Here is a 136,702-nt window from a genome sequence, read left to right as displayed (position 1 = left end):
TGAGCGTGCACTGTGTTAAGCCATATTGACTGTTGTTTCGACATGCTGTGAACGTGTCCTGCGTCAATCCAAATAAAACGTAGCCTTGTGAACGCACCTCGTCTTCGCATCCTCGACTCCCTCGCGCCCGTTACACTGGTTCACTCCTCTGTTTATAGTCTAATTATTTATCTTTCAATTGCTTGGCATGCCTTTCAAATGCATAATTCTCTGTGTTGCTTTAAAATTAGTGGTGTCAATTCCAGGTTCAGAGATTCAAAGTCCTCACCAGGATTTTGCTCAAGCTTGCTAGATTTTCTAATTAGCAATCCAGGTAAAATTAGTGGAATCAACACAATCCAGGAAGCCTGAGCAAAATCCTGGTGAGGACTTTTAATCTTTGAAACTGGAATTGACACCTCTATTTTAAATGTTTCATTACAATCAGTGGCGGCTGGTGCAAAAAAAATTGAGGGGGGCGAAAAAAAATGAAAAACAAATAAAACAGTCTTAGTGCTCTTTATTTATTTGAACATGAATTTTGCCCTCCTTTCCTTCTGGCTTGCAAATTTCTCTATTACATTTGTATTAAAGTCAGTCATCAAAACGGATTTTTTTCTCATTTTGTAAAAGATGCTGCTCTAACCTGTAGCTATTCAACGTGAACCGAGTTAACGAACCGCAGATGACTGACACTACCAACAAGAGTGGCGGTGTCTAACAAGAGTGGGAGTGTCCGGGGCGCAGAGAGCTGCGCCCCGTGGAAAATCTGAAACCGACCAATTAAATGGCAGCCTCACATCACGTGCTTGGCAAAAGTTTACGCATCTACATTGACTCCCATTAGACCGGAGCCCCAACCAGGAAGTGTGCACAATGTAAGCAATTAAATACAATTATGTGTTTACTCTTTTAATGAATTCAAACATGGCTATATTAGACACACAGTGTGACTAAATAATTTCCTCACTATCGCAATTTATAATGAACTTATTTTAATATCGGAACAATATTAAGGGGGCGGCGCCCCAGCGCCCCGTATTGACCAGCCGCCACTGACTACAATTAATCTTATTAATCTGGGAACAAGTAAAAACATGGGCCTCATTACTTTGATAATGTGCTTCTGTGGTACTGATTTCTAGACTCAAAGCTTCCAAATTTGAGTGTAATTTAAGAATTTTATACCATTTCCCTTATCTTAGCCTGTTGGCTAGGTTACATTCACACCAAAACTGTCTCTTCCACGTCCAAATGTTCTTGTCCCTTGTGAAAACATACACCGTGCAGCTTCTTCTGCATTCTGCCTTTTTCTCTCCATGCCAGTAATTCACTTAGTAGCCTATATATAAATAACATATTATACTTACGTTTGACTCACAATTATACTGTTTATTACAATTACTATATGTATATATTTGAGGTTTATAAGATTTTTTATACAATTGCTTTTTTCTCAGTGTATACAGGTCTGAAATTCCACCTATGCAGAATTTGGGTCAATATCAATTATGGTTACCTCTATTTTTGCATTCTCTGTTAATTCAGGCCACTTGTTCACAGAATTGATCTGTGCAAGCCAATGGTTTGGGTCCTTGCCAATCGAAGCATCCCCTGTAATACGTGACCATCAGTAATGTTGTGGGTAAATCCCACATTTTGCCACTATGAAAGTTTAAAAATACATACATAATCTCTCCTCCCTGCACATGATAGAGTCTCCCATGGGGCTGACGTTTCTGGTTTATAGTATGCTGTGTGCAATTGCCTGCCACTTCTCACCAGCATGTCACTGGATGGACAAGTTGTATGTTAGTTGTAAACCGGGCTTGGGTTCCTTTAAAGGGGATACATGGATATAACTTCATTCATTCGTTCAATCATACATTAATAAAAATGCAGACCCAAGTATTGTTTGAAGAAAAGAGCAGACCCCATATTTTATTGGAGGTAAGGTTAACACATGTTACCGAGACAACATCCAGAAAATGACACCTTAATACCCAACAAGGAAACAAAAAATAGCTAAAATGGGCCCCTCTCCCTACTTGGGCCCTGGGTAATCAGGTCTACTTTTCCCCACACTAACATGCCCATGCTTGTGGGCACCTGCACCAGGACTCTTTTGCTCAGTACCCAGAGGCCTAGACAGGCCTCTTTTTCTTAGACTGTACTGTAGGTTTCATATGATCAGTGTTTCTTATGCAGTCTTCAAACATTTTTACCTAAATTATCTTTTCTTTTACCTCAAAACCTCAAGCTTCCCCACAACTACCTTTATCTATTGTCACCTCTATTCCTGAGACCCTCCTCTAAGAAGCATCAAACTCCATCTGTGGCATTTCAACCACCACCGGAAATGCAGCTCCACTCTTTACCACATCACCAACCTACCATCATCCTCTGTAGTGGAATAGGACACCTTAGTCTCAAGTAATATGCCACATTTATATTTTTTTGGGCCCATCTGTAACAGTGATGTTGTCAGCGGTACATATTTTCAAAAAAGCTTGGCCCCAGCATGCCTGTAATCTCTCCCATTCAAGTGCTTATCAGAAACAGATCAGAAAAGGGGAGGACATCTCAAATTCTGTAAATGTAGCAAACCTGCATTAAGTAAGATACAAACCACACCATTTGATGCAGAAAACAAAGACTTAGTTCTTAATAATACAAATAGTGTGATTAGCGCTTTAAACAGCAAAAGCAATGACATGCAGACAGGGAATACGACACAAGACAGGGAATACGACACAAGACAAATACTTAAATATGTATCAGACAACAAGCAAAAGGTGCAACATATTATATCATGGGGCTGTACCATGGATCAGGTGCAGGATGGGGAGAGCAAACACACCTAGGACAGAGCACCATCCACCACTGGGCATACAAGCACACACACATTCATGTATGACACACAGTCATTCACTCAGGTAGAATTTGTCAGGGACTGCCAATTTACCCAACCTCCATGTTTTTTTTTTTTCCATGTTACACCAGGGTTGCTAACTCTCACACATTGAGCGTGAGACACACATTTGACCGTTTTCTCACGCACTCACGCCACACTTCCGATATCTCACGCCGAAAAAAAATCTAGTTTATTTATCTCTGATCCACATCTATGATTCAATGAGTTACTAGTTCGCTCTGGCGCCAACCACCGGCGATCGATAGATCGCGATATAACACTTAATTTGTGTCCATTTTACGTTCGCCACCCCCCCTCCCCGGCGACAAGTTATGTTTGCCACCTCCTTTATGTTCAAATCTCACTCCAAGCCTTCTTCAAAAGTTGGCAACCCTGCATACACAGATGTTGTCTCACATTTTTTGTCTTACAAAATGTATTTTTCACCAATTTCCATCCAGTTTTACATCTCCAAAAATTGGAACATCTTTTGTTCATAACTAAAGATGTGTTTTCAAGCATTTTTTATTTAGCATTGTTGCAGGGCTCTCAAGTCTCACGCATTGAGCGTGTGACACACGCATTTGACCGTCTTCACATGCCACACTTCCGATTTCACACGGCGAGAAAAAAAAAATCTAGTTTATTTACCTCCGATCCATATCTATGTCGCCCTCCACTGGCGATTGATCGTGATATACAAACCCCCACCCCGCTCAACAACTTACGTTCGCCACCACCCCCACCCCCCGCTCAACAACTCACGTTCAAAAACTTAAACAACAATTCATGTCTGATCCCATCCTACGTATGCCTGACCTCGATCTTCCATTTATTGTAGAGGTAGACGCGTCTATGGAGTAGGCTCCATCCTGTCCCAACGCTCGGGTACCCCCCAAAAGCTCCATCCCTGTGCCTACTTTTCACATTGCACACTCCTGCAGCAGCGTTTCTGGTGGCCAGGGATGGATCAAGAGGTAGGGAAATGCGTGTCGGCCTGTGGAACATGCACCCGCAAAAGGTCCCTCACTCCAAGCCACCTGGTCTACTGCGTCCCCTTCTAATTCGGTCCAAGCCATGGACCCACGTGGCCCTCGATTTCATCACAGGATTGTCTCCCTCGTGGAGCAATACCGCCATCTTGGTCATTGTAGACAGATTTTCCAAAACTGCTAGATTCCTGGCACTGCCTAAACTCCCCTCATCCCGTGATATGGCATCGGTTTCTCCATAATATAGTAAGGCACCATGGTCTCCTTGTGGATGTAGTGTCCGATAGAGGGCCGCAATTTACAAGTAGTTTCTGGGGGGGCTTTCCGAGATCTGATAGGTGCCAAAGCCAGTCTCTCTTCGGGTTTTCACCCCCAGACCAACGGCCAGATGGAGAGGACCAACCAAGATCTAGAACAGACACTCAGGTGTCTGGTGTACTCTAACCCATCCTCCTAGTCCGACCAGCTTCTTTGGGCTGAATATGCCCATAACACCTTTCCTTTTCTGACACCTTTCATAAGACCTTTCATGGTGTGTACTGGTTGTTGTACACCTGTTCAAGTACTGTTTGATGAAAGTGCAGCCTTTGATATTGTAGACCTTAACATTCTGATAGGTAGCCCTGAGAAGTGAGCTGGATTCTTTGAAATAGTCCTAAAATTATTTCGTTTATTACTGCAAAGCAAGAATTATTTTGTTGAAATAAAAATTTTCTGAAAGAATGCCAGTGACATGTTGTGTCCCCCAAGGTTTGATTCTCTTTCCATCTTTATTTAAAGAATTAAAGTTTATGCTTAGCCAAATCACAAATGACTTTTGCTATCATAGCTATGTAGATGACACCCAGAATTACTTACCCTGTAGCTTTCCCTTCAAGTCTTAGACTGGTTTAGATCGTACCTAACTGGGCGTGATTACTATGTAGCATTAGGTACCTCTTCCTCCACACGTCAAAAAATAACTTGCGGCGTCCCCCAAGGATCATTTCTTGGGCCGTTACTATTCAACCTATATATGCTTCCGTTACCACACATCATTAATAAACATGGTATTAGTTATCATCAATATGCAGATGACACTCAACTTATATTTCACTAGAACCTAAAGCCCTCAAATCAATTTGCTCACTGTTTGACTGCATAGATGATATACAGACATGGATGTCTGACAATTTTCTGCAGTTAAATAAACAGAAGACAGAGGTTCTTGTTCTTGGCAGTGATTCACAAAGGAATGATGTCCAGACTTATTTAAATCAAATGAATCTGAATGTCAGACAATGTGTTAAGAACCTGGGCGTCACCTTTGATAATGAGCTCAGCTTCAAATCACACATCATGACTACCAGAGGTGGGTGAGGTGTTTACTCCGTTACATTTACTCAAGTAACTTTTTGGACAAAAATGTACTTGTAAGAGTAGTTTTAATATGAAAGACTTCTACTTTTACTTGAGTAAATATGTGGTGAGAAAAACGCGACTTTTACTCCGTTACAATCGGATTTGCGCCGCGCGCTACCGTTACTTTCGTTTTATAAATAATTCGTCTTTTCAGTGAGAAGACTGACCAACGTCTCCGCACCTGAGTATGAGTGACCAATCAAATGAAGCCGGTCAGTCACGTGATCACATATGCAAACTTTCTCCACCGTAGCAAGAAAGTATGGTGACAGAAAAACCTCCCGAGCATCCCTGACCTCACATACAGCCAATGTTTATATTACAAACGTATAAAAAGGGCATTTATATAATTCGCTGTCAGTTGTGTCTGCCAAAAGTGTGGACATTTCAGCCTACAAGAACTCAACATCAAATTTGAGGAAACACGATGCAATAAGTTTGCCGTATATACTTTTGTGTAATGCTATATCTCTGAGGTATAACGTTTGTATGATGTAATTATTAAATGTAACACAGTGCAATACTAAAAACCAGTTCACACTCCGAGTGTACACACTAGCAATATATGATGAATATGTTTGCTACAAATTGATTCAGTTGGCGTCAATTTGTAGCTACAGGTATTGGCTGACAGTCTCATCAGTTAGTGCCTTTGTGGAACACATTAAAGTTACACAGGCCTAATAATTAGGAACAAACAAAAATACATATTTATAATAAATCATTTTTATATATTATATTTATTTATAATACATTCTTTTTGTTATCATTAAGCCATTGTTTCCAGTAATTCAATTTCCCATGATGTAATTTATTGACACGAGACAGTACTCATGCATTTACTCACTACTTGAGTAGCTTTTAATCAAAGTACTTTTTAACTTTTACTCAAGTAAATTTTTGGATGCATACTTTTACTTTTACTTGAGTAACATTTGGTTCAAGTAACTGTACTTTTACTTGAGTAAAATTGTTGAATACTCTACCCACCTCTGATGACTACATGCAAGAGAGCTTACTTTCACCTTCGAAACATCGCTAAGGTCCGAGATATGCTCTCTCCTGCTGACAGTGAAAAACTTGTCCATGCATTTATCACATCAAGGCTAGATTATTGTAACGCTGTTCTATCTGCTCTTCCTAAGAGCTCTATTTCGCACCTACAGCGAGTTCAGAATGCGGCTGCAAGGGTTCTGACCCGCAGGAGAAAGAGAGATCATATTACATCTGCACTCCACTCACTGCACTGGTTACCTGTCAGCTTTAGAGTAGATTTTAAGGTTCTAGTCATGGTCAGGGCTGGAGTGGGCCCCTTTTTCAGCCCGGGAGTTTCATGCCCAAATCCGGCCCAAAATTATTTTTCCCTCCCAATCGGCCCAAACTAGAGATTGATATGAGCCGGCCCATCGGGAATGCTCCTGAATCTCCAGATTAGCCACTCCGGCTCTGGTCTTGGTTTTTAAATGTCTTTATGGTCTTGCCCCTCTTTACCTCAGTGAAATGATGGTTAAATATGTTCCAGTCAGGTCTCTAAGGTCTTCAAACAGTAATCTACTGGTGATTCCTAAAAGCCGATTAAATATTGGCGAGGGTGCTTTTAGCCACTATGGCCCAAAGCTCTGGAATTCTCTTCCTGAAGAGCTCAGAGGCATTTCATCCCTGCATAGTTTTAAGAGCAGTCTCAAAACATTCCTGTTTAGATCCGCTTTTAGTTAAGAAACTCTATCTTAATAGTTTTATCTTATTTACTTTACTTTTTATTATCTTACTTCACTTTTTACTTTTTATGTTATTTTAATATTTTTATCTTTAATTTCTTTTAACATTTTCTTTTTGTCTTTTTGTCTTTGTCTTATCTCCTTTTAATGTTTCTTTTATTTATACTGTAAAGCACTGAGTTACATGTATGTATGAAAGGTGCTATACAAATAAAGATTATTATTATTATTATTATTACTTACACATAGAGGAACAAACGGGAAAAAGGGGTTCGGTACACATACAGGCAGACACACACGACACAGGCGCCAGGCTGCGCGCCAGAAGGAGGGCGATCAGGGGAGAGAGACCGGGAGCTACTGGAGCTGCAGGCGCTGCAGTGGGCGGTGCTCCTCTGGCCCTTGCTGCAAACCTTCCACCGGGCTCAGCGCAGCTGGCCGACGCGCCAGGTGCAGCGCGATTGGCCGACGCGCCAGGTGCAGCGTGGCTGGTCCCGCCCCTCGGTGGGCCATACAGGAACCCCTCTTCACCCGGGGATCTCCTTCCGGACCTGGCAGTGGGAGTGGCTTCCTCTGCTTCCATCTCCTCCTCACTGCCACGGCTCCAGCTCATGGGCTGCCCCGAGCTGCCACCCCGGGAATAGTCCATGTCGCTGGCTGGGGAGCGCTCGGGAGATGAGCCCGCCTCTGGACCCCTCCTCCTCTTCACCGTCCCGGCGGACAGTTCCGAGGGGGGAGGGCTCTCCTCTTCCTCCTTGGTATAGGAGCCCTCTTCCTCGGGGTATACGGAGCACTCCGACGGAGGGTACTCCTCCTCGTCGTACTCCTCCCCGCCTTCCTCCACGGTGGTAGAGGAACCTACGGGCGGAGGGATGTAGTCCTCTTCCTCGGACTCCACCTCCTCTTCCCCGTAGTCCACGGTGGACGCGTTGTCTAGCGACGGGGGGTAGTCCTCTCCACCGTAGTCCACCGTGGAGGCGTCGTATAACGACGGAGGGTAGGCCTCCTCTTCTCCCTCACCGTAGTATACGGTGGGGGCGGAACAAACTGAGGGAGCCTGGTCCTCTTCCTCCTCCTCGCCCGGAGAGTCCGCCCCCAACTCGCTCTCGGGGGTCTTCTCCGTGGAGCAGAGCTCGAGGGAGCCTACCTGCAGAGGTGAGAGGTCTCTGGAGGGAGAGGGGTGACGCTCCTTCCAAAACCTCACCGTGGTCTCGCGGAAATAGTCCGCCAACTCCTCCGTCTTGGCTTCCCGAGCCCGAAGCAGCATAACCGCACATAATGGGTCCTGCTGCATCGCTTCGAGGGTGACGGGGGCTCCGCGGTGCTGTGCAGGGGAGGTGGTGTGGTGGTGCTTGCTGGGCCTCCTCCCCTTCTTAGGTCGGGTGGTGTATCCTGGCATGGTGTCTCTGGTCGGCTCGTCGTTCTGTGACGCGGGCGGCGGCAGACGGACGAGACACAGAATCCGCTGTTCAGACATGGTCACGTTTATTTCTGACACAGGTATTGCGCAATAGCGCACGAGCAACACGAAACAAGCATACACAACGTGCAGACTTAGACAACAACGAGCACAAGACACTGCGCGAATGCACATTAAATAGACAGATCACATTCAACCCCACGTGATGACGAGACGAGCCACAGGTGAGACGGATAATGACAAGACGCACCCGCACCCACGGAGATACACTGACGCAGACGAGTAGACGCAGACAACGTTAACACACGCCCCCAAAGGAAGGGTTCGGGGACCGTAACGTGACAGTCACGTAGGGCTACGCCCCCTCTCCTAGCTGTCACTCCGGTTTCCCTGTTCCCTCGTGTCTGTGTTGTTCCCTGCTCCTGGATCCCGCCCTGCTCGTCTGTTTCTATGGTTTCCCCTCGTCTGCCATGCCCATGCCCAATGTGTCATCATTGTTATCACCTGTTCCTAGTTAAGTTCCATGTATATTAGTCCCTGTGTCTCCCATGTCTGTATCGGTCATTTTGTACATTCTGATTTGTTGTGAGTATTTTTTCCCTCTGCGAGTAGTTCTGCCTGTTCTGTGTTTCCCCATCGTGTTTGGTTTCCCTGTCCGAATATGTCTGTTCAAATCTCATGTCCTGATTGCCCTCCAGTTATGACCCATGCCCGTTGTTTCGACTCTGCTTTTGGAATTCCATTTAATAAATCTCGCTCTCCTCAGCGTTTGTGTCCGTCTCCCTGCTCTGCGTTATGCAGATCGTTACAGAACTACTTAGAACTCGTTCTTAAAATGGGAGACTAAAGCCTGGTTTATACTTTCGCGAGCGACCGTAGCGCGCGGCTCCGCCCACCTCGCGCGACCCTGCGCGAGCGGTGTAGGCATTTATACTTTCGCGAACATCGCGAGCGTCGCTGCAGTGTTCTCCGAAACGATAGGTGGCGATAGGTGGCAGTGGAGAATAAAAAACCCCTGCAAAACCGGGGAAAGAACATTTTTACCTGACCAGAGACCGTATTTAAACACAACAGGCATCAAACGTAAATATGGCTTTGCAGTGTTGTCCGAAACGATACGTTAACAAATACGAGCCTCTTGTAATTCCAGGGCGAAACATGAGAGAACGTGAAGACGTTAAGATTGGGCGTTTTGAAAATAAACAATCATAAACTAATGTGATTAAAAAAGCGAATTATTTCGATTCATTTCGAGTATATGTATAAATATTTAACTTAATTAAGTTTAACGTGCTGGGAAATATTGAAATGGACCTTTAAAGTGACGTACAAGTGCTTTAATTCCACCTTGTATAGGTGTATGAACCCGGCAAACATGACTTTGTCCATCGCGCTGAAGCGCGGCGCGCGCGCGAAGTTACAAAATTCGAGAGGTGCACGACCTCGCGCCGCGACAGCGCGCGAGGCCCTCGCGCACGGGCGGAGCCACAGCGATTACGTCATTTTCACCGCGCGGACCCTCGCGCCGCTTGCGGCGCGTCGAGTATAAACCAGGCTTAAGAAGGCTTTTGGGAAACACTCGTAAATTTGACGTTCATAAAGTTACGTTGTTCTTAAAGTTGTTCGTAAGTTTCTAAGATTGTTCGTTATCAGGAAACACACCCTAGATTGAAATTCAGAAAAGACAGACAACTGTTTGGCTGGAAAATCTGCAAAATTAGAAACTTACTCTACTGTACACATTCAAAACAACCTGAGGCAACAACTTAAGGAATTATACGCTTTCTGTTCTATACATCCTGATACTCCCCTCTGTTGGGCCACATGTTGTCATCTGTCAAGTGCTCACACTTAATAAACTGAAAGTATAAAATGTAAACGTGTATTTTTCTTTAAAGTGAGAATATAAGAACAGAACTCTCACGTTACGGTCCCCGACCCCTCCGTTTTGGGCGTGTTAACGTCAGTGTGTCTCCTTGGGTGCGGGTGCATCTTGTGATAGTCCTTACCTGTGGCTCGTCTCGTAATCACGTGGGGTTGATGTGGTTTGTCTATTTAATTTGCGCTCGCGCAGCGTCCTGTGCTCGTCGTTGTTTGAGTCACACATGTTCTATGTAAACGTGTTTTATGTGCGCTGTCTGCGCTTCGGTAAATGTAATAAACGTAACGATTTGGAAAGTGCAAAGGATTCTGTCTCTTCCATCGCCTTGCGCCCAACGTTACAAGAACATTTTAAACTTTTTTAAACTGTAAAAACACTGGGTAAACTGTCAGTGACATGGACTAACTGTAAATAGTCACTGGCACTGGATAAATTGTCCTTCTGCTTTTAGATTTCCGATTTGACTATCGTCGTTACCGGCACTGTCCGACGCCAAGTCGTTTTACAGTTAGTTAGACCGAGCATGCCTGCGTGAAATTCAGTGACGAGGTGGGGGTAAAAGTTTACTAAAAAATCGATCTTTGGACGTACGAATCGATAATCAGATCATCATATGCGAATCGATTCTGAATCGGGAAATCGATTTTTTCAACACAGGCCTATGTATATGTGTATATGTGTTTGTCTGTTTATTTGGAACCACGCAAAGTACAAACCGCTGGAGAAGACCACCTTAACAGGTTATGGGCCCAGGGATTTCGTGTAAGCAGACAAATTTCAGAAGTAGTTTTACCGAATAGCGAGAATAGGCTAGAAAAGTTCGGCTAATACACACGTTAACAAGATGGCTAACAGAACGTCCCAAAGCGAGTCATCACCGATGAGCATCTCAAGACAACTCATTTTCAATGGAAAGGAAGATAAGTATGACATTTGGGAAATAAGATTCCTAAGTCATTTGCATTCATTAAAATTAAAAGATACTATCCTACATGAACCTACCGCAGACGAAGATGCAGCTAGTCTGAGAAAGAATGAGGACTGCTATGCTGAATTAGTAAAATGCATAGATGATAAGAGCCTTTCTCTGATCCGTCACGATGCCCCCGATAATGGTAGGAAAGCTTTAAAAATATTAAAAGAGCATTACTCGGGGAGAAGCAAGCCGTGAATAATTCGCTTGTATGCTACTTTATTGAGGCTCCGCATGGGTGACAACGAAACAGTCACCGATTACCTTATAAGAGCAGAGGACGCCATTTCAGCTTTAAGAGACGCGGGAGAATGAGTGAGGGACTGTGCATAGCCATGATCCTGTATGTATAATATATCGTGATTGTTTAGAAATTCATCAGAAATACTTGGATATCTTTAATTCATTTGAGATGCTGTCTATTAATGTAATTAGTCCATCTGAAAATAAAAGTTCATTTTCCCTAACAAATGTATATAGGCCACCAGGGCCTTACTCAGATTTCTTAAAAGATTTCACAGATTTTACAGCAAATTTAGCAGTTAGTAGTGACAAAATAATAATGGTAGGAGACTTTAACATACATTTTGATAATGCGGAGGATCCACTGACAAGGGCTTTTACTTCTATATTGAACTCTGTTGGCATTACACAAAACGTTGTAGGACCCACACACTATCAAAATCATACCCTAGATTTAATCTTAACGTTGGGTATTGACGTAGATAATATAAATATACTCCCGCAAACCGTAGCTATCTCTGATCACTATTTAGTCAAATTTGAGATTCATCTTAACATAAATACCCGCCCGTCTCCTCGGCAGTGTATAAAGCGCTCGATAAATTCATTAACAGCAACACAGTTTATTGAAGCCCTCCCTGATTTAACTGCTCTAGCCCACTCGCCATCCTATCCAGGAGAGTTAGATAGTCTAACCAACTGCATAGAGAATACCTGCAGATCAGCTCTAGACGTAGTAGCTCCACTCAAATATAAAAAGACTAGATCTAAAAAACTCGCTCCGTGGTACACTGACCAAACTAGAAACTTAAAACAAATAGCACGTAAATTAGAGCGTAAATGGCGATCTACTAAGTTGGAAGTATTCTACTGTGCCTGGAAGGATAGCATCATTGACTACAAACGGGCACTCGCTAAAGCACGCTCAGCATACCTAGCCTCACTGATAGAGAAAAATAAAAACAATCCTAGATTTCTTTTTAATACTATTTCCAAACTTACAAAAAATCAAGCAGGCGCAGAACCTCAGATTCCAGTAAACCTCACTAGTAATGTATTTATAGATTTTTTTGATAATAAAATAGAGAATATTAGACAAAATATAAAACCTTTTATTAGCAATACAACTGGTATGTCATCTGGTTTGGTTGACATCGATTTAAATCGCATACTGGGAGAAAAACTTGATGCTTTTCATCCACTCCCACAATCAGAATTAGAGAAAATAATTTCTTCCTTAAATTGTGCTACCTGCACACAAGACTCGGTTCCATCAAAGTTATTAAAAGAGGTATTACCAGCGGTAACTGAACCTCTTCTAACTATAGTTAACTCATCCATTACAATAGGTCACATGCCCAAATCATGTAAATTAGCAGTTATTAAACCTCTGATTAAGAAACCAAATCTTGATCCTACTGTACTATCTAATTATAGACCAATTTCAAACACATCATTTATATCTAAGATCATAGAAAAAGCTGTTGCCCAGCAATTATGCCTATATCTGCATAGGCATCACATATTTGAAAAGTTCCAATCTGGTTTTAGGCCCCATCACAGTACTGAAACAGCATTGGTTAAAGTAACAAATGACCTCCTCCTTGCTTCAGATCAAGGTTATGTATCGCTGTTAGTGCTTCTTGATCTTGGTGCAGCTTTCGACACAATTGATCATAGGATCTTGCTAGAAAGGTTAGAACGCTGGGTTGGAGTCTCTGGCACAGCCCTTTCATGGTTTCATTCTTACTTAACAAATCGCTATCAGTTTGTAGAGCTCAATAATATTCCATCCAAACGTACAAAAGTTAAATATGGGGTCCCGCAAGGCTCCATTCTAGGACCACTATTGTTTACATTATATATGCTACCATTGGGCACAGTTATAAACAAACATGGTGTCAATTTTCACTGCTATGCAGATGACACTCAACTTTACATATCAGCCAAACCTGATGACAAACTCAGTTTAAGAAAAATTGAGGCCTGTGTAAGAGATATTAAATGCTGGATGTCTCTAAACTTCCTCCAACTTAATGAGGACAAAACAGAAGTTCTCCTTCTGGGCCCTAAGGCCTCAAAACAGAAAATTCCAGATCTAATGCTTAATCTCGCAGGCTACCCCATTACACCTGGCACAGTAGCCAAAAACCTAGGTGTCATACTCGACTCTGACCTATCATTTGATAAATACATAGATAATACTACTAGGATAGCTTTTCTACATCTCCGTAACATTGCTAAATTAAGAAATGCATTATCACAGGATGATGCGGAAAAATTGGTGCACGCCTTTGTTAGCTCTAGATTAGACTACTGCAATGCACTACTGTCAGGATGTTCAAATAGGAATCTAAATAAACTTCAAATAGTTCAAAATGCTGCAGCCAGGGTTCTGACCAGAACTAGAAAATTTCAGCATATCAGTCCAGTCCTATCAGCCCTGCATTGGCTCCCAGTTAAATTACGTATTGACTTTAAAATTCTTTTATTAACTTATAAAGCATTGCACGGGCTTGCTCCTGAGTACCTTCAGGAACTTATTTCCTATTACGAACCCCCACGCCCACTAAGATCACAGGGTGCTGGTCTTTTATTAGTTCCAAAAATTAATAAGGTAACAGCAGGGGGAAGAGCCTTTTCTTGTAAGGCCCCCCAGCTTTGGAATAATCTTCCTAAATGCGTCCGGGACTCCGACACAGTCACAATCTTTAAGTCTAGGTTGAAAACCCACCTATTTGGTTTAGCGTTTGATAATTAACATCCCCCCTTAGATAAAGGTACAGATCCAGGGGTTCATAGACGAAGGGTTTTATGGTAGACTGGGGCGCTGGTGCTGTCATCCTGTCACTGCTCGTGGTCACTCAAGTTTGTTGACAGTGCAGTGGACGGATGCCATTGTCTCAGAATGCCCCCAAGCCTATGTTACCTTCTGGTTCTGCCTTTTTAGCTAGGCTGTAATAATTTAACTAAATGCCGGAGTTGCTGCCACACTCCGGAAATGTTTATAATTTTACCTGTCCTGTATATGTCCTCATACAGAGCTAATTTTCCCTGTTTCATTTCTCCACATGGCTGGCCGCCCGCTTGAGGAATAATGAGATGAGGAGACCAGCGATCCATCCTGAGCCAGCCACCTCCTGCCTAACCGGATGCATACATCATGATGGACATTATTACATATTTTTCCTTTTCTTTCTCTTCTTTCTGTCTAAATTGTTGTTGTTGTTGTCATGGTGACCGGTGTCGGCCAGAGGAGGATGGGTTCCCCCCCTGAGTCTTGGTTCCTCTCAAGGTTTCTTCCTCATGCAAAAAAACTAGGGAGTTTTTCCTTGCCACTGTCGCCCTTGGCTTGCTCACTGGGGGCTAGGACTCGGCACTTGTAAAGCTGCTTTGTGACAACAACTGTTGTAAAAAGCGCTATATAAATAAAATTTGATTGATTGATTGATTGATTGATCCTAGGAGGACTCCCCGATTCTTTCAAACCGCTTATAGTTCATATCACGCAAAATGAAGACAGCGTAACCTTCACAGATTTCAAGAGAAGGCTGAGAAACTATGAAGAGGCCGAAAGAAGGAGCACGGCTGACACCACGGACAATGTGATGAAGACGATGGCACGACAAGGCCAACCTTCTTCCAAAAGTCCAGGTAATGTCAGAAGGGAAATAACAGCGAGCGTCATATGTTACAGGTGTGGAAGAAAAGGACACAAAGCAAATGGGTGCAAGGCAAAAGTGTGGGGTAATCACTGCAAGAGGGACAATCATACGGAGTCCATGTGCAGACGGAAAGGGCAGGACAATGCCAGAAAAGTATTAGATGAGGAGGACGACAACCTTGACCCCATTTTTAAAACGAAGCATCGTAAAAATGAGAGAAAAGACACCACACAACGGGAACCCCCAAGCAAGGTACAGATGAAGGGTATCATGGTGGATGGCAGCACAACATCACACATTATTAACAACATAAAGAAGTTCATCAGTTTTGACAGCTCATTCAAGCCCAATAACTATTCGATCAAGTTAGCTGATGGAACAAAATGCAGTGGGATAGCTGTTGGAAAAAAGAAAATTAAAGGCTAATAACTTGATGTGTCAATTTAGTGTTTTTCAGGAAGACTGTGGGAAAGCAGGAGTAAGGAGGCCTCAGTGGCCTTGAGGAGAACAGAAGGGGCCTATTCAGTGCAGGATGTGTAGCAAGCAGTTTTTAGATAACCAGGCACACAGGCTGGGAGAAGAGGAGCAGGTGAATTTCCATGGAGAGCAGCCAGGATTGGGGAGTTATCGAAACTTAACAAATCGAAACTTATGGACAGAGAGTATGAAAGAGAGGACATCGCCCAGCACGGCAGGCTTTTCGCTTGGACACTGCTGAGATCCACTTGGGTTAGGTAGATTCCTAGGCAACTAGCACCAGTGCACTGAAGAGTTTGTACCACGAATACTTCTATTATATTGCATTCAATTATATTCTATATAAATCATTTTAAAAGAACTTTTGTTGTCAAGACTTTGCTTGGACCACTCAGTCAAAAACCAGTCGGTTCATCGGGGCGGTGTTGGGGCCCGTCTGGGTCGGAGAAGAAAATTCCCAACAAATTGGTAGCAGAGGATGGTTTTTTGACTGGAGTCGAATTCTGCAATTAGGACAAGAGAGGAGGTCAATCCGTCCGTGAGGTGACTGAACTAAACCGCGCGGTCTGAAAAAAAGGTAAGGAGCCATTCTCTCCTATTGGCTGATGTTACTACGTCATAGGCTAAATTAAAGTTCAGTCACTAAATGGTCGAGGCGAAATACTCTCTGTAAATTTAGTATTGAAATTGTATACGTGTTACAAACTCGATATATAGACAGGAGGATTGCCCTACGACTCATAAAGTCGGGAGGAGGACGCCCTGTAAACTGCAGTAAACGGTTGAAGAGTAGGCAGCCCACGTTCTAAAAAGAACCTTGGTTCTAAAAGAGAACGGTGGAGGACGTGCCCAGAGAAAGAGCAGGTAGCCCACGTTCTTAAAAAGAACTTTGGTTCTAAAAAAGAACGGTGGAGGACGCGCTCAGGTGACGAGTAGGTAGCCCACGTTCAAAAAAAAGGGGAACTATTGTTCTAAAAAAAAAAAAAAAAGAGAACGGTGGAGGACGCGCTCGGTCACGGTTAAATGAATGAGTAGAATGAGTAGGTAGCCTGGGATTCCAAGAATAATATATATTCAAAGAAATTCCGGAGGACGCGCTCAGCCGGTTTTGGGGGGCCCCCGTGTGTTTTGTTGAAATTGCGTGCGTGATTGGTGAAATTACAGCTGTATCTGTGTATGCGTGTTTGCAAAATTGCAGTGTTGGGTTGGTTTTCATGTACCGTGTGGTTTTATGTTGAATAAAGACCTGTATAAATTGTTTGAGCATACGTGCTATAATAAAACTTGAGAGCCTTTCATTGGGGGACTTACAAACCCACGCCCATAAATCCATGAGCCTCTTATGAGAGGACATTTGAACCCCTGAGTAAATTGCATGAGCCCCCAAGAAAGACGTTCATCATTGTGTACACAAGCACAAGAGAAACATTTCATAAGAGGTTAAAGTGTAAAACAAAAATTATTATATATTTTTTTCATGCATGAAATTATAATTTGGTTTATGACGCTCCGTAAACGTACGATTTAAGTGCTGGAAGTGAAACTCGCGCGAGCTGTGTTGAGCTGGAGTTGTTTGGAGTGTGGAGATATTAACTTGTGTCTGTCTGCCCTTGGGGTGCGCGCTGGCGAATCAAAGCGCTTGCGAACACGATGATAAAGTGATAAAGTTTACTGAATTAATTTGGGGGTATTAAAGTGCTAGTGAGTACAACGAAAAAGTTTTAAAATTTACTGAATCGAAGCAAAAGTAATTTGGAAGTAGTTTAAAAACCGGAGTTATATCATGGATAATATTAAGGGTTTGGAGGATTATTTGGTTGATACTATGGAGAAACGTGCTGTGCCGAAAATGAGGTCAGACACAGTGATGTATGTGAAAAAATGTTTTGAGAAGATGCGATCCGAAGGGTTGTGGCCAGACCCGGACGATCGCGGTGTGTCTCAGGTTGATTGGGAGCAGATCGAGAAGCATTGGGTCACACGGGTTAATAAAAAGAAAAAAAGATTAGAGGCTAGCGGAGCCCTAACTAAGCAAAAGCGTAAAATCCAGCTGGAAGAAGCTGAAACTTATTTGTCGTATGTGAGAACATTTCGGAAAATTTGTCAGAAGATTAATGATAAAGAACGAGTTGAAACCAAAAAGACAGAACTCCCTGTGCCCCCTCCCTATGCAGAAAAAGCGTGTGAACCCAGTGCTCCTCAATGTCCGCGTGCAGCGCTGATGGCGCCTGTGTCTGTGAGTGAAATGAGTGACGTTGGTGTGGACGGGGCTTCTGCACGTCCAAAATCAGTGAGAGAGCGTGAATGTGATGAGGGGAGACAAGTGGTAATGGAGGTTGTCAGTGATGTGGCTATGGATAAAATAGAGAGTAGACTAGCGAGGCTCGAAGACCGTGATCGCGAGAAAGCTGGAGAAACAGAGATAAATAATGCATTGCAAAGAATTGAACAGCGAATGGATGAGAGTTTGAGTCTGAGTGCCCCCACCCGTTTGAACAGACGTTGAACAGAGCAGAGAAAGTGGTCTGTGACGTGGAGAAAGCCATCAGGCAGGAAGAGGCTAAGTTGGAAAAAGAGCGTGCGAGACAGCAAAAGAAGTGCGCTGCGGATGATAAAAGGAGAAATAGAGGCGCACCTGACTGTAGAGATACATTGATTGTGACTGGTGAAAATTTAGAATGGGAAGCGGAGAATGACGAGGGTGGGGCGAGCAGACGAGTGAAAACTCCCTCTTCAGAGGAGAGCGAGGTGGTAGATGAATGTATAAACCTGACTGAATCCGAGCAATGGGTGAGAGTGCCCGCCTACTATGACAGGCACGGTGTAGTCACGCGATCAAAAGCCAAGAACACGTCGACCCCTGGTGGTCATTATCCGATAATGGCAGTACCAGGGAGCAGTTACGCACACACATACGCTCCTTGGACACACAGAGATTTGCACACTATGATAGATAAATTACCCAATCCTAAAAAGGGTATTCAGTATTTCTTGTCTAACAGTGCCCAATTAATTTGTTAGGTAGAGATTTGTTGTGTCAATTTTCAGCTATTATTGAATGCACACCGAGTGAAGGTAAATTAGCTGTCTCTGACACCAACCATGATGAGCGCCTCAGAATACTTAATCAACAAGCAGCAGACGGCCCAGCTCACATTTACTGGGCCACATTACAACATCCTGAGGAACAAGCAACTGCAAAAAATTTGCTTTACACGTTTAATTTATGGAAACCATGGTTCCTGTCACTTCAGAGTATGACCCCACCAATAGACAGCACACACTGCACTTTTAATTACATCAGAGGGGAGGATGGGGTTTACGGACAGCTGTGGAATAACATTGAAGGTCAATTACAAAATATAAATTGTGAATCAATGATTTTTGGACCTGAAGGTGTGGCTGCACTAGTTGTGTTAACAGGAGAACAGATGACGTACTGGAGAAACCCGGACCAGCAGGATTCACTACCACATGTCTCGCTGTTGGTCTCGGCTGGACACGAACCTCGTGAGCTGGGCCCCATGCTGGCCACTGCCATGAAGGAACAGTTTCGCCCAACCTGTCTGCCAGGGGTAGAGGGTACGTCGGATGGTAAGTACTGGAGAGTCGCATGTGACACCAGTGACTTGGCGTACTTCTGTAACCAGCCCCTGACAGCCACACACGGCAGAGCACTGTTGGATCATCCCCAGGCCAAAGAACAACTAGAGACGGTCCCAGCCAACTTGTGGACCACGACAAAGGTAGATGTAGGATGTGCATCACACCACATGGCTCCTATTAGGTTAAAGCCAGGAGAAACAGTCGTTCATCAGCCACAGTACCGAATCAAGCCAGAAGCCATGGCAGGTATTACAGACACCATTGCAGATTTAATCAAAGTTGGAGTTCTGAAACCCACGACGTCACCGTGGAACACGCCCATACTACCTGTTAAAAAACCTGGAAAAGATGAGTATCGTATGGTGCATGATTTGAGGCGCATTAATGATGTCACTGTAACTGAGAACATACCAGTACCTGACCCCTATCGATCTTTGCAGAACCTAACGACTGAACACTGCAGCTTTTCATGCATAGATTTAGCTAATGCTTTCTTTTCTATACCAATTGATGAGAATGTGAAAGACATTTTTGCGTTTACCTTTAAAGGTCAACAGTACACATACAACAGGCTACCTCAAGGCTACAAAGACTCACCAGGCATCTTCAATCAATGTCTGTTGAAAGATCTGTCTAGATTAACTGACAATGATTTGATTGACTCTAACACCGTACTAATACAGTTCGTGGACGATTTGTTAATAGCTAGTACTTCACCCGATAAGTGCCTTAGAGACACCATAACCATTCTAACCTTGTTAGCTGAATTAGGTTACAAAGTGAACAAGTCAAAACTCCAGGTGGCCAGGCCGATGGTCACCTTTCTGGGGAGAAACATCTCACACAAAGGTCACACCCTGACTCCAAATCAGAGACAGTCAATACTGTCATATCCAAAGCCCACTACAGTGTCCCAAATGATGTCATTTTTAGGCCTGACAGGCTACTGCTGCAACTACATACCTAACTACAGTGATTTAGCTCACAGCCTCAGAAAACTCGCAGTGTCAAAAGGTCTGAGTAACGGGAAGGTGGAGCTTGACTGGACGGTTGAGGCAGAGAGGGATTTTATAACTCTGAAACAAGCACTTGCTAGCGCTACTGAATTAGCAGCACCAGACTACACACAAACTTTTCATTTAAATGTTTCTGTAAGAGACAATCATGTTCATGCTTGTCTCTTTCAGAAGGGGGAGAGTGAAGGAAGGAACATTTTATTTTTTCACAGTTCCAAATTAGATCAACCAGTGATAGGAACAGGACCATGCACAACATACATGGCAGGACTCACCACAGCGATAGAGAAGACAGCACACTTGGTAATGTGTCACCCACTAATAGTCAGCACCAATCACGGAGTAATGGCGTTCATAAACTCACAAGCCTTTTCTTTGTCAAGAGCACGACAGAACAAGATAAAAGCCATACTCACACAGCCACACATCACGTACAACACTGCACGTACAACTTGTGAATCTGTGAATCTGACTGATAACATTGAAGTAGCCGAAGATGCGACACCACATGACTGCGCTGACGCCACAGAAAGATACATTCAGCTCAGACCAGAACTGCACAAGGTCAGAATTACTAAACCAGGAGCATGGGAACTCTGTTCAGATGGGAGTTGTTGGAGACAAGGTAACGAACTGAAGGCCTCTTACGCTGTGGTACAAGCATGTGGGGAAGAGTGGGAGGAGGTGGAATCAGGAGTGGTTCCACAACCAGCTTCAGCTCAGCTGGCAGAAATGGTCGCACTCACTAGAGCACTGGAACACGCATCAGGTCAGATTGTGAACATTTACACAGATTCAGCATACGTGCACGGGGTCATCCACCATGAACTAGTCAGGTGGATGGATAATGGGTACACTAATGCCACAGGACAGCCAATCAAACATTTGAGAGCAGTACATGAGTTGAGTGAAGCTATCATGTTACCCAAAGAAGTGGCAGTGATAAAGGTAAGAGGACATCAGGGTAATGACAGTTTTGTTTCTAGAGGTAATGAAGCTGCTGACAGAGCAGCCAAAGCTGCTGGAGGGTACAACCCACAGAGCTTGTTGTTGCTGGAAACTCATAACATGCCTGAGTTGACGGAGAGCCACCTGGCACAGATCCAAGAACAAGCCACGGTCTATGAGAAGCAATTGTGGATAGACCGGGGAGCCACAGTCACTAAAGGACTCTGGAGGAGTCCAGAAGGGAGAGTAGTTTTGCCCTTAGAGAAGATGAAATTGATACTATGCGAAGCACATGGGCCTACTCACTCCGGAGTGTCGGCCATGGTGACCAAATTAGAATGTTTATGGTGGCATCCATACCTCAGAGACCACGTGAAGCAATACGTGAGCGAATGCGATATCTGTCAGTCATACAATGTGAAGAAACCATACCGGGTGAGAATTGGAGGATACCCAGTGCCCGCGGGGCCATTTGAGGAGATTGTGATCGATTACACAGACATGGGGCCAGACAACAGGGTAAGGGGGTACAGGTACCTGCTGGTCATGGTAGACAGATTCACCAAGTGGGTAGAAGCTATACCCACCAAAAAGGAAGATTCAAAATCAGTCATAAAATGGTTGCAAAATGAGTTGATTCCCAGGTACGGCCTACCAAAAGTGATTAGAAGTGACAATGGGTCCCACTTTGATAACAAACACTTGGCAGAAGTAGAACAAAAGCTGGGCCTAACCCACAAGTTTGGCACTGTCTACCACCCGCAGTCACAGGGGTTGGTGGAAAGAGCCAACCAGACCATTAAGACTAAACTGGCCAAGGTGTGCGCAGCAGGAGACATGGACTGGGTTCAGGCGCTGCCACTAGTGTTGATGTCCATGAGAGCGACCCCCACGGGAGAATACAATCTCTCACCACACCAGCTCATGACAGGACGACCCATGCCAGGGTGCCCTCGACCAAGGATTGAGGGACCAGCTTTAGAAATCCAGGAACAGGAGATGTCAGAGTACATGAGAGAATTAACCAAATTGCTTTGTGAAATCAATAAGTCTGTTCAACAGGAAAAAGGAGAAGAAGACCTGGAATCACCCAAGGTGAAGGTGAAGCCAGGGGATTGGGTAAGGATCAAGGTGCACAAGAGGAAGTGGAACGAGCCACGGTGGACAGGCCCGTGGGAGGTCGAAGGTGCCAACGAGCACTCAGTGAAAGTGAGGAAAGACAAAGGTAAGACCTGGTACCACATTTCACACTGTGTTGCAGCAAAAGAACCAACAAGAACCACAGGAGAGATCAAGACACACCTGGAGGAGACAGGAGAAGCCCCAGGGAAGGAGTTGGTGGTGAGTACCGACCCCAGTGTAGCTTTTTACAGAGAATACATCACAGCCGAGGACTGGTGGGAGGAAGGTGAAGGAGACCTGTTGGAGACTGACTGTGAGGCTATAGCACACTGTGTGAGCGCAGACCTGAACCTGGGAGCTGGAGTGGCTCTGCAGGTCAGACAAGCGTTTGGCACTACAGGTATAGCCAAGGTGCCCATAGGCAAGTGTGCCACACAAACCACACAGAAACACATCATATTCCATTTAGTGACCAAAAGATATTACAGGGAGAAGCCAGAATTAGGAGATCTGATTTCAAGCATACAACACCTGGCCACATTGTTAATATCATTGAACATTAACACTCTAGCCATACCGAAGCTGGGTTGTGGACTAGACGGATTAGACTGGAGGACTGTGAAGCCAATCATTAAAACTTTACTTAAACCAACCGGTACCAAGGTGGTGGTGCATCATCTTCCATCCTAGGATGGAACTGTGGGAAATAAGAGACATGTTGTCGGGACGTGTGGGACGTCCAGATGAGGCTCAGTACCAACAATATGTTAGAGTAGGGAGATTAACTTTGAGAACATGGACTTGGCTATGGGGGGGAACATTTCTAGCCGCGGTGATAATAGGAGCGGTGGTAATATTTAGTGTAGGAAATCAGAAACAACCCAATAACGTGAACGTAACTTTGTGTCAGTGGGGCGACAATCACACTGTCTGCAAAGAGGTGAGGCCCGATGAGATCCACAGCCCTAACCCGCTAGTAAACGTGACCAAACCAGAGAAAATAGACTTTAAAGTAAGAAAACCAAGAGAAGCTGGAACCAGGCCAGTAGGACAATCCAAGGACCGGTGTGTACGGACATACGGAGGTGTGGAGTTGAGTTATAGAGATGGTACAGCCTCGAGCTGGACTTTTGACTTATGTGAGGTAGTGGACTGCGGGGGAGCCAATGCCTCATACAGAGGATGTGATTTGTACATATGTTGGACCAATCAAGTTAATGCGGGCTGTCAAGGAAGGGGGAGTTTCTATAGTGCAGACTGGTGTCCTGGTTGGGGGTCAGTGATAAAGTACTCTGGGAGATGGAAACCGACATTAGGAGATAAGAAAGGTAACCCGTCCACGACCTCTTTGAGCAAATGGTGGGTCGATGTGTCGTTTCAGCGAGATTATCACGTGTCCCAAAATCCAGTAACTTTTTCTGTCAAATGGAATGGGCAGATATGGGGTAATAACAGACCGTTGTACTTCACCCTGGGGGTGGAGCAATCAGGACGTGACATATGGGGAATAATTAAACTCAGCTATTTAGCCAAACCCAAGCCACTCAGCCCAGCAAAACCTGAGGCAAAAATAAAAGAGGTGGAGGATTCAGCAGATAAGTTCACTCTAACCACAGATTTCACTAAATTATCGTCCCAGCAGTTAATAGAATTAGCAACCGGTTACAGCGGCTCGAATTTGTGGTTGTCATGGCTAGAACAAAACAGTAGAGAAAATGGGTTAGAAGGTTGTGTGGCCTGTGCAGCGGCCCGACCCGCGTTAATGACCTCACCAGCCCCACTGAATCCTGAAACAGATCCAGTAGGATATCAGTGTATGTTGAATTTAACTAAGGTGAAAAGTATTACGACCCCAAATTGCTCCAGCTTGGACAGTATTTTTCCGTATGTCAAAAATTTGGAAGGAGGTAACGCTCCTTTCGTGCCAGTAAAACTTAAAGGACAGTACCAATGTTTTAACTTGACCGAGAAAGACGCAATCATGAGTGTGGGAGAAATTGAACCAGATTGGTGTAACGCCACAACGAAGGTCCCGGGGATAGGGAGAGTAGCCCGGGCAGGGATCTGGTGGTACTGCGGTGGACACACTCTGTTGGCATTAATACCAGGAAAAGCTAAAGGAATCTGTGCTATGGTTAGACTAATCACACCAATAACAATGATAGGGCTGAGGGAAATCACACCGCAGCCTGCTATAGCCCAAGGGAGAAAGAAGCGTGATGCCTTTGATTTGTCCATAGGGTCACCAACATACATTGACTCCATAGGAGTGCCTCGGGGGGTTCCCAATGAATACAAGCTAGTTGATCAAATAGCTACGGGCTTTGAGAACATTCCAATTATATCAGCCTTGTTTCCAGTAACACCGAACAAGAATGTAGATAGGATCAACTTTGTCCATTACAATGTGCTGAGATTAACCAACCTAACGAGAGACGCAATAGAGGGGCTGAGCGAACAACTGAGAGCTACCTCACTGATGGCCGTACAAAACAGAATGGCTCTAGATATGCTCCTGGCGGAAAAAGGGGGTGTATGTTTCATGTTTGGCGACAACTGTTGTACCTTCATTCCCAATAACACCGCACCGGACGGGTCGGTGACCAGAGCTCTGGACGGACTGAAGGCTTTATCTAAGGAGATGCAGGAGGCCTCAGGTATCAGTAACCCCATGGAGGAGTGGTTCACGAAGGTGTTTGGGAAATGGAAGGCACTGATTATGTCCTTGTTTATGTCAGTAGCAGTGTTCATTGCAATTGTTGTTATTTATGGATGTTGTTGTATACCATGTATCAGATCTCTCACCCAAAGGTTGATCACAGCCGCGATTGAGAAGGGGGATGCAAAGAACCCACCACCATACACCATGCCACTGATGGTGGAGGATGATGATGACATATCATCTGAAGAAGACGATTCTGTGTGAAAAACTTGTTGTTTTTGATTAATTATGCTTGCTTTGTAGGTATTGGCAGCGACAGCGACTGATGAAGAATGAAGACGCACCACACATTAGAGCACAACCAACAGCACATGAAAGCTGATTCACTAGCTTAAAAGTAATATGCATGACACATGGGCACATTAATAGAACGGGTCGAGGTGATCTCCCACCAGGCGGGACCTGGGTCTCGGGGACAACGTCAAGTCACGAGACCGTGGGAGATGAAGGGGGGCATCTCCGAATAGTCTGAAAGGTCTCGGCCCACGACTGGGGAGTGATCCAGAACCCACCAATCACATAAAAGAACACATAGACGTTGTACTAACTGACATAGTCACACTATGAATGTATACACATTTAGGGATTTTTATGATTGTCTTTCTTTTAATAAGTGCACTGGGCTAGATAGATTTTAGTATTAGACTAGAGTTAGACCAATGTTTTGGTCTAAAAGGGGGAATGTTGGAAAAAAGAAAATTAAAGGCTAATAACTTGATGTGTCAATTTAGTGTTTTTCAGGAAGACTGTGGGAAAGCAGGAGTAAGGAGGCCTCAGTGGCCTTGAGGAGAACAGAAGGGGCCTATTCAGTGCAGGATGTGTAGCAAGCAGTTTTTAGATAACCAGGCACACAGGCTGGGAGAAGAGGAGCAGGTGAATTTCCATGGAGAGCAGCCAGGATTGGGGAGTTATCGAAACTTAACAAATCGAAACTTATGGACAGAGAGTATGAAAGAGAGGACATCGCCCAGCACGGCAGGCTTTTCGCTTGGACACTGCTGAGATCCACTTGGGTTAGGTAGATTCCTAGGCAACTAGCACCAGTGCACTGAAGAGTTTGTACCACGAATACTTCTATTATATTGCATTCAATTATATTCTATATAAATCATTTTAAAAGAACTTTTGTTGTCAAGACTTTGCTTGGACCACTCAGTCAAAAACCAGTCGGTTCATCGGGGCGGTGTTGGGGCCCGTCTGGGTCGGAGAAGAAAATTCCCAACATAGCCCAGCGAAGAGGAAAAGCCTTGATCTACCTTCAAGATAGTGAAGGGAAGCAACACAGAGTACAGTTGTGAGATGCCCTATACATGCCGGCTTACCCCTCAAACATCTTCTCAGTCGCCAGAGCTGCAAACAGAGGAGCGACAGTCACATTCCAAAAAGGAAACAGCTACATTGTCACGAAAGATGGTAACACTTTCAACATATATGAAGACGGTAACCTGTATTACTTGACTACATTTGATAAAAATGTAGACCATTGTAAAGCATGTCATGATGTACAAACATGACATGAAATATTAGGTCATTGTAATCATGAAGACGTACAAAAATTGCAAAGTGTGGTAAAAGGCATGGAAATAAGGGGTGGGACTGCAGGACCAAAACAGGTGTGTGAAGTCTGCATTAAGGGAAAATTCGTGCAGACAAGAAATCTGGAACCTGACATTAGAGCTAAAAGGCCATTAGAATTGGTTCATACTGACCTAACAGGACCAATGCAAACACCAAGTATTGAAGGATTTAAATATGCCCAATCATTTACTGATGATTATTCTGGTACAATGATGGTGTATTTTCTGAAATCAAAATGTGAATTTTGATCCCCATGGTGGAAAATATTTGCATGACATTAAATAAATTTTTTAAACCATGTGCAGGGGAATGGTGATAGTTTTCACCAGAGCCCTATAGAGAGAGAGTCGCGTCAACTCCGTTCACTCCAATGGACCAGTTTTTTACAGCAATGGCGGATCGTGGAGCCTGTCAATAGTTCCCGGAAGTTAGCAGCAAATACGAGCAGCGCAGTCAAACTGGAGCAGTGGACCATCTGTGATACACTTTTACAGGTTAGTACGCATAAAAAATCAGATTGTGTATTATAAGGACATCAGAATCAAATTAGCATGTGCATTAAAATGTGAATTAAAGCATTTTAGTGAATTATCCACCTCTTAATAAGCAGATTTAGGGAACTAAATCTATGCTAAGACAACGCGAATACAGTTAGCGAGATTTCACATTAACGACCGATAGCCTATTAATTGTAAATTCCTCTCTTAATGCCATTTCACCTAAACGCGAAGTTTTTGCGGGGTAGCTAGTATTGGTTAAATATAACATTTGAGTGTGATTGTAGAGTGTGTTGGGTCGAGGAGGTAAAATGAAGATATCCATTTTGGAGTACCAGCTAACGTTTTATTTCCTTTTATTTTATTTATTTATCCTTTTATTTATTTTATTTTCCTTTTTATTTCGTTTTATTTATTTTTATTTTATTAACGTATTTCCTCAGTTTTTGAAACTGCTGGATATAAAAGACGTATACTATTTAGTGTGATTAAGTTTTAAATATTCTATCACTTAAAGAAATAATATAATTCTAATAATATAAATAAATATAATAATATAATATAATAATATAATAACAGAAATAAATAATATAATATAATAATATAATAGGAGTTCATACTTATTATACCTGTGTCAACACTATAGCTGTGATCAGCAGCTATGGGCCCTGTCTTTACAGGTCCAGTGGTGCGTCGTATTGCAGGGGGCTTCCTCTTTCTGAGTGCGGGGCGATGCACAAAAATGGTGGGAACAGCATCTGCTCTCAGCCTAGTGTTGCCCTGTTTGGTTTTGATGAACTGATCTGCCTCAAAATGTGCCTGCAGAGTGATGTGAGTTTACTCCTCACACATGACAACTCAGTTTTGTCTACCCATATATCCCATAGTGGGTGAATACACAGTATTAGAGAACACTTACTGGATACGTATACACTCATTACACGTATAAAAAACAACCAAGGATGTGCAACAAGTTCAAATTCATATCACATCAATACTCATAATAATCATTTTCTCCTGTCTTTTTCTCCTCTCTCTCTTTAAGCCAAATAACAATAGAGGATTCAATGGAGCTGCAACTAGATAGCACCCTCACCCTGCACCCGAGTCTGTCTGCAGTCTTTGATTTTTTTGTTCACTATTCTGTATTTTAATAAATCAGGCATTAAGCTTTCCAATAGTGTGTTTATTGTGAAAAGTGCAAATGCAGTGTTTGATGATTACCTCACATATATATTTGCTGTTGTAATCTTTAGTGAGGGTAAGATTGCTCCTGCTTAGTTGAGACAACCATTTTTTTCTCCTCTCAGTATCAGTGGGGAAACCAAAAATATTTGCTCGATTGGAGCATCCCCATGCAACACAGCAAACCATGGTGGACACTACACAAACAACACGGAGGAAAGGACACAGAAAAACTGCTTGACATGATATTCATATTTGAGATTATTAGAGATTTATTTAATGAATTAATTGCTGTAAATAAGTGTGTATTAAAAAGACAAGATATATATATATAATTTATCAATGTATTTTAATATGTTATATACTGTCTGGATGTAAATGTAATGTGTTTTAATGTACCCTTTTAAAGCATATTTCTGCACAATGAAGTCAAATAAAATTTTCCTTCTGTCAGAAAATGTACATTAGTCATTTAGATTACTTAGGTCACCAATACCATGGGATTACAGAAATTACCATGATTTAAAGATATGTTAATGTTAGAAAATAAATCTCATCTGAATTTCTCACCCCTTCCTGTCCCTCTAAATATATAAATGAACGTAATATATAACAATTATAAAACAATCAAAGCATTAAACAGCAATGTGCTCTAAAATTAGCCTAAAGTTGGTCGTTATATGTTCACAATAATCCTCAAATCGCAGTTCTGTCTCTGTGTCTATGCGCTCAAATTGAACTTCCTGGAACTATCTGAAGCCTCCGTGAATCACGTGACCATCAAGCGTTTTGAACTTCCGTTGTCGCGACTCTCTCTCTATACGGCTCTGGTTTTCACCATTTAGTGAATGATCCGATTGACTTCCTGTTGTGACAGTTTCCATAACAACGCTTGTCTTGTTTTTCCTGATTTTGTCGTCGCCTACGTCATTTTTTGCCCCGTCTTCTTTGCCTGTGTTGTTCTCTTGTTAGTCTGTCCATTTAAACCCTGCATTTTCTAATTTGAACTCCTTGTCATTGTCCGTTCAAATTTCCGAGTTCTATGTTCTGGCTTCCTGTCACTGACGGCCCCATTCTTTATGTCCTCGTTATTGGTTCCACTTGCTTTCACTTTTGATGTTTTGGTCTCGTTGCTATGCCCGCAAATCCAGGTTGTGTGTGACGTGCATTCCAGCGCCTCTGTGCCGATGCAGCCCGTCACTTCACCTGTGCACGTACTACGCCGTCTCTGCAATTTCAACAACACCTTTACTCAGTTAAACATTTATTGTAGTGCATTATGGATAAAACGTGATCACTGACATTTTCCACATTAGGGAAGCAATTCTAAACACATGAAGTTTCCATTTTTCTTGAAAAATCCGACACTCTGTGTCCACTTTTCTTTTTGTTTACAAAGACATTTTAAGAGGGTGCCAGGGTCAACAGAAAAGCGGGTAAAGCGATAGAACTGACTAAAACACTCTACCGGACAATGTAGGAACTGCAGATATTAAATAAAATGGAGTTTATTCTTCTTTAATAATGCAGGTTTATTCAGCGGGCTGGACTGAATCCGTATGTTTGACACCCCTGGCATACAGTGTATTTCCTCGGAAAATCCTTCATAGTATTAGGAGTGTCACAGGACAGGATCCTGGGGTGATGAAAATAGATTATTGCGTCAGATTCTGGCGTATGACTCAGATATTAGGTGACACCCCGGTTTCCCCAACTCCCATTCGTTGAGACGTGAGTGGGTTAGTGTTTATCACGTGCGTCGTATGAAAGAAGTTCAGACTGATCGAGCACAATTACAAAATATGTCGATGTGCAGTGCATACAAAGTCTGCAAACACCACTAATATGTTTTACTTAAAAAAAAAAAACTAACACCCGTCCAGTCGAGTACACAGAAAGAGTAAAAGTTTTTTTCCCCAGCCGCTAAGTACTGGGGCTAACCAGTTTAGACGCATGCATTTCACATAAAAATCTCCAAATATTTATTACACACGGGGGTGAAACGAATTAACGAATAAAATAAAAGTTTCTGTTTATCAGAACCTTTAGTGGAGCACTTTCTAGTGTTAGTCTAGTGTTTCTAGTGTTTATTCTTAAAACAGTGCTGTGGAATAAAGTAGTGCTAGCTGTTTATTATTGAGGGAGGTGTTTAGCCATGTCAGTTGAATTGTTTATGTGGTTGCCAACAGCAATTAGATTACAACCAAAGATCAATCATCAACCGAATTTCTCAGGCTGTGAGTGCTCGTTTTGTCTCAGAATTATGCTGAGGTGGGCGAGTGTAAACAAGAACAGAGTATTTTCACAACCGCACGTCTTATGCTCCGCCTGTATTGCGTCACCTGGATCCAAGGACTGGTTATAAACATCCCATTCGGGTCAATCATTTTATTAGTAGCTTAAGTCTTACAGGCTTGAGGAATGGAGACGTGTTTGCGTATTGCGGTGAGTGATTTTGTTTTGTCTGTTCTGTTGTGTACTAAGACCTAAAAACTCTAGGTAATATATATTAAAAAGAAATATATACAATATATGTATAAATAAAATAGCATAAGTTAAATTTAACATTTACCAAAGTCCTAAAAATAAAACTTTATTAAAACTAGGCTAGTCCGCATTTTAGATGTATTAACGTCTATGATCCTAGTGGTAACTAGCCTGTTGGGTCGGTCGTTGTAATTCCACCCGTTTTCTCTCACCTCAGCTATACGAATTCGGAGCACTTTAGCTTCTTCCATTCAAATGCTTCATCAAATGGAATTGTTACCTCTATGAAATGAACTATCCGTTTACTTTCTGAATTAGATTCGACCTCAAGCTTAATTAATACAAAACATTTAGCAAATTTTATTTTTGTTGATTGTGTCCATTAAATCAATGTATATTGTTCCTGTGACAAACTAACCTTACATACCGATAAAATATGCTTCAGCGTGCCAACTCTCACACATAATGAACAATTAGCATCTTTACCTCCCACAGACAGGGTTGGAAAGGCGTCCTGTTTTACTTGCTCCAAGCATTTTTTAAAATTTAATGTTAGAAATAACATACTTTATAAATGGCAACCGATGCTAAAATGACCAATATGTTTCTGAACTATTCTATTATAAATCTTAGATTTCAGTTTTGCTAGTGGTGACACTGGTTCATAGGTGTGTAGAGACATGCAGTGAGGGCTACTTTGCACTTCAGGACTCATCATGTTGTCCCCTCTGTGCCAACGGTGAGTAAAGTAATAAAGGTTTATGAGAACATTCTTTAAAATGAGACAACAATCCATATATATTTGAATGTAATTACACTAACACGTTAAAAATTAATTCACAGGATGGTATGTAATTCAGAACTGTACGAAAACCAGGGGTATATATTGTCTTCCATGCAAGAAGTGTGGTAAGTCTTCCTCACATTTCTTAAAAATGCAGTACAAATAGATGGAAAGTTATTTTTAAAATGTCCCATTTACTGAAACATCCAGATTCATAGCCTCAGATAAAAGCATGTCTACAATCCAGTATCATTTACTAGCAGTGGCAGTTGTGCAGTGACCACAACAAATATTTCATGGATCATACCATTTTTGCTCCGTCACTATCTGATTTTTTCTACTCATATCTAGAAAATGGCTCCAGGACGATTGCAAACTGCACCTGGTTTTCTGATACCAAATGTGAAAATGGTATGTTAATGCCATATTTTGATTCTAACCCCATCTGCATAATTGAATGTTTCAGGTACACAGTGGATCAACCTGTATATGAAATTCAAACTGGTTACCAGGAGGCTTTGAATGCAGATTTGTTTCAGTGTAATTGTGTCAGCATTTTCCCATTTTAATATTCAAGGCTTTATTTAAAATACCATAAAGTGTGTTCCCAAGAGATATTGAGTGACATGATACTAACAAATCCTTAAAACTATATTGATTTAAAAGTGAAATACGGTGCATTTCTCCACTACATGCATTCTGACCTATTTTAATGTCATAATAAATATTATTAGAGAGACTAGAACAGAGGTGTATAATCCAGGTTCAGAAAGTAAAAATCCTGTCCAGGATTTTGCTCAGCCTTCCTGGATTGTGTTGATTCCCCTCATTTTACCTGGATTGCACTAATTAGAAAATCTAGCAAGCTTGAGCAAAATCCTGGTGAGGACTTTTACTTTCTGAACCTGGATTATACACTTCTGGACTAGAATATAGAAAACAATCTATTTGGATAATTTAAAACTGTAGACACAGACATGTCTGGCGGGCGGAGGTTAGAGAGGGGCTGTACCATGACAGTGATCTTTATCCATCAATCGGATTGATTAAGCTGGATAGGCCATGTTCAGATGTTATCTCTTCCTCTATTTATTTGGTGGATAATATTTTCTCTCCTTGTGTTTTGTGTTTATTTATTTATTTATTTATTTAGTTTTTGGTTTACATTTTTACAGAAAATCCCTCACCATCACCACCAGTGACCATTTCTTACAACGATGTAACAAAGAAGTAAGATTTCTTCAACATTTTCTACATATACATTTTGATAATCCATAGAATATAACAGTTGTTATAGCATTATCATTAACCTCCAGCCTAATTACTGCATTTAGATATACTCTATATGCAGTAGCTGCCACTGCTGTCACTGTTATTCTGGTGGTTGGAGTCTGGAGGTGGTGTTTAACTCGTGAATGTGAAGAAGATCCTGCAAGTAAGTATTTAAAAACTCAGTTATTCTTTTCCTTGTCTGTTTTATTTTTGCACTACTTACATGGTAGGATGTTGGAGAATAAAAAAAGTAATTTGCCTTCTTCTTTCAGGAAAGCCAATTAAATGGCATATTTGAATGGGACTTTTGAATGGAAAATTCAATAGTAATGGACATCAGTGCTCAGCTGCATAGGGACTTTTGCTTAGCAACCCACAAACACCAAAAAAATTGTGACAGCAAACAATTTAGAAGCTTGGTAAATATGAGTAGATTGAAATATTCAAATATGATGCTACCTTTTAGAAGTTTGGATATTTTAAAAGACATTTTCTACAGTTAGGGTGATTGAGCTAGCTTTGAGAGACAAGTGCTTTTATTTTGATACTGTGTGTCATTTAATTTCAATTTTTAAAACAATTGTTATTACATTGTTTAATATCCTGGTTACCTGACTTTATAGTAATACTAGTTTTGCTTTTGTGAAATCTTCATTTTGTTTCAGAATAACAGCAGATTTTTGAACATGTACCAAAAAGAGTAGGCAAAGCCTCTTTTAAAAATTTTTAACAGTATGCTGACAGTAGTTCAGGTGACAGAGGATAACAATTTGTCCAAATCTTTTAAAAATTGCATGGTTTATGCATGTTGATATTTCTGCTTCTCATTGAAGAAGCCTTGTTTGGTAGTTCATAGTAAACAAAAAAAATTATATTAATAATGAGTCAGCTTATCTAAAGCTACTTAAACCAAACATACTTTGCAGTAGGTTTGAACTTAAACCTACTTTGTAGTACTGATTGATTCAGAATTTTGATTATAGGTTTTTGGTTAGGGTCAGCATCAGGCAGGTTATGGCCATATAATTTTAAGCACTTTTTTAATGTAGTAAATCTAAATTTACTAAATTGTAGTAATAGTAATAGTAATTTAGTATAGTATAGTATAAGTATAGTTGGGGGAGAAAACCATTTTCCACAAAAACCCACTCAAATGTATTAACAATGATCAGACATCCATAATAAAAAAAATATATATATATATATTTATTTTATTGGTTTTGTATTATGTTTCATGATTTTGTTTGTTTGTATTATTGTTCATTTCAGTTTCATTGTAGAAAGATGTCATAGTATGTCTGTTTTCCAGATCACTACCAAGTGAAATATTTTTGAATACTTTATGGTAAGTGGTTAAAAGTTTAATTTCACTGTGGCTACTTTGATTATGAATGCACTTGTTACTTATTGAATGATACTGTTAGAATTATCTACTGCATCTGTGGCATAAGATTATGATGACCATGTTTGATCATTTGACATACAATTCTCTAAAAAAAGGATGAACTTGCTGACTTCTTGCTGCTTGCTGGATTTCGGCCAGTGAAAACGTGCACTTTGTATGATCAAATAAGTGTATTGTTGTGGTTGTTTTTGCAAAATAAGTCATGTGACACACAAAGATACTCATATAAATTATTCAGCTAAATAAATGTCATAATATGAATTACCATTTTTTATGCAATTCAATTAAATATTATTTATACAACACTTTAAACACTAGTGAGCAAGCCAACTGTATCGGGAGAATAACCCTTGAGTATAAGGACAAAAACCTCATGTCACAGACCCCTCAGTCCTCTATTCTGCCTGTCTGTTTGTGGACCCTCCTCCAGGGATGTGTGTGGGTGTGTGTGTGTGCCCTTTCTTTTGTGTTTGGGGCCAAGCTGCTGGCACTGGGTGCTCCAGGAGGACCCACCTTTGGTGGGGGTGGGGTGGGTAGGGGGTCAGTCACAGTATGGCCCCTGACTCCTCCCTTGTGTGTGTCTGTGTTTGTGTTTACGTCTGTCTATGTGTCTATGTTTGTGTGAACTTTAGCGTGTCTGTGGGCTTGTCTTTGTCATTTATATCAGCTGCTCCTTGTATTCTTAACATGATGTGCTTCACCCATATATGGTATTTAGGTGTGTGCTTTGTCTAGCGTCTTTGTTGTTGTTTGATTTGAGGCATTGGTGTTCGTTTGTCTATTTAATTCTAACTGCTATTTTGCTTTTAATAAACTGATCGTTTATATTCATGTTGCTGTTGTCTCGGCGTCCTGCTCTCACCCACACCACATTACACAAAATGATGCCAGTTCATCCTCTCGGTGACAGTGGATATCAGTGGTAATATATATCAGTGGATGTCAGGAACTCAGGTGGTCAACTCAGGGAAAGATGGTGCCAGTGTGTGTGGCCGCCCATCTATCGCTCCGCGATGTGTTCGTTTGCTTGTTGATTATGTTTATGGTTGTACAAATTGCAAACTCGCTTTATGTGTATGATTGCCAAACTGTTACATTTGCAGTATACTCCTAATAATTGCCTGGAGCCTAATCACGCGAGGCAAAATTACTCCTCTCTGCCACTCTCTGGAATACCGGCTTTCCTACGCCGCATGTTGGCTTTACCTTTGCGTCGGAGGCACCGCTGTGGTAAACGTAGTGGAAGGCTAGTGAGACACAAGGCCGGCTCATCCTGTTTCCCTGCAGGCTCGATGAGCGCGACTGACTGCACAGGAGCAACTTCTGCATTGGAACACCGCTCCATTTCATGGCGCACCCGGGATCCGATCGACTCTAGCCTTGTTTTGGTGACTGGATCGACTGAAGGGCAACAGATTCGCCCCCCTCCCTACTGTCGACTTGTCAAGCGTAAAGTTGACCTTTACAACCTGCAGCCCCTGGCCCGTGCTACACTGACGGCTAAAGCCTTGGAGCTTTCTGGTGGCAGGATAGCCCTTGTGAATGCTAGGTCGCTAGCTAATAAGACCTTTATTCTTAGGGATTTTTTCATGTCGCATGAGCTGGACTTTTTTTGTGTTACAGAAACTTGGCAGTCTGTAGGCGAGTCCAGTGCGATGTGTGAATTGTTACCACCAGACTGTTTGTTTTTTAACTCTCCTCGGACAACTGGTCGTGGTGGCGGCATAGCCACGATTTACAGAAACAAGTTCCACTGTAAACAGCTTGTTCCAGCGGTGCATTACTCCAGTTTTGAACTGAATATGTCAGGGCAGGCCCCAGCGCTGCCCCGCCCATGACCACCAGAGGGCGCTCACGGTCCCCCGTCAGGACAGGTCCCTCCTCTACGCATGCCATGCATACCAGAAGGCGTGCGCATTCCACAACACGCAATCAGCAAAGATGAGCCGCAGCCGAATTTCATCCTTCTTAAGGAAGCCGGCTGCGACTCGTCTTTGCTGAGTTGTTTGATCTTTCATGCGGCCAGCCGGTATCGTGGGTTTACACTCCGATTTCTTATGCTCCAGTGTTATTTTCTCTTCGCTATCTCCTATCTCTTCGAGTTTATCTCCTGCGCCTTTTGGCCCATCTCAAGTTTTCCTCCCGCTGTATTCTTCCTGTCCGAATTTGGTTTCATTTCAAGTAGAGCTTTGATTATCCCCGTTGTTGGTCGGGTAGTCGGGTTTTTTTCCCTGACTGTTTTTTGTTTTACCTTTCCTCTCTCTCTCTCTCCTTCTCGTTTTCGCGTTGAGGTTTTCCGCGTCTTTCTGTTGTCATTCTGATTTGTTTTTCCTTTCATTTAGTATTTACTGCGCGTCGAGTCCCCTCCGCGTTATTTCTCAGTTCACTGTGTTTTACCCTTCATTATATTTAGCCTTAGGGTTTTTCTTTTCTCTTTTTCTCTTTTTTGGCGGAGGTTTCAGTTCTTTGTTTTTGTTTGTTTATGGTTTGGCATTTGGGTCCCTTTAGTCTAACACCAAGCAGTGTGTGCGCGTGCGCACCACCTGCCTCACAGAACAACTCAGCCTAACATGGACCCAGCCTTACCACAGGCTGTAGCTGATCTGAGAACTGCTGTAGCCCAGCAAGGACAACTGCTGGGCAGTCACGAGCAGACGCTGCAGCAGATCTTAGGTCAGCTACAGAATTTAACCGTAACGCTGCAGGCAGCCACTCAAGCCACACCACAGCCTGCCAGCGCTAACGTACCCCATGCACCCGAACCCCCCGCTGTCGTGACACGCACAGAGCCCACTCTGCCTGCGCCTAGACATTACTCAGGGGATCCGGAGGAATGCAGGGGGTTTTTGCTTCAGTGCTCCCTTGTGTTTGAGCAGCAGCCGTCTCGGTTCCCCACCGAAAAGGCCAAGGTGGCCTACGTAGTGACACTGCTTTCTGGGAAGGCATTGGCGTGGGCAACCCCGGTTTGGGAAAACCAGCCAGAGCTGTGTGCTTCATACGACCGCTTTTCCGAGGCCATGCGGCAGGCGGTCCACCATCCTGCCTCGGGGGGAGTAGTGGGTAGTCGGTTGTTGCGTCTGCGCCAGGGGAAGCGATCAGTCTCTGAGTATTCCCTGGAGTTCAGAACACTAGCAGCTGAGAGCCAGTGGGAATCCGCAGCCCTGCTGGCGGTTTTTCAGGAGGGGCTTAATGACAACCTTAAAGATGAGTTGGCTGTCCGCGAGCCCCCCGGCGTCCTCGACGCATGTATTGGTCTCGTGGTTCGGCTGGAGAACAAGTTGCGGGAACGCACGCATCGGCACCGCTCCCACAGCAACACCACCACGCACGCACCTAGGTTTAATCCCCCGGTTTCAAGCAGTGAAGCCGGGGAGGACAATAAGGAGCAGCCTATGCAGATAGGGCAGACCCGGTTAACCCCGCAGGAGAGGCAAACGCGTCTGTCAGAGGGCCGGTGTATTTACTGTGGTAGCCCGGGTCATAAAATCGCCACCTGTCCTGACTTACAGGGAAAAGCCAGGGCCCGCCGGTAGACGAGAGACTGCCGGCGGGCCTCTCGGGTTCTCCTCAATACACTGGTCTGTGCCTTCACACAACCCTGTCATGGCGGGGCTCTACCAAACATCGACAGCTGGCCTTCATTGACTCAGGGGCAGCAGGTAACTTTATAGATGCCACGTTGGCCAAGGACCTTGGGGTGTCGTTGCTCGCCCTTCACACACCTCTTTCTGTTGCTGCCGTAGACGGCAGGTCGCTATCCTCGGGGGAGGTCGCCAAACAAACCATTCCCGTCAAACTGTCAGTAGGAGAACACGTTGAGCACCTTACCCTGTATGTCATCAGTGCCCCCAAAACACCGCTTATCCTTGGTCTTCCGTGGCTCCAGCGTCACAACCCCGAGATAGACTGGCTTAACCTGACGGTTAGTCAGTGGGGTTCTACGTGTAAACAGTCCTGCCTCCTTGCTCACAAAACCGGTTGTCCCGATGGGCCCCCTGAATCCGTTGACCTCAGTCGGGTTCCCTCTGTCTACCACGATCTTAAACGGGTGTTTAGCAAGAAACAGGCCAGCGTCCTTCCACCTCACAGGTCCTATGACATAGCCATCGACCTGCTACCTGGTACCAGTCCTCCCCGGGGTAGGCTGTTCTCTCTCGCTAGGCCCGAACGTAAAGCCATGGACCTGTACATCCAGGAAGCCTTGGCGGCCGGTCTCATTCGGCTGTCCACGTCCCCGGCTGGGGCAGGGTTTTTCTTTGTGGGCAAGAAGGATGGGGGGTTAAGGCCGTGTATCGACTACAGGGGCCTTAATAAAATCACCGTGAAAGATCGCCACCCGCTGCCTCTCATGGCCACTGCCTTTGAGTCCCTTCAGCAGGCCGGGGTCTTTACCAAACTGGACCTCCGGAGCGCGTACAGCCTGGTTCGGGTTAGGGAGGGGGACGAGTGGAAGACTGCTTTCATCACCCCGTCTGGTCATTACGAGTACCTAGTCATGCCGTTTGGGCTCATGAACGCCCCCGCTGTCTTCCAAAGGCTCATCAACGACGTTCTGAGAGAAGCCCTGGACCGATATGTGTACGTCTATCTTGACGACATATTGATATATAGTCGCTCACAGCAAGAGCACGTCAAGCACGTCCGTCGGGTTCTCCTCTATGTCAAACTAGAGAAGTCAGTCTTCCACGCCACTGAGGTGCCCTTTCTGGGTTTTATCATCTCACAAAACAGGCTGGCTATGGACCCCGCTAAAACTAAGGCCGTAGCTCAGTGGCCTGTGCCCACAACGCTTCGCCAAGTGCAGCGGTTTCTGGGGTTCGCCAATTTCTACCACCGTTTCATTAAGGACTACAGCAAAGTAGCCGCTCCTCTCACCGCCCTGACCAGAAAATCTCCGGGGCCATTTGCATGGACCCCTGAGGCCCAGGTGGCCTTCGACGCCCTTAGAGCACGTTTCGAGGTTGCCCCGATTCTTGCCACGCCCGACCCTGAGCTCCCCTTCACCGTGGAGGTCGACGCCTCGGACGAAGGGGTCGGGCGGTGTTGTCCCAGAGGACAGGGACGCCCCCTAAACTCCGTCCCTGTGCCTTTTACTCTCATCGTTTGACACCCGCCGAGCGCAACTACGATGTTGGGGACAAGGAGTTGCTGGCGGTTAAGACCGCCCTAGAGGAATGGCGGCATTGGTTGGAGGGGGCCAAACATCCGTTCCTGGTATGGACGGACCATAAAAACCTGGCCTACCTCCAACAGGCTAAACGTTTGAACCCCAGACAGGCTAGGTGGGCCCTGTTTTTTAGCAGGTTTGATTTCGTCCTGTCCTACCGCCCTGGTTCCAAGAACGTCAAGCCCGATGCTCTGTCCCGCCAGTGGGAGCCGCAGGCCGGTTCGGCTGCCCCTGACGCGGTGTTGCCAGCCACTAAGATCTTGGCTCCCATTCAGTGGGACATCGAGGCCGCCATTAAACGGGCTCTTGTGGCTGAGCCTGACCCTGGGGGTGGACCGCCTGGGCGGTTGTACGTTCCTTCAAGCCAAAGGAACGGGGTCATGCAATGGGGTCATGTGTCATTGTTTGCTGCTCATCCTGGGTCTCGGCGGACTGCCGAACTCATTCGCAGGAGGTTCTGGTGGCCCAGCATGGGTAAGGACATTGAGGGCTTTGTGGCCGCATGTGCCGTATGTACCAGCAGCAAGGCCTCCAGGTCCAAGCCCTTAGGTCTCCTGCACCCTCTTCCGGTGCCTTCACGACCATGGTCTCACGTCTCCATGGACTTCGTAACCGGTTTACCGGCCTCACGAGGCAACACGGCCATCCTGGTCATGGTAGACCGGTTTTCCAAGGCGGCTAAGTTCGTGGCGTTGCCCAAGCTGCCTTCTGCCCAAGAGACAGCGTTATTGTTCTTGAGGCACGTGGTTAGGGCTCATGGGTTCCCGGTCGACGTGGTCTCCGACCGAGGGCCCCAGTTCACCAGCCGTTTCTGGGCGGCCTTCCTCGGGCTGCTGGGGGCCAAGGCTAGCCTCTCCTCGGGATTTCATCCCCAGTCCAACGGCCAGACCGAGAGGGTCAACCAGGACCTGGAGCAGACCCTACGTTGTCTGGCCTCCGCTAACCCGTCTACCTGGGCAGACCGTCTTGTGTGGGCAGAGTATGCCCACAACACTCTGTGGCACTCGTCCCTGGGGATGTCCCCGTTCGAATGTCTCAACGGGTTCCCTCCCCCTATGTTTGCCGAACAGGAGGACGAGGTCGCGGTTCCTGAGGCTCGGGCCCTTGTCAGGCGGTGCCGGATGGCCTGGAAGGGCGCCCGTCGGACCCTGTTGTCCGCTTCCAATGCCCAACGTCGCCAGGCCGATAAACACAGACTCCCTGCTCCCTCGTTCCGCCCTGGTCAGCGGGTCTGGTTGTCCGCCAGGGATCTGCCGGTTCGAGGGGGTACTCGGAAGCTGGCCCCACGGTACTTGGGGCCCTTCAAGGTGGTTCGGCGGGTCAACCCCGTTGCTTATCGCCTGGAGCTTCCTTCGTCCCTTCGTGTCCATCCTGTTTTCCACGTGGCCAAGCTGCGGCCGGTTCTGTGCACTCTGCCTCGGACTCCGTCGCCCCCGGCTCCGCGAATCGTTGGGGGCGGTCCGGTTTACAACGTCAGGTGCCTCCTTGACGTGCGTAGGGTTCGGGGTCGGGAGCAATTCCTGGTGGACTGGGAGGGCTACGGGCCGGAGGAACGCAGCTGGTTTCCGGCTTCGCGCATCCTGTGCCCTGCCTTGATCCGGGACTTCCGTCGCGACCGGGCCGTCACTCTTGGCCCGCGGGGTCGCGGGCCTCGGGGGGGGGGCCTCTGTCAGGGCAGGCCCCAGCGCTGCCCCGCCCATGACCACCAGAGGGCGCTCACGGTCCCCCGTCAGGGCAGGTCCCTCCTCTACGCATGCCATGCATACCAGAAGGCGTGCGCATTCCACAACACGCAATCAGCAAAGATGAGCCGCAGCCGAATTTCATCCTTCTTAAGGAAGCCGGCTGCGACTCGTCTTTGCTGAGTTGTTTGATCTTTCATGCGGCCAGCCGGTATCGTGGGTTTACACTCCGATTTCTTATGCTCCAGTGTTATTTTCTCTTCGCTATCTCCTATCTCTTCGAGTTTATCTCCTGCGCCTTTTGGCCCATCTCAAGTGTTCCTCCCGCTGTATTCTTCCTGTCCGAATTTGGTTTCATTTTAAGTAGAGCTTTGATTATCCCCGTTGTTGGTCGGGTAGTCGGGTTTTTTTCCCTGACTGTTTTTTGTTTCACCTTTCCTCTCTCTCTCTCCTTCTCGTTTTCGCGTTGAGGTTTTCCGCGTCTTTCTGTTGTCATTCTGATTTGTTTTTCCTTTCATTTAGTATTTACTGCGCGTCGAGTCCCCTCCGCGTTATTTCTCAGTTCACTGTGTTTTACCCTTCATTATATTTAGCCTTAGGGTTTTTCTTTTCTCTTTTCCCGCACTCCTTTTGGCGGAGGTTTCAGTTCTTTGTTTTTGTTTGTTTATGGTTTGGCATTTGGGTCCCTTTAGTCTAACACCAAGCAGTGTGTGCGTGTGCGCACCACCTGCCTCACAGAATATGTTTGAACTTGCCACCACTCGTCCTCTGCTCTGTGCGGTTATTTACCGACCTCCCAAATACAATACCACCTTTATTGGCGAATTAAGTGACTTTCTGGCTGAAATACTGCCAAGGTACGATTCTCTTTTAATTCTTGGTGATTTTAATATTCATGTTTGGTGCCCGGATAAGCCATTGTCTAAGGATTTTATAACTCTCATTGATTCTTTTAACCTTGTGCAGTGTGTGACAGGTCTCACTCAGGAACGTGGGCACACTCTTGACTTGGTTTTAACGCACGGGCTCTCTGTTTCTAATTTAGAGATTTGCTCTGCTACGTTCTCAGACCATATGCCTGTTATTTTTGAAGTATCTTTACCTTGGCAGATAGAGAAACCCCTTGCTCCTGTGCACCTTTGTCGTGCTATAAACTCTTCCACTGCTGCTAAATTTTCTACTGCCTTCACTACCACTACCTCAGCTATTTCTTCTTTTACTTCTGATGTAGAGGTTCTTACGTCTAGTTTTAACTTGAAGTGTCAGTATATATTAGATATTGTGGCCCCAATTAGAATAAAACATCCTAAATCTAGTAGTGAACTATGGCAGAATGATGCCACACGTGAAGCCAGGCGGAAATGTAGACAAGCAGAACGAAAGTGGAAAAAAGACAGGCTTGAAGTATCCTTTCAAATGTTAAAAGACTCATGGCGCTGTTATCAGAAAATAGCTAAAGCTGCTAAATCAAATTATGAGAACATTTTATTGTAGCTCACGCTAAGAGAGTTTCCTTGACAGATTTCCATCAAGCGCGTTATGAGCCGTGAGAACATTTTATTGTAGCTCACGCTAAGTTTCCTTGACAGATTTCCATCAAGCGCGTTATGAGTCGTGAGAACGTTTTATCGTGTGACGCGCGGGCAGGGCGAAGGATGAGACACAGAATCCTTGCATAACAGACGGTCACTTTTAATTTTACAAGATGATTGCGCAATAGCGCACGAGGAACACTCAAACACGTACACAGAAACGTGTAGACTTAGACAACGACGAGCACAGGACACTGCGCGAATGCACATTAAATAGACAAACCACATTAGCCCCACGTGATTATGAGACGATTCACAGGTGAGACGGATTATCACACGACACAACCATAACCACGGAGATCTACTGACGCAGACAAAGCACGTGGACAACGTTAACACACGCCCAAAAGGGAGGGGCCGGGGTCCTCAACGTGACAATCGTAGCTTGCGCTAAGAGAGTTTCCTTGATAGATCTTGACCAAGTGCGTTGTGAGTTGTGAAATCCTTTTAATTGTAGCTCGACGCGTAGACTATGACCAACTGTCGTGAGTAGGGAGATTTTTATGGACGCGCCAAGAGACGAGATTTGAGTAGCGCATGATGAGTATAGAGATGAGCATGTTGATGGCGATTAGACTGGGTTGAGACAATTTATTGTTCTGTTTGGTTGCTGTTTGTATGTGATGTCATGTTGGTTTGTACTTTCTTTTAAGTGGACAGTTTAGATGGGCCCTTGCATTACATTCACGCAGGGGAACACATTGTTAAACACACCAGTTTAGGGGCACGTGCCATTTATGTATGTTATTGAGATTAGGTTTGGTTAAGTAGGTTAGTGGTCTTATTTTTGTTTCTTTCCTTTGGCACGGTCCTCAGTCCACTTATAAGAAGTTTATTTTTGTCTACTGTTGATCAACACTAAGTAAAACGTGGCAAACGAAACCCTTGTGTCTGTGTCCTAGTTCTCGCAGTTCACCTCCACCCCTCCGTGTCTTTCTTTGTTCGGTCGCCCCTACCTAGACAGGGGCGGGTTGTAACAGCTCCACAGTCAACCTATTTGGAGGCATCTGATGAATTATGCGAGAGGTTTTTGCAATTTTTTATCGATAATTTTGATAGTATTAGGCCCCTTATTAGTCCATCTCTGTACGATACCCCTCCTGTGGCTTCATCTTCTGCTGTTTTTGAGAACTTTGAGCCCATCAGTCTGCCTATATTGGAATTTATCATTGGTCATATGAAGCCCTCTGGATCACCAAATGACCAACTTCCACCTCGTCTATTTAAAGAAATTTTTTTGATTTTAGCTCCAGATGTGCTTACCATCATAAACAGCAGCTTGATAAACGGCATGGTGCCTGATTGTTTTAAGCACGCCGTGGATCAACCACTAATCAAGAAACCCGGTCTGGATACTTCGGTCCTTTCAAATTTTAGGCCTATTTCCAGGCTCCCATTTGTCTCCAAAATATTAGAAAAGGTTGTTTACCAGCAGCTGTCGGTGTTCTTAGAAGAACACAAAATTCTTGAGAAATTTCAATCTGGTTTTAAACCATTGCACAGCACGGACTCGGCATTACTCAGGGTTCTCAATGATGTTTTCTTAGCCACTGATAAAGGTCATAGTGTCGGACTTGTTTTACTGGATTTAACTGCTGCCTTCGATACAGTGGACCATAAAATCCTCTTGTCTCGACTTCACAACTGTGTAGGTATTAAAGGCCGTGCCCTGCAGTGGTTTAAGTCCTACCTAACACGCCGGAGTTTTTGTGTTCGTTTGGGGGCCACAGAGTTTCTGTAGCCCCTCTCACATGTGGTGTGGCTCAGGGGTCTATTCTTGGACCTTTGCTCTTTTCAATATACCTCCTCCCTCTTGGGTCAATCCTTAGAAGGCACGGTGTTTATTCCATTTTTATGCAGAGGACAAACAAATTTACATGCCTCTACAGCGACAAAGCTCTCATGCATTAGAGCAACTTTTGCAGTGCGTGGAGGAAATCAGGGCGTGGATGTCGCTCAATTTTTTGTATTTTAAGGAAAGAAAACCGAGCTAATTGTGTTTGGTCCAAATAAATCTGTGTCAGGAATGTCACCTGATAGCCATTAAGGACTCAGCTGTTCCTCATCACCACGCCCACATTCCAGGCATTCATATACACCGTCATCACAACACCTCGTCGCGAAGTATTGCCAACCATGTTGCATACCGAGCGTTATCATACCCTGCTGTTTCTCCTGTGTACCGACCTCTGCCTGTTCCCTCGACCCCGTCTTCTGCCTAGCCCTCAGGTACCGTACGGACTCTGCCTTCCCGTTACGACCCGGGACCGGATAGACCACTCTCAACAAATGGCATTAGATCAACTCCGTTTATGCATTAACATCTCGCATTCTCTGGTTGTATCTATCTGCCAAATAAAGAGCACTGTGCTTTTGCATAAGGATCCCTCTCTGTCTCTTCCTGACGTTACAATCTGTTGTCAATGTGGGAGAATTGGGTGCGCTGACACAATACTTGAAACCCACAGTAACTAATCTTGGTGTGAGATTGGACTGCAATCTGAAGTTCGATGCTCAGATTAGTGCGGTTGTTAAGGCAAGTTTCTTTCAAATTAGACAGTTGGCAAAAATCAAATCAGTCCTCCCTAGTCAGCATTTTGAGACTTTAATTCATGCTTTTATTACAAATAGACTCGACTATTGTAATGCACTCTACTTTGGTCTCGACCAGAAGACCATTAAGAGGCTGCAGCTTGTACAGAATGCTGCTGCACGGCTGTTAACGAGTACAAGAAAACTGGAACATATCACTCCAGTCTTAAAGTCACTGCACTGGCTTCCGGTTCAAACACACATTCATTTTAAAATCCTTTTAATAGTTTTTAAATCTCTTCATGGTCTAGCCCCCAAATACCTGTCCGAACTATTGCAACCCCATAATCCCGGCCGTTCGTTAAGGTCAACAGATCAGAGCCTCCTAACGGTTCCCAGGACGGTGAGGAAATGCCGAGGTGATTGCTCCTTTTCGGTTGCGGGACCAAAACTGTGGAATGACCTCCCCTTTGACATCAGGCAGATAGAGTCCTTCCCTGTTTTTAAGTCTCGCTTAAAATGCCATCTTTTCTCACTGGCTTTTAATTCAGTTAATTAAGCTTATTGTGTTAATCCTTTGTGTCTTTTATTGCCTTGTTTTCGCACTACCGTGTGTAGATGTTGTGCATGTGTGCAGCACATTGGTCGACACTTGCTGTTGTTTTAAAGTGCTATATAAATCAAATTGAACTGAATATAAACAACAACAAAATAAATAAATAGTAACAAGTGAAAACAGAGTTGCACATTAATGTTAGTACAGTTAATTATAATTATAAATAATACATTTTAAAGTTTGGAAGTCCAGGTGTGGTTGATCAGTGAATATTCTGATAATAAATGTTGGATCAGGCCTGTCCTGTCTAGGAAGAGGAATCGTAGCAATATCAACGCTCTGACATCAGAAGTAGCACAACACAGCCTGGCACACTGCAAAATAGCCTATGGAGTACTCATGTGGAGTAGCACTATCAAAGTTCTCCGTGCTTTGCTTGCTAGTATACACTGTAAAAAAAAAAGTCGTAAAAAAACGGTAACATGTCCGGCAGCAAAAGTTGCCAAACAGTTACCGTAAAATTACAGTAAAATACCACACATAATTCAACAATGAATTACTGTAAAATTACAGATTTTCCCTGTATTTATTCTTTGTAATTTCACAGCCAAATTTGAGTAAAATTACAAATTTTCGTTGTAAGAAAACACAGCTAGAATGTTAAAATAACAGCATAATTAGGTTACTTCATGGTATGTTTTAAACAATCTACAAATGAACTTGTCAAAGTACAGAGGTAATCTGTGAATATATGTTCATATCCTATAAACTTACAGTGGATAACTGTTAAATGTTGGTTGATCAATGCACAAACTCTTACAATGTACTGTTTATCAATGAGATTTCAACATTAAAATAATTGGATTCTGCTTTTTACATACACAAAAATAATGTAAAATTATACATTTTTAACCTTATATAAAAGTAGTTTCAAAAGTTATGTGTTTAATTTAACATCCAATGGTCCAATAAATATGCTACTCTTTCCTATTAATTTACGGTGCTTGGGATGTATTAACATCTTAAGTTTCTGTTAAAACTACCAATATTACAATACAGTTCTATAAACATAAATATTTTTGTGGTTGTTTTGGTCTTTAAATTCCAGCTTACATGAACATTTTACAGTTACCTTTTATTTCAACAGATAAAAGAATGGTGTACTTACATTGTTATGACCCTGTCTTTTTGTGTTCGGGAGAAGCCTATCTGTTACAGGGAGTTCGGTCCATGTTCCACTCCAGGAATCCCTGATGTCCCTGGGAACATGAAGTCTCCGCACTCGGCTTCCTGGTATATAAGGAGGAAATGAGAGGATCCCTGTTACGATTCAGCCTTGCCGAACTTGTTAGAGATTGTGAACTTTGAGATATTGATATACTGTGTATGACCTTGTGATTTGGATTTGCGTGCTCCTTTGCTATAACTGTATAGAGTTGTGTATATAGATGTATATTGGTGGTTTGTGTGTGCACACGGTGAGTAGGAAGTGGCTGCCATTTTGTTTGGGTTGTGGGTTTGTATCTGTTTTGTATATAGGGAGTCAGAGTAGTGTTGTCTTTTGTTTCACCCTGTTAGTATAGTTATGTCTGTTTCTTTCTAGTATGGTTTTTGTTAGTTGTTTTGGGCCTGGGTCACTTCTGACATTTGTACCTGTGTGCACTTTGTCCTGTATATATATTCTGTTTGTGAACATTTGTAAATACACCAATACTTTACATTTTCTTGAATCACTGTGTCATCCATATTCCACCCCTTCACACCCCTGTTACGGCCTAGAGCCTAGATAGGTCGTAACAACATAAATTAACAAACAACATTTAAAACAATGTAAAAATGTTAACCAAAACAATAAAAGCAATAATAAAAGCTCAGCCATAATACATACTTTCAATCTCTTTATTTTGACAGTTGAACTTCAACAATCATGACAACTGAACTGACTCTAAAAAAATATAAAAAACACAAAAAGATGGTTACTATGGATTTTTACAATGTTCTCGAAGTTGAAAAGATTTATATTAAATGGGATATAATGGGATATATAAAATGTTTCTTTGTTTCATTTACACACCCAGTAGAAAATCAACAACTTGAAAAATTTAGCTACACTGAATATGCTTCTACAACGAGAACTTTTAATTGGCTAATACAAAGCACAAGGGCCAATCACAGAATCTAATACTTCAATAATCGTTACAGATCATAAAAGGGCTTACACACAGTTGTTTAAGGCATTTTCAACAGTAACAGTAAGATGGTAAAGGTGCTGAAATTATTTTAAGAATTGCGCCTAGCTATATGAAACGATCACATCAAATATCTCATAGAACATCACCACTTCATTATCACTGTGCACTTGTGTTCAGTCCCAGTTCACTCACTGTTAGCTGTCACTACATAACAGTATATCATTAACTTTATCAAAAAAGATGTCGTATTAGGACACATCCAGAAGGAAGAAAATTCCATAACTCCAGGTTTTGAACATTATGGCAGTTTCTCTCAATGATCTTGTTAGGCATCTGTCATGTAGGGCTACGCCCCCTCTCCTAGCTGTCACTCCAGTTTCTCTGTTCCTCGTGTCTGTAGTTCCTTGCCCGTTAGTCCCGCCCAGCTTGTCTGTTTCTATGGTTTCCCATTGTCTTCCACGCCCTTGTCATCAGTGTTGTCACCTGGTCCTAGTCTAGTCCTGTGTATTTATAGTCCTTGTATTTCCCATGTCTGGTTATCGGTTGTTTTGTGCATTCATGTTCCTTGTGATCTCTAACGTTAGTAGTTTTCCGTTTCATGTCTCGTTGTTTTCCCCATGATCTCCGTGTGTTCCTGCCTGGTCCGTGAGTCCTCCTAGTTGTGTTTGTAATTCATGTCCGGATTGCCTGCCCATAGTGATGGCAAACCGAAGCTTTGTGAAGCACTGAAGCTTTCCTCCGAAATGAGTTGAAAAAAGGTTCATTACTCGAAGCTTCATGACACAGTGCACAGTACCGGCATCTGGTGGCCAAAACCATGAAGTGCTTCATGTATCTTGTGGTTTGAAGACAAGGGAACTGTTTTTTACAGCATAAACTGTTTAAATGCATTAAAATTTTGACATTTGTTGTTTCAATAAAGACAACTGATAAAACTACATTGTTTGTTGTGCATGTTTTCCAAATCTAACTGCTGGGTTGAGCAGAATGCTGAGAAAAAGGACTGATGGCTGAATAATAAAAATCACACAGTGATCTTACATTACATTTAGGGCATTTGGCAGACACCCTTATCCAGAGCGACTTACATTTTTATCTCATTTTTTATACAAGTGAGTAATTGAGGGTTAAGGGCCTTGCTCAGGTCTGGGGATCGAACCCATGACCTTCCGGTCACAAGACCAGTTCCTTAACCACCAGGCCATGACTGCCTTTTCTTTTTAAAATTATGAAAGAGAACATTTGATAATGGTGCATATCTTAGTATCCAAAACAAAAATGTTTTAGTGATTTGATGACATGAAACACTACACACAGAATAATGACGGATTTTATACATTTAAAATATAATTCATAATTGGTGCACAGCCTATTATCTAACAGACTTACAAAGTGTCATTAATTGCTTTTAATAAGGTAATTGTCTTTATTCTTATAATTTTTTTAATAACCTTATTTGATGGCAAAATTTCGAAGTGTTTCCAGACTTCGGAACGGCCTATTTTTGGCAATGGTTCCATTCTACTCGCTAATTTCTCTCTCTCTCTCGCTGTCTCTGTCTCTCTCTCTCGCTGTTGCTACGCTCTCTCCCAATCCTCGAACGACCCTCGAAGTGCCCGCGAAGATTTGCTCTTTTGAATCAGTGCCTGAAGCAGTCACGTGATTGTGTGCCGAAACGAAGCTTCAGACGTCAGCGGTCACGTGATCATTGTGGAACGAATCAAGCATCGATACAGTGGTTTAAAGCAGTGGGTGTTGCTTTTGTGACACAAGCTTTGAAGCTTCAGGTTCAAGGGTAACATCACTACCTGCCCGTTTTGACCCGCGCGTACTCACACTAGGCTCTGTGATCCGGGCCCGGGCACGGTTGCCTGCCGAATGTTTGGCTAGTGTGAGCGCTCCAACCGTGCCCGGACCCGGATCAGTTAACCGTGCTCGGGCCCGCTTGAAGAGGTGGGCCAGGGCACGATTCATGTGGACTCGGGCACGGTTCGCTTCTAGTGTGAGCGCTATCCGTGCCCGGGCCCGCTTGGTGCCTCGTCTGATTGGTTCATTTCGCTGGAACTCAAACATGACGTCAGTGATGCGATGCTCACGTTAAACAGTCATAGCGGTTAGCAGACAATCGTTGTGTTAAATTATCGATAAATCTGTGCTTGCACCGTGTTTCTGCACTCCCAAAATGACTCCAAAAATACAATAAAAAGAGAATCATGAGCTCCATAGTGTTGTGCGAGCGCGCTTTTTTCCAAATAAAGCGGCGTTGTGATGACGTAAGCGTGCTCGGGCCGGGTTGCTGAAGCCAGTGTGAGTGCAGGCCAGAGGGGGAGTGGGGAGGGGGGATAACTGGGCCCCAGCACGGAACGAGCAAACCGTGCCTAGTTTGAGTACGCCCCTACCTTGACCACGTCTTTGGAATTCCTTAAAACAGGAGTGGCCAACCCGCGGCTCTTTGCCTGGTTTCATGCCCGGTCCGCGGGCTCACCTTCACAGCTAATAATTTACACTCGCCACAAAGGCCCCCCCCCCCCCCGCTCAACAGATTACACTCGCCCATGTACGATGTGGTTTTTTGACATAACACAGTAAGAAAAGTGGCTCTTGGTCTATGACGGGTTGGCCACCCCTGCCTTAGAATAAATCTCGCTCTCCTCAGCGTTTGTGTCCGCCTCCCTGTTCTGCCTCGCACAGATTGTTACAGCATCATCAAACCAGTGCCCACTGCCACATCTGTGAAAAGAGAAAATCAAATGTTTCTGTTTTAACCTGCAACCTGTAGGCTATATAGTAATTCTGGGACATCGTGTGCACTTTTTAATCAATTTAGAATGCATAACATTGTAACGTAAAATGCAAAACAATTCTGAAATCACAATAACCCCAAATATCAGATAGTTTTGTTTGACATCCAGGAAGATACGAGGCATGTTGGTCAGAATTGGGCCTGATTTTGGCAGCTGTGTATGGTTTTGACTTTTTGACATTTTTACAGGGCTTGCAGCTGTAGAGTTCTTGCCCCATTATTCAGTTTCTAAAGTAAACCCATCCATTTCTGACCAGGCTTTTATTGGAGTTTGTGATTGCTTAAAGTGGAACAACTTTCAAAAGTGACTGCACATAAGCTCATCATGGGACCATTTAAAAGTCATACAAATGTTTGTATACATAACCAGAAAACATAGCTGTTTATCAAGTTAAGTAGTGAAATAGTATTACTCATACTGGTGCCTTGATTTGTGTGCACATACTAGTCTTAAAAGAGGAGTTAGCAAAGAACATAGTAGAGGTGAAACAAGTGTAGATAGGGTGATGTGTCTGAAGATAGAAGTAGAAGGTCTGACATTGAATGTTGCCAGTGGTTATGCTCCACAGGTTGGATGTGAGGAAGAGGAAAAAGATAAGTTTTGGAAGGATCTAGATGAAGTGAAAGTATTCCCAGTGAGGAGAGAGTGGTGATTGTAACAGACCTATATGGACATGGTGAAGGAAACAGATGATGAGGAAGCAATGGGTAGGTTTGGTGTCAAGGAAAGGAACCAGGAAGGACAGATAGTGGTGGATTCTGCCAAGAGGATGGAAATGACTGTAGTCAACACTTATTTCCAAAAAGGAACATAGGGTGACCTATGAGATTGGAGGGAGGAGTAGACTACATTCTGTGTAGAAGACGAAACACGACAGAGATTGGAGACTATGAGATTGTGACAGGAGAGAGCGTGGCCAAACAGCATCGTATGGTGGTGTGTAGAATGATGTCAAAAAAACGTCAAACCAGAGAAGACCAAATGGTGGAAACTGAAGAAGGAAGGAATGTGGTAAAGAGTTAATAGAGGAGCTGTTAAAGGCGCTGGGTTAGACTTGTTAAGGATAGGAATGGTAATGTTTTAACAAGTGAGGAGAGTGTGATGAGAAGATGGAAGGAGTACTTTGAGGAGCTAATGAATGAAGAGAATGAAATGGAACAAAGAGTAGAGTTTGGAAAGTTTTGGAGGGGATGAAGAAGGGAAGGCAGATGGACCTGATGGCATACCAGTGGAGGTACGGAAATCTTTTGTTTAAATTTGTTTAACAAATGTTAATTTGTTTTGTTTTTTACTGTGTAATGAATCCAGAATAATTCCAAATATTTTGCAAGTTTATTCAACAATAGATGAAATCTAAAATTAGATAACACATGTACAAGTAATAATAGTGCAAACATTTTGTGCAAGGCTGTGTTCTCTCAACATTTATAATAAATAATAATAAAACATAAGTAAATAATAGAAAAATAAGGTTAAAAAATAAAATACAAACAAAAGCTCTCTTTTCTGGTAATAGCACAAACTTTTTATAGCTAGAGCTCAGCATCACAGAAGCAACATAGCCAACATAAAAGCACAAAAACTTGCAGTTTTTTCTAAAAGTTAGGTATACTCTCTAAAATGCTTTTTGTCTGTACAACCTAAAAAAAGACATTAAAAGTATTTATTTAAAGTTGATTAAACACTTGGCCTGGCTGTGCTCATTTTAACTATGTTTATACTTTCGAGACTGACCGTAGCACGCGACTCCGCACACTTCGCGTCACATTCTTTGCAGTGTTGTCCCTAACGATAAGAAACACCCCTCAAAAATGGGAAGGAACATGTACCTGACCAATTTTAATGTTGCTTTGTGTTTCAGGTTTGAAAAGTGCTGGAATTTAGGCTAAAGTACTTGAAAATGCTTGAAATTGAAACTACTTCGTTTCACAACTGTCTGACTGAACAGTCCTCTTGTATTACGTTACTCTTGTAATTCCAGGACAAAACATGAGAGAATGTGAAGACGTTAAGATTGGGCGTTTTGAAAATAAACAACCATTAAATAATGTGATAAAAAACGCCATGAACAGATTAAAATAAACTACTATAACACAACGTGTCAGACAACAACTTGTCAGAATGCTACTCATAATAAAATAATTAAACACTCCCAGCAAAGCAGCGAATTTTGAAAAAAAAAAAAACTAAGACGTACCTTCAGTTGATATTGAACACAGACACTTGGTGTGAACTGGTGCTTCTGTGCTTCAGTCGGGCTCATCTTTACCTGCGATTCCGTGAATAACTGAACGCAACGTCTCCAGGCACCTGGCGCTCAAATTCAAACTAGTTATTCTCGGCATTCATTGGCTGAACAGACCAGGCACCCACGATTCTGTCCAATCACCACACAGAACTGTTTGCTGATCTGTTTCCTGATGGATGAATGTATGAATGGGTCGATCTCTCTCTCTCTCTCTCTCTCTCTCTCTCTCTCTCTCTCTCTCTCTCTCTCTCTCTCCTCTCTCTCTCTCTGACACCCCTCCGCAAACGTATTGCTATATATTGCAAAGTTTTAACAGGTTATCTTATGGGCCTTTCTGAAAAAAATCTCCTAATGCCTTATATCTTTGCGCCTTCTCACGAAAAGCCCTTGATTGCTCGGGATTGAGGATTGAGGGACCAAATATTTTATATTATTCACTTGCTTGAGCAGAGTGGAGCAGTATTGCGTTCTAAACTTGTTGCTTTAAATGTCATTTCAAATAAAAGGCTGTTGTTCAGTACTTAGTGTATGTGATTCAATTTACAGCTGGTTTGGTAGCAGAGTTAATAATGTATATTTAGAGAATTGGAAATGAGAAATTTAACATAATATTTTACTTCAAATCTTAATTCACTATAATTCCAGCTTTGGTCAAATGTACTGTAGATGTTAGGCTGCTGTTTTTGGTTAAATATAATTTCTTTGATAACATGCAATTTTAATATGCCATGAATTTACTGTTTGAAAATGGAAAATTACTGTGAAGTTACGAAAGGCATTGTTTTTACACTGAAAACTGCATTTTTTACACTGATAACTACTAAATTAAAACTCAAGACCCTTAAAAATATACAATCCTGTTATAAAACAAGAAATTCTTGTAATTTAAATTTACAGACTTTGACTGTATATTTAAAGGAGTTTTCTTTAAAAAAGTCATTTTCCTGTATTTTACAGGTATATTCTCTTATTATGAAAAAGACAGAAAAATACTGTGTTTATTTACAGTAAATATCTGTTTAAAAAAATGTTTTTTTTTTTACAGTGTATGCAATAAGTCAAATGGGCAAAATGGTAGTTATCATGTTTTCCTCTCAGCACTTGGGTCTTGGGTTCAAGTCCCTATCTGAGTAGAGTTCCCATTCATGTCTGTGTGGGTGCACTCATGCAGTCCAAAAACAAAATTCTTTGTATGTGTGTCTCTCCTTGTCTAATAAACAGTTGAGTGTATTTCTGTATGCCCATTGGTGGATGGTGCTGTCTTGGGTGATTCAGTCCTGCAGGGGTTGAGGTTTTTGCTGGTGTGTGTGAATGGTTGTAAAAGCTTGTACCTGATGTAAAGCAAATCATTACTGATGTAATGGTTTTGTGACAGTTTTATTCATACAAATGGTTGGTCCCAATATTTTGAGCAAGACACCCTGGTTTGGACATTTTGAATCAGTCATTCTTGGGTCCATACTGTAATTTCCTGCACAAACAACCCACAATATAGTCTCATGCCACTCATGAGTGACATTCATAGTCCTCTGATGCATTAGAACCTGGTCTGGCCTATGTTTCTATCTCAGTCCTGACACTAGTCCTGCAGTGGGCGAAACTCTAGCAGTATTGGAATGTTTACTCAGCGCCTTGAGTTGCTTTTGCTGTATTGTTAGCTTTTTGCTTTCTTGTCATGAACAATAAAGATTGTTGATGCCTGCACACTGGTAAAAGGAGATCAAATAGCTTCAAGAGACTTATAACAGAGTTTATAGTATAGTGAACACTGACAATACTGAGCTGAAACATTTGCTCCTTTGATCAAAATAAAAAATTCATACAGTGTGCGTATTTCTCATTTGCATTGGTCTACACATATTTCGTCAGGAAATCCTTAATAATCTGAGAAGTATCATAGGGCAGGATCCTAAGGTGATGATTAAATCAGATTCCTGAGTTTTGGCGTCAGTATGACTCAGATATTAGGTGGCACCCCGGCTTCCCCAACTCCCACAAGTTTCGTGTTGTGAGGGGGTTCATGTTTACTAATACATTTTATCAAAAGCAACACCCTAAAGGTGGCTATGCAGTTTACCTGAGTTGATTTTAACAACTCATAAAGTGAGAGAATATTGTTAAATATGTTTTATTTAAAATGTGCAACGTAAGAGCAAAAAGATGTTTATTAAATTTGTCAACTTACTGAAAGACTAAAAAGGTTATTCATAGACAGTATTTTCATATTGTTGCCACAAAAACTTCACTATGAATATTTTTATAATTATCCTCCTTAAAGACAATATTTCAAGACAAAGCTTGTACTAGTGACAAGCTTGTACAAGCTTGTGATCTTCTTGTGATCAGACTTGTGACCTTGTAAGAGCTCCCCCCTTCTGCAATGAGCTCTTTAGCCGGTCCATATTGGGATTTTATTTTGATGCGATCACCATTGAGGGTGAGGATTTGTTTTAAAAATTTTAATAAAATATAGCTCGTTCTGTTCTGTCAGGCTTGTGTATGGACTGAGTGCACTGGGAACCCGTAGCTCGCTAATGCCAGTAGAACTGCTTTTGTCTGGCTACAAGAGGGGAGAAATTATTTGGGTATCCTAATAAGGCCCTATATAAATTGAAACATTAATTAATTAATTAATTTGTAAACGTATTGTTTTTTACCTATTTGGTGCTATCTGATATCTGTCTTTATTTCCCGGTATGTGCCATTTGTAGCCAATACCTTCACCGTCAAAAGTGAAATTGCGCCATTATCTGCAGCCTTATCCAGTCCTGCCCCACTGCCGCTCCCTTGATTAGGTAACCTGTAATGGCACACTATTATGTGCCATGTATAGACTTATGGAAAGTAAACTTAAGTTTACATGCATTAACTTCACACAAAGATGAATATAATCAGTAAAGAAACATTAAACACCATGGTAACAATCAAACTTTAACTGTACTTTTAGAACATAGCTTTCCACCACTGGATATCAGGTTGTTATATCTGGTGAAGCATTCTAAATATTTAGCGTTATGGAATGTTTTCTATAGGCTATTTATTAATGAGCTGAGGTAGGTATTTAGCATCAGTTGAATTGTTTGTGTTTGCCAACAGCAATCCGATTACAACCAAACTTTTTAAATCACTTATTTAAACCCAATCGCTCAGTCTGTGAGTGAAAGCAAGGTTTATGTTTTAACTTTTCAGTGCTCATGTCGTCTCAGAATTATGCTGCAGTGCATGTAAGAGGTGGGCAAGTTTGAACAAGAGTGTTTACATGACCGCATGTCTTATGCTCCACCTGTATTGCATCACAAGGACTGACTATAAACATCCCATTCGGGTTGATTATTTTATTAGTAACTTACATCTTACTGGCTTCAGGAATGGATATGTGTTTACCTATTGAGGTGAGTGGTGTTTTGTCTGCCCTGTTGTGTGCGGAGTACTTTGTGTACCTGTGTACTGAGACCTGGTTTGGTTTTTAGTGATTTAATACGTTTATTATTAAATGTAATGTTAGAAATAACAATTGTTCCAAGGCAAAAATTACAATTAATGCTGAATGTAACGCCGTAGTGGCGTGATAAGTCAAAGGTGGACAACAATGCTGAGATAAGTGGGGTTTAATATTAACAGATTCTTTACACAAAACATACCGATTGTTACTGAGGTCGTCATCATACTCACACAAGGACTTCAGACCAACTTGCATAGAACAAGGATACATACTCAACATCAGGCTAGATACAAAACGAGGAGACTAAATACAAATGTTAACTAGGAAGTAACTCAGAAAACATGGGAATGTTGACAATGGGGATGAGTTACAAATCAGAGGGAAGGACTCACAGCAGCAGAAATGACAGCAGCACATGGAAACAAACAATGAACATGAGGAAACCAGGAAATACAAAAAACAACAATGACACATAGATGAGGGCGGAGCCACAGTTTGACAGTGAAATTACCCATATGTTTTATTTCTGAACTATTTGATATCTTCAAAATGTCAGATTTCAGTTTTGCTACTGGTGACGCTGGTTCATAGGTGTGTAGAGACATGCAATGAGGGTCAATTTGCACTTCAGGACTCAACATGTTGTCCCCTCTGTGTCAAGGGTGAGTAAAATAATAAAGATTTATGAGAACATTCTTTAAAATGAGACAACAATCCATATACATTTGAATGTAATTACACTAATAAGTTAAATATTAATTTACAGGATGGTATGTAAATCAGAACTGTACAAAAACCAGTGGTGTAAGTTGCCTTCCATGCAAGTGTGGTAAGTTTTCCTCACGTTTCTTAAAAATACTGTACAAAAAGATGGAGAGGTATTTTTAAATAACTTAAACAACTATTTAAAAATGTGCCATTTACTGAAACATCCACATTGATAGCCTGAGACTAGAGCATATCTACAATCCAGCATAATTTACTAGCAGTGGCAGTTGTGCAGTGACCACAACAAATATTTTATGGATCATACCATTTTTGCTCTGTCACTATCTGAATTTTTCTATTCATATCTAGAAAATGGCTCCAGGATGATTGCAAACTGCACCTGGTTTTCTAATACTGAATGTGAAAATGGTACGTTATACCCATGTTCTGGTTCCAAACTCTTCTGCACAATTGAATGTTTTATGTACACAGTGATCAACTTTTATATGCATGTCTCTCCCAGGCTTGGTCTCATGACATTATATATTCATTGTTTAGTGACCTTTATCCATCAACCTGATTAAGTTGGATAACCCATGTTCAGATTTTGTCTCTTAATAATCTTTATTTGTATAGCACCTTTCATACATACATGTAACTCAAAGTGCTTTACAGTATAAATAAAAGAAACATTAAAAGGAGATAAGACAAAGACAAAAAGACAAACTATTTGGTGCATAATTTGTTTTCTCCTTATGTTTTGTCCATCCCCACCAGTGAACATTTCTCCCAACGATGTACCAAAGATGTAAGATTTCTTCATCATTCTCTATAACCTACATATAATTTTCTCATTTGGTGTTCTTGATTTGTGATTCCATAAAAATTGTAGTCATTGATCCATTGAATATAACAGTTGTTATAGCGTTATCATTAATCTCCAGCACTATTATTGCATTTAGATATAATCTATATGCTGTAGCTGCAACTACTGTCACTGTTCTTCTGGTGGTTGGAGTCTGGAGGTGGTGTATAACTCATAAATCTGAAGAACATCCTGCAAGTAAGTATTTAAAAACTCAGTTATTCTTTTCCTATTTATTGTCTGTGTTTTTGCACTCCTGTCATGATATGTTGTATAATTAAAAATAAGTCATTTGCCATCTTCTTTCAGGAAAATCAACTAAATTGAATATTTGAATAGGATATTCAGCTTATAACAGTGATTGACATCAGTGATCAGCTGCATAGGGCCTTTTGTTTAGCAACCCACAAACACCAAAAGATTGTGACAACAAATATAGAGGCCTTGGGGCTATTCCACGAAGCGAGCTTATGAAAGCGGCGCTTATTAGAGTGAGCCTCGCTTGAGTTAGCCAAACAGTTCACTTCCGTCTAGTTCCGTTCCACTAACGAAATCCAGACGCAACCTGTTCCCGCTAATTCAAGCCAGGCTTTTGAAATCGGCGATCATGCGCATGCACACAGTATTTACACAGCCTCACTAATCAATATTCGACAATGCAAGAAAATGTCGAAAGAGCTGAAGGAACAAGCAGCTTTTTTGCTTCTTCTGCTGAACATGAGCTACTTATACGTCTGTATGAGGAATATAAATACATTATTACGAAGAAAGGCAACACGTCCTGTATTTATAAAGCCAGATAAGCTGTCTGGCAAAATATTGCAGACAGACTAAATGCATGAGCATATAATTTAATCCATTCATTGGCATTTTAAAAGTGTTATAGTAAATTAATAATGTTAATTAATAATTTCCTGATTTATAAGTAACATGAGCTGGGTTAAGAGAACGTGGCAGCAGGTCAAGGTGAAATATAAAAATATACTCCAGAATGGTAAGTACAGTTGATTAGTCCAATGTACAGGAAAAGGTAAAACACCATTTTAAATAACTGTATAAAATATTTTAGCAACCAGAAAGAAAACTGCTACTGCTGCTACTGGTGGTGGGCCTCCTGTAGCAGTCCTCACTCCTGCAGAAGACCTTGCTTTGGAGCAAAACAGCGGACGCCCCATCATTGTGGGAATTGAAGGAGGAACATCATCTGATCCTGTCTGTCCTCATGATACACAGCCTTATGTTAAAGGTAGGTTCAGTTGTTTCTCAGATTTTACCACCCCGTCTCAGTTTGGGATACACCTCCAAAAGGAACCTTTTGAATTCATCTGGACTTTTATGGTTGCCTTATAAAAAACAATTATTAATAATTAGAAAGTTTCTCAAAACTGCAATGTTATCAAAAATAATTATTCAACACACTAAAGAATAAACTATTTAAATTTTCTGTATCATAAACACAGGTTACAACACGCTTCTCCCCTAAACCAAATGTGCTCAGTCGCCGTTTCAGCTGACGAGTAGGAACAGATTCTGCATTTTTGTCCGACAGACAGCAGAACGTATGAGTATACGAACAGGGCTGTCTTAATTGTCCAAACGTTTGACGCCTGGACAGCGGTCTTCCTTTATATGGCCGAAACAGTCTGGCAACTTCTGCTATAGTGGCACAACAAATGTATTTGTGAGTTTTTGTCATTCCAATCACGTAAATGTGCTTTCTAGCTAGTGGTGTCGTTGCTAACTTAATCTGCAATTAGCTAGGCTAAGAACTAGCTGCTACAGCTGAATACTATTGGGACACGTTTCGCATTAACTTCAGCTCCTGGATGCTTGTGGGTTCTTTGACCCAAATAAGCCACATATCATCTACAGGGTGTACATGTTGAGCTGAACCTGTGCTTGACTGAGCCGCTGCAGATGGTGAGGTTGCTGCAAGGAGAAGGATGAAGCCATTATTTAACTAAACAACAGTACAACTATGGCGTTCCTGGGTAAAACTGCATTTTAATAATCGATAGAAAAGAATGAAAACGCTAAACCTACACTGGTTCAGATCGACTGCGACTGAGGTTGCTGCAGATGTTGACGCTGCAAGGAGAGGGGCAGTTAGAACACGAGGACATTATTTCATTAAAGAGCATAACGGTGTCGTTCTTCGGTATAAATACATTTTGATAATCAGCAAAAATAACTAGAGATGTGCATTTCCTGAAGGAAATACATAGTGCTTGAAAAGAGATGCAAGTCTCTGTGTGTGTGTGTGTACATGTAGTGTATATGGTGTATATGCTCCATCTGCCCCATTTGCCTCTCTGCTCCATCTGCCCCATCTGCCCCTCTGCCCCCTTTGCCCCTCACCCTCATCTGCCCCTTTGCCCCATCTGCCCCTCTGCTCCATTTGCCCCTCACCCTCATCTGCCCCTCTGCTCCATCTGCCTCTCTGCTCCATCTGCTCCTTCTGCCCCATCAGCCCCTCTGCTCCATCTGCCCCATCTGCATGTATGTATGTGTGTGTGTCTGTGTGGTGTATATGTGTGTGACTGTGTGGAGTGGGTATGAGAGAGATGCAGGTGTGTGCGTGTGTGGGGGAGGGGGAGAGACATTCAAAAATAACTGCCACTCTGTCTCTGCCACTCTGAGTGGAGAAACCTTGTTTTATGTTATTTGCACCCTCCGAACAAACGGTCGTAGTTTGGGACCCATTTAACTTATCACTTCACCAAAATGATTGTGTGAGAGAGGACCCCTTGCTGATGATTTTGATATATTTTTGTGTGGTTTGACCTTAAAATGACTGATTTATGACAAGTTAAAAACACAAACATCTCAACAAAGCTAATTCTGATTCTGATTCATTTATATGGGGGGCAATGGGGCAGTTTTCTGTGTCTAGTGCCAAACAAATGCTCATAACTCTAAAACTAATTCATCAAATGATTAGATATTTCGGCGTGCCAGAAGGTACAAGTTTCTCTCCCATTTAAAATTTAAATGGAGCTTCTAGGTCAAAGTGTAAGGATTTTACAGCAGTTTATCCAAGAACGTTTTGATCATTTTTTATGCCAGCTCACACTCTAACTGGCAGTGATGATTTGAAATTCTGAACATTCCACCATTCATTTTAATAGGGCCATTTTTCATTTTTAAACTCAATTCTATTAAAATCTATAACTCTAATCGACTCCAAAAACGGATAGCACACCACACAGAGCCGAGACCTTCGAAACGCAGTTCGAACGGAGTCTGTACGTTAAGCGGTTCGGGCCGCATTAATTGCAGAAATTTGGAGAAACGGAATAACAATATAGGGCCCTTTTCAAGCCCTATTCACGCTATTTTCCATGACAACGCTGGGCAGGGCCATCTTGGTTGACTTTGTGTTAGAACTTCCGGTGCTACGGATACGCTGATAACGATTACAAGCAAAACGACAACAAACACAAAATGACTAGCATAATATGTTCAGTTAGAGCAGAGGTGGCCAACCCGTCAGAGACCAAGAGCCACAAGAGACCAAATTATTAGCGGGGAGGATGTAAAATGTACACAAATTAAGTATTAAGTAAAAAAAACAAGCACAAACTTCGATATAAACATAAGTCGTGATGTGCTTCAGGACTTTGTCACGTTTGGAGCACACTACGAGCTCTGTTATGTACACAACTGTTGTTTTCTAGGTAAAAAGTGGATAAACTCCCTTATCAACACTCATTACAACGCCACTGACCTGCGCTCACTTTTAGGAAGAAAAGAACAGACAGTGTCAGTAGTTTTTAAACCTCCCTCAGTCGTGTGCGGTGCCTTTGCTGCACCTCGTATGTGGTTTATTATAAACGTGTGACAGAAGAACCGCGTCTCACCAACGAGACTCAAATCACAATCACAATATCACAGATACTTCATGCCGCTAGTCTCCAGTTTTCCACTACGCCGGTTTTAAAAGTATTATCGGCTCGCTGGGCTTGTAAACAAACCGTGCACCACGAAGATATAGCAGTGTGTCGCCCTCAGAGCTGATGAGGTAACCGGGCCACGACACACACCGTTAGTGCAGGTGAGAGCGGACCGCCTGGGGAGACGCATGAAACCAGGCAAAGAGCCGCAGGTTGGCCACTCCTGAGTTAGAGGGTGTCACAATAATTGGAAGAAGAGGAAAACTTGGCTTGACCAACAGTGTTACGAACACAGCTCGAAAAGATCTGAGTGTTGCGGGGCACCTTATAACTTGTATCCACCGCCTTCCAAAGAAGAGAACCTGCGTCTAAGGCTGAAGGCGCTAAATTTAAAACATCCACCCAAACGTCCATACGTCTGCTCTTATCATTTTGTGGAGGGGAAACCAACACCAGATCATCCTTATCCCGAGAAATGGCTCGGTTATGAAGCTCCGATTAAGCAAACGTGTCGGGTGCTTGTGAGGCTATCAGATAAGTAACTATTTTATAATCAGTGGCCACATATTTCCCTTGCATTCATTTAGTAATTTTAAGTAATTAAGTAAAGTAAATAGACAAGAATGCCTATTTTATGAAAAAAAATCATTAAAATATAGTAGTGTACACTAATGCAAAAATAGCTGACCGGAAGTTCTAACACAAAGGCGGAAGAAACACACACTTGAAAGTGGACGTGGCGAAATACGGTGAATAATTAAAAACGCGATACTTACGCTTATCTAGCTCATCTGCGATTTCTCGCAGGACCTGGGACAACTTTCCACGTGCCATTTTGTAAGGATTAAGGATGACTTAGTTATGTCTTGTCCGCCTTGCAGCTCATCCACACCTCCCTCGACCAATAGCTCGTTAGAATTGCAATAGTCTCCGCCCACTTCATTAACATGGACTTGAGGAATAAATCCATAAATAAATAAATCTTTAAATCCATAAATCCACAAATAAATTAATTCTTAAATCCATAAATAAATAAATCCACAAAAAAATAAAATTTAAATGCATAAATTAATTAATCCATAAATAAATAAAAGCTATTTTATGTCGAATATTTATGTATTTGTTCATGAATTTCTACTTTTAGGCTGTACATTTATTTATTTATTTATTTATTTATTTGTCACCTTTCGTCCTCCATAGCACGCGAACAAACGAAACATATTAATTTATTCCAACATTGAATGCATCCCATTATTATCTTACTTACCGCTCACATGCAGCTCAAAACACACCCAGTCAAGCGTCTTAAAGCCCTGAACAATCTCAACTTTGCGTGAATGGGTAAAACTCTTACAACCCAGAACTCTGCAAGAATGGGTAAAAACTCTTACAACCAAGACTAGAGCGCGTCTCTAGTCACACACAATCAATCAATCAGCTTCAGCGCTAACGAGAACAAACGAGAGTTTAAATACCCTTTGTGATGTGCACTAATTCAATATGGGCGGTGCCCTTAATTAAAAGGGCTGTATCTTCAGGCACACTCTGTAACGGAGTCTTCCTGTTACATTAAAGCAAACGTTAAAAAAAGTTTAGACATTTGACGTTTTGCGAGGAGAGAGAGAGAGAGAGAGAGAGAGAGAGAGAGAGAGAGAGCGAGCGAGAGCGGGGGGGGGGGGGTAATATGTTTAATAGTTTAGGGATTGTTATGTTTGTCTTTGGCTACTTTTTCCTGTGTGGAAACAAAGACTCTTACTGTGAAGTTCTGCTCACATTGGTAAGGTTGCTATCCAATTTGAGCACGATTGCGACCATCGATATCAAGGTTTTGAAGCAGATTGTTTAAGGGAGGGTCAAAGTTAGGGCCCTACATTTCATACAGCCTGAAGTGAAAGTGAGCACCTCCCAGCTGTCGGACTGTGTGCACTTCCGCCCGAGCCACTGGACACAGAATCACCGCGCGCTTTCCCTCCACACAGTGAGTGTCTAAGCCAGGGGTGGGCAATTAATTTTTACAAGGGGCCACATGAGAAACCTGAATTGTGTCAGAGGGCCACACAAACAAAAATGACATCATCGCGGTGGCTCCGCCCACCTCGCATGAACTTCCGCGAACGGCGGAGGCATTTATACTTCCCGCATCACATTCTGAGCAGTGTTGTCTGAAACGATATGTGTTAGTGTAAAGAAACACCCCTCAAAAACAGGGGAAGGAACATTTACCTGACCAATTTTAATGTTGCTTTTTGTTTCAGATTTGAAAAGTGCTGGAATTTAGGCTAAATACTTGAAAATGCTTGAAATTGTAACTACTTCGTTTCACAACAAATATTTGTCTGACTGAACACTGTCTGACTTTGTATTACGTTAACAAATACGAGCCTCTTGTAATTCCAGGACGAAACATGAGAGAAAGCGAAGACTAAGATTGGGCGTTTTGAAAATAAACCACCATTAAATAATGTGATTAAAAGCGAATTATTTCGATTATATGTATAAATATTTAACTTAATTAAGTTTAATGTGCTGGGAAATATTGAAATGGACCTTGAAAGTGACGTACAAGTGCTTTAATTCCACCTTGTAAAGATGTATAAACCCTGCAAACATGACTTTGTCTATCGACAGCGCGCGAGGCCCTCGCACACGGGCGGAGTCACCGATAAACCAGGCTTAAACCTACCTTTAAATCACTTCTACGGCACTTTCAAGGTCCATTTCAATATTTCCCAGCTGACTCAGGTTCTCTCTAAGCTCAGTTTCTGGAACGGAAAACCCTGAATTTTCGTTAACTCTGAGTTTACCCGGTTTCGTCACTAAATCCGCTTTCTGGAATACCCCGTTCAGTCAGCTATTTGTTGTGAATCGAAATACAGTCACAATTTCAAGCATTTTCAAGTACTTTAGCCTAAATTCCAGCCCATTTCAAACCTGGAACACAATGCAACATTAAAATTCGTCACGTAAATGTTCCGCCGTTCGTGGAGGTTCGCGCGCTACGTTCATTCACGTAAGCCTTAATTTGTGGCTGATCACCTACCTAACCCTACTGTTTCCACTGTTGCCAACTCCTCAGTAAGGAAAGTCGCTATTGGTTGTCCTAAAAGTCGCTAGAAGTCGCTCACCTCGTCATCACCTAATTTGCATAATACATGTTTTTGAAGCTGTGTAAAGGAATAACGTTGGGAGAGAAAAAAAAGAGTAAAAACACCTTAAATATGTTAGAACTACAAATGAACAACATCTGTTGCCTTTGAAATAGGCAGTCACTTCTCAAAAGAACTACATGATTTTAATTCTTTGTATAAATAATTTTTACGTAAATTACAGTTTTTTTGCTGTGTTGTTAAATGTTAGTATATGAGTAGCAGTTAGCAGGAACTAGTTGGCATAGAAATCAACCTAACAATACAGGCAGTATGCCCGTGTATTATCTCCAATACACGGCTTCAGCCAGCCTTTAAATTCAGGATTTGATTCCCACTCTTTCCAGGATTTTTGAGAATAGAGTTTAGAGCAGGGGTATTCAACTAAATTTGTCCGCGGTCCAATTTTGGCAGATACCTGTGACCTGAGGTCCGGAGCGGCAGGGGTGGCGAACGTAAGTTGTTGAGCGGGGGGGGTGGCGGATGTAAGTTGTTGAGCGGGGGTGTGGCGAACGTAACACTCGTGACGGAGTGTTTTTTTTTTCAATAGCCCTGAAATAAATGCTCCGGTTTTTTTTTGGTCCGTATCCAGTTAATCAGGAATGAGATTGGGTCTGGACCGGGATTTTTTTTTGGTCTGTATCCAGTTAATCAGGAATGAGATTGGGTCCGGACAGGACTGCGTTCGGGTCCGGATCCGGACCGCGGTCCGCCAGTTGAGTAACCCTGGTTTAGAGTGAGACATGTTAATCTTTCACACAGACGCACATACTGTGGAGAGTTAGCTAAATGTTTAAGCTAGATGTTTAGCTTTCACAGAGATGCACTGTGGCCGAGTCGAGTGATTGGCTACGTGGTGAATGAGGTGAAGAATGACAGAGACTGTGTGAGTTAAATGCAGTGATTTCTTTTCTTTTCTTTTGCATGTGCAGTTCATTTGCAGTGTGGACGTGGAGCGGTGAGGGTCTGCTCTGAGTGTGAGACTGCACTGAGTGTTGTGGGGCTCACGGCCATAGTTGCCAGGTTTGCGGTTTTCATGCCAAATTGGGCTTGTTTGAAAATCCTGCCGCGGGTAAAAATTCTGGGGACGCGGGGTGCGGTTTTTTGGGCTACTTTTGAGTTGGGCCACCACGGGAGTTACAAGTCAACACAAAGAATCGATCGAGATATAATACTTAATTTGTCTCCATTTTAAACACTCCTCCCCCCCCCCCCCCCCCCCCCCCACCCCCCGTCAACAGCTTTGGGCTAGTTTAGGCTGCTAAAGGGCGGGTTTTACACCGACTTTGTGCGGGATATTTTTGTAGGACCTGGCAACACTGCTCACGGCAGCACCCGCCGGGGCTCACGACCCAGAGGACAGCAACTAAAGAATGCGTTTGTTCAGAGTCTCCAAAAGTCTCCAATAACACCGCAAAAAGTCGCTAGATTTGTCGCTAGTCGCTTTTTACTACAAAAAGTCGCTAGAAGGTCTGAAAAGTCGCTAAATATAGCGACAAAGTCGCTAAGTTGGCAACACTGACTGTTTCTCGCACAGCTCACAAACGCGCACGTACGTCCACACAGAATTAACACAAACGTAGCGATTTCAAAATAAAAGCATCACAGTTGTATTGCACGCACGACATAGATATTTGTTTCATTTATGACTGGCCTCTCGCGGGCTGGACAGGGACGCACAACGGGCCGGATGTGACCCGCGGGCTGTGGTTTGCCCAGGTCTGGTCTAAAGCTGGGCGTACACTGTGCGATTTTTGGCCCATTTTCAGCCGATTTTTCACTCGTGCGACTATTTTTGCGATCGGGCCGAGTTTCGGCTCAATCACTTCTCGTGCATCGTATAGTTTACACAGGTAAACGAGGAGCGATTCACACATCACGACCAACTCCCGATCAGAAATCGCAGCGTCGCAAGAATATCAAACATGTTTGAAATTCAAATCGCTCCTCATGAGATCGCATGAGAGCGTCGGGTCGTATAGTGTGAGTATATGAATTGTGAGCTGTGAACTTTTAAACCCTGCGATTTAGTCGTACAGTTTGAGCTGGAGCTGAGTACACAATTTAAAATATCGTACAGTGTACGCCCAGCTTAAGCAGTCCGATGCTCTAACTTGCTTAGTAAACTAGCTTAGATTAGCTAGCATGCCTTTAATTAACTTGAGATTTGATTAGTGTCACAATTTCTATAAAGTTATGTTGCCCTCAAAATAAGTTCACCATGTAGAAGTTTACTTTTCACATGCTAAGAGTGCATTTCGGTGTTTAACAGGTGAAAATGTTATTTGCTAGCTAGCATTAGAGCTGGCCTAATTAGAGCAGTGGTGAACAAAGTACACCAATTATGTACTTGAGTAAAAGTACAGTTACCTTGCATTGAATATTACTCAAGTAAAAGTAAAAGTATTCACCTCAATTTTTTACTTGAGTAGAAGTACAAAAGTATCTGCCTTCAAAAATACTTAAGTATTAAAAGTAAAAGTAAAAACCTTTTTTTCTTAGCGTCACATCAAAACCCCTAGGCCTACTCGATCAACAGGTGAACAGGAAACAGTGCCTTACATTTGCCTAGCAAACACAAAATACACAAAACTAGCCTATATTATCCTCACGACATTCATTTCCAAACTTTATCCATATTAATAATTCACACTAGAAAGGTAGACAAGTAGACAAACCGTTTAATATGAAAACAATTCACCACCAAACAGAACAATAATTTCGAACTGGCCACTTCAGTCCTAGCTTGGGGAACTTTTTCTGAGGTTCTACGTTGTCCACCACATGGTGGGACAGGGAAGCTAGAAGCTCTAGCACCTAGAACTAGAACTGTGTGCAGCCCAACCAACTGAACTCATAATATTAAACTTGACTGAATAATTAATAATAATTAATATAATAATAATCAGAGTTGCCAACTCTCACGCAATGAGCGTGAGACACACGCATTGACTGTCTTTACCCGAGACCGTCTTCACACGCTCACAGGACATACATCCGATTTCTCACAGTGAAAAAAAATCTAGCTTATTTATCTCCGATCTACATCTATGATTCATTGAGTTACTAGTTCGCTCTGGCGCCAACCCCTGGCTATCGATCGCGATATAATACTTACCCCCCCCCCCCCCACCCCCGACAACATTTTACACACATGCCGCCGCTCGCCCCCCAACCCTGATAATAATAATTTTAATGATTTTGCTTTACTTCGCTCATGTTTGCTTGCCTTCGCCTCCCTCATAGGAATGAATTGCGAAGTTCGCTTCGCTTGGCCAAATTCGCGTGTATGTGTCCCCAGCTTTAACGTTTGATGTGGGAGTCTCCTGTGTTAAACTGGCACTTAGCATCTCCACAGATTGCAATTTGGGTACTAGCACACTGCTTTGGATAAAAGCATCTGTTAAATGTAGTGTACTTCAATGTGATATAATTAACCGGGGTATATAAACCACCCTGTTGGTAGTACTCATCTAATGGCAAACTTACTTCGATGTGTTTTTCAAGTTTGACGCGAGTTCATAAATGATGACAGCGATGTGTTCTTTGTAATGAAGAGGAGGAATACGAATCATTTTTCTTTTCGAGGAATTCAAACAAAAGGGCTAAATAAGGCCAGGGGTGTTGGGGGAAGACATCTGTTGCAGCCATGTCAGATCCTCAGCCATTTAGCATACAAATCTTAATCTCTTACTGAGCGCTGATTGGTGATAGTCTGTGACACGATACACTTTGACCTTTCGGTATTTTATTAAGCGTTGATTTAAAAATGAAAAAGGAACGAGATGTTTCTGTAAATGTAACGAAGTGAAAAGTAAAAAGTTTCGCTTTGAAATGTAGTGAAGTAAAAGTACAGTAACAAATTACATTTACTTAGTTACTGTCCACCACTGAATTAGAGCATGTGCCTCTAATTATGTATACCTAAATAATACACAGGTCTAGACTAACATTTCTCAAACTGTATGTCCATTAATGAATGATATAGAAATGACATTTCAGCTAGAGCTGATTTATATGTGAATTGTGGAAACAAGTTTCCATGATATGTGGCAGTATTTAATAAATATGTTACAATATTATCAGAGTATTTTAACATTTCACACACTATGCACTACCAAATCTAGTTGGAGAGGCCTAATTATACTCTCTTTTTAATCAAAGGTGCAATTGGGAAGTGTTTTATTAATAACAGTATCTGCAATGTGCTACGAAAAGTTATATGTTATCATTAAATGTTTTGACATCTTTTTTTTCTTTTCACAGACCTTTCAGATCCCTCCTCACATCCATCTATCTCACTATCCTTTATAGCAGACCTGGGCAAACAACGGGCCGCGGGCCACATCCGGCCCGTTGTGCGTCCCTGTCCGGCCCGCGAGAGGCCAATAATAAATTTAACAAATATCTATGTCGTGCGTGCAATACAACTGTGACGCTTTTATTTTGAAGGCGCTACGTTTTTGTTAATTCCGTGTGGATGTACGTGCGTGTGTGAGCTGTGCAAGAAACACTGTGGGTGATCAGCGACAAGTTAATACTTTCGCGAGTGAACGTAGCGCGCGACTCCGCACCCCTCGCACGAACCTCCGCGAACGGCTGAACATTTACGTGACAAATTATAATTGTGAATTGTGTTCCAGGTTTGAAAAGTGGTTTGAAAAGTTGGCTAAAGTACTTGAAAATGCTTGAAATTGTAACTATTTCGATTCACAACAAATAGCTGACTGAACAGGGGGTATTCCAGAAAGCGGATTCAGTGAAGAAACAGGGTAAGTAAACTCAGAGTTAACGTAAACTCAGGGTTTTCCGTTCCAGAAACCGAGCTTAGAGAGAACCTGAGTCAGCTGGGAAATATTGAAATGGACCTCGGAAGTGCCGTAGAAGTGCTTTAAAGCTAGGTTTAAGCCTGGTTTATACTTGACGCGAGCAGCGCGGGGGTCTGCGTGGCGAAAATGACGTAATCGCAGTGGCTCTGCCCGTGCGCGAGGACATCGCACGCTGTTGATTCGCGAGGTCGTGCACCTCTCGAATTTTTTAACTTCGCGCGCATGCCGCGCCTCAGCGCGATGGACAAAGTCATGTTTGCAGGTTTCATACACCTTTATAAGGTGGAATTAAAGCATTTGTACGTCACTTTCAAGGTCCATTTCAATATTTCCCAGCACGTTAAACTTAATTGAGTTAAATATTTATACATATACTATATTATATACATATATTATTATTCAAAATAATTAGCTTTTTTATCACATTATTTAATGGTTGTTTAAAGTCTTCATGTTCTCTCATGTTTCGTCCTGGAATTACAAGAGGCTTTTATTTGTTAATGTAATACAAGAAAACTGTTCATTCAGATGGCTATTTGTTGTGAAACGAAGTAGTTACAATTTCAAACATTTTCAAGTATTTAGCCTAAATTCCAGCACTTTTCAAATCTGAAACAAAAAGCAACATTAAAATTGGTCAGGTAAATGTTCCTTCCATTGTTTTTGAGGGGTGTTTCTTTATACTAACACACATCGTTTCGGAGAACACTACACAGAATGTGACGCGGCAAGTATAAACACCTCCACCGTTTGCGGAAGTTCGTGCGAGGTGGGCGGGGCCACTGTAGTGATGTCATTTTCGTTTGTGTGACCCTCTGAGACAATTCAGGTTTCTCATGTGGCCCCTTGTAAAAATTCATTTCCCACCCCTGCTTTATAGCGACCCAACCGCACTTTTAAGAGCCACTTGTCTGTCTGTCTATCTATCCATCCATCCATCATCTATCTGTCTGCCTGTCTATAATTTGATTATAGATAATCAATTTGTCTATCTGTCTGTCTATCTATATATCTATCTGTCTATCTGTCTATCTACTTACCTACCTACCTCTCTGTCGTTCTACATTTGGCTTTCTTTCTGGCTGTCCATCTGTCTGTCTGACTGCTTGGATACCATGCCAGGTTCAACCGAAAGTTGATAAATTCCACAAATCTAATATGTTAACTAATAATAACTACTCACACGGACTGTTCACCCCTTTCTTCTACTTGGGAGGAGGAAGACAAGGCAGGCCACACATTTTGGTTCAGATGTTTTTTGTCCTCACCTTAGTGTTCTGTCTTTGAGATAACAATATTTGTAGCCAAGTCTTAGACTGAATTAAACCACTGTGGTATTGTGTGCTGATTCAGTATAGTGCCTCAGAAGATCTTGTGGTGCATTTGTAGAGACACCAGGCCAGTAACACTGTAAAAAATAATTTACATTTTATCATAGGGCACAAAAGAAGTCTGTTGGCAGCAGTGTTCTGGGTGGTATGTGAACTTTGTCATTTGTGATTTAATTCGGAAATTAAAATCTGAAAGTTTATGTACTTATGTAAGCAAGTCACTGCAGAGGATAGAGAGGATTACAAGGCTCCTTTCTATTCACACTCCGATTTATAAAAATATATTTTACGTAATGTGATGCCTTATATTTTGTTTTCTTTTTTCAGGCATGAAAATCTGTCACCTTTCGGCGAAATTCGCCATTTTGAAGTTGAAAAGGGTGACCTACGCGAATCGTTTAGATCCGAGGAGTTTTTTTTTTTTTTTGGAGGGGGGGGTCCTGCAGATATTTTATAGATATATATGTATATATATTATCATATTGACTTAATAAGCATACAGAGCACTTCTGAAATCGGCAATTTCAATGACACAGTGGCCAGCAATTTCCGCCCAGATCCATCATAGAGGCCAAATTGCGTTTATACGAACGTTCTTCATTCATGTTGTGACGCTAAACGGGACGTGAAGCAGGACCTAGTGATATCTACACCGGGACACGGCAGAGGAGCGTACATTTACCACTACATTTAACAGATCGTACATTTACCAGTGGATTTAATTGGGTGATTAATGGTTTCAATCGTTTTCATATTTTCCGGTAAAACAAAGTTACTGCCGTTCGCTACAGCGTTGAACACTGTCAGAGCTAGCCACAAGCTCCTGTGATAAATACAGTTGTGGTCAAAAGTTTACATACACTTGTAAAAAACAATGTTATGGCTGTCTTGAGTTTTCAGTAAGTTCTACAACTCTTATTTTTCTGTGATAGAGTGATCGGAACACATACATGTTTGTCACAAAAAACAGTCATAAAATTTGGTTCTTTCATAAATTTATTATGGGTCTGCTGAAAATGTCACCAAATCTGCTGGGTCAAAAATATACATACAGCAACATTAGTATTTGGTTACATGTCCCTTGGCCATTTTCACGGCAACTAGGCGCTTTTGGTAGCCATCCACAAGCTCCTGGCAAGCTTCAGGTCGAATGTTTGACCACTCTTCTTGACAGAATTGGTGCAGTTCAGCTAAATGTGATGGTTTTCTTGCATGAACCTGTTTCTTTAGCACTGTCCACATGTTCTCAATGGGGTTTAAGTCAGGACTTTGGGAAGGCCATTCTAAAACCTTAATTCTAGCCTGGTTTAGCCATTCCTTTACCACTTTTGATGTGTGTTTTGGGTCATTGTCTTGTTGGAACACCCAACTGCGCCCAAGACCCAACCTTCGGGCTGATGGTTTTAAGTTTTCCTGCAGAATTTGGAGGTAATCCTCCTTCTTCATTATCCCATTTACTTTCTGCAAAGAACCAGTTCCACTGGCAGCAAAACATCCCCAGAGCATAATACTACCACCACCATGCTTGACAGTAGGCATGGTGTTCCTGGGATTAAAGGCCTCACCTTTTCTCCTCCAAACATATTGCTGGGTGTTGTGGCCAAACAGCTCAATTTTTGTTTCGTCTGACCAGAGAACTTTCCTCCAGAAGGTTTTATCTTTGTCCATGTGATCAGCAGCAAACTTCAGCCGAGTCTTAAGGTGCCTTTTCTGGAGCAAGGGCTTCTTTCTTGCACGGCAGCCTCTCAGTCCATGGCGATGTAAAACACGCTTGACTGTGGAGACTGACACCTGTGTTCCATCAGCTTCCAAATCCTTGCAGACCTGCTTCTTGGTGATTCTTGGTTGACTCTTGACCATCCTGACCAATCTCCTCTCGGCAGCATGTGATAGCTTGCGTTTTCTTCCTGATCGTGGCAGTGACACAACTGTTCCATGCACTTTGTACTTGCGTATAATTGTCTGCACAGTTGCTCTTGGGACCTGTAGCTGCTTTGAAATGGCTCCAAGTGACTTCCCTGACTTGTTCAAGTCAATAATTCGCTTTTTCAGATCCACACTGAGTTCCTTTGACTTTCCCATTGTAGCTTTTGTAGCTGAGTCTAATCACTGGGTCAAATGAGCCCTATTTAAATGGGCTCATGAGAAGTCAACAGCTGTAGTCAATCAGAATCACTTACAAGAAGTGAAGAGGCCATGACATGAAGCTAATTTGATTGACAACTCGCTACATCACCAAAATTGACAAATTTTGTTGCTGTATGTATATTTTTGACCCAGCAGATTTGGTGACATTTTCAGCAGACCCATAATAAATTTATGAAAGAACCAAATTTTATGACTGTTTTTTGTGACAAACATGTATGTGTTCCGATCACTCTATCACAGAAAAATAAGAGTTGTAGAACTTATTGAAAACTCAAGACAGCCATAACATTGTTTTTTTACAAGTGTATGTAAACTTTTGACCACAACTGTAGGTAGATAGATAGGCCTATTAAGTTCGCGTCAACCCCGTGTATTTAGCGGTGACAAAATAAGAAACAAGATTTTTTTTTCTAGCGTCTGTAGTTCTAACTGGTGAATCCAGGGACGTGTGAGGATAACATTCGCGCCAGGGCTGAAAAGCTTGAAGATGAAGTTGCAAACTCTTGTCATTTGATAGTCTACCCTGTGCTTTAGCCCATGTTAGAAGCCTTTTGTGACAAAATAAAAACACGTGAACCCTGGTATTTTTTTTACACTCATTTTCGCCGCTGATGTTATCTATTGGTTCATTAAGACGTAATGGTTTTGACTGAACCATCCGGAATGGCGAAAGCAGCTTCTCGCGTTTACGGATCTTGTCTCCGTCAAGACAGGTCAATATTTTTCAGCGCGACATTACCGTGAGAGAAGTCAACAGGGAAGACTCTGGGTTTCAATGGACTACTCTTCTTACTCTCACCTCTCGAAATTTAAATCTTTTTTTTATCTCTGAATCTGACAGTGTCTGAATGTCATGTCTGACATGTATTATGTTTAGTATCTCTATGTTCAATGGTTCAATTTGTTACACGCCCAGGCGTAGGGTCGGTGTAGACAGATTACTGTGTAACCTGAAACAGGATAAAAACGGATGGGACACAGGAATTGTATCTGATAACTGCAGATGCCTCTCAGCTCTGGTTTATTCAAATAAACATTTTAACACAATCTCATGTTTATGTTGTATTCATACCGTTTGGTCCAAAGCAGTAACACAGGATTCAATCACTGTGACACAATCCATACCAATATAACACAGCATACATTGTATAACAAATACACACATTTCTCCTAACAAAAGGAATACACATGCACCATTTCCTCCCTAAGTATGTACATCTCTATACATCCACTCATATATATATATATATGCACCCATACATCTACATACACATACATACATACATACATACATACATACATACATACACATATATATATATATATATATATATACACACACACATACACACATATATACATATATATATACATATACATACCTATCCATACACATACATACATACACACTGTATGAAAACGTCTGCCGCCATCTATAGCGCACGCTTTCCCCGGTAATGAAACCTCATTCCGCATGAGCAGAACAACATGCTAACTTGCTAACATGCTAACGAACGAACACATTATACAGTTCCAGAGTACGAAATGTTGAACATTGTTTAATTCACCGAAATGCTGCCCTGTATGTCGGCCATTACATGACTCCGGTGTTGCACGTACACGAACATGAACGTGAATATGAATATAAATTCGGACTTCTGCTGACCCAATCTAGAACTACACACAACAGTAAGCATTACCTACAATTCCCAAATTACTTTAACAATAACATGTTAATATTTATAGTGTTTTTGACCACATTACCCACCTGAAACAGGATAAAAACGGATGGGACACAGGAATTGTATCTGATAACTGCAGATGCCTCTCAGCTCTGAGAGGCGGAGCTAATCGCTGCAGCTACCAGCACCCCCCCCCCCCCCCCCCCCCCGTCTTCTCACCTTTTTAACCCCTGACACATTTTCATATCTGTTTTTCTTGCAGTGGCATCAAGTGGAAAGTGTCACGCTCGGTGCGACGAGAAGGATGGGGCACAAGTCCACTCTTGCAAAACCGACGGACTTTTTATATTATATTTATATACAAAAGATAGCGCAGACAGCGCACGTATAACACTTGCATGTAGGAACATGAATGACTCCGACAAAGACGAGCACGGGACACTGCGCGAATGCACGTTAAATAGACAGACCACATAATCCCCGAGTAATGACTAGACGAGCCACAGGTGAGACTGATGAACATGCTCGGACACGACATAAACACACACCCAAAGGGGAGGGGTCAGGGGCTGTAACGTGACAGAAAGACACATGGGAGCCTTTCAACGAGATCTTCCCACAGTAAAAATGATTTAAAATAATACTCTAAATTATTCTGTAGCAAAGTTCTCATCCGTTCCATGCTGTGAGATATTGTAATTGACAGAACCCCAAGACAACCTCAAAGTTTTAAAGACTCTTTTATTGGTACCCACAGGGCTGCAGTGGCAAACACTAGTTGGACCTTGTCAGGACTCTGAAATTACAGGACTGTAATTATCTTGCACTATTCAGGGTGGCCAACTGATAGTGTAGAGGATTACTATATTCCATGCATATTTAACTGTTTATTGTGGGTTTTGAAATTAGTTCAACTTACCTGTTTGTTCCAGCATGCTGGCAGCCTCTTACAGGCCAAAGGACCTGAGCCCAGGGGGTTGATGGGTTATGTAGTCTGGAGGTTGTTACAAGTGGAATGTTCCATTTCCGATGTTTGAGCTGGGGGAGAGAACCTGCTTTTATGGTTCTGAAAAGGGTTTAAGGTTCCAGCATGAATGTTTTAATATTACATATTTTATATTCATACTAAAATATTGACTAAATAATAAAATATTTGAGTTAAGTTAAAATAAATAAATAAATGTAATTAGAACTTGTACATTTTACAACTGGTGCATTGGAACTTTCAGTTCTGTTTTATCAGTTTTTTTCAATCTCCACTCAGCTATCCTGCAACATATTCATTTTGGAATCAGTATTTCTAGGTGATGTGTTATTTATTCATCATTACCCTTTGTCATTCATAAGGTTATTGTTCAATAAAGATATTGTGCAACATCTTAAAACAATACTTTTATGTGGAATCAAAGTCTTTACCCCACACACATTTTCTTTACCTACATATCACTTAAAACTTCATGTTGTATTTCTAATTGGTCTTCACTTGTAGCACCACCATTTCAGTGATACACTATTGTCTGTTTTGGCAAAAGTAACAATCAAAACTTTTGGTCATACAATTACCTGCAGAAAGCTCTGGGGCATTGTTGGGTCATTATCACTTCTTTTATTGATTAGTCAGTCACATGTTTACACCAACATTAGACGTGTAATAATTTTCACTTATTCTAAAACATCATTATACTTTAAAATTAATGTTCGGGTAATTTTTGTACCATGAAGTGCATTGCGCAGGTTTATAGACATGGCCCTGTTCTATACTGGCTGTGTACTTCAACATAAACGGTAAAGTTGTGTAATGATAAAAAGAAACACCTGCTGGAACATCTCACTGGTTAAGTGGCAACAGATCAGTAACATGATTGGATATAAAAGAGCATCCCAGAGAGTCTTTCAGAAGTAAATAAGGAAATCATGGAGGTCTTGTCATCCGGGTTAGGGTTAGGGTTTGACCCTGGCCAGTTACAGTTTTTCACATACAGTCATGTGTAACTTTGTGTTCTGCGTACCGGTAAATTTGTATGTGTAACGTATTGGATATTCCACAGAATGTGCAGTGTTCTTGAAATCAAAAGCTTAGCTAGTATCCATCAGAATATACATTCTGCACTGACTGTGACTTATAGTTGCACTGACAACATGACTAAGTATTTTGACTGCCTTGTTCATAGGCAATGGCACACAGACTAGATACTCTGATGGCACTGACAAATTGACTGACCTAAATATTTGCTTTTGGGGCAAAAACAACGAATTTTGAGTGAAGTATGTGCTTTTGCAGGTATTTCATTGAGTTTTGCTGTTTGCATTAACTGTTTTGAGAAATGCACTTGTTGTGATGCCAATGTAAACCATGATGTGAGAAATGTACCCAACTGACTGAGAAAAACTGTAAAGACATGGTTTGACAGGTTTGGTATGCAGGAACTCTAGTGGTTTTCACCTATATACACTATATATAGGTAAGGAACTCTGGAGATGGCAAAATTCTGCAGCAGGATGGCGTTGCTTCTCATACTTCAGCCTCCACATCAAAGTTCCTGAAAGCAAAGAAGTTCAAGGGGCTCCAGGATTGACCAGCCCAGTCACCAGACATGAACATTATTGAGGTTTGAAAGATGAAACCAAAAAATCTTGGTGAACTCTGGAAGTCCTGCGAGACTGATTACTTTGCCATTGCAGATGACTTCATCAATAGCTTGAGTCATTGCCAAGATGTATGGATGCAGTCCTTCAAGCTTATGGAAGTCATATTGATATTAACTATTTTTCTAATGTTATTGTAACATGTTTGTGTATTCAAAATAAAGTATGTGTATAATTTCAACATTATTTTGTATACAAGACCTAATTAATGATAAAACTCAATGAATGATACAAAACTTATTTTGGTATAATAAACATAATCTAGAGAGCTTTGCCTTTCATATAAGCTATTTCTGATTTCAATTGATCAACTACAAGTCAAGTTATTTGTTGTTGTTCCTACAACTTGACTTAAGCGACAGGACATTTGCCAGATACTGTGTGTGTGTATGTGTGTGTGTATATTTATATATATTGACCATGGCTTGTTACATTACTCATAAGGATATTGGGCTAAAGCTGGAGCTTGGCCCCTTAGTTCCAGTGAAGGTAATTTTACAGTATACAAAGACATTTCACACCATTATATGATTCCAACTTTGTAGTAACAGTTTCAGGAAGACCTTCCTCTGTTCCATGACTGTGCACAAAGCCAGCTCCATAAAGGCATGGTATAACAACTGTGGCCTGCACAGAGCCCTGAACCCAATTGAAAACCTTTGAGATCAACTGGAATCTAAATTGTGAGTCAGACCTTCTTGTCCAATATCAGTGCCCGATACCACAAATGCTGTTTTGAACAAATGGCTACAAATTCCCACAGTCACATTCCAAAATCTTGTGGAAAGTCATCTCAGAAGAGTGGCCAACTCCATAGTAATTCCCGTGGTTTTGGAATATGATGTCCAGCAAGCTCATATAGGGATGATGGTTAGGTGCCCACGTACCTTATACTCATATAGTGTGAGCCATATACTCACTAAAAATAGAACAAGAACCACCAACACATTTTAACCTGCAAATGGGCATGTAAAAAAACTCATGTGGGCATTTTTCACCCCAACCAAGGTTGCATACCTTCTATGCACAAATTAGAGAATACTGTAAAATGCAAGATATATGTATTCTACAGCACATTTTAAACAAATAAAAATAGGTTCTGCTTGATAAGACCATCTGCAGCCACAGTGACCCTGTGTGGATAAGACTGGCCCTGATCTACAACAAAGAAATATGATGCATGCTTACTCTGCCAAAAGACTGTTCTTTCATCAAGCATGCCAATAAATGCATGACGAGAAAGCCCAGGAGCCAGCTGCTTCAGATCTTGGAAAGACTGGAACAGGTCTACATGGAAGATGGTCTGGTGGTTGATGGTAGCAGGCCAATTTCCACATTGTACTAGTTCATCAAGTCCAGTGGTCCAGCTTTTCATGCACTGAGAACAGCTCAGTGTTGGCAAATTTAGTTGGTACCGTCCTGAAATCAAAAAGAGACATGCAAGCAGTATGAATTCAGTCTTTTGCATTTAATTGAACTGAATCAAGTACTTACCAACAAGGATGACCTCTTTGCTACAGATCAGCTTTAGCTGACTGGGAGAACGGGTACACTGTTGAGGTAGATGAAGCAATCTCTGTACAGCAAACATCTGTAAAGCGGGATCAACAGGGAACAACACAGACACGAGAAACAGAGGGGGGCATAGCCCTATGTGACAGAAGCATTCCACTTCTCTGAGCTTTGAGCTTGCCGTTCAGCCCAGCTGAGTGGCACAGTACCTTTCTCTTGTGGAGGAACGTCCCTGAGAATGTCTTGCAGTGCGTTAAGTTCTTGAGCACTATCTGTAAATGTAAGACAAAAAAAATTACTAAATTATTAAATGTGTGACTAACAGTTATGTATGTATAATCTGTGTAACAGATTTCTACTGACCATAATGTGTTGGCTCAGGCTGCTGAAATACTGGTTCAGCCACTTCAGAACTGCTCCTTTTACCTGAGTTTGGAACAAAAAGCAATGTGAGACCAAGGTACATTTTCATTATTCAACTATCAGAAGACCTGTACAATTCAAATTTGGAGACCAAAAACAACATTTATTACGTGTAGTCGAGTTATGAGTCTTTGGGGGAAATTTTGGAATAATTTGTCCTGAATAGGGGTGGGACGCGATTAAAAAAATTAATCGAATTCATTACAAGCTTTGTAATTAATAAATCGAAATTAATCGCATTTCAATATTTAACATGAGAAACATTAATTTAAGTTTGAATGATGAACATATCAATGAATCAATTAACATAAGCATAAACTTCAACATCTTGTTTATTTTTTCACCAGTCTACTACATAGAGATGAGTGCAGAAAACAGAGCAAACACTGGAAATTCTGACCAAAAATTTTTAATTTTGGGAGCTTTGCTCAGGATATTGGAACAATAAGAAGAACTGAAGTAAGAAAAACTGAAGAAGATGTATTTTAATACCACTTAAGATGGTAAACTTTTTCTTTAATTTCCCAGGCCTCTGCCACAGCCATAAAGTCATCTACACAGGCATCTCCATAGTGCCTAGAAGTGGTCTTCTGCATGCTCAAAGCAAATGACTGGATCTTCCATTCATCATCTATAATATGAGCTGTCACACCAAGATAATTCTTAGCAGAGGTCCAGTGATCCCCAGTCAGAGACACATCTGTGGCGCTCTTCACAATAACCTGTTTTACTTCCCTTTCCTCATCATACAGCTGCTGGAATTTCTTCGACATTGTCTTTCTGGACGGCAGTTCGTAACTTGCATCAGCTGATGCAATTTGCAGCGCTTCTTGTAAAGCCTGGATTATACTTTCGCGAGTGACAGCGCGACTCCATGAACGGCGGAAGCGTTCATACTTGCCGCGTCTTAAGCCTTGGACCACAGAGAGCGGTCTACAGTCCACAGCAATCCATCTCGCCAGTGAATTGGTCAATTTGTCTGATGTGGACTTTGACATTTTGTTTCTTAATTTGAACCCCGACATGTGGTCGAGTGTTGACTGGCGACACTGCTCGTTCTAGGAATACATTTATCAGCTAAGTTATCATTACTGACCTGCGCGTTAGACCCAACACGTTTTGCGTTGAGGTAGTAAGGGTGGAAGTGCTCCTGTGATTAGCGAACTCCTACCCACATAAAGTGCAAATAACACTATTTTTGTTTGTACTTCCATTTAAATTTCCCATCCACCAGCGTAGCCTCTTCAGTCATCTCCATCATGCTCATCTTATTGTGCGTCCATATAATCTGTATGTCTGGAACTCGTGCACTGAGAAACATTCCACGGTGCGAAAGTGTCTCATGCGTTAAATGCGTTAATTTTTTTACTTCGTTAATTTCCCTGTAATTAATTAGTGGTGCCTGGAACCTAACATTATAGGGCAGTAGAGCTCGTGGGCACGTGGGTAACTTACAGTATCAAAGTAACCGGCAAAACCACCAACAACCACTAGATGGACCCAAATCATTAGTCTACAGCTTGCTCTTGCAAACTGCTTAACTTTAAGGTTTTTTGAACGAATTCTGAACCGCCCTAACTACCAAACCTTCGGGAGGTGCAAACAATAACTGGAGGTACAGATTATTGTTATTAAGCCTTTTGAAAGAAATTGATTTTCTCAGTTTGTCGTTTGTCTCAGAGGATGATTTGATCTATGCACCTGTGGCAAAGTAAGGCTAATTAATTGCTGGGTAAATTTGTAAACCCTTATTTCAAATGCGTCTGCAAAGTTTTCTTTGTTTCACTAATTTATGTTATCATATATTATAGTTAGCAGATATGTCTTTCACGATTCTCTGCCGTTTGTAACATGCCTTGATGAGTCAGACTTGAATTTCACATGATAATTGTGTAGGTTGAATGTATATCAAACTTAGACTGACCATTCAGTTATTTACAGTATATGGCTACCCGTAGAGAGCAGGCATTCGGTTGGTAGCATATTAACTGCAGTGGATACAGGGGGTTCATACTACGCGAGTGTGAGATGCCTTTGTAAACTAGCTTTGAGTGGTTTGCATAGTGATTTGAATAGATCGTTTAAATGCGGCTCCTGTCTTGTCTGCAATCTACGATGTTCTCTCTTTCTCTCTCTCAAGCATTTCGTCCCTTTGTTTTTCTGTGTTCAGTTCTGGTGTCTAATTAGGTACATGCTTTCAATTAAGTGATATTTTATATATTCAGAAACATATCACCGTGTAACAGCAGGAATGCAGGCACCGGCATTTAATATCTAGAAATAATAAATGAGAAAGGACACAGACGTTCAGACTGCACCCGGCAGGTGAAATCTAATTCCTTAGGTCACTAGGACACGATGTTGCATAATATAGTTTTACCACTTGTGGGCCGAATGCCATTACATTATTTATCTCCCTTCTTTTGTCTGCTTGACTTTGTCTAAAGGGTAAAAGCTGTGAACAGTAAAAACAGTAGCAACGGTGATGGCAAACCAGGAATCCAGAATAAACACTTACAGCCATAGTAAACCAAGAATCCAGAAACATATTGAATTCAGAATTAACATGTTGAAGGAAGACAAAAGTGTCAGTTAATCAGTTCTATCACAAAAAAATACTGTATATTTTTTTACATCAAGATATGATCAAGGCAGGGGCGGATCTACGGGCGGATGGGCCCGCCTAATCACAAGCTCAGAATACAGTTTTCCGTATGAAAATTAATGAAAATAAACTATAATTGCTGCAGGATGGCGCCTAGCACATGAGTCATTTAATGACCATACACCCCGCCCACCCCGAACAACTTTCGTTCGTGCTTGCCCACCCCAATTTCACTTTGGCCCGTCCAAAAACTGCCGGCTGCATCCGCCACTGGATCAAGGTTCTTATCATTTTTAGGTACACAAAGAATACTGGTGTTAAGAAATGTATTCTGGATTTACAAAAATGCTTTTTTTTTCATTTTGTTCAGTTGAGCCAACTTAATCATTACAGAATTATTTGATTTAAAAAAATCTTTGAGTTAAAAAGGTTTTTTGGTTATTTTTTAACACATAGGTGCATGCGCATGAAGCTCAAGAAGTGAACACCCTCTCCAAATTTTCACTTGCACATTAAGGCCACACTCATTTAAACATCTCCATTACAATTACACCACAGCCAGACTCCCTTAAGGCAACAGATCAAGGGAAGGGAACATTTTTCTGTCTGAATGAGACGTAGCCCTGCTGTGCCTCCCTATTTGGCTCCACCCTTTACAAACTCACACTGAGCACCGCCCACATGAAAGCAGTGTCAGGTGTCCTAAGGTCTTTCTGTAGAAGCAGGTGACGCAGCAAAGGTGTGGAGAGGCCTAACTGAAACGTGGGACATGAGAACAATATAAAACCTCATGGTACAGCAGGGGAACAGCTGAACAACAGAGGTGGGTCTCCTTCTACGATAACCTGTATACTAGAGAAATATAACACATTCTGAGTATCCTAAGTGAAAACAGAACTGCTACAAGCTGTTGCTATAGAAGCAGGTTCATAGAATGGTCGCCTTCTTAATATTTTACTTTGGACTGTTATTTGGCAAAGAATGACATTGGTTGAGTTCAGAGTATCCTTGGCTTGTGTTTTAGCTTCCAGCATGGAATTAGCCTGTTTTTGTGAGACAGTTGAACTTAATAGAGGGTTTGGCAGCTTTTTAGCAACTTATACTTTGAACTCAGATGAAGAGCCAGTCTGACTGCCAGTTTTTCTCCATATTGTATTCTCTGACAAAGAGGTCACACTTGGTATTGTTATTAAAACTGAGTGATAAAACAAAGCTGGTGAAAAGGCATTATGCTTTGCCTCATAAAAACGTAAAGTTGTTCTGTACAATTTGGAAATGATCAACTACATTGACTTTATATACTTTCACTTTCTTATTTCCCAATCTTCAGTTTTATTGTTGATTTATAGCATTTTCTTCAGTCAATTGTTAGCATAGAGTAGTTTTTAATAACATCTGTGATATTTTTTATCACAAGAATGTTTGATTAGGGATAAAACATATTAGTCAAGAAATAATCCCAAAACTTACATTTTCACACTGTACTTCTGTATAGGCTACATGCCCTTCTAAGCAGAACTAAAACAAGTCAATCTCTGTAGACAAATTCTGTAAATTTATATCATTTGCCAAATTGTCAAACTTGAGTACTTTGATCATTTCTGCAGACACTGAAACTATGCAGAAACAAAATGAAAGTGTTAAAATGAAGTCTCTGATGACTGACTGAATTACTTGGTTGACAATAATATATTGATTTAGTTTAGAGGTAATGTTATGAAAAAACATTAGATTGATGTCTAAAGATTAATGTTATCCTTGCAGTCTGATAAAAAGACAAAATTATTAAAGGTGGTTAAATCATCCAATTATATATTATTCAGGAATTATCAGGGCTTCTGTCATTCTATTGGTGTGTTGGTAAAGTTATGTTTAGCTTTGGCTACTTCTATCATACCAAGTAACATAGTAGTACACAAAGTTCAGGTCCAAAGGTTCCCCACTTTAGTGAGCTGAAATCTACAGTCCTAATAACAGAAAGTGTTACACTCTGTTAATGTTCACTTTCTAATAAACTGGAGAGTGGTATGGTTCTTACAATGACCCAGGACAAAAGTATACAAACATTCTGTGTAAAAGTATAAACACAGTCTGTGATGAACTCGTAAACACCCCTGCTCCTATTCTGTGGTAGACAAGGCAGTTTAGCATAAGCTTAATAACTATTGGTACTTTTTAATTCTGTCTGATAGACTTTTTGAAGGTGAGCAGAATTCCCAAGCAGTTCTTCATTTCAGCCAGTTTGAGAAATGTGTGAGTAGAAGGTCAAACGTAACAGCGTAATTCTTCTCTTATCATCTCCCGAATCCCTCTTTTGCTCTCCTCTCACCACATAAACTACATACCTTTATAGATGTAATCTTGAATATGCAGTGCTAAGGAAGTTCTTCCAAAAATGTCATTTGATGTTATTTCATCAGTAACACAAGAATAAAGTGATAGCAGATTATGCCACAGAACTCCAAAACTACAGAACTCCAAAACTTCATTGATATCTACACTCACCGGCCACTTTATTAGGTACGCCTTGCTTGTAATGGGTTGGACCCTCTTTTGCCTTCAGAACTGCCTTCAGAACTCATTCGTGGCATATATTCAACAAGGTAGTGGAAACATTGCTCAGAGAGTCTGGTCCATATTGACATGATAGCATCACGCAGTTTCTATAGATTTGTGGGCTGCACATCCATGATGCAAATTTCCTATTCCACCACATTCCAAAGGTGTTCTATACGATTGAGATATGGTGATTGTGGAGGCCATACAAGTGCAGTGAACTCATTGTCTGATTTGTGCTTTATGACATGGTGTGTTATCTGGCTGGAAGTAGACATCAGAAGATGGGTAGACTGTGGTCATAAAGGGATGGACATGGTCAGCAACAATACTCAAATAGGCTGTGGTGTTGACGCAATGTTCAGTTGGTACTAATGGGCACAAAGTGTGCCAGGAAAATATCCCACACCATTACACCACCACCACCAGCCTGAACCGTTGATACAAGGCAGGATGGATCCATGCTTTCATGTTGTTGATGCCAAATTCTGAGCCTACCATCCGAATGTCGCAGCAGAAATTGATACTCATCAGACCAGGCAACGTTTTTCCAATCTTATTTTGTCCAATTTTGGTGAGCCTGTGCGAATTGTAGCCTCAGTTTCCTGTTCTTAGCTGACAGGAGTGGCACCCGGTGTGGTCTTCTGTTGCTTTAGCCCATCTGCCTCAAGGTTTGACGTGTTGTGCATTCAGAGATGCTCTTCTGCATGCCTCAGATGAAATGACTGGTTATTTGAGTTACTGTTGCTATTCTATCAGCTCGAACCAGTCTGGCCATTCTCCTCTGACCTCTGGCATCAACAGGGCATTTGCACCAACAGAACTGCCATTCACTGGATATTTTTTTGGACCATTCTCTGTAAACCCTAGAGATGGTTGTGCGTGAAAATCCCAGTAGATCAGCAATTACTGAAATACTCAGACCAGCCCATCTGACACCTACAACCATGCCACGTTCAAAGTCACTTAAATCACCTTTCTTCCCCATTCTGATGCTTGGTTTGAACTGCAGCAGATCGTCTTGGCCATGTCTACATGCCTAAAGGCGTTGAATTGCTGTCATGTGATTGGCTGATTCGACATTTGTGTTAATGAGCAGTTGGACAGGTGTACCTAATAAAGTGGCCGGTGAGTGTAAGTCTTCCTAGCCTTAAAATTCATATAATAACATTTCATGTGTGGTGGGCAGAATTATTTACCAACCTCGTGTGTGCATGGACATCATTTAGATTTCATAGGTGGGGGGGCACACAAATTTTGTTGACGGGGGGGTGGCGAGCAAAAATTGTTGACGGGGTGGGGGGTTGAACGTAAAGTGTTAACGGAGCGGTCGTTTTCTGCATGGTCCTAGTGATAGATTCGTCGCTATTTAAATATTAGTTTTTTTACCGTTAAAAAGTGGGGGGGACATGGCTTCGTCGCTATTTAAATATTTGGTTTTAACTGTAAAAACTGGGGGGGACCAAAACTGGCTTTTGAAAAAGTGGCCATGTCCCCCCCCCCCCCCCCCCCCCCCCCCCCCAAATTACGTCCGTGCGTGTGTGCTAGTCACAATGTAACAATGCGCTTAACAAGACAGCTACAAAGCTATGAATGAAAGTTGTTGAAAGTACTTGATTTCAGATTTACTCAAACTACAACATAGCAACTGGTAAATGTAGCTGTAGTGAAAATTTCATTAATCCTCTTTTACAAGCCATTCCAATCACATACAGAATGTATTCTGTAGTATTGTGTTAAAGACCTAGGACCTCACTTGACAATCCACATTGTATTCAACAACGCTCCTGCCACCATTTCAGCCACACAAGGGATTTTTATATTTTTTTAATGTAGATTCTGTCAAATCCAGTGATGATGTCTGTCTCTGTGGCCAAATAACAGAAAGTTCTAGTGGTATGATCTGATCCAGGTGATCCCTTGTTAATCAGACCCTCCAGAAAGTCGCGATGTTGCGATTTGCAACTTCAACGCAACTTCAAGCAAACCCCGCGAATTCAGGGCGGTGTTGCAACTTCAGCCAATCACCGCAACTTTCCCGCAAATTTGACCAATCACTGATGTCGTCTTGATGTGACGTCGACAAACTCCCGCCTTACTTCCGTATATATGTTCAAGAGGGGCAGACTGAAAGCAGCATGAGCGACGAAAATAACGGCAAAAAGATCGGGAAAAGCAGTATCCCGGTACACTACATGAAAGCGGGGATAAACTGTCCAGATCCGACCCGCGAATTGATTATCTATGCCCCCCTGGATGATATTTAATTACTATTAGAACCGGCCCGCAGGCCACAGCCGCCCGCTGGTGTTTTGCACGCACAAACACTACATTCCCCACAATGCAACGGTAGCCCGCGAAGTCACTGCAGCGCACGCAAGCGGCGAGGGTCTGAGATAAAAATTATAAGTTTAAACTTTAAACTGAGATAAAGTTTAAAGTCAGAGATAAAGTTTATTTATCTCTGATCCATATCTATCCATATCTATGAGCTACTAGTTCGCTCTGGCGTCAACCACTGGCGATCGATCTCGATATAATACTTAATTTGTGTCCATTTTACAGGCCGCCCGTCAACAACGTTCGCCACCCCCTCCAGGTTCAAATCTCACTCCAAGCGATCTTGAAAAGTTGGCAACCCTCAATAAATAGGTAAATAGATTATTAAAATGGACTACTAAATAGATGAAACCATACAACATATACTCCCTATTGTAATGTACTCACAAAAAAGCAAAAACACACCGCAACTTCCATCGCAATTTTTTTGAAAAACACCCGCAACATCAAACATTTTAGCCCGCAACAATCACAAAAAAGGCCCGCGAAATCCTGGTGGGACTGGTTAATGTCACTAATGTTTAGATTATATTTAATTTTTTATTTTAAAAAAGTATAGAGGATAGATATAGAGGATAGATTTAGTCTGCTTCATTCCAGGTCTCTCTTATTGAGGATTATCTGGATGTTAAGGCATACACATACACAAAGTTATGCTTAGTAACTTTTAGTAACTTGGTAACTCTTTTTCAAACACATATGGATCAGTATTGTTTTTGTTTATTTTTTGATTAAATAGCTAATAAACACATTGCATAATGCATTAATAATAATTGAGATAAATATTTAATTACCTTATAGTTATAAACTTCTCAGAAGTCACAAAGTGTATGAGTGTGTGTGGGTATTTTAGGAAAATGTCTTATATTATAGTTTCAGGAATTATATCAGACAGATTGTTATAAAATATTCAACCATTGCTATAAAAAGTAGTATCGTGCCCTTACTCCTTTATTATAACATATGGAGAAAAAAGTTGGCATATTCTTCTGAAATGTGAGTGAAGCAGGAGTCGTGAGTAGGGTTGCTACCTAGGTCTGACAAAAAACAAGGAGACACTGTCATACGCAAACGTAAATTGTTGAACGGGGGTGTAAAATGGACACAGCGAGAAAAAAAGACGGATGTGTGCTGAAACAGTCTAAATAGTCGTTTTAACTAACCTAGTGAAAACCGGGACATTAAATGATTTTTTTTGTTGCCGGGACCGAATATTAAAAAGAAGGAAAACCGGGACAGCGACGTGAAAACCGGGACAGTCCCGGGAAAACCGGGACAGCGACGGGAAAACCGGGACAGGTGGCAACCCTAGTCGTGAGTGCTGACCATCACCTGGGTGACTAACACTGAGGAGGTGCTAGCCTAACACTGAGGAGGTGTTAGACTAAAACTGAGGACGTATTAGCCTAATACTGAGGTGCTAGCATAACACTAAGAAGGCGCTAGAATGAAGGTGAATCTCATGATGTTTTCTTTCTGATTTCCTTATATGCATCATTATGGAAGCCCATTCCCGCCACCTAAAATAAAAAAAAAACAGCACATATATATTTTTTTCTCATTATTAAGTAAATTGCTATCTCATTATTTTGAGATACTAAGTCATTATTTCGAGATACTATTTCAAAATAATGAGATATCAATTTACTTAATAATGAGAAAATATATATATATATGTGCTGTTTTTTTTTTTATTTTAGGTGGCGGGAATGGGCTTCCATACATCATAGAAGCTGATGATAAAAAAATTGATGCTGTGTTCCTTCACATTTATGGAGTGCACTTCCTGTTTAGTAGAAGCACATTTTATGCAGCGGTTTGTAGAAAAGAATTCTTTCCATTTTAAAGCAGTGGATGCTTTTCTTGGCCATCCAAATCTGAGATGTCAGAAAATATTTTCCAGCAGCCTGGAAAATATTTTCACTCCTGTGAAGACACTTAGGACCACTCTTGTCCACCATGCATTAAAACGGCTAGATAATGCTAAAATTATGAGCAAACTATTTTCATGCCTGGAATAGAAATTCTACATTCTAAACTCACTTAAAAATGCAAAGATTTTGCAAACCTGGTCAGTAATTTCATCCATTATCTTATATCATCTGAGCAGGTCTCAACTTGTTGTCCAAATGGAATTTTGATGCCAAACATCAGACACTAAAACAACTGTGTGCCGAGCTGCAACCACACTCGATGAGGGAGCAACATCTGACATTTGCAGGTCACGGTCCTGCACGTCATTCTTGTGATAGAGGGTGTAAGTGCAGGTGTGGCTGTAATGATGTAAGCCTGACGATAATGTCATAAAGGAGATATTTCTGAACACTATTCATCATCACAGTTTACTGAATGACTAACGCTGCCAGCAACTTAGACAAATATATTACTCATCATGTACGCAAAACATTTTGTTGCTTAGTGACAAACAACAATTTAAAGTGACTTTGCTCTAGGATTTGGTTTGAGCTCCATGGTTCTATATGTGTATATCCTCCTCTGTATTTTGAAAGTGTTCAAACTTGAGGATTTATGAAGCACAAATCCCATCATCAAATACAATGACAATAACCTGTCTACCAATAGAACGCTTCTTAACAGATGCTGAAACTTAAAATTATAGTGGATGACCTATTACTTCACTTGCTTAACATGTCTAATCAGTGATGCCATCAGTTTAAGACTTGCTTGAACATGTTGAGTACTGACATCCTGAGATGCAGCCGTTCCATTGTGTGTTCTCCATCTAATCTCAAGGAGAAACGTTGGAGACGGCTAGTCTATGTAAATTCAGGCAGAACACCACAGAGTTGCTTGAGTATTATAAACATGAATATTACAACTCCCTTTTTCTTTAGTTGAGTTTCCATTTTTTGTTAAACAGAAGACCTTGTTAACTACTGAACTTTGATTGTGATCATCACAGAACTTTGATCTGTGATGTGCACAGATTAAATGAGTTCATGTAATTCTGCATTCTTGTTTGGAGTGCAGAGGCTTGGCAGTGGATAGAATTAAAAGCTGTCCAAATAAAAAAAGTTACATAAGCACAGAACTAGTATAGCCACATAAGAAATAAAAAGCTATGATGTAATCAACTTAAAGTAATTTAAAGCAGCACTTGACTTATGATTAGAGATGTATGATACGTGCTTATTAAAAAAACCTCTTTGACTCAACAAAATAAAGGTGTGATTGTCAGTTTTACGTTGCTTTGAGTAAAATGTTAATGTAAGAACAAATGATTGTTCTTCTGTGGATTTTAAAATTGTAGGGACAGTTGCCCACCTTTCACATACATCCTCCTCAGTATAAAATACACTTATGTGAAAACAAGCATTTTCACTTCTATTAGCAGAAGATAGTGACATTTTGGGTAAGCTGATCTTTTGTAAGCCATTTTCATTCTATTATTGTGTCCACTTGAAAAAAACTCTTAGCCAAGTACCAGTCACTGGAAGAGAGAGTACGTTTGGTTCATGGCTGAATGGTTCAGTGCTTCTTTACCTGGTCCTAGGGGATCCTTTAGTTTTCACTAATTGATCCCCACACCCTGTTGCCAAGATGTCTGATTCCATATGTCAGCTAAACAGCTAGTATTCGGTTCATACAGGGGAGCTATAGGAGGAGAGGGGGAATAGTCGAGACAGTTCAGCTGAAAGGAGTTTAATCTGCAGAGTGACCAGATGTGAATTAACTTAATTTGATGAACTAGTCTTGCATTTAAATAAAATTACAATAGTTTATTGAAAATCTTGACACGTGCCACTACTGATGTTTAATTTGTCGTTCCTGATACCGCTTTGAATTTATAATGGCTTTCTTTATGCTATGAAAACATATGCTGTTGTATTACACATCCAAATAGTGAAAATGTTTAATTTTTCATGCAGATTTTCCAATTCTTCTCCATCTGAGTGTCTTGAGTGTCAGCGGCGATCACCATGGAGGCAGGACCATTCAGTCGGAAACAGTGGGCATCACAGTCACTACGTATTACAGCAAGAGAGATCTCATTGGTTGGAGGCCGTGGCAAGTCCAACGCCATCGCTGAACGCTTCTCTAAGTAAATGACAAGCCGTACATGTATCCCAACTGTATACTCTGTGTGTGCTGCTGGATTCCTGACTGTGGGCCACTGAAGACCTCTAAAACCTGAACTGCTGAGGTCGTCTGATTTGGAAGCCGAGAATATGGCTGATTTCAAAACCAGCACTACTATTCAGCACTACTGTTGCTTTAGTAGCATATTTTTGCTCACACAGGGGAAAAAGAATGCATGGCCCTAGTGACTTAACAAAATGTTATAGCCTCTACCTGAAGCATTCAGTATCTAGTAAAAGTGTCTTGGTACCTTTAAAAATCAAACAGTTTTTTGCATTAAGCTCAGTATTTCTATTCCAGTTTTTACAGAACAATAAATTCTCTTCTTAGCTATGCCTAGCAGAGTACTAGTGCTCATTAATTAAGTTTGTATGAGTAAGTTCAGTATACCTACTTTTTGATACTTTATCATTCCAGTACAAAAAAAAACCTCTTACTGTGTAGTCACCTAACAGGTTCAGTTTGAGGTGGTGTTGACTCATGACCAAACTTGGATTAGTGAGCCCAGGTTTACCTTTCCAACCTCAAAATTAGATTAAACAAATAAATTATTTATCATTAAAAATGTTGACCTCAGCTTCAAAAGCAGATTCACAATTTGGGGTCTTGGTTGGGACAAGGAGCTAATTACGAATGTGTTACAAAGTGCAAAATAAATTGGTGAATTTTTTTGTCTTGAGGTGTGTTTGTCCAGAGGGCACTTTGAAAAACCAGTCAAGCTTGTTACGTTTCCCGTTTCTACTGTCTGGTAGCAGGTGATGATTTGATCTTTCAGCATCCGTGATGGAGCTCCAATAAGCTGTGTGCACTAGAGCACAGAACCAAGAAAAGATTCTTGCTCTTACAAACACTAACAGAGTCTGTGGCCTTGACATGCTAAAGCTCAACTGTTTCTGTGAGCTTCTGAAATAACGCCATTGTGTGCTGCCCTCTCCTGGACAGTACTTTAACGAGTAGCTTTTTTGAGTGTGATATTGTCTTTGTCCACCAGAGGCAGTAAGGTGTAACTTTAGTGTTTAGTTTGTTACTGTGATAAGCTGTTAAATTTATGCATCTCATAAATGCATTGTTTTTAAAATGTGATTATATTTCCCTCAGATACCAGAAGGCTGCTGAGGAAGCAAATGCTAACAAGATGAAATCTGTAAGTTTATGCTACTGGTTTCTTTCACATACATGCATGTTCATACACCCGCACTCACACACACACACAAGCTCACGCACACAAAAACATAAAAGGCAGGTTGTGAAACATGGGTATGATTTATCACAGGTAACTTCAATATGAGCTTGGAGCTTTCACTGCTGCTTCTCTGAATATGCCTTTTTCAGTTCATGAGGGTTTAAGCAGTCTTCTTTAAGTGGGTATTTTTCAAAAATTGTGGCATAGTTACTTTTTGGCTACCACTTTCCTGATGCTGTAATGTATAAATAGTTTACTCAGCTTTGCCACGTTGCATTGACAGTGCATGTGTGTATGATGGAATCATTCTCATTGTGTACTGCCATGTTTCTCAACCCAGCCCTTAGGATCCCACTAGCCAGTCCACATTTTTAGTGTAACCCAGCTCCATGCATGTCAGTATGAGGTGATTACTGTACTTGCACTGGGAAGTGGGGTAGAGCAAAAATGTGGATTGCTTGGTGAATGCAGAGGAGCAGACTGCATAACACTAGGGTAATTAGGTCATAGTAGGTAAACCATAGTAGGTAAACCCTCATTTATCTCACACCCTAGTTCCTCACACCCACAGGTCTTCAGCTTTAATGTTCATCTTGAAGTGTTAAGCTGCTTAATGTTTTCACTGCCCTTTAAAATGCCTGATTCAAATCATGATGATTTAGGCAGTATTTGGTCCTATTCAGGCCTTTGCTGAGTTTGGTTTGAGAGAGAAAGATAGAGATAACTTGTCAGAGATCAAGACGAATGAATAAGACTGAGGAAGTAGAGATAAAAACCCAAAATAGTACCATTTTTGGAGGAGCAGGAAATGTTTTCATGTGACAAAACAGAATAGGAAATGAATTGAACCGGTCAGGAACTTCAGATGCGGTCACTTAGAATGGGTCTGTAATTTTAATTTTTTTAAATACATACATATATTACATTTTATTTAATAATTAATTCATGGTTACTAGGTTAAATTGTTTAAATGTTCATCCTACATATCTTCTGAGATTTATGCTACTTCCAAAAACAAGGTATTTGACATAGATGAACAAGGGATTGAAACGTATGCATTAAGCAAGCATCATGTGGATGGCATTGGGAAATTGAGAATTAATGTGACTTTAATGCTTGCTAAATGATCTACATAAATGTGCCTCAAATTAGTAAAACAGGTGTTTACATATCATTTTACTTTTATTGCCTGTAGTTTCAAAATGTTATATACCACTTAGCTAAGACAATGTTTACAGACCGTTGGAGATGAAAGAGTTAATTTTCCTAACAAATGTTGCATTTCCTGTCTAAAGGTTCCAATTCCCTGTCTCTCTCTCACGTCAGTGTGCATTTCTGAATACCTCTCTATATTTTTTACCTCTTTTCTTCTTCCCTGTCTTACTCTCCTTTCTCCTTGGTTTCCCCCACTAGCACTTGCCTTCTCTAGCCCCTTCATTCCTCCATGGTCTTTCGTCTCCTTCTTCATCTCCCTTTTCCTCTCTCTGGGTAGTTTGACGGGGGGTGGGGGGAGTTTACGCATCGAGTTTTTCTGTCTGCTCAACATCTGGGAGAGCTTTATCACCAGCTTACTGTCTTAAAGCCACAAGCGCGGAAGCTGCAGCGAGACAGTGGAATAAACTGAGGATAAAGCGCCTCATCCCACCAGGTCTTTTAAATTCGCTTCCTACAGCTGCTCTTTGTCTGTGTCTTTAACAAGTTTCAGTGAGAAAGCCATTGTGTAAGTGTAGGGAGCTGCTCTTTTATCTCTTTTTTTTACTTGGGTACAGAGGTGGGTGGGAGGGAGGCAAGGTTTAGACAATGAGGAAATGTATTTGTTTAGAGCATAATGTTCATGTACTGTAGAATGAGATAATAAGGTCTTTTGTTGTAGTCACTTCCTTGTTCTTCAATAAGACTGGGTTTGGTCACTGCATGGCTGCTTGGTTTGTGAATAAAGAGGAACTGGTTATTGAGCTGCTCCGAAACAAAAGAACTCGGGACAAACTGGACTCCCGTTTTAGCTGTGCTTGTGTATGCTTTAGCAGTCACCAGTCATGTGTGTCATGGTGTGTTTATTGTTTGCTGGGCATTGTTGGACCTGGGATGTTGCTGTGAGCTATGTTTTAGTAATATCAGTGTGGTTTTGCTACAACAGCACTGCAAAGCCTCACTGAAGTAGTGTTAATTAACTCCTAGGCTATATTTTAGAAATGTGCTTTCTTGTTTTGTCTTGTCCATTCCAAGAATACCAATGTCTCCCTGCTGCAGACTGATTTAGCTGATTATGTTATCTTGAGTCACCTTAAGAAATCAAAAGTACACTTTTGTTCATTATGAGCAGAAGTGACCCACACATACATGCCTACACGTGGAACCACTATGGACCTGCCACAATTACCCAAACACATATCTATTCAATATTATTCAATCTCTAACGTCTTTTCCTCACTTATTTTTTCACTGTTGTTTTTTTGTCTGACCTTCTTTTAGCCTGTCGAGAGCCTCCCCCCTACCTTACGTTTGGGCAACCTCAGTGTACTTAAGAAGCGCTGGGAGCAGAAGCGTCCAGTACAGCCCGACCCATCTATTGATGACACCACTGCCCCAGCCCCTCCCGCTGTTGCCCAGCCCGCTGCTGCTCCTCCCACAGCAGCTCCACCTACCACATCAGAGCCCCGCCCTCAAGGCCGTTTGGGCGGCCTCACCCGGCATAGCAGTCTCAGGCAGCACCTGACCCGTTGGGACCCACCTGCAAAGCTCAAGGAAGTGAAGGAGATGGAGACGAAAAAGAACATGCAAATAGAGGAGGAAGAAGACTGGAGGGCACCACTGTCTCCAACCTCCCCCTGTTCCCCATTGGAGAAGCCAAGTGTGCCCCTCAACAGCCTCAAGATGATGTTTGAAAAAGGGGAAGGCAGGGTAAGATGGGTTCAAGTGAATGAAGATTACAATATACAAGTACAGATGAATACATGCCAACACACACTTGCAGCCTCCCGCCCACTTTTTCTAATTTTTATGTTTCTTATCATGCTGTATCACACTTGTTCAAAAACTGTGATACCAACTAATGTGAAATGTTTGCTATACATTCAATCAGACTTGCATAAATGACATTGGCTATTAGTGACCATTACATTGCCATTTGACTCAAAGTGTTAAGCCGGGCAAGTATGTGTGGATTTGCTTGTTGGAACCAGATTTGTAACAACCTTCCCTAAAGGTGGTGATTGAAAGACAATGTGTCTTTGTGGTCTGGCACAGCTGTGCTGCCATTTCCTGCCTCAGAAAATGCTGACTCTGAGAAGTGGTAATTAGATGACAAAGAGCCTTTTTCCTGGTCTGGTCTTTTTACATGAATGTTCGTCATGAGTCCTTAGTCAGATTTGCCCTATGGTGTCCTACATGCATAAGACATTTAATATTCATACTTGGAAACAAACTCTGATTAATGGATTGAAAATATGTACTGCAGTCTGCATTTTACACATAGGGACTTTTCAGACACAATTTGTTCTTGTTATTTTTTAGTTGATGCATGGCAATGTAATGGAAGCAAACATGCTGTCGGTGCTACAAATTCCTCACTGCTGAAGCTGTAGCGTAGTTGCGCTGTGCTGATGTTGGCTTGAAGCGATGATGTCATGGGAGTGGTATGCACATGCTTCTTAACCCCTTCCTCAGCCCCACCCCCCACCGCCAACAAAACCTGCCCCCTGCTGACCAGCAGCGTTCCACATCTCACTCCCCCTTCTCCTCACACCCCCTCTTCCACTTTCGACTGCTTTCCTGTGCCACGTCTGTCTTGTATCTCTCAGCTCATTCTGGCTTCACACTGATTTACTGCCAAACCCAAGGAATGCCTCATAAATGGCAGCAACAATAAGATAACAGTGAATGTGGGCTAGTGGGTCAGCAGTGCACTCAGCTGGAATGGTCGCGTTTTTTTCTATGTGCTTTTAAAGATGAGGACATGATATGTGAGCAACTATTTGTTAGATCCCTGATGAGGTTAAGCTATTCATCACAGTAGGTTAGAGGGTACGAAATAGCACTGTAAGGTGTAGCTCTGTTCATTTGGTTTACGTATGCTTAGCATCTGTGGCAACATCTTCTCATATTACAACCCATAACCCTTCTGTTCTGTAGACTTGTATTACATTCCCTCTCTCAGTCCCCCCAGTGCATAACGCAACATGCTGTCCTTGGAGATCAAGAACATAAATAAAACTATTTATGGATAACATTCTAGGCTGAAGCATAGACTAAAAAATAAGTAGGTTGATGCAATAATTTTTCCAAATTCCAATTTGAGCACTTTCTTGTATATATTTGCCAATTTTACCAGTAAACTAATTCATCAGTATATAAAAACATGTAATACATTCACTGACAAAAGTAGTGGAAACAATGTTGAAAGTGTCAAAAAAAGAAAAGTAACTGCAATTATTTACTTTAACTTGAGCCTTCATGTAAGTATTGTAAAGCATTTTAATATAAAATTCCATCAACTTCAAATTTCCAGATTCATTCATCATAGACTTACAATGTAAACAGATACAAAATGTGAATAATGTATGCAAGTTAGCTCATCAGTAGTGCCAAAATTACTATCATTTAGACTAATGCATTCTCTTTTGTGCGTGATATTTGGGTGATTCTTTCTGTGGGCGTCATTGATATAACTCATTGTTCCTGCTGTAGGGAACATCTACCTTGACATAAGCTGATTTGAAATCAAATCAAATAAAATCAAATATATTTGTATAGCGCTTTTCACAACACATGTTGTCACAAAGCGCTTTACAGGATTTACAAGGTTAACAATACTATGGATCCAAATCCCTAATGAGCAAGCCAAAGGCGACAGTGGCAAATGAGTGAAAAACTCCCTAGATGGTGGGGAATAGGAAGAAACCTTGGGAGGACCAAGACTCAAAAGGGAACCCATCCTCCATTGGGCTGCCCGTTAACACACAAGTTACACAAAAACAAATTATACAGACGAATACATAAGTCACAAACAAATCACACAATCAGGCTAAGTATAAGGTAACTAGACTGAAAGTTCTGTGTGTTGATATTGTCAATGTAAATGTCTTGTGATGAACGCCAGGTTTTCACTCCGACTGCAGTGTTACTCCCCAGGTGAACCTCAGAGAAGAAAGATATGTGATGTGGTAAATATGTAACAGATTATTCAAAGGCCAAACTAAACAGATAAGTCTTTAGTCGAGTTTTAAATATTTAAACAGCCCTCCATGTGCTCACCAGAGGTAGCCTGACTGCCATTAGGTACCGAGATGAGATCCTCAGACCCCTTGTGAGACTATATGCTGGTGCGGTTGGCCCTGGGTTCCTCCTAATGCAGGACAATGCTAGACCTCATGTGGCTGGAGTGTGTCAGCAGTTCCTGCAAGATGAAGGCATTGAAGCTATGGACTGGCCTGCCCGTTCCCCAGACCTGAATCCGATTGAGCACATCTGGGACATCATGTCTCGCTCCATCCACCAACGTCACGTTGCACCACAGACTGTCCAGGAGTTGGCGGATGCTTTAGTCCAGGTCTGGGAGGAGATCCCTCAGGAGACCATCCGCCACCTCATCAGGAGCATGCCCAGGCGTTGTAGGGAGGTCATACAGGCACGTGGAGGCCACACACAATACCGACCTTCATTTTGATAGCACTGAAAGATAGCATTTCAGTGACATGGAATTGGTGTTTACTTTGCTACTGAGAGAATTGGTAAGGCTGGTTGTGGAGAGAACTTTCACAGGCAGGATGGCATATTTGTCATGCGCTGGTTCTTAATTTAATTAAAGGTGTGTGTGTGTGTGTGTGTGTGTGTGTGTGTGTGTGTGTGTGTGTGTGTGTGTGTGTGTGTGTGTTTTCTAATTGTTTTTACATTTTTCTTTTTTTTCCTTATATGATTACCACTACTGATTCTACCCAAAATATAATGCATTCACCTTAAAAAATTTAAACATCTCAATAATCTCATGAAATGCATCAAACAAACTTACACCATTGTTTCAGTTGTTTACTGGATTATAATGGCTTATTTAGCTTAGGCTAAAATTAATGGGTGTTTTTACTATGCTAATGATTTTGCAGACCAAAGATGCCTTGCCCTACCAAAGTTGTTTACAGTGTGGACTCAGACCAAGGGGTTTCTGTATTCACTCTTTGTTACATTAAAATAGTTGACACTCTTGTGAAATAGATAACACCTTGTGTGTGTGTGTGTGTGTGTGGTTTCCTGTGGAAGACCGAGAGGGAGACAGGAAGAGGAGAGTGCTATAGTCAGCTGGGCCTTTGGGCCTGTCTGTGCATTCTCCTTTGTGCTCTCTTCCTTCCTGACTTGCTCCCAGATTGGAATCTGACGAGTGCTTCTGCGGCTTTATTCAGATTTAACCTTGCTGTATGGAATGGACTACAGTTTCAACCTTTCTGGCAGGCTGAGTTTTTTCCTTTGTTGTTCAGGCACGAGGACAGAGCAGCACTTCAGAAGATATGGATGTCCGACTAGGAGACAGAGGTAAGGAACATGCCTAACCACTCTGTTATTTCATGCACACACCAATTGTATATCAGATTTATATTCCGAAGTTCGGCAAAATTCTGCTTACCTAATGAATCCATTACACTGAAATTCCTGCTCATATCAATGAGGGTGTATGTGATGCATATATTGCAAGGGTAAAAATATTACCCTTTAAAAATAAAGCAACATGATTCTTAGCACAGTATATGTACAATGTATGAAGACTGGGCACATAATGAAGAATGTTTATACATTGATAGAAGCATTATAGCATTTGTATAGCTCTTTCCGAAAGGCTCTTCAAAATTTGTCAGAATTTGTTGCATTCTTGGGAGAGAACTCCTTTTAGTCAGAATCATTGATAGAACAGAAAATCATTGATAGAATAGAATACTGTAATGCAACCTGAAATATTAATGAATACTGAATATGACGCCATGTTTACACAAACTGGGTTATATATAACAGTGAAGGGACCACTTCTCTCATTTTGTCTTGGTCCTTGAAATTTGAGTTATTCAAATTCAAATTCTAGTACATTTTCAGAATTCTGTTATATGTAGTACACATTCTAGTATATCTGTAAAACACTGACATCCAGAAATAGTGTGTATTCATCTACACACATACATTCCATGTGATGTTCAGTACTTCTATGTTTACAATGTTTATTTAATGAATAAAATATTCACTAAATTCAACAAATGTTGATTCAAAATATTTGACCTGTAGTGTGGATAAACTTCACAATTAAATACACTTTCTCTCTTAGGTTTGGTCTCACTGGAGCGAACTAAATCTCTGAGGGACCGGATGGCCAAATATCAGGCTGCCGTGTCCAAACAAGATTCACGCACACCAGCGAGCACAGTAGGTGGACATTTGTGTGTATGTGTGGTATTTGTATGGTATTATATGTGTGTGTGTTGTTTTTGCAAGTTGCATGGGAGTGAACTACATTATTAGATTCATTTATATTTTTAGGGTAATATATTCATACATCTTGAAGTAATTTCTATTCTGATTTTCTGTATCTCATTATGAGCCTTATCTCTAGTATGTTTATAGTTTGCCACAGTCTGACTTTTAATGCAATCATTATTCATTGTGCCTCTCTACCTCCTTCAAAGATTGAATTTGACTTATATTAAAGAATTCATAGTGAATTCATAGGGAATTAATATGAAAATGTATTCACCAAATATAACTGGCAGCATCTCACCTACAAATGCTAATTTTGTTCACAATGAATGAATGCAGGTTGGGGTCAGTTAGAAATACATTGACATCTTGGAAACTGCTCCTCACTTACATTAGACATTACTGTAGCTGGGTGTTTGAGATCCCAAGTTGTACAAAGCTCATACAGCCATGTAAGTGCCACATATTATGTTGTTTATTGTGTATGTCCCTTTGGCATGGTAAGCAGTGCCTTCTCAGGTTCAACATGCATACACATAAAGAGAAATCTTTATAATAATTTCACATAGGTGTTCAATTTTATCTGCCTATCTTACTAGATAGCTAGCTACTTGGTTATAATCAAGCACTCATTCTTGTGCTTTATTGGAATTCTGTAGTCTAACCAGCCTGAGAGTGAAGCCAGCACTTCAACCTTAGACCACAAGGAAAATGTGCCCCCTGGTGGCAGAAGACAGGCACTGGTATGTCTATTTAATAGCTAAAAGATAAACCCTTTCCCTGTTCTTAAGATTTTTTATTTTTGACTGCTCATTCAATCAATCTTTGTTTTTCTTCTTTTGTTTCTTAAATTCATTATTTATATCTTTATTTTGCTTTGTTTTTGTTTTGTTTCGTTTGCAGAGTTCACTCTCAGACAGTTTACAGACCAATGGTGAGTCAGTCTTTCACCCACCACTACCCCCACCTTTCCCCCACATCCAGTCCCACCCCCAGTATATTTTACATATGAATGGCCTATACAATCTCCTTTGATAATGTGAATTATATTAAAAGGTCGTTTGTCTTTTCTCCAAACATATTTTAATTTTCGCCACTTCATATATAAGATGCATGGCGAAAGCAATGCAATAATCTAGTTGCATAAATTAGGCTTGGGGCTCACTGACTTCAGATCTGGGTGTGCTTCCTTCAGGGGTGTTAGCTAATGCAGCAAGCCCTGGCGCTGAGCCAGAGGACAGTGACACACCTAGACTGGTTAGGGTAAGTGATTTGTGGTGTCATTTGAATGTTTTCTCAAGTCATTAAACTTATGTCTTGAAGTGTGGTTTTGGTGTTTATATATACACACTCACCGGCCACTTTATTAGGTACACCTGTCCAACTGCTCATTAACACAAATGTGGAATCAGCCAATTACATGAAAACAACTCAGTGCATTTATGCATGTAGACATGGTCAAGACAATCTGCTGCAGTTCAAATCGAGCATCAGAATGGCAAATAAAGTTTATTTAAGTAACTTTGAACATGGCATGGTTGTTGGTGCCAGACGGGCTGGTCTGAGTATTTCAGAAACTGCTGATATACTGGGATTTTCACACACAACCATCTCTAGGGTTTACAGAGTATGGTCCGAAAAAGAAAAAAATATACAGTGAGTGGCAGTTCTGTGGGCACAAATGCCTTGTTGATGTCAGAGGAAAATGGCCAGACTGGTTCTTACAACAACTGCATGATGCTATCATGTCAATATGGACCAGACTCTCTGAGGAATGTTTTCAGTAACGTGTTTAATTTATGCCACGAAGGATTAAGGCAGATCTGAAGGCAAAAGGGTCTCCAACACGGTACTAGCAAGGTGTACCTAATAAAGGTCTGAAATGTCCAATTTCTCCAATTTTAATATCTATCCACCTCTCTCTCTCATTCTCTCTTCATCTCTTATATATATTTGTCATATACATTTAACCATTTTTTCAAAACAAGTCCATTTATCCTTGTGTGTGTATGTGTGTGTTTCTTTTGTTTTTGGACTTTGTTATAAGGACTAGATAAGTGCATTTCTAACAATGACTTTTGTCCACTCTTTGATTGTCCTTGTCATTAATGCTGCTTGATCTCTTATATGGTCAGACAGCTATTGTAATTTGTGTTAACTAATTGCTAATGTAAAATATCTACCTATACACTTCTCATGGCAAGAATGGTGTCCATTAGTTTGTAATCTGACTAACTCTGCCAAACTGATTTAGCTTTTATCCATGTTTCAGGTAGCTGCATTTATGAAATGTGTTCTTTTTTAGGGACAGAAGTTCCGTTTCTCAGCCAGGGAGATTTGTGTAGCATGCCAGACAACTGTTTACCCACTAGAGAAACTGGTTGCCAATCAACAAGTTTTCCACAAGGCCTGTTTCCGCTGCGTGCACTGCAGCAACAGACTCAGGTAAGTCCCTAAAGGGTTAGTAAAACAAATTTATTTGTGTAAGCTTATTGCAATGCAAAGTCTTATAGTTTTCATTTATTGTTAACATGTCAGGTTATGCTGTGCCTTTAAGCACTGGAGCACACACTTCCAACATATCACTTCAAATGACTTACTAATTATACTGGAAATTTTTATTTAATAATTACAACACAATGATCAAAATGACATATGTTTTACTTGATCAGCATTTAAAAGACCAGCTGTGTTTTTGGAAGTTCCCTGAACTTTGCTTCAGAGTAGTGCGTCAACTGGAAGAAAAAAATGTAGTTTATGGAAGGAAATTTTATTTTTTTCCCCTGTTCCATGTGTATTTGTTCTCTTTGTTGGTTAGCTTGGCCAGCTATGCCTCCCTCCATGGGAACATATACTGCAAACCTCACTTCAACCAGCTCTTCAAGTCCAAGGGCAACTATGATGAGGGCTTTGGCCACAGGCCCCATAAGGAGCTTTGGACGCCCCGCGGTGATGATGAAGAGACTGAAGAGTCTGAAAAGCTGAAGCCTGCTGTATCTGAACCCATGCTGGCTAAGTCTGTCACAGAACACGTTTTAGACCAGAGCTCCACAGTAGAGGAAAGTCCCCTGGCCAAAGTCACTGATGTTGCAGCTTCTCTTGAGACAAGAGCTCAGCTGAAAAGCTCAACAGAAAAACATTCAGCAGCCACATTGCTGGAGACAAGGAGGCTGAAGATTGCCTGGCCCCCATCAGGGGATGGGGAAGCTAGTCCTAGGGGGTTGAGCCTGGCTGCTGAGAGTGCAAAAGGACCAGTGAGAGTGTCTAGACCAAAGTGGCCTCCAGAAGGAGAAGTCCTGTCAAGCCTTGAGAGCACAGAACGGGCCGAGCTGAGGAGTCTACGCCGTAGCTCCTCCCTGAAAGAGCGGAGCCGCCCTTTCTCTGTTGCCCCCTTTTTAGAGTCCTCCGATCCTATTCAGCAAGAGGCCACCAGGTCCCATATGGTGAGGCGGGGCTCAATGGAAAACCTCCGATCTTCTTGTAAAACACAAAATATTCAGGACAAGCAGGTAAATGAGAAAGTGGAAGAGCACAAAGAAACCAGAAAAGCCTCAATCACTGAACACAAAATTATAGATGATCACAAGGGCTTGAATAAGGATGTAGAATGTTTCCCTAAGCCAGATGAGAAAGCCAAAGTCCCACAGTCAATTCTCAAACGTCCACAGCCGACAAAAACTGAAGCCGTTGATGACCCCGAAGAGGATGAGGAGGTACAGGAGAAATTCCTGAGCAAGTCCAGTGGACTCTTGCACCTCTCCACTCCATCAGTGGTTGAGAACAAAGCCAACAGGACATCCCAAGATGTGGGTTTCTGGGGTGGAGAGGAGGCAGAGGAGACTCTGACAGTGGAGGAGATGATCAAGAGGAACCGCTACTACGAGGATGAAGAGGATGAGGAGGAAGTGGCTGAAGTGTGAAAGCACTCATCCTACCTTCACGATTGACTCTCCCCAGCAACACTAATTTGCAGAGGAGCAACAGAAACATAGTCTAATGGCCAGATGTAGATTCTTCTCCGAGTTCAGTGTCTCTGTGTTTTTGCTTTCAGCATCTCATCGACTGTACCAAAAAAGAAACATATGTTTCTGGTACTCTTTTGTTCTCTTTAACCATTATATGCTTCAAGAATAAAAAGGACATTCCTTTGGGTTATCCTCAAATTTTATGTTTTGCTTTGAAGAATCAATAAGACAATAATTAAATTAGCCAAATGATTTGCTGCAAATCTTTTGTTGTTTTTATGCTGTATGAAGCTTGCGTTGTAGAACAAAATTTGGTTAAGTTGTAATTACCATAAATTCAGTTTTACTGTGTTTCATACTTTTACAAGGGATTCATACTTTTACAATGCATAAAGAAAACTGGCCTTTTATATTTATACTTGAAGATTAGCAGGCCTTGGGTCAGACTCCTTCATGGAACATGAAGCCCATCTAAATGGGCTTATCATTTGTGGGTCCTTTGTGTCTGAAAACAAATATGGTGTCTGTCTTAATGATTAACTTGTCTAGTTAGAATAATCTAGAAAAAATATCCATGATCTCATTTTCAAATGTTTTATATTCTACTTTATATGAGATCAAAAAGCCTTAAAATGTTAATTTTAATATGTGTCTCAGAAATTTAATAAATGATACAAAAACCTGACTTGAAAGTAGTTAAAACTTTGTCAGACACACATTTGTACACTAATGAGCTATCACAATCACACCAAAACAGCAGATTTTTTGGGCTATTCTGTGCAATAGTTAGTACCTATCAAACATGGTTCAAAGAAGGATAACTAGTGAAATGGTGGCAAGGTCTTGAATGCCATAGGGCTGACTGATGCACCTTTATCTGATCAAACAGATCAAAATGTACAAAATGATGAAAAAGTTAATGCTGGCTCTAATAGAAATGTGTTAGAACACAATGCTGAACGGGCTTTACAGCTGCAGACTGGTCCGTGTGCACACTGAACCCTGCTGAAGGTGCCTACATTGGGCAAATGAGCATCGGAAGTAGACCATGAAGAAAAGGAAGAGGGTGGTCTGATCTGCTGAATCACATTTTCTTTTATGTCATGTGGATTGACAAGTGTATGTATTGGGAAGAAGGGCAAGCCAGCAGAGGTAGGGTAATGTTCTGCTGGAAAACCTTGGGTCCAAGCATTCATGTGGATGTTACTTTGACATGCATAGCCTATAAACATTATTGCATACCAAAGTACACCCCTTTATGGAAACAGGATTCCCTAATGGCAGTGGTGTCTTTCAGCAGGCTGTTGTGGCGTTCCACACTGAAAAAAGGGCATTCTATGGGGTTGAGGTCAAGGCCATGTCTTTAAGGACCTTGGATTGTGCAATGGACACAGTTCTGCTGGAATGGAAAATAGGCTTCACCCAAAAGTTACACAAACTTGGACGCATACAGTTGTCCAAAATGTCTTGGTATGCTAAATCACTAAGATTTCTCATCACTGGAACTAAAGGACCTAGGCCAACCCTTGAAAAGCAAACTCACAGCTTTATCCCCCCTCCGTTCCCTAGTTAGCACAGTGCAGTCAGGCAGGCAACGTTCTCCTGGCGTTCACCAAACCCAGACTTGTCCATCACACTGCCAGATAGAGAAGTGTGATTCATCATTCCACAGAACACATTCCACAGGGCACGCTACACCCCCCCTCCCCTCCCCCCGAAAAATTGTTTTCCTTTCCTAATAAACTGCAATAAAGAATAAAGAAAAAACTGAGACGACAGTATAGCTTTAGAAACGCATGTAGTGCATTCAAATAACATTTGTACTAGATAACTTGTTAAGCAAAATAAGTTTCCAAACAAAATAAGGGTTCACAGCTCTGTGGTTCTCGGAAGCGGAATATGTAAATGAGGACGTCAAAGGGCCGAATCGAAACTAGCTAGCGGCGGTAGGCTAACGACAGCTAGCGTCGCCACAGCGGGCGGAAATTATCATACAGTTAAGCCCGCCCACTAAGAGGGAAGATATGATTGGTCAATTTTGCTGTCATTTGAAACTGGTATTGCGCTGAATTATAACTGCCAGGCCCTCTGTAAATGAACAGCGGGCATCACAGTGCTGATAGGGGGAGACACAGGCTCACAGGCTTCCACTTAACCCCTCACCTTCCAACACAGATTGAATAGACACGGTTGAATAATTTATTTGTTTATATTTTTGTAATTGTTTAGATGTCGATTGTAAAACTGTAAGTAGATCAAATAAAATTGGATAATTATATATATAATGTTTTAATAATATTTTAGGCCCTCTGAGAGGGCGTAGAGGGCCCTGACGGTTCCCCACTGCTTTACACACCACTCCATCTGACTCTTGGCATTGTGCTTGGTGATGTAAGGCTTACATGCAGCTGCACAGCCATGGAAACCCATGCCATGAAGGTTCCAGTGCGTAGTGTTTGTACTAATGTTAATGCCAGAGCAGTTATTGAGTCAGCAGAGCAATGGCGACTTTCACACTCTGTGTACCTCAGCACACAGCAATCCGGCTCTGTAACTATATGTGCAGTTGCTATGGTTCCTAAATGTTTCCACTTTTCAATAAAACAGCTTACCGTTGATCATTGAATCATGCGGTTTAAATGAAATGAATTATTATTATTATTATTATTATTATTATTATTATTATTATCTAAGAGGGAAGAAATTTCATGAACTCATTTGTTGCAACAGTGGCATTCTATTACATCCTATTGATCCTATCCTAATGATCCATTCTTTCACAAGTGTTTGCAAAGGCAGACTGAACGGATTGGTGCTTGAACTTATCTGTGGCAATGTGACTGAATGAAAAACCTGAAATCAATGATTGTGTATTTGTTTCAGTCTCCTCCATATATTTGGTGCCATAAATCAAATGAGTATTTTAGCACCTTTGGTTTCATGAAAGCCAGTGTAATTTCCATTTTTGAGAGTTTAGCATTGTTACTTATTCATGCATTGTTTTAGAGTCAAATGTAAGAGTCAAAATAACTACTTGTGTGTGTGTGTGTATATATATATATATATATATATATATATACGTAATTTAATTACAAAAAAAGTGTAACTGTAATTCGTTATAGTTACGGGGGTGGCAAGTGTAAAATGGAGACAAATTAAGTATTATATCGTGATCGATTCTTAGTGTTGACTTGTAACTCCGGCGGTAGCCCAACTAAAAAGTAGCTCAAAAAACCGCACCCCGCGACCCCAAGCCCAATTTGGCGTGAAAACCGCGAACCTGGCAACTATGGCTACTAGAGGTGGGCGATACTGGGAATTGTGGTATTGATACGATACTAAGTAAATACAGGGCCAGTATCGCCAATACCGATACTTTTTAATAGATCATAGATCCAAAGGATCCAAAAGATCTATGATACAATTTCACCAAACATTGTATGTGACAACAAAATACTTTATTATCACAATAAATATTTTTGTTTAGAAACAAGAGAACAGTAACAAAACAACGTTTGCCTTAACATTAGGAAAATAAATCTTTTTTGAATGAATGAATGTTCAATTTATATAGAGCCTTTCAAGATAGCCAAGGTCGCTTTACAATTTTAACACAGGTACAAGTCTTACACAACCAATCACACACCAACTGGAAGCAGCAGCCAATTGCACACAGCGTACTTTCTACCAGATGCCACAGCCCCCTTGAGGACTGAATGGGGTGCAGAAAGTGGAGAGAGGACAGACCCTAGTGACAAAGCACCATCCACCACTGGGCATACAAGCACACACACATGCATGCACAGACACCTGCTTTTCTAGTGAACAGAGACACACAGTTACACACTCGGGGAGAATTAGTCAGGGAATGCCAATTTACCTAACTTCCATGTTTTTGGACTGTGGGAGGAAACCAGAGACACCTGAGGAAACCCACGCAGACACTGGGAGAAAATGGAAATAGGGATTTGAACCCAAGATAGGGATTTGAACCCAAGACCCCAGTGCTAACCACCAAGCCACCGTGTTGCCCAAACAAATAGAATGCACAAAAAATACAAAAATGAATAAAAATGATCCCCTCACTAAGAATTTTCTTCCTTTCATTGCAATTGGTTTTTCTTAAATAAACAAGAGTAAAAAAATTACAGAAAATCATTAATCTATTTTTTTTACCTCTGTATGTTTAAAGTCTCTATAAATTTCATACTTGTATGGCTGTGTAAATATTCATTGAAGTTAAATTGTTCATATTTTTTCTAGTCCACCTCTCATATCTTTCAAACTTTATGTAATTTTGTTGCACTATGTGCACTTGCCTGTTGCTTTAATTCTATAAAATTCCCTGTTGTGGGATAATTAAAGCTTAAGCTAATGTTACGTGATGATGCAACAACAAAAGACGACAGGGAGCGGGTCGCTGTTCCGTGCTGTGTGAAGCAGCGCTGCTCTTACAGACAGAGGAGACTTTGATGAATCCGCGTGCACAGCAGTCAGTGCGTGCGGGAGAGAAAAAAAGATAGAGTATCAATCTTTTTACACGAGTATTGTTCAATATCAATACCAGCATTTGTATCGAGATTATCGATATTTGGATCGATCTGCCCACCTCTAATGGCTACCTGCTGGGCTAGCTACTACCATTCACTTGAATGTGTTTGTCCTTTAGCATGCTAGCTTGATTTACAGGCTAACCAAATTAACTGTTTAAGTCCTAAACAGGTATTCGTTGGAATCATACATGACTATTATAGACAATGACAGACGTTATCAAATGAATATTTATGACTGTTTGGTCTTGGAAAAACGTTTGTCGATGTCTATGACACGACCTAACCTACCCAATTGGTATCATTGGACCTATCTTAGACCTACCGTTCAACAAGCAATACATTTTAATTAAATGTGTATGAAGTAATGAAATGCAGTTTGATATCTAATCAAGTGCAACACGTGCAGATTGTATAGAATGCAGTATTTAGAGATAAAATGCAGTTATTTACAGCTAGTGTAAGTAAAGATGGTTAATAGTTATGTGCAGAGTAGATAAATTACCTAGGGAAATGCATGTGTGTGTAATGTATGGCAGTACACTGCCAGGGTTGCCAACTCTCACGCATTGAGCGTGAGACACACACATTTGGCCGTTTTCACATGCTATCACGCCACACTTCCGATTTCTCACGCCGAAAGAAAAAATCTAGTTTATTTACCTCTTATCCACATCTATGATTCAATGAGTTACTAGTTCGCTTTGGCGCCAACCACTGGTGATCGATTGATTGTGATATAATACTTAATTTGTGTCCATTTTACACCTCGCCGGTAACAATTTACGTTCGCCACCTCCTCCAGGTTCAAATCTCACTCCAAGCGATCTTGAAAAGTTGGCAACCCTACAATGCACAGGGCAAAGAAAAATAGCATGGTATAAATAAATGTGATAAATACAGATGGAATCATACAGATAATATACAGATTATCCTATACCACTGTAGATAGGGCTATACAGATGTGAATTGAAGAGGAACACTGTACAGATGTTGTGTGGATGGTAAGGTATGGATAGAGGGAAAGGAAAGAATGGTCTTTAGGAAGAGTTCAGTAAGGTGACCGCTGTGGGAAAGAAGTGGTTTCTGAACCTGCTTGTGTTAGTCTGCAAACTGGTAGAGCCTGGGGGAGGAGCAGAAAAGAGTACGGCCCGATGACAGGAGTCTGAGAATCTTACATGCCTGGTGCAGGCATCTCTTCTTGTGGACCTCCTGTGATTGCCTGTCAGCAATTCCCTCTCAGCTTAGTACTCTTTTAAGGTTCACACTGTCAGTTCTCAAAAATTAAATGTTGATCATGGGTCAATACTCATTTAAACCTTAAAGTAATCAAAAAGTAGTTACATTACTTTTTTAAAAGTAATCGGAAAAATTACATTTTAAAATTACATTTTAAACAAGGTAACTTATAACTGTAACGAATTACCCAACAGTGTATATACACACACACACACACATATACACCATTTGTATTTATTATTTTGGGCACAAGGGGGCAAAAATGAGTCAGTAAATACTCTCCTGTTGGCTTGCAGTTGTGTGAATGTTTTCATTATTCACTTGGCATGTCATTCAACCAGTAGTGACGTTCCAAAAACCAAGGCTCTCAGATACAGATGTGGTTGAAAATGCAATCACTTCTCTACTTGATTCTCTATCATTAAACCACTTCTGATGCTGAACTGCCTGACAAAAGATTGCAGGAAAAAACTATTTATACCAGCAATAAATGTTTATGAATAAAGTACCATTTCATTTGGTTTAGATCAGGATAAATGTAACTGAAAACAGTTTGCTTCAAGCTATAAACTCTTTAGACATTTTTGGTTGCGTGTGTCAAGCCATAGACGTCAGATTGGCTACCATGTATGTCAATCAAAATACAACCGTCAGTGCAGATGGAAATAGCCTGTCATTCATCCACTACTTTTTAATGTCACGTGATCTACCCACATTCCTTCGCGATCGACGTAATGGGCACCCCTGATATACAGTATATAGCATATAGAGTTTGTGATATACACTGACTGTACAATAGTTACAACTATATGTATTTTGTGAGTACCTTGCAAAAGTTTAACTAAAGTTGAAGGTTACTTTTATATAAATATTTTTCACAGATTCCCCAGCCTCCTGCATTTTTATTAATGATGTTTTGTTGAAAAAACTATAAATAAAAAAAGAGAATGTACAAAATTAGTAATAACCAGTGATGAGAAAGAAAAGTAACTTCTTCAAAAACTAAACATATCAATAAAGGAAAACGCAAGTGAAAGGCTGCAGTCTATTTATAGTCATTTAACTTCTTCTTGACCTTATAAGAAAGAACAAAGGCATGACATACCCGTGCACTTTGCTGAATTTTTGATGTGTCTTACATGTGGGTGGACAGCAGCAGTAGATCTGCGTCAGGAGATCAAGGAAGGACCTTGTTATAATGGCATCTTAAAGAGTGTATCTTTCAACAGGCAGAATACCGCTTGGACAAAGAACTTGGAGCCTCATCATGTGACTCAGAATGACTCAGAACGCAATTAACTAAGGAATTTATGCTAAATAGCACATCTTTCTAATCTGGGTCTAGTCTGTTTGACTTATGAACAAAAGATACCTCAACCATATACAAAAAGCTATAATTGTTTTTGAACTGCACAGCCACAGGCTTATAATGTTTGATTTTGAATTTGCAAAAGATGATTAGCAGAGCCTTACAAAAGGTTTGCTGATGTTACTGTTTAACCAAAAATGTTACATTTAAAAAGCCCCACATGAAAATGTGTTGAACGTAAAATGCTATATGAAGTAAAGTTGATAGTGTGTTTCTTAATTCCTGCTTTCTATATTTGTTTGTTTGTTTGTTTGTTTTCCCAATTTTGAGCAGACTGGCTCACTTTCAAATATTTAGTGTTTCCCAACCCCTAACAAGTTAATATTTTGTGTTATTCCAAGTGCCATCACACCTGAGTCATGAGTTCTGTGTTCTACAGTTTTACAGGTCCTGATTACCTGCCTCAGGGGCATTAGAGGGTGCTATAGAACAAAAATGTTGACTGGCTAGTGATCCTTGAGGATGGGATTGGGAACCTTGGACGTAGATCACTTAATCTTACTACACTACTCAACCACAACTTCAGACTACATTATTTAATCACACACGTGGCTATAAGCCATTAAGTGATATATTTACAAGATGCAAGAACAGGAGGATAATTACTATAGGATTCTGCAGTGAGACTACACACATCTTTGAAAAAGCAGTGTTGTATAAAGTATTAGAGACCCATACTTGAGTAAAAGTACTGTGACGGGTAGGGTGAGCGAAAATAAATGGAAGCGATCACGCCAAGTCTCAGGGAAATAGGATGGTTTAATATGTAAAGTGCGCAAACCAAAACCCGTGAACTGATCCGAATTAAGGATATAATAACCAGCAGTCAACTGGTACAAAGACAAGACATATATAGACGAACAAACGACCCTCAGGTGAGACGGATCGCGGGCTCCGCCCACCTGAGGGACGAACACAACGCCACACCCACAGGACAAGCTGCTGCTGTAGACGGGGGCGACCAGTAGGGGGCCGCCGTACCGTGACAAGTACACTATCAAAAAATTGACTTGAGTAGAAGTTGAAGTGTTCTTTAAAAACTTTACTTAAGTAGAAGTACAGAAGTATTCAGCATTTTTTGTACTTAAGTATTGCAAGTAGTTTATTCTAAAATATATTACTCAAGTACTGAAAGTAAAAAGTACAAGTATTGTGTTTTTTAAATTAATTAAAGAAAGCTGTCAAAGTTTGATTATCAATTGTTTTTATATATCACTTACAAATCAAAGGTGTCAAAGACCACAAATACAAGTGTTCTGTATGTACAAACAAGTAGCAACTTAAAAAACTGGGCTTAACACGTACACAAAAAACAGATAACCTATATCCCGCTACGTCGTAGGTTTGACGCAGAAGAACACGTTCACCTTAATTTAGCTGAGAAAACGAAGTGTATTTTGGATGTAAAGTCCGTCCATCGGATTCTAAGGGTGAGCCTACTGCCCTACGTTTACCCTCAATAAATGCCCTTATACCCTATAAAAACACTACACTATAAAAATGATTAGTCAGCACGAAGAGACAAGGCTTTTGCTAAAACACAACTCAGCGTGACATGGCCTTTATGATTGCCAGCTAATGTTAAATGAATACTGCAGCACGTCATGAACATAATTAGCTTAGTTAGCTAAGATATCTAACCTAACTAGCGCTTACTGACAGCTCAAGCTGGTGTGTCTTCTGTGCGTTATATTTATAACTTACATTGATGTGTTTCCTCAAGTTCGAAGGTGAATTTTTGAAGGCCAATATTTCACCCTCTTTAGGGAGGCAGAGATGGCACTTCATCATATAGGAATTTACTTTCACTCCAGCAAACGCAAACACTGTCTCTAGGTAGGGCCAGGGTGGTCTCCTTCCTCACCTCCATAATCACTCGATGTTGAAGGTGTGGAAGGTGCCAATATATGTACATTAAATCGCCAACAAGCTTATTATGCAGCACTTATTCTGCTCTTCTGCTGTTACCAAACACAGTACCATCTTTTGAGATAAAAAGCGAATTATTTGGAACAATTTCGAGTATATGTGTATTTGTATGTGTATTTTATTACAAATCGACTCGACTACTGTAATGCACTCTACTTTGGTCTCGATCAGAAGTCCATTAAGAGGCTACAGCTTGTAGAGAATGCTGCTGCACGGCTGTTAACGAGTACAAGAAAACGGGAACATATCGCTCCAGTCTTAAAGTCACTGCACTGGCTTCCAGTTCAAACACGCATTCATTTAAAAATCCTTTTAATAGTCTTTAAATCTCTTCATGGTCTAGCCCACAAATACCTGTCCGAAATATTGCAACCCCATAATCCCGCCCGTTCGTTAAGGTCAACAGATCAAAGCCTTTTAACCGTTCCCAGGACGGTGAGGAAATGTCGAAGTGATCGCTCCTTTTTTCGGTTGCGGGACCAAAACTGTGGAATGACCTCCCCTTTGACATCAGGCAGATAGAGTCCTTCCCTGTTTTTAAGTCTCGCTTAAAATGCCATCTTTTCTCACTGGCTTTTAATTCAGTTAATTAAGCTTATTGTGTTAATCCTTTTAGTGTCTTTTATTGCCTTGTTTTCGCACTACCGTTTGTAGATGTTGTGCATGTGTGCAGCACTTTGGTTGACACTTGCTGTTGTTTTAAAGTGCTATATACAGTTGTGATCAAATTTATTCAACCCCCACTGAAATAAAGTGTTTTGGCCAGTTTGACATTGATTTTGATCATTTCAGTCATCTTATTTACAATTATATCAAAGAGGCACTTATAAATTAGACAAACATAACATAATATTTATGATGGAATAACCACAAATGTCTTTACTGTGCTCACATCATTATCAGTTTTATTCAACCCCCTAGTGACATTTTTTAGTACTTAGTACAACATCCTTTTCCAGTTATGACAGCTTTCAAGCGTGAAGCATAGCTTGACACAAGTGTCTTGCAGCGACCTATGGGTATCTTAGCCCATTCTTCATGGGCAAAAGCCTCCAGTTCAGTCACATTCTTAGGCTTGCGCACTGCAACTGCCTTCTTTAGGTCCCACCAGAGGTTCTCAATTGGATTTAAGTCTGGTGATTGCGATGGCCACTCTAGAATGTTCCAGCCTTTCATGTTCAACCATGCTCTAGTGGACTTGGATGTGTGCTTCGGATCATTGTCCTGTTGGAAGGTCCAACGTCTCCCAAGCCGCAGGTTTGTGACTGACTCCATCACATTTTCCTCCAAGATCTCCTGGTACTGAAGGGAATTCATGGTACCCTGCACACGTTGAAGCTTTCCTGTACCATTAGAAGCAAAACAGCCCCAAAGCATAATTGACCCCCCGCCATGCTTCACAGTAGGCAAGGTGTTCTTTTGTTCATAAGCCTGGTTCTTCCTTCTCCAAACATAGCGCTGGTCCATTGTCCCAAACAGTTCTAATTTAGTTTCATCTGACCACAGTACACTGTCCCAAAACCTTTGTGGCTTGTCCACATGACTTTTGGCATACTGCAGTCGACTTTTCTTGTTCTTTGGAGTCAGCAAGGGGGTGCGTCTGGGCGTTCTGGCATGGAGGTCTTCGTTATGCAGTGTGCGCCTTATTGTCTGAGCTGAAACTTCAGTGCCCACATCTGACAGGTCTTTTTTCAGTTCCTTAGCAGTCACGCGGGGATTTTTCTCCACATTACACTTCAGGTAGCGCACAGCAGTCGCGGTCAGGATCTTCTTTCTGCCACGACCAGGTAACGTTTCCACTGTGCCCTTTAACTTGAACTTGCGAATGATACTTCCGATAGTGTCTCTTGGAATATTTAACAACTTCGCAATCTTTTTATATCCATTGCCATTCTTGTGAAGAGCAATAACCTCTTCTCTTGTCTTCTGGGACCATTCTCTTGCCTTCACCATGCTTGGAAACACACCAGTAGATGTCTAGAAGGAGCTGAGTATCACAGTCCTTTTAAATCTGCCTAATTGGTGCTTATCATGCTTGATTGCTGCTCGTTGACATCCACAGATGTTTTCAATACCTGATGGAAAACACTGGAATGAACCTCTGTTCTTAGGAGTGGTAGTCGTAAAGGGGTTGAATAATTGTGTCAATGAAGAAATCACAAAAAGGCCATTTAATACTTTATGACAAAAAAAATTGATGCTATCTTAGTTGCATTTAGTTCTTTAACAAGTCCTTGTAAGATTTCATTATGAACACAATTACAAATGTGCACTGAATTCCATAAAACCCTTCGCAGCATTGGGGGTTGAATAAATTTGATCACAACTGTAAATAAAATTGAATTGAATTGTATAAATATGTAAATTAAGCTGAAGGTGCTGGAAAATACTGAAAATGGACCTTCAAAGTGACGTACAAGTGCATGAATTCCACCTTGTAACGACGCGACCGCGCGCGTGGCCAATGCACATCGGCGTCATTTTTGTCGTTCGGACCCTTGCCAGTCACGTGTCAAGTGAACCTAGATTACGAAGCTCAAGTATTCAGTGAAGGCAGCAGCAGAGTAAACGAGACGCGACCGGAGCATGCGCAGTTTTCTCATAAGACAGCCTGATCGCTTGACCCACCAGCTGCAAACCCCCCCCCCCCCCCCCCCCCCCCCCCCCCCCCCGCTCAAAAACTAACGTTCGCTGATGTTCTGCTGAAGGATTTTATGATGCAGCTCAGAATTTGCTTGCCCTTGAGTGACTGCGTTCCATCTAGCCTCACACTCCCTCATGCTTGACACTTGTATGGGGCGTCTGGCATCGGTATGCAGTGTTTTGTTTTCTCCATAACACTTTTCAAAGTTTGTCTGTTCATGGAACATTGTTCCAGAAGTGCTATAGAATATCCACAAGGCTTTTAACATATTCGAGATGGGTAGCAATGATTTTGAGAGAGCAGGTTTTTCCTCCATGATAACCTCATTCGAATATCACTCTTGTTCTGTTTTTCTTCTGTCAGGATCATGAACACAGATGTCATCAAGTGTAAAAGTTGTAAAAGATGTAAAAGATGTCTGCAGATCCTGTCACCATAGGGGTCCTCTTTGAGGATTCCATGGCCCAGTACTGATCTTTGTTGGATGGCCTTTTTAGGTAGAGTAGCAACAGAGTGAACTTTCTTATTATTGTATATGATTGGAATGATGAAAGCTCTAGTCAAGTGTTTTAAATACATAAACCTTGTAATCAGCATTTTAGATCAACTTCTTACATGATTGATAGCAACACTCGACTTTAATTTTCCTTTTTTAATAAGCCATTATCACAGAGATTCACATACTTTTCAAAGGTATTGATTATTCAAGCTATTTGTTTAATAAACATATGGAATTGTAATTGTTTTTATTTAAATGTTGTTAAATGAGACCTTCTGTGTGCAATTTGGAGCAATTCATGTAGAAGTCCAGACAATTTAAAAAATATTTAGAACCTCTTTTCTGAATAATAATGATGACAGAAAACAGAATAACAGATGAATTTATTGGGAATTCACTACTTTGGCAGCAATATGTAACCATTTTTCAGTCTGTGCTCAGTCAGCTTATATGGCTGACATGGGTTTTATTTTGAATGCATTGCCCTTATGGCGATTTTAGAATGAATCACTTAACCAAACCCTGACGCCACCATGAAGTATGTCAGCTACCATTATGCCCTTATGCTTGTAACTTAACTGCAACCAGTAGAGGCAAGATGTGTGTGTTAAGGATCTTAAGAATAACAAAGATAATACCAATCACTACCTTGTCTCCCTGGAATGGAATTTTACTCAAGACTTCCAAAAACAGCATTTCCTGTTTCGTCAAATTTCATCATATATTATTAATATAGCTAATAAAAGTTTACATTATATACAAAAAGAGAATTCACCAAAACACACCAACTGGTCCTCTCTTTTTCTAGATTTTAATTTTTGTAGAAACTATAAATCACAAATGGTATTATCATAAAAGACCATTGTAAATAAATAAAGTCAAGGAATAGACTTTATCAGAGATCATACTATACGGCACAGGGGTTCAAATGCTTTGGGTTCATTAAAACCAGCTTCTTGATTTTCTCCACTCCACCACAACTAACTGCATGATTTTGATTGCTGTTGATTTAGGTGAGCAATATATTTGCTTTAGCACCCTTGATATCAGCCATATACAGATCAGGTTCAAACACATATGGTTCAATCCAAGATATGAATTACTTACTTCACTTATACATTTATGGGAGAGTGAGGCAGCATGTTGAGACTCTCACTAAAGCAAAGCACAATGACACCTGTCAAGGGATTACAAAATCCCAAGCAAAATAAAAACAACAACAACAAGCAAGCTCAGTATGCAATGTTTGTAAAAAGAGAGTGACTAAGAGTTATGTTCATATATAGAGAATGTTAGATCTACAGCCATACAGAGCATTTTAAGTTTATTTGACGCAGTGGGCTCTGCATAGCAAGAGGAAAAACAGTATAATTATAATCAGAAACAGAACATTTTCAAGAATTTTCTCAGCAGTTTGTGAGAGGAAAATTAACTTCAGATCTCTCATAGATCTGTAAATCTTTAGATTCACAGTGTTTGCCAGAAATACTGGTATAATGAATTAATATGAAATAATGATATATAAGGATAAAATTAAATTATTTTGCACATTTTTCTGAGAGAGAAAAAGCATTTTTATATTTTACTTTGCATACCCTCTCAATGCCAAAATGCTATTATGTTCTCTTTAAATGTTTGACGGTGTGGGGCAGGCATCCGGCCAGATGAATAGTAGAGCCAGATGAAACAGAATGGAGTAGGAATTAATGGTGCCAGCTTTAGTCACTGGGGAGGCCAGGATGGATCTGGTGTGTTTGAGATTGCTTGCTGATGTAATAGGTAAAAGCCAGGTGGATCTGATGGCTCTCAGCATGCATTAACAGTGCTAGTGGGGCTGGTTACAGCTTTATTTGCTGGGAAGGTTTAAAAATCAGTTTGGGGGACCCTGGGCTACCAGACCTCACTGTTGAGCATTCTGGAGGAGTCATGGGTTTAAACCAATGGAGCACCAATGAAAGGGGAGTGTCTATCTGAAGACCCCTGAGAGGAACTCACAATATTGTAGATGCTGAAGACATTAAGCAGGACCTCATGCAAACCACTAATGGGGTTATAATGGCATAGGATATTTTACGTCTTTTTGTGTATATATGTGTAACAGATTGGCTGAGCAGGTAGGACACAGATTTTAAGGAGTTTTAATTAAATAACATGAAAATGACAGAACTCAACACAAAAGAACAAAAGGTGACATAAAAGGCTAACAATAAAGACAGGAGGAGCAGAAATTACACAAGGCATGAACAAAAACCAGTACTTACAACACACAATAACCCACAACATTAGAGACCAGACACAGGACTTAATTACACTAACTAAACAAGGAACCCAACAAGACACACCTGAAAGCAATGAGGGACAGAGAACAAGGCAGGGGTGTGAAGACAGAGACAACTAGGAATTTCAAAAAAAAGACACTAACACAGAGAACAAAACAAAATACATGACTGACAGGGGGGAAGTGGGAACCACATGACATAACCCCCCACCAAGGCGCGCCGCTCCAAGGCGCAACCGAACCAAAAAAACCCCCAACATCAAGCACAGACAGGAGGAACCAAACCAAGCGCAGGAGACGAAAGACACACAGGGAACCAGGGCGAAGGCACTGAGGAGGATACCAGAAACAGAGGACCTAGGGGCAAAAACAGAAGGCACAGAGGACAAATGGCCAGGGGACACAACAAAGGAGTGGAAACAAGCTGAGGGGGACAGGCAAACGGTACCTCGGGAGACTGGACAGGGCTAGGACGAGCAACAGACACCGGGGAAGCAGGATCAGAACAGGGTAGGGTTGTCACGATACCAAAATTTTGACTTTGATACCGATACCAACTGTAGTATCACGATTCTCGATACCAAAACGATACTTGGAAGAAAAAAAACAATAAAAATATCTGAACATAAAATGTTTATTTTTGACTGAACTGGATTGAACACTGAACAATCGGTTCAAAAGTTTTTATTCTAAAATGAAACATTTGAACAAAAAACAAGTTTTGTTATTATAACCTTAACTATAACATAATTATCTAAACACTTCCTAAAATCTAAAACCTCTTCTTTTCTGAAACTACACAATAGGAAGTTTCTTTGCCTGTTTAAGGTTCTTAGCCAGGAAAACCAGTGTCAACATGGTCTTCTGTCAACCTTGGACTGCAGATTAATCCAGAAGTACTGAATACTCTTTCTGATGCACAGGAAGAGGCAGGGATGCACAGATATTCTTTAGCAAAATGTGCAAGGAAAGGCAGACTTGTGGCATGTCTCTCCCACCAGGCAAGTGGATCTTCATCAGGACTAATCTCCTTCATCTGGTTGTACAACCTGAACTCACTACTAAGTTTTTCAGCAGGAGTTGCATTAGATTCATCACTCTCCGTTGTGCCTGCAGAACCACCTTCTGATCCCTTTTTCTCTGACATTATGCTAGACAGCATGCTTTTCAGATCAGTTTTTTTTTCTTTGCCATGTGTCCCATTGCATGTTCCCCACTATCTTTCTGATGCTCCTGTTCTGCTCCTTCTGGTAACTGAACACTGGATGCTCTGTGTAGAAGCTCTTCCTTCACATCTTTTTCCATAGGCACAAAGGAGGACTCTGTCATCTCTGGTAGCTCAACGTGTTGAGCCACATGCTCCCAATTAGAAGCAAAGGGCAGAAGCTTCAGGGGTTCAAATCCCACATCCACCTTTAGGGCAGTCATGGCCTGGTGGTTAGGGAACTGGTCTTGTGACCGGAGGGTCGTGGGTTTGATTCCCAGACAGGCCATGACTGAGGTGAGCAAGGCACTTGAGCAAGGCACCTAATCTCAACTGGGCGCCAGGCTAGGGCACGTGTGATCCACAGCCCCCTAGTAATCACTAGTGTGTGTGTGTGTGTGTGTGTGTTCTGACTGCACAGATGGGTTAAAAGCGGTGGACAAATTTCGATTGGGGTGTAAAAATCACAATTGACAAAATATGGCACATTTCATTTCATTTAAACCTTGGATCTAGGTATGTGGCAGTGTTGAGAATTAGTTGCAACTTTTTGTTTTCATACCCCTTTTTCATGTCATTTTTTATCCTTTGTTTCTTTTGCAAGGATGCTGTCAGACTCCTCATCTGATGCATCTGCATTTATTTTCCATGTCAAGAGAAGAACTGAAGACAGGGTGGGGTCTTTCTCACAGCTTAAAGCATCTGTGAAGTTGCTCATTGGTGAAAGCACATCTCTGACTGTCTCCAGGATGGTGACATCCGTATCCTTTGGCATAAGATGCCACTTTTTGCGGTTCTCTGCCAGGACAGCACAGATAGCTTGCTGCTGCTCACAGAATCTCTCTACCATATATCATAAGTAGAATTCCACCTGGTCGGCTCATCGTGAATGAGCTTGTGTTCTGGCATCTGCAACGTCTTCTGTTTCTCTATTAGTGATCTGGTCATTTTATTTGATCTGCAGAATGCTGAGACCGTTCTACGGAGCCTGGACAGACAGGCTGCTACTCTGTCAATGTCCAAGGCTTTGTTTACTGCCAGGTGCAAATTGTGGCCAAAACACGGGATCCAGTTGTATTGCTCAAATGCTTTGACATTATTAGCGGCATTATCTGTTGTTATTCCAGCCATGTTGGATATGTCCAGCTTAGGGTTGTCCCGATCCGATATTTGGATCGGATCGGCCGCCGATATTAGCAAAAAATGCGTATAGGTATCGGATCGGCAGGCACGATCCAGTTTTTTTAAAGTCCGATCCGGGTTTTCCAGCGCACCCATTTAGATAATCCATTCCAGTTTTTGCTGTGGTTTTGCCAGTGAGAGTAAAATCCGGTCCGCATTTTCCAGCACACGAGCATAGCGTCTCCCCAATTTAGCTCTGCGGCATCTACTAACCATTAGGACCACCGTGTAAATTTGAAGTTATCGGTAAAAATGTCAGTTGTGTGGGATTATTTTACCTTAAAGGATGACAAAGACGAAGAGGTAGAGTGCAACATATGCCACAGTAAAGTCAAGCGTGGTGGTAAAGCTGTAAGAACTTTTAATACAACCAATCTAATCAAGCATTTAGCGAAATACCACCATAAACAACATGACGAGTTTCTAAAGAAAACCGAAGACAAAAAGAAAGGTCCTACACAACCAACACTGGCAGAAACGTTTGAATTGAAGGGAGTGTATAGATGGGGATGGAGCAGCAAAGTGTGGAGTAGAAGGCATTTTGCTTTTAATTAGTTTACGATATGTCCACGGATTTTTTTTAAAGCTTTGATTTACACTTGTTCAAGAGCACTGATGGATGTTAATGTTAATAGACTATTTGTTAATAGACTATTTTCCACTCAGGTTGTGTGTTTTGCTTTTTTAATATAATTTACAATATTATTTGCACTTGTGGCTTTTTATTCCTTGGTTTACTGATGCTATTTCTGTTTGTTATTTAATAATTTGTCTATTTTGAGTTTATTAATTGCTAAATAAACAGGTCAGTTTCTTGTTACCAACCATTGTGTATTATTCAAACACACCTAATTCAGCTGGCTACTTGTTATCAAGAGTAAAACGCTTTTCAACATGAGTTTGACAGGTAAGTTGGCTAAATAACTTTAAATTTTAATACATGCTCGGATAGATCGGTATCGGCCGATATCGGTATCGGATCGGAAGTGCAAATAATTATCGGTATCGGATCGGAAGTTCAAAAAGCTGGATCGGGACATCCCTAGTCCAGCTTCCACTGTTCAGTTAAAGTTTCCTCAAGGGCCTCATGTAAACTCTCTGCAGTATGGTCAGTGTGCAGCACTGTACAGTCTAAACACCAAGACTACATTTTCCATTGTTCTGTTATGAACTGAATGGTGACAGCCATGTATGCCTCTGCAGTTCTGCTTGTCCAGAGGTCTGTAGTACAAGCAAAGAACGAAACCTCGGCCAGTTGTGCATCAACAACCTTGCGGATCTCACTGTACAGTTTAGGTATTTCGGTATACATTAAGTAATTTCTGCCTGGCAGGTCATACCTTCTGTCTAACTGCTGTATGAGATTTCTGAACCCAGTTTTCTCAACTGTATATACAGGCACCTGGTCCATGCAGATGTATTCAGCTACAGCTCTGTTAAGTCTTTCTGCTTCTTTAGAGGAGTGATCATATTTTCTCTGTTTGTCTAGCACAGAGGTAATGGTAGCATGACTATGTGAACTTGATGGGCAGGCAGAAGTTAAGTTCTGAATAAGGAAAATAAAGAGACAGAAGAACATTACAATGTTATGTTCATTTTAACACTCACTGCTCCGTTTTATTAATCAACCGTTTACCGTATTTATTAAGCCCATGTTCAGTGTAACGATCAAGCAGGCTATGTGCCTGACTTCAGATTTGCGATGGAAACGCGAAAACATGAACATCTTGTGTTCATGTTTCACAGCCAATGGGATAATGGAGAAATAGAGAAAACCAAAACAAAACTCCTGCACACTCCTCTCCGTGTTACCCTGTGTGCACACCGCAATCGATAAAATCGCTCTCCGTCGCCGAAGTAGCCATCACGCCGGCAGGCAGCACGTGACACATATGCAAATCAGTATTTATCTCAGTATTTATTTATTTTAATCTATTGATGGCCGGACACATGATTATAAAGGAGTGCATAAACAGTGTGTGTGTATGATTTAATTGTTTAATATTCTAAAAGTATAATATAGTCTATGACTAGACCTAATCCCTATCCAGGAAACCCTTTTCAGTGTTATCCCCTGCATAACACTGAAAAGGGTTAATCTTAGTAAAGCTACAGACAGAGTGTATCTTGACTAACTCCACTAACCTGTCGACTTCTCAGCTCTTTGTAGAGATCAGGGTGCTTGTCTGCTAAATGCTTAGCTAGGTTGCTGCTGTTCCCTCCTCTGCACTGGATAGACTTATAACACCGTTTACAAACTGGGTTTGTGGTGTTGGTCGGATTCCCCTCTTCATCAGCGATGTAAGCAAAATATGCCCACACTTCACTCCTCGCGCCCGTTTTGTCCACAAGTCGCGGACGAGAGACATCTGTTATTTTATTTTATAAATTGAATCAAATCGCACCTACTAATTTGACTCATTTGAAGCTAGTGACTGGGCTATATACAGCATCGAACGCCAAAGAACCGAATCGTTTATGACGACGTAGTATCAAAAAAGAATCGAACCTTCGGTACACCGTGCAACTCTAGAACAGGGAACAGGGAACAAGGCAAAGTGAGGCAAATATACGCAAGACTACAGACACATGGACAGGAACAAAATGAGTGACAACTCTAGGAACAGACACGGGTACAGGGACAGAAACAACACCGGAGACAGAAAAGGGCATGGGCACATGAACAATGACGGCATCACACACAGAGACAGGGAACAGAACAGGGCAAAAATGGGGATACAGGCACAGACAGGAAACCAACAATAGGGGAAGCAAAAGCAACATCAACATCGGGCCCGCAGGCGGGCGGAACAGTCACTGTGGGCCCTGTGAGGGCACAAGAAACAGAAGTAGGCCCCAGGCGGGCCGCGGGAACAGGCGGCGGTGACCCCTTCCGGGCCGCGGGAACAGGCGGCGTTGACCCCTTCTGGACCGCGGTAACAGGCACGGGTGCAGGCCACTCTTGGGCCTCCGACACGGGTGCAGGAGACGCCGTGCTCGCTGGCTGTGGGTCTGGAGACACCGTGCTCGCTGGCTGCGGGTCTGGAGACGCCGTGCTCGCTGGCTGCAGGTCTGGAGAACACAGGATTGCCCCTGCGCCACCCCTCCATTCCCTCATCCTCCCCTCATCGTCAATGGGGTTGGACAGAGGACACGTGAGGACCTGATGCACAGGTTCCCAGCGCCTGTCTTGGGACGGTCCGCCACGCTGGAGGTGTAGACTTTTCCAGGAGGGGTGTTTTTTCGCTGTCCATCGCTGACACACTGTAAGGCCGAGGGACAACACCGGAGAAACGTGCCTGCTAAAGCCTGAAAAAGCCCTCCACCGTCCAGGCTTCCCCAGTCCTGTGGGTAAGGACAATGTTCGCCCATTCCAGTACCTTACCCACTAGTCTCGTCCTCAGAAACAGTACAAGGACCATGTCTGGCAGCTGAGAGCATATTAAAAACTGGAAATAGGCCTTTCTCTAAAGCACAAAGCCTTCAGCGGACTCACCATCGAATATGTCCGGGCAGTGAGTCAATGAAGGCAGTGCAATGGGCCTACCAGTAGTGTCCAGAGTGAGACACGTCTGTAGTCCAATTGTGCCACGTAGTCCTACACATCCTAGGGAGGGGATAGGCTAGGCACCGGTCTCACTCCACTATCTGCTGCGTCCATTGTGACAGTGTGATATTCTGTAACAGATTGGCTGAGCAGGTAGGAAACAGATTTTAAGTAGTTTTAATTAAATAACTAACATGAAAACGACAACTCAACACAAAGAACAAAGGTGACATAAAAGGCTAACAATAAAGACAGAAGGAGCAGAAATTACACAAGGCATGAACAAAAACCAGTACTTACAACTTACTACTTACAACATACAATCCAGTTGGCACACAACCGACCTTCAACGTTGAAATGTGGTTGAAATATGGTTGAAATACTGTCTGTTGTTTCAACGTTGAAACAACATTGAAACAACGTTTAATGTTAAATGATTGCGCAAATGTTGAACTATTAACAGTGAATCAACGTAATATCTTCAACCTGCCTTTGTATTACCATTTCAAAAAACACAATACATGGCATTGGATGAGGGTTTGAAAGTATTATTAATAATAATAGGTATTAATTATTATTATTATTATTAATAATAATAATAATAATAATGTTATTTTTATTTATTTATTTATTTATTCATTCGTCCAAAAACGTAGTCAAAAACAGGCAGGTATTAACCAGGAAGACAACATCAGGCAATGAAACAGTTTGAAATGTTTTGAGGCAGAAACAAAACTTCGCAATGACAAATCAACAAGTTTAAATAGAGCAGGAGACAGTATTGGACATCAGGCAGAGCAACTGTGAGGCTTGTGTGATCACTCGAGGGATTCTGGCAGTTGTGTCAGTGATGCAGGCGGAGGGCGTGAAATGTAAAGGTATGTATGTCCTTTTTATTCTTTCTTCTTACATAATATGCGTGGTATTATATTGTATCATATATTAATATCAAGGCATTTTTTTCTGTTCCACCAGACCCGGTGACCCTGGCTGCTTGGCGTGGCGTACGCTGGGAGAGTTTGGCATTGTTGCTTACTTGGCATCTTTTAAAGTTAAGTTACGGTAAGCAAAGTCAAAGTTTAGTCAATACCTGAGGAGTATAATATTATTAATTACACATAGAGTTACTAAAACAGGCGACCCCCACCTAGCTGGTTAGCTTTCCTGGCTAGATGTTGTGATGATGCCTGACTAGCATGAGCAATTAGAAACGAGTGGATGAAAATTTTGATGTTTGTTCGTTTAAAGATTTTTGGCACTGTACACAGGACAGTATTTATGGTGTTTGCTTTTCCTCTTTAGACACTGTTCTCAGCACACACAATATCACACAACAGGAGGCAACTGACACGATGGCTAAACACAAGGGCGTAGGAGCGGGTTTGACATTGGGGGGGAACACATTTGCTATCAAATCAAAGCCCACCCTATCCTCTAAAATATTACTATAAACTTATTCCACTGTAGGTAAGGTAGTTAATCGCTGTATGTATGGTGACGTAGAACATTTGTAGAATTACGGTAAATTGCAAATATATAAATAAACAAAATACAACATTTTCGATACTTATGTTTATTTTTAGAGTGCAGGCAGGGTGGTGTGGATGGCATAAAGTGTCTGGGTTTATCTGTGATAGAAGGGTGTCTGCTAGAATGAAAGGAAAGATCTATAGGACAGTAGTGAGACCTGCTATGTTGTATGGACTGGAGACAGTGGCACTGACAAAGAGGCAGGTGAGATAAAGTTTTGGAGATAAAGTTAGAGAAGCGAGATTGAGATGGTTTGGCCATGTAGGCCTACAGATGAGGGAGGAGAGGTATATTGGTAGGAGGGTCTTGAGGATGGAAATTCCAGGCAAGAGGAGGAGAGGCAGACCTAAGAGGAGGTTTATGGATGCAGTGGTAGAGGATATGAGGGTGGCTGGTGTGTCAGTGGAGAACACTCAGGACAGGGCCAGATGGAGGAGTTCGATCCGCTAAGGGGTCTTTTGGCGACCCCTAAACGGGAATTGCCAAAAGAAGAAGATGATGTTTATTTTTAGATTAATAAAGGACACTTTATAAACTAAACAAGATACTGAATAATACACAGGGCTGGACTGGGACAAGAAATCGGCCCTGGCATTTTTTGGTTTAGACCGGCCCCTCATAATTAGCGGAGCACAACTGACTTGTAATTTTTATGTATGTGGGGTATGACATGGGGAAAAATAATTAAAAAATGACTGGTTAAAGTCATTGTATTCAATCTTAACATTATTATATCACAATCACTTTTATGATTTCATTGAAATAATCTCTAATATGTGTTTTCTGAATTTCTCCGATATAACAGCTCAATTCTAATTCTTGAGGGTAAAGGTGCTCCCTCCTTTAAAAAGCTATAACGTGTATTTGTATCTGGCTACAAACAAAGCTGCTTTATAAAATCATGCAATGCAAACATGTCTTAAAAGCATTTGACAACATTTTACTCTTATTCAGTGTGGGCATATCTTTTGCTAATATTAATTTTATATTTTTTTACATTTACTGTGGTCATGCTTAAATTGCAAAGCTTTTATTTATCATTTACAATTTTTTAAATCTGTAATTTTACTTGTTAGAGTGCTTTTAAAACATGTTGAACCACAGCATAGAGGCTACAAATTCAAACTACTATGTAGCCTTTCAACACACCTTTAACCTAAATATCTAAAATGCTGATAGCCTAAAATGAACACTTGCTGCTCATCCAACACTTCTCAGTCTTGACCATTTGCTATTTTATCAGAATAAGGGCGCGTGGCTGCCTGATTTTGGGAAGTATGCAAATACAAATTACAATTAATAATCAATTGCCATTGCTCATCATTCTCATGTAATAAAGTCCCTGTGTTATCCTAATGTTACTACCTGCTTACGTACTTAACTTTCCCGCTCAGTCTCTCCCTCGGTTTCTCTTTCACAAGCCTGCATCTCTGGCTGCTGCTGCTGTCTTCACCTACAGAGTACACGCAGGCTACAGCAGCGAACATATCTACCGAGCTACCGAACACTATGCCACTGCAGCCCAATGAATTAGAACAGGCAACACAACAGTTTTATTCCACACTCAGCAATACCTTAGACAGTGTAGCTCCAGTTAAAACAAAATTAATTAGGGAAAAAAAGCTTTCTCCATGGTATGACGACCACACTCCTCTTCTAAAACAGGCAGCTCGAGCAGCGGAGCGCAAATGGAGATCCACCTCAATAGAAGTGTTTAGAATCGAATGGAAAGACGCCATAATCAAATATAAACATGCCCCAATAAAAGTTAGAGCCTCATACTATTCGACACTAATAGAAAACAACAAAAATAACCCTAGATTTCTCTTCGCGACGGTATCTAAACTAACAAGAAATATCAATGACACTAGTTCTAATACAGCACTTACACACACTAGTGACAATTTTTTTAACTTTTTAAATAATAAAATAGATAATATCCGACTACAGAGTCATAATACATCGCAGCCTAACCTCCAATCCAACCCCAGTAGTTTAGTTATTAGTAACTATGCATCCAAAAATATTACTGAGCTAAATGGCTTCGATCCTATAACACAAAAAGAGCTCACAACACTGATTAATTCGTCTAAGCCCACATCATGTATATTCGACCCAGTTCCAACCTGTCTATTTAAAGACCTAGTCCCAGCCATTGCTAGGCCCTTACTTATTATGATTAACTCTTCCCTTAACCTAGGGTACGTGCCCAAACATTTAAAATGCGCCGTAATTAGACCCTTGATTAAAAAACAGAATCTCGATCCACAGATTCTAGCCAACTATAGACCCATTTCTAATCTCCCATTTATCTCTAAAATTCTAGAAAAAGCAGTTTCCAATCAGTTAAACCAATATCTCCAATCAAATAATATCCATGAAAAGTTCCAATCAGGATTTAGACCAAACCACAGCACTGAAACAGTGTTACTCAGGGTAGTGAACGATTTACTAATATTGGCCGATAACGGGCTCGTCTCGTTCCTTATACTGCTAGATCTTAGTGCAGCTTTCGATACTGTAGACCACAACATTTTGCTGGATAGACTAGAAAACACGGTAGGTATTAAAGGAGTCGCACTCTACTGGTTTAGATCATATTTAACCGACCACTTCCAATGTGTAAGTGTTAATAATAAAACCTCTAAATCTGTGCAGGTTAAATATGGTGTCCCACAAGGGACAGTCCTAGGACCACTTCTATTCACACTGTACATGTTACCCTTAGTCGAGATTATGCATAAGCATGACATCAGTTACCACTCCTACGCAGACGACACTCAGCTATTTTTATCGGCAAAACCCGATGATTTAGGCGTAAACAGTAAAATCGAGAAATGTGTAGAGGAGATAAAACATTGGATGGCATATAATCTTTTAGCACTAAATCCCGATAAAACAGAGCTAACAATAGTCGGGTCTAGGGCCACGAGAGACAAGATACGTAATGTAGCATTGAATCTACATTTTTTTACTATAACCCCCAGCGCAGAGGTAAAGAACTTAGGTGTCACAATAGACCCAGATCTCTCGTTCGATACACACATTAATAATATAACTAGGGTAGCGTTCTTTCAAATACGCAACATTGCTAAAATTAGAAACATATTAAATACTAGTGATGCAGAAAAACTAATCCATGCATTCATATCCTCTCGTTTAGATTATTGCAACAGTCTCCTGGCTGGATGCTCTGGTAAATCAATAAACAAACTCCAGCTGGTTCAGAACGCAGCAGCACGAGTTTTAACAAAAACTAAAAAGTTTGATCACATTACATGTCACATCACATTGATCGTCATTACACTGGCTGCCAATTAGATTCCGTATTGACTATAAAATACTTTTATTAACATATAAAACACTGCACGGCTTAGCTCCAGACTATCTTAGTGAGCTTGTTGAACAATATAACCCAGCACGTTCACTTCGCTCACAGGGCGTAGGGTTATTAACTGTTCTTAGGATCAAAAAGATCACAGCAGGTGGAAGAGCCTTTTCTTTTAAAGCTCCACAATTGTGGAATAATCTTCCTGCCTCTATTCGGGACTCAGACACGGTCTCAATGTTTAAATCTCAACTAAAAACTTATGTTTACCTTGGCCTTTGATTAATCTGTTACATATTTACCACATCACGTATCTTTTTTTCTCCAAGGTTCACCTGGGGAGTAACACTGCAGTCGGAGCCTATACCAGCATCACTGCTTCGACACGGAATGAAAGCCTGGGGTTCATCAACAGACATTTACAGGGACAATATCAAAACCCAGAACTTTCATTTTTACCTAGTCATTTTTACTTAGTCTGATTGTGTGATTTGTGTGTGACTTGTGTATTTGTCTGTATTTGTGTAATTTGTGTGTTAACGGGCCGCCCAATGGAGGATGGGTTCCCTTTTGAGTCTTGGTTCTCCCGAGGTTTCTTCCTCTTCCATCTTAGGGAGTTTTTCCTCACCACTGTCGCCTTTGGCTTGCTCATTAGGGCTCTGGACCCATAGTATTGTTAACCTTTTAAATCCTGTAAAGCTGCTTTGTGACAACTTGAGTTGTTAAAAGCGCTATACAAATATATTTGATTTGATTTGATATCTGTGATTTTTACACATTTTGTAGCATCTACATTGAGACTTTTCAATTTCTACGCGCGTAACATCTCCACACCCGCTTTCTGCTGCTACTGTTGCTCCATGCTGCCTCTCCTTTAACAATGCGCTCAATACTGAACGTAGCGGGAGTTACAGCAGATCACGCAGGGAAAGTGGGCCGCTTTCGTCCTATATCCTGATTGGTTCAGTCCACTGTCTATATTGAAGATGGACCAATGGGCCGCTCCCTCTAAATTGTGGGCCGGTCTCTTAGAAAAAAAGGGAAGAAAAAAAATCCATCGGACCCTGAAGAATGTCGGCCCACCGGGTAAATGCCCGGTACGCCAGATTACCAGTCCAGCCCTGATAATACATGATATTGTATGACAGTGGCTGGTGTGTCAGTGGAGGACAGATGGAGGAGTTTGATCCGCTGTGGTGACCCCTAAATGGGAATTGCCAAAAGAAGAAGAAGACTGTTGTTCACAAACTTTAAATAAATTATGCATGCAATATATGGATTATATTCACATACACTGAAAAAAATTATTCTGGCCCTTATTAAATGTAACATATTTTTCAAGTCATATTATGTTATTTTTTTATTGTAATTAAATCTAACATATATATTAAGAATAACTGTGGCACTAAATGGTTGAAATTTGTACTATTGTATTTTTATTGTTTAATAATTTCACATAAAATTTGTGTAAATGTGAAATTCTACTTACTGCGCATGCTCCTGAAAGCACCGCGAAAAAACAAGGAGACCGGCCATCTTGGAACACCGATTTAGAACGAATTTTCCTTTTCAGAAGAAGCATCTAAAAGTAAGTACAGCTTTTTTGTCTTAGCTCCGCGTTTTACATGTTTATTATTAAAATATAGTCCTTACTAAAATATGAAAATGTATGTGTAAATCACAGGTAAACGCATTAGCTAATAAGTCTGCTTTTATTGTTATGGTGTTTAACTGTGGGCATAAGCGTTTAGCTAGCTGTACATTAAACTCTAGTGTTCTTTGTACACTTCGTTGCACATCCTTTTTACTTTTAGTTTTAAATAATGTTAAACACACCGTTATTTTTTCACTCCTTTTCATACACCCATGGTCCTTTCCAGCTAAGCAAAGCTGGTGCTAAGTCATGCTAGCTAGGAGTAGGCCTGTGTTGAAAAAATCGATTTTCCGATTCAGGATTGATTCGCATATGATGATCTGATTATCGATTCGTACGTCCAAAGATCGATTTCTTAGTAATCTTTTACCCCCGCCTCGTCACTGAATTCACGCAGGCGTGCTCGGTCTAACTAACTGTAAAACAACATGGCGTCGGACAGTGCCGGTAACGACGATAGTCAAATCGGAAATCTAAAAGCAGAAGGACAGTTTATCCAGTGTCAGTGACTATTTACAGTTAGTCCATGTCACTGACAGTTTACCCAGTGTTTTTACAGTTTAAAAAAGTTTAAAATGTTCTTGTAACGTTGGGCGCAAGGCGAGAGAATCCTTTGCACTTTCCAAATCGTTACATTTATTACATTTACCGAAGCGCAGACAGCGCACATAAAACACGTTTACATAGAACATGTGTGACTCAAACAACGACGAGCACAGGACACCGCACGAACACACAAACCCCACGCGACAAGACGAGCCACAGGTGAGACGGATTATCACAAGACGCACCCGCACCCACGGAGATACGCAGACGAGTAGACGCAGACAACGTTAACACACGCCCAACAGTGAGGGGTCGGGGACCGTAACATGACAGTTCTGTTCTTATATTCGCACTTTAAAGAAAAATACACGTTTACATTTTATACTTTCAGTTTATTAACTGTGAGCACTTTTAAAATAAAAATGCATTTGGTAGCAACAGCTTTTGGGTGAATTCTTAATTATTTCAATCATAATAATAATGCACTGGTTAGTGTCCCAGTAGGAGTCCACTGTTGCAGATATAGACACCTCAAAGATGTCCTCTGTTTATTGTCCTGGATTACCTTTCTTGAAGGTAGATTTATGATGACCCTTTTCACCAGTCTTCCAGCCATCAGTAACTACCAACTACCAGTAACTATTTGCTGATTAATATCGATATAATACTAGTTTTAACATGTTGCTTCTGTACATAGTCAGGAAACAGCTCAAATAAATACATTTTTAATAACACTAAACCCCGAATTGGATCGAATCGATTAAATTGGATTAAATCGAAATAAATCGATTCTTAATCTTCAGAATCGGAATCGGATCGATTCTTGGAATTTGAATCGATACCCAGCCCTACATGGGTACCATGGTGGCTGCTGCCATGAGTTGCTAGCCCATGGCAGCACCGTTAGGTGCTGCTATTCTGTCTGGTCGTGACAGAAATACTCAGCCTTCCACAATGCAGGCAGCAGAGTCGGAGTCTGTAACGACTGCCCTGGCTAGCCAGGGACAGTTGCTTGGCCACCATCAACAACTTCTACAAGATGTGTCACAGTCCGTTTCTGAACTTATTCATCAACAAAGCACCCAGCAGGAACAGCTGGCTCAACTTGGTGAGAATATTGCCCTACTGTCTGTTCGCTGTCCGGTACCTCCTGCGGAGACTGGCATGGACCATTACCCAGTGAGTAAGCCCGAGATGTTTGAGGGAGATCCGGATAAGTGTAAGGGTTTTTTGCTCCAGTGCTCAGTGTATTTTGAGAGCACTCAACCTAGCTCAGATCGGTCAAAGATCGCCTTTGTGGTGTCATGCTTGTCCGGCAAAGCGTTGGACTGGGCTACAGCGGTTTGGGAGGATTTGCATACCAAGTCGTACGCTGAATTCTTGTCAACCTTTTGCCGGGTTTTTGAGTTTACTAACAGTGGAATGTCGGATGGTGAGATATTACTCAGGCTCAAGCAAGGTTCTCGTACCGCAGCCTCCGCCTACGCTCTCGAATTTCGTACCATTGCAGCTGGGAGTGGATGGAATGAGCCGGCCCTTAAAAACGTCTACCGTAATGGTCTGAATCCTGAGATTCTTAATGAACTTGCTTGTTGAGATGAGGAATCTACCTTAGATCAACTTATTGCTATGTCAATATGCCTTGACCAACTGCTCAGCCGGCGGTCAAGGGTGACTCGCCAAACCCAAATCCATGAGCACCGTGGGTCTGTACCACTGTCTTCAGCTCATCCAGAAAATGCTCCCAATCCTCCCCGAGTCAGCCCATCAGTTGAACCGATGCAGTGCGATTCCGGCCGCTTGTTGCCCGAAGAACGTCTGCGTCATCTACGCGAAGGGCTATGCTTATACTGTAGAGGATTGGGTCATGTTAGGCATGACTGTGGAAGGCGTCCACTGCAAAATCCAGCACCTACCCCCGGACAGCGCATGGAGACCACTCCACGCGCTTATGTGGTGAGAAACAAAAAGATTGGTTTCCAAGTCATTTTTGATTCCTGTGGTGGTTTACGGCCATTCTGCCTCGCTTGTCATTTCAGCCCTGATTGATTCTGGGTCTGAGGGGAACTTCATCAGCCAACGGATCACAGACTACCTTGGCATTAAAGTGGAGTCCCTGCCCAAGTCGTTTCAAGTCCGTGCATTGGATGGGTTGCCAGTTGGAAGTGAACCCATATCTTATGTTACAGTACCAGTTGGAATGCAGACAAGTTTTCTGCATTTTGAGTACCCATGTTGGTGCTCCCTGCTTTGGATTTTTCTATTATTTTGGGTAAGATTACTTAGCCAGCAGCATGCTAACAAGCATGCTAAGAGTCGTCCCAACTACCAGCTTGCAATTCGTGCCAATCGACAGCTATCTAATAAGCATGCTAATAGGTTTAGCCATCGGGATGCTAACCATGTTGGCCATCGGGGTGGTAACCATGCTAGCCATCAGGATGCTAATCATGTTAGCCGCCGAGGCATTAACGGTGAAAGGAGACAAGGAACACGGCCACAGCCCAAAACGCTGCTAATTGGGGACTCAGTCATCAGAGATGTATGGAGCAACAGTATTAAGGCCTTTTGCTTTCTTCGTGTTACTGTCTGTGAAGTGATACCCACACTGTAAAAAAACATTTTTTTTAATAGTAAATAAACTAAAATAGATATTTACTGTAAATAAACACAGTATTTTTCTGTCTTTTTCATAATAAGAGAATATACCTGTAAAATACAGGAAAATACATTTTTAAAGAAAACTCCTTTAAATATACAAAGTCTGTAAATTTAAATTACAAGAATTTCTTGTTTTATAACAGGATTGTATATTTTTTTAAGGGTCTTGAGTTTTCATTTAGTAGTTATCAGTGTAAAAATGCAGTTTTCAGTGTAAAAACACAGAACAATGCCTTTTGTAACTTCACAGTAATTTTCAATTTTCAAACAGTAAATTCATGGCATATTAAAATTTTATGTTATCAAAGAAATTATATTTAACCAAAAACAGCAGCCTAACATCTACATTTGACCAAAGCTGGAATTATAGTGAATTAAGATTTGAAGTAAAATATTATGTTAAATTTCCCATTTCCAATTCTCTAAATATACATTAATAACTCTGCTACCAAACCAGCTGTAAATTGAATCACATACACTAAGTACTGAACAACAGCCTTTTATTTGAAATGACATTTAAAGCAACAAGTTTAGAACGCAATACTGCTCCACTCTGCTCAAGCAAGTGAATAATATAAAATATTTGGTCCCTCAATCCTCAATCCTGATATAAGGCATTAGGAGATTTTTTTCAGAAAGGCCCATAAGATAACCTGTTAAAACTTTGCAATATATAGCAATAAGTTTGCGGAGGGGGGTCAGAGAGAGAGAGAGAGAGAGAAGAGATCGACCCATCCATACATTCATCCATCAGGAAACAGATCAGCAAACAGTTCTGTGTGGTGATTGGACAGAATCGTGGGTGCCTGGTCTGTTCAGCCAATGAATGCCAAGAATCACTAGTTTGAATTTGAGCGCCAGGTGCCTGGAGATGTTACGTTCCGTTATTCACGGAATCGCAGGTAAAGGCGAGACCGACTGAAGCACTGAAGCACCAGTTCACGCCAAGTGTCTGTGTTCAATATCAACTGAAGGTACGTCTTAGTTTTTTTTTTTTTTCAAAAATTGCTGCTTTGCCGGGAGTGTTTAGTTATTTTATTTTGAGTAGCATTCTGACGACAAGTTGTTGTCTGACACGTTGTGTTATTGTAGTTTTGGTTTCAAACGTGTTTTAGCCAGTTTATTTTAATCTGTTCATGGCATTTTTTTATCACATTATTTAATGGTTGTTTATTTTCAAAACGCCCAATCGCGAACGTTAATTGTTGAGCGGGGGTGGCGAACGTTAATTGTTGAGCGGGGGGGTGGGGGGGTGGCGGCGAACGTTAATTGTTGAGCGGGGGGGGGGGGGGGGGGGGGCACATAGATATGGATCGGAGGTAAGTAAACTAGATTTTTTTTTCTCGCCGCGTGAAATCGGAGGTGTGGCGTGTGAGCGTGTGAAGACGGTCAAATGCGTGTGTCACACGCTCAATGCGTGAGACTTGAGAGCCCTGGCTATGTTGCTTCTGTGATGCTGAGCTCTAGCTATAAAAGGTTTGTGCTATTACCAGAAAAGAGTTTGTTTGTATTTTATTCTTTAACCTTATTTTTCTATTACATACTTATGTTTTATTATTATTTATTATTACTAAATGTTGAGAGCACACAGCCTTGCACAAAATGATTGCACTATTATTACTTGTACACGTGTTATCTAATTTTAGATTTCATCTATTGTTGAATAAACCTGCAAAATATTTGGAATTATTCTGGATTCATTACACAGTAAAAAACAAAACAAATTAACATGCTGCTGTTCAGAGAGACATTACATTTCTGTATTTGAATCTTAATGTATTGTGTTTCACACTGATATCAGGATATCCAACAATGTTAAAGTGTTGAAATGTAAATTAATTAGACCGGCAGCCTCCTTAAAAATAACGCAAACCAGTATCTTTTGCCAGTGTGGTAGTGTTTTTTCCATGTACAGAATGAGGGAATATAAAAATAAGATCAGATCTTTCCCTTTTGTTCATAGCTTGCTTTGACAAGCTCTAAAAGCAGACAGCACTCAGTGGAGTTCTTTCTGACCCTACCGGTACTTGTCCATCCTCAAAGCAAAGTTGGCATCTGTGGTGCTCTTTCTTGGCATGACACCCTGCTGCTCACAAATAGTTCCCTCTTGTCTAAGTCTAGCTTCTACAACTTTCTCCCAGATCTTCAATGTGTGGCTCATCAACTTAATTCCATTGTAGTTGTTACAACTCTGTACATCACCCTTGTTCTTAAAAATGGGTACCAGCACACCTCTCCTCCATTCCTCTGGCATTTTCTCACTCTCAACCATACCATTGAATAGTTGAGTCAAAGACCTCACTGCTATCTCTCCTAGAGATTTCCATGTGACGAGTGTCAAACGTCTTGCTCTTCCGAGCCGGCACTCGTGTCCACCCTTCTCTATATTATTTCACTCGTGTCCACCCTTCTCTATATTATTTCACGCTGTGTGTACGTTCCCGTGCTCACCGCGTTACACACACCTTGCACAAGAGCTACATTGTGTCAAGTTCGGTCTTCCCTGGCATTCGTAAATCAATCAATCAAATTTTATTTATATAGCGCTTTTTACAACAGTTGTTGTCACAAAGCAGCTTTACAAGTGCCAGGTCCTAGCCCCCAGTGAGCAAGCCAAAGGCAACAGTGGCAAGGAAAAACTCCCTAGTTTTTTGCATGA

At 41.4% G+C, this 136,702-nt stretch overlaps 2 protein-coding genes and 1 long non-coding RNA gene across 7 annotated transcripts; 2 read left to right on the top strand and 1 right to left on the bottom strand.

Moving 5' to 3' along the window:
• Window positions 1-56,352: 56,352 nt before the first annotated feature.
• LOC143478449 (uncharacterized) lies at window positions 56,353-77,922 on the top strand. 2 transcript variants are annotated; one of them, XM_076977450.1, is made up of 8 exons: window positions 56,353-56,451; window positions 57,058-57,163; window positions 57,268-57,330; window positions 57,579-57,638; window positions 57,987-58,017; window positions 58,172-58,272; window positions 59,144-59,320; window positions 75,366-77,922. In XM_076977450.1, the coding sequence occupies exons 1-8, from the start codon at window positions 56,428-56,430 to the stop codon at window positions 75,578-75,580; spliced, it is 777 nt and encodes a 258-aa protein (XP_076833565.1). In that variant the 5' UTR covers window positions 56,353-56,427; the 3' UTR covers window positions 75,581-77,922. The 2 variants fall into 2 exon arrangements, with proteins under 2 accessions (XP_076833565.1, XP_076833598.1); XM_076977483.1 differs by lacking the exon at window positions 75,366-77,922 and adding an exon at window positions 71,601-72,183.
• Window positions 59,873-60,756, bottom strand: LOC143478670 (uncharacterized). The gene is made up of 3 exons (XR_013121766.1): window positions 60,484-60,756; window positions 60,118-60,162; window positions 59,873-60,003 (listed from the first exon to the last, which is right to left on the bottom strand). It is a non-coding gene; the product is annotated as an uncharacterized LOC143478670 (long non-coding RNA).
• A 3,270-nt stretch (window positions 77,923-81,192) lies between the features above and the next one.
• On the top strand, window positions 81,193-104,568 carry lima1b (LIM domain and actin binding 1b). Of its 4 annotated transcripts, none has more exons than XM_076977133.1 (11): window positions 81,193-81,299; window positions 91,076-91,248; window positions 92,385-92,430; window positions 94,942-95,370; window positions 98,937-98,991; window positions 99,770-99,867; window positions 100,578-100,661; window positions 100,822-100,852; window positions 101,114-101,181; window positions 102,224-102,363; window positions 102,737-104,568. In XM_076977133.1, the coding sequence occupies exons 2-11, from the start codon at window positions 91,127-91,129 to the stop codon at window positions 103,836-103,838; spliced, it is 2,175 nt and encodes a 724-aa protein (XP_076833248.1). In that variant the 5' UTR covers window positions 81,193-81,299; window positions 91,076-91,126; the 3' UTR covers window positions 103,839-104,568. The 4 variants fall into 4 exon arrangements, with proteins under 4 accessions (XP_076833248.1, XP_076833309.1, XP_076833178.1 ...); XM_076977194.1 differs by lacking the exon at window positions 81,193-81,299 and adding an exon at window positions 81,338-81,395; XM_076977063.1 differs by lacking the exon at window positions 81,193-81,299 and adding an exon at window positions 82,714-83,112.
• The last annotated feature ends 32,134 nt before the right edge of the window (window positions 104,569-136,702 follow it).

The sequence above is a fragment of the Brachyhypopomus gauderio genome, chromosome 1 (assembly GCF_052324685.1).
Source record: "Brachyhypopomus gauderio isolate BG-103 chromosome 1, BGAUD_0.2, whole genome shotgun sequence".
NCBI lineage: Eukaryota > Metazoa > Chordata > Actinopteri > Gymnotiformes > Hypopomidae > Brachyhypopomus > Brachyhypopomus gauderio.
Note: the sequence above shows the minus strand (reverse complement) of the source record. Positions and strands in the feature narration are given on the sequence as shown.

What these genes read in the sequence shown, in the direction of transcription:
- LOC143478449 (XM_076977450.1), top strand. Translation starts at nt 56,428, where the DNA reads ATGGATATGTGTTTACCTATTGAG. An exon ending in ATATGTGTTTACCTATTGAG is followed by an intron (nt 56,452 to 57,057) that starts GTGAGTGGTGTT and finishes TCAAAATGTCAG; the next exon opens with ATTTCAGTTTTGCTACTGGT. An exon ending in CCCAACGATGTACCAAAGAT is followed by an intron (nt 58,018 to 58,171) that starts GTAAGATTTCTT and finishes TATTGCATTTAG; the next exon opens with ATATAATCTATATGCTGTAG.
- lima1b (XM_076977133.1), top strand. Translation starts at nt 91,127, where the DNA reads ATGGAGGCAGGACCATTCAGTCGGAAACAGTGGGCATCACAGTCACTA. An exon ending in TGTCCGACTAGGAGACAGAG is followed by an intron (nt 98,992 to 99,769) that starts GTAAGGAACATG and finishes TTTCTCTCTTAG; the next exon opens with GTTTGGTCTCACTGGAGCGA. An exon ending in GTGGCAGAAGACAGGCACTG is followed by an intron (nt 100,662 to 100,821) that starts GTATGTCTATTT and finishes TTTCGTTTGCAG; the next exon opens with AGTTCACTCTCAGACAGTTT.